This window comes from Raphanus sativus, chromosome 4, assembly GCF_000801105.2.
Source record: "Raphanus sativus cultivar WK10039 chromosome 4, ASM80110v3, whole genome shotgun sequence".
NCBI lineage: Eukaryota > Viridiplantae > Streptophyta > Magnoliopsida > Brassicales > Brassicaceae > Raphanus > Raphanus sativus.
The window spans coordinates 7413673-7548516 of record NC_079514.1 but is presented as its reverse complement, the minus strand read 5'-3'; the positions used below and the strand labels follow the sequence as shown (position 1 = coordinate 7548516).

Below are 134844 nucleotides of genomic sequence, written 5' to 3'. Positions count from 1 at the left end.
GAAACATTTTCTAGTTTTTGACACCTCAGAAAAAAATTTCTGGGTTCGCCATACACACACTCGAGGTAATGAACAAATAAAAAACGTTACTGAGAAATGTTAATAAAAATATTTCTTTTCCTTGCTAGAAATAATAGTTACGAACCAATGAAAACGCTAAAATTGCAAGCTGTATGTCATTGGTAAGCATCGAATATCGATAAGGAACAAGAGGTCGTGGTCTTAGAATTTTCTATTACATTTCCTTTATTTATTGTATAGATGAATACATAAATATAATTTGATTTTTAAGAAAAAATGATTTTTTTATTGTTATGTTGAATTTGAGGATGGAAGAATATGAAAATAGGAAGCGAATATGATGGTAGGGAATAGGGATAAGGCCCGACTCAAGAGGACAGCTAAAAAGAAAGAGACGTTCACATGACCGTCTTTTTCAATCACCCCTACCATTTTCCAATGTATTAGCCTCGCTGGAAGATATTTTTCTTACACATTTCTTCCATCTTAGTATATATTATCAATATGTAACTAGAAACTAAACACCTCCCAATGCTCAAGACTGAAGTGCATAAGTTTCAAGTTCTTGTATACTTGAAAGCTTAATGGACTGTTGGAGTTCATAGGCTCCCTACGCAAAACTCCACCGAAAATTTCAAGCTTAGCTCATCAAAATCATTTCAAGAAACCAAGAGAAAAATATGATCATGATGTATTTCACTGACTGACCATGATAGACGTTATCTTGATTGACTGATCAATATGATCGTGATTTATGATAAAAAGAGCATATAAAACTTTTAATTAACTTTTATCATTATTTGATTTCCACCAACCAAAACCTTACAACTCCTTACAATCTTCTTAACTAGACACATTACAAAGTTTTATGAATCTACAATGATTATCCTTTTTAGAGAGCATTATTTAAATTTGCATATAGCCATTAGACAGAGAAAACCATATGTATTTTATATAAACACACTATCGATAAATAGAAGGAAAGTTAAAGGAAATCAAGTAAGCAGAATGCTGGAGCTGTAGGTAGCTCCGGCGGTCCAGTCCGCAGGAAGAGCGTTCTGAGATTCGACCCAGTTGAGACCGGCGCTTCCATAGACTAAAAACCTCAAAGAGAGAGAGCCTCTAGGTGGAGTCTGATAATCATGAACCGCTCCAAACACTCTTCTCATGCGTTTCCACTCTTTGCAATCCTCCTGAATCATATAGTCATGTTCAGATTTACTCACAAAACATCAAAACTCTTTTGCCTATAACTATACTTTTGAGAAATATATTGTTAACACAAAGTCAGACTGAAACATTGGTTTTGGAGTCCAGAATATCATGGTCCAATGGTAAGGACGGGCTTCTTCCTGCACCCAGGTTGTGAGTTCGAACTCTGCTGGAGGGAACTAAGTCATGATTTCTGGACACCAACACGGATATGGGCCTATGTTTTAGGGCCCATTTGCATACCCAGAGAGAGGGTCTATCCGTGGACTGCACCTCTCCTTGGGGATTAGTCTGGGCCCTTCCATAGGCCCGGGACACCCCATGTTAATAAAAAAAAAAAACATTGGTTTTGGACTCTTAATTTTTTAGTTAATATAAATATATATACGGCTTTATTTTACTATATTAAAGTTTTTAGTAAATTGTCTTTGGTCTTCAAAATTCAGGACCGGTCATGTCTTAAGCAGAATACATTGCGATAGAGTTCCAAAAAGGTGTTGAAACTAGAGCTAATTAAACAACCTTAACACTATATATTATGTTTGTTAAAAGTGATCAATTTACCTGCCAGACTTCAACGGCGAGGATGTCGTTGACACCACCAACGTACAAGATAAGGACGGCAAGATAATGAGGATTATAGCTTTTCTCATGGATCTTATACACCAGGTTGTACCCTCCGTAGCGGCAAGGGACCCTTTGGTACTCAACGTCGACCACACCAAATGAATAGAGCTGAAACTCTGTGCCGGGTCGCGCCATACGTCCGTATGCCTTAGGGCTAAAAATGAAGTCCGTACCATCTCCTTCCCCATAGTCCGTAGCCACTACGTATACTCCTTCCTCATTGCAGTGTGGAGGTATTTTGCATCTCACCTTTTAATAATTAAAGTTAATAATATTAGTTTAGTAATGATAGTCTATAATGACTTATAGTATATAGCATACTGTTATATATTGATGAAAGATTAAATTAGATAATATATAAAAACCTGGTAACAAGCACCACAGCCAGCTCCACTTTTCCATAGTCGCGATGAAACACCACTTACTTCACCATCATTGATATCTCTTCCAAATTCTCCATACCCACATGCTCCCCCTGCATGTGGAATCATTTTCATGTATACATATATTAAGAGTTCGGAAAAACTTCGACGTAGATGTTACAAACAAATAATAATTAGCTTAGCTTAATAGTGACATTGACTATTGAGTTGTTCCTTTTAATGTAGCTTTTCTAATCATGCTTCATAGTACTAAGGTACTACAATATATAAGAAAAATGATTCAAACACGTACGAGGATTTCCTTTGCAATCGGGGCTGCCATAGTAAGTAGCTCTGGAGCTAACAAAGCCATCAGATAAACAAAGGAGAGGAAAAAGGACAATGACTTGAACAAGCAGAGGAAGCAAAACGTGAGACTTCTTCATATTGTTATATGTAACTATTGCAAGACTGTTTTAAAATTGGTTTGGGAAAATAGATCAGTGTTATAAAAGATATGTGATGGTAAAGGAGAAGTCTAATATGGTATTTATAGTTGAAGGTAGAGTGCTTATATAATATTATGAGTATTTGATCGAGCATCGTTCCTATTTTTTTCTTTCCACTTGGGAAAAAGCTATCTAAAATTTATATTTTAGCTATAACGCGTACTTGCACTACCCAAGTAAGAGGTTGGGGAGATAAGAGGTTGGTCGTGACCTGAACTTAGTTTCAATGTCATGTTGATCTCATCAAAGATATTTCTCGCTCAATGCAGATATTATGGCTCCATGGACACCACGACTCTAGTAATTATGTGCTTGCCTAAACACGTACTCGCATATGCTTTTGTGGCGGCATTCACAAACTTACATTCAGAGTACAATGGACTTTGAAACTGTTTCTGCAGTGAAAATAAAAAAGGAGATGCACATGTTGAAAAATTATTCATGGCTTCGACCAGTAAGATTGTAACACCTATGTTACTATTATTTGGTTGATGCATTATCGCCTTTAACCATTGCAGATAACTAAATACCGTGTACACCATGCATATTCAACATTTGAAAACCAGTGTAGAAAATTGTATAAATAAATTTTTTTGAAAAAATTGAGTGAGTGAGTAAATATCCAAAATACATAGTGCAATATACAGTGGTGGGGTATATAGCTTTTGGGTCTAGCAAGTTGTGCCTGCAAAACCAAAGTTCATTACACCTAATCTTTAATAGATTGATTTTGATTAGTTGTTTGGTACAGTGAATGAAAGAATTCTATAAAATATTATGAGCGTGCTGTTTTTTTGGAATCACAAAGGTTTCATAGGTTTTCTTTCACTACTGGCTATTTAAGTATTAATATGTGAATTGGATAACTATTGTTTTTTCAGCTGGTAAACATAAACCGGTTTTGATAATTTTTACTTAAATGTTTATATTGCATGTTATTCGAATTTGGATCAAGTACATAACTAACATTTGAAGGATATTTGAGTTTGATCAGCTGGTTGTGTTACCAATGAACTTTTTCCTCCATGCCACATATGATATTTTGAACGCCAAAACCCCTCTCTAAAACACACACGCGTTTCTGTTAACCTACAATTACGTAGAAATATATGGCAAACTTTGTAATATCATTGATCTAATCCATACATTGAACAAGATATTTCATGAAATATTTCTATCTTCGATGTTTAAATTAAGATAAACACACCACGTAATGTAACACTCTCTTAATTGTGTGTATAATAATTTACTGATGTGAGATGTCAATAAGATAACACATCGGGTGGCAGCCGTGATTTTTATTTGAAAATGATCGTTATTATAATGTAGGAGAAGAGAATGACAAAAAGGTTGCTATGTCTTTATATAAAAAATACTTCATATAAACCCTTTTTGTTGTTGGTTTGGTTGTAGTCCACTTAAATGATATTTCTAGTCCCCTACCTTCCTAGAAATATTCTCTTTGTAGCCTTTTGGAATGATATTTAATCAGGGGCAGTCGAGTTCCGCTCCTGGATTCAATCCCCATGAAAGTTTATGGCTTTGATTGGTAACCATGTGGAATGGCGGAATGGCGTATAAAACGCGATTACGCAAGAATTTTACCAATCAACAGAATGTTGCGGAATGAAAAAAAAACGTGAATATTGTCAAAATATTGCTGACAAAAATATAAAGAGAAATTTTATTAAGTGGAAAAGTGAGTTTTTGTGGATTATGGTGGATTTTTTTTCAAAACTAACACTTTCATATTATTAAATTATATCCTAATACTATCTTAAAATTTAAAATACATAGCAATAAATTTCTAATGATAAATAGTTATGTTGTAAATAAAGTTTTATTATAATTTTATATTATAAAATGTTAATCTATTGTTAAAAATTATTGAAAGATAATTTAGATATTTATAATAAAAACTAAAATGTTTTTAATAAGTCTTAGTTTTTTCACATTTTGTAATAATTAGTTTATCTATTGTTATTTTTATAACAAATTAATTACCATATAAAATAGTTTAATCAATTAATATGTATTCCACCATTCCGCAAATTTTAAATTTTTCAGCAGCTTAATTAATTTTTTCCACAGTTTAACTATTTTTTCCATGATTCCGCGATTAAACGATGGTTACCAATCGGAACCTATATAAAATCATTATCGCTTGACACAAATAGCTTTTTGAGATAATAGGTATTTCATGTCTTGGTTAGTTTCTTGGTTGGTTATATTAGTCTACTACGGTTGTTTGGACAATGACCGTCTCATTTTAAAGGACTTGCAGGTTTAGGAAGAGTTTCAATAATAATCGTGCCTAAGAGATGAGTCCTTGTTTTACTACTAATTTGTGTAGCTAATTAACGAAGATTAAAAGTTCTCGTGAGTCTTAAGATGAGTCAAAAGACTGTGTGGAATTTTAATAGTAAGTCTACCTGATAAAGTGTAAGACTCCATAACAAGCTGCAATAACTTCTTATGGGGATTCTTAGAGCAACCGCATTGAAAACTTTTGAGGAGGATTTACACATTTCCCAAAAAAAATATATTAAAATAAGTAAATCTGATGAACTTTTATCCCGCGAAGCTTTTCCCAGTGAACTCCTCTCTCCTAAAGTTCATTACTGTAGCATGGGTTCCACGTGTCGTGGCGGCCGCGATTGGTCTATATTTTTCTTAAAAAGAAAAAATCAAAAAAAAAGAAAAAATTTAATAATTAAAAATTAAAAAGATAAACCCCAAAAGAGAATTCACCAATAGAGATGTTCTTATATGTCAGTGGCATGCAAAAACATCTCTAAACTCACTCCATAATCTACTACAAATAAAATTTGAAATAAAGAATATTCTAACTGCATTCTATTTTTCACTCCGTAATTAGATAAACATAAATTTACTTCATTTCACTCTACTTTTAAAATAAAGTTGAAACAAATTCAACTCTATTATTCAATTCTATTATGGTATTACTTTAATTTTGAATAAGAAATGAAATTGTACATTGCAAATGCTCAAGAAACTAATTGCGTCCTTAAAACAGTTGACGTGTCCAGTCCAATAATTAAAAACATCATGTTTGTGACAAGTGTAGGCTTTTCAAAGAAAAAAAAGACTTGCACATAGTGGGGTTGGTGAGTTTAACAGGTTACTAGATCTTGATCCGTGCGACTGCACGGATATTAATTTTCTATTTTAGTTTTTATTTATTTATACTAAATGATGTATTTGTAATATTTGATCGTTTTATATTGACTATATTAGAGATGTGTATTTGGACACCCACTTATTCGGTTAAAATCTATTTGAGTTTGAGATTCCCGAGTTTAAAGATTTCAGCAACATTTAAATATTTATAAATTTTGGTTTCGGTTTGATTCGGGTATTTGCGGGTTCGGTGGATACGGATAACCCGTTTGAATTATTTTAAAATTTTCAAAATTTATATATACTTTAAATTTCTCAAAACATATAAGCCAACATATCTAAATTAAAAAATTAAAAAACAGGTTGAACTTCAATATTTGGATGAAAAATAAATATATATTTTAAATATTTTTGATGTTTGATTATTGTTTATCTACTTTATATGTTTACTTTTGACTATCTTTTATATTTTCAAATAGTTTAGACAACTTTAAGTTGACAAAAAAAACAAATTTAAAATATCATTAATTATTGAAGAATAAAAAATAAAATACATTAATCTAACTAAAAAGACAAACATTAAAATATGAAAGAAAAAAAACACATTAATCTAACTAAAAAAAGACAAGCATTAAAATAGGGAAAAAAAGAAACACATTAAAATAGTAAATTCAATTTAATTCTAAGTGGCATGCAATTGTAAATAACACTGAAAACTAAGGAGTAATCTATACGTATAATTCTGTTTTAATAAGATATATATAGATGTCATCACTCATTAATCTCTCCATCCATTTCAAGAAATGGTAAAACTCGCACATACTAAATGAAAATACTCATGAAAATATATTCATTACGAATGTGAGTAGACGAAGCTGATTCATTTAAAAAGTTTAGAACATTGAAAACTACACCAATTCTGTTTTTAGGCATTTGACAAGCCTACACATAATAGGTTTGTCTATGATCGAATAACCCTAAAAATTCAGCATTAGTAGTAACATTTTTTCACATCTTTCAAGAGTTCACCTCGGTTCTGTGCTAATGATCAACGATTCCTCCTTTGATCCGCGGTCAAACCAACAACCTATAAATCACAGCAAATTGTTAATGTCCCAGTAAAGTAAACTTTGATAAATGATAAGCCCATAGAATTAGAAGACAACAAAATGACCATGTCGTATAAAGTCATGCCAATAGATTTACAAGCAGAATAACATTGCTTTTAGTCACCGGGGACCAATCAAGGCTAGGTGTTAATATGCAAATGATTAAAGAAGGCACAGTGGTTTGAGATTATTATAACTTTTTTTACGACAGCCAATGATATGAGTTCTAGTGTCTGAAGGAGCACAATCCTTGGGGCCATGTGTCCGCCTTCTATAGTGAAATTTGTAATAATGGGCAATGAAAATGATATCATAAGAACAAAATGGGCCCTAAGAGAGAGACAGAGGAAGAAGATGGGAAGTAACTATTGCAACTAAAGGGGATGCAGAACTAGAAAACAAGAGGGAGGCCACTATGAGCACTTATGTTACAAACTATATGTCCCCGTGTATTCGTTAGGTTTCTACAAGGCTATTGCTTGAATGGTAAAGTAACTATCGTGAACCATTTGTGGGGTGTAAAAAGTGTTTGAGCTTTTACAGGTGTTCCTCTTTTATTAGTAAACGCTCCCAACTCTGTTATAATTGGTCCAAAATTGACAGAACGCAGTATACTTCAACAAGTGTAATTTTATGATTAAAAGATATTTAAAGTCTAGTAGGCAATCTCATGATCATTATCATCACAATATGCAGAACGAAAGCGAGCAAGTTTACCTGTTAATCATGGGGGATTTTGGAAGACAATTCTGACATTAGATGAGTTGTGCCTTTTTTAAGTCGGACACAACTCCTCTGTCTTGGCTGCTCCTCTCGTTGTAAACAACCTGTGAGCAGAAATTACAGGAAGAGAATAATTCAACTCTGCTGAAGATCACCAGTCTATGTTGATAGAAAACAATCACTCATCGTACCTTATCAATGATTCCGTATTCAACAGCCTCACTGGGACTAAAATATTTTGGGCGTTTCATGTCAGCTTCAATCTGCTCCGGGGATTTACCAATATGCTTTGAATACAGCTTGACCTTGAGTTTGACATTACATAGAACAGACACACGTGTAATCTTATCAGATAAGTTTGAAGGTAAAAGTGAAGAGTAAAGGAAAGAGAGTGTGCATATGATCTAAAATTTTGCTAGCAAGTACATACTATTGATGGCTAATTAGTGCCTAATACGATGTCCGTAAGCAAATAGTCATAGCCCGCATGTTAAACATATCACGCATCCAACTGGATACTGTTGTAAATTAAACTGTGATATTCTATTTACATCGCAACTGATTTTAAAAAGTAGGCGAGTTTATATAAAGTTGATCTTCTCACCATTTCTGTCTTTATGTGATTGATTTCTTTCCTTGCGATTTCAACATCGGTTGCTTGGCCTTGAAATCGAGCAATGGGCTACAAAGTTATCAAATAAAAGAAAAAAATATGGATGAGTAACAGACATATGCACAAAAACAAAGAATCATATAGCCTAACTTTCTTCCAATTAGGAGGAAACAGACGCCACTTACAATCTAAAAATAAAGATGGGGAAGAACCTGTTTTATCATTATAGTTGATGAGGGCAATGCAGAACGGTTTCCTTTCGCACCAGCAGTCAGAAGCAAAGCAGCTTCACCCCAAGCATTCCCAACGCAAAGAGTAAAGATTGGTGGTTTGACATACCTGAAGTCAAAATACTATAAAAGTTGATTCTGGTATAGATATATATTCAGTATCCCCAAAAAAAAAAACAAGTCAAGAAAAGCTTAATATAAAAATCTGCTTCAATTTCGGTTTATAATACTTAGGGAAAGCAGTTCCAGGATTAGAGTCTAGTCATAGATTCTTATCAAGAAGGAGATACGAGAATGAAGTAAATATAGAAGAGGGATAAAGAATACTAACCCCATGACATCATAAATTGCAAAAGCCTCGGTATCATAGCCCAACTTCTCACCATTCTGAAATGTAAAAAAAAGTTGAATTCTCTTAAAACATTATGAACATTAGGTAATGATTTTATAGACCTTTAAATCATCCGTCTGGAAAAAAAAAATCAACCACAGTTTCAAGTTCACTATTCAGTATGTGCTCTGAAAGATGACAGAGTTTCTAATGGAAGCCTACCTTGGTCGTCCCCGTGGAGTTTATGTAGAGGTAAATAGGCTTGTCCTCGTCTTCATACTGAAGGTAAAGAAACTCGGCGAGTATCAACTCAGTGACTGAAGGCACAAGAGACATTCCCAAATATACAATTCTGTTTTTGAACAAATACGATGCCAAATCAGGAGGAGGCTGTTCGTGTGCACTCCCTTTTGAAAAAGGTATAACCTGTTTATGAAAGGAAGCAAGCAAAGCACACTCAGAAAAAAAAAAAAACCATGGAAACAAATAAACGTGAAATCGATCAACAAAAATCGCAATCTAACAGCCACGCAAACCTCGATCTCGAAAGCCTAACAGTAGTATATATAGGTTTGATAATCTGAGAGAAACGATGTGAAACGTAAACATTCGAGTACCATAGTGACAACTCCGCGCTTAGGCTTCGACCTGGAGATATTCAACGGATTAAGCGATTCGGAACGAAGCTTGGCGCCGCAGAAGTCACTAGAGATGCTTCCTCCGATGTACGACGAGAGTAAGCCGTTCGAGAGAGAAGCTCTGAGAGAAGAAGAAGAAGACGACGACGAACATCTCGCTTTAGATCTCAGATTACGAGTCGAGGAAGGGATTATCGGTGACGTACGAGCTCGGAGCGTTGTGAAGCTCGTCGCAGTCGCTGCTGCTACCTCCATTTTTTTTCCCCTTTGTTCACAGAGAGAGAAAGTCGCCGGTGGAGAGACACCGAAACGATAACAAACTATCTGGGTCAAATTGGGCCACCTAACAGTATTAATGGGCTATAGAAAATCAAACATAGGCCCTTTCAGTTTCTTTATGGGCCGAGAATTTTTTTAATCGGTTTTTGTTGGAAAAGGACTAGCAGACAAAACACCCACCACAGAGAATCTCTGTCGTATTCCTGAATGTTTTTTGAGTTTTTATAAAAACAAAAGAAATGAGTGAAAGTGAAGCACTGAAACCTGAATCGTTATTCCACTAAATCCTCAGCGACAATGCGCTCACTTCACCTAATCGCCTTCTTCTTCATCATCATCATCAGTAAGTACATACGAGTCTTTAGATTCTTCACAAGTTTTTTGTTCATAACTGACAAAGTTCTCTTTCGCGAAGGTGTTTTTGTTAAAGCTTCGAAAAGCGATGACGGGTTTTGTTCAGCGCCTTCGATCACTGAATCAGACGAGGAGAAGCCGAAACCAATTTACTGGAAAGTCACGAATCCAACACTCTCTCCTTCTCACCTCCAAGGTTCGAATGTTATTTTTCTTTTACAGCGATCCTCACTTTTTCTACCTTCGTGTCACTGAAAAAAGTTTGATACTTTTGTTGGTTAAGTTCGATTTTTTTCTGTTCTTGGTCGAGTTTTACTTGGATTAGTGCAAAAAAGCTCTTAACTTTTGATCAGTTATGTGCTTGACATAGTCATATAGTATAGCTATAAGTTCAGTTATTTGGAAAAAGTTGTCCCTTTTGTATATTTAGATTAGTTTTAATTTGGTGTAGAGACGTTCTGTAGTTTGGACCTTTCTAAAAGTGTTTTAAGAAGAAAGTTTCTGATTTTGTAGACTTGCCGGGTTATACAAGAAGTGTATACAAACGAGATCATGCGTTGATAACACCTGAAAGTCATGTTTACAGCCCTTTACCTGACTGGTACATCTCTTTTTCTTTTATAATTTTTGATAGCTTCAGAAGTATATACAAGTTCTTGAGCTTTACTTGTTGCTCAAATTTACAGGACAAACACATTAGGGGCGTATTTGATCACACCTGCAATGGGTTCCCATTTTGTCATGTACTTTGCGAAAATGAAAGGTCTGTTTATATTACAATATCAAGTTCTTGTGATTATTATCCTTCTTTGTATTCTTCGTTTGGATGATATAACTGTCTATGAACTAGCTACTTGACCAATCTCGTTGTTATTAGAACATTCAGTGATTTAAGGTTTAGAAATTTGCGGCGTTGTATGAGATATTCTTGTATAGTTTTTGTGATCGTCTAGCTGAGTTTACTATCTCTTTGCAGAAATGTCAAGTTCAGGTTTACCTCCAAAAGACATGGAGCGGTAATGTTACTTATATAAGCTCTCTCTCTCTCTTTCTTTAACGTAAACTTGTACTTATCTTCTTCATTCTGCTGATTTATTCCTTTTAATGTCTTGAATCTTCTTCAAGTCTTGTATTCGTTGTCGAGGGTGCTGTGACACTGACTAACACTTCCAGTTCCTCAACAAAACTGACGGTATGGTTTCTATGAATAACAATTTACAGAAGTGTTCTCCATTAGTTAATTGCTGATAATCCTTTTTTTTTTACCTGTAGGTTGATACATATGCATACCTACCTCCAAACTTTTATCATTCCCTGGACTGTGCCGAGTCTGCAACACTTATTGTCTTTGAGCGGAGGTTCTTCTCCTTCCCCCTTGATTTTAACTAGAATTTTTCAGATCTCTATAACGGTTTATAACTCTAAAACTCATCTGGTACTGCTACATCTCTAGGTATGAACGTCTAGGAAGTCACACAACAGAGCTTATCGTTGGCTCCACAGACAAGCAACCATTACTTGAGACTCCCGGTGAAGTAAGTGTACAAAACTTATCCAATTTCTCATGCGGGTCATCTAAAGTTCAAGCTGCAGATTCTAAATTAGTCAATCTCTGAAACGCCATTTTGGTGTCGGTACAGGTTTTTGAGCTGCGGAAACTTCTTCCGGTCTCCCTTGCTTATGACTTCAACATCCATGTAAGCACTTCGTATGAGAGCATCTAATGAATCCTTTCGCTTCTTGTAGACCTCTTAAGTTTAATTACTGTTGTTTCTGTCATATGCAGATTATGGATTTTCAGCCTGGAGAGTTTCTCAATGTTAAGGTACATAACTGTGTAGCTTTCAATACCATAGGGATCTTTCCAACTGTTATTATTATTCCGTTTAGATTCATTCTTCTCAAAGTTATTTTGGAATGTTAACAGGAAGTTCATTATAACCAACATGGTTTGTTGCTTCTGGAAGGCCAAGGCATTTATCGCTTGGGTGATAACTGGTATGCACCACTGTACTAATAAATCGCAAGTGTGATATATATATATATAAGTTGGATTACTTCATGTGATCTTCTCTTTCTAAATAGGTATCCAGTTCAGGCTGGTGATGTCATATGGATGGCTCCTTTTGTTCCTCAGTGGTAAGATACTCTGCCCATGGTTTTGAATTTCTACTATGTTTCAGAGTTCAGACCTTTGCAAGAACCAAATTCTCTTGTAACTGTTTCCTGTAAAGATCATTGGACCGCCACACTCTTAGCTAGTTATTTGTTTTTTTTTTCAGGTATGCTGCGCTTGGAAAGACTAGGTCTCGGTATTTGTTGTACAAAGATGTGAATCGGAATCCCTTGTAATCAAAAAGATCCAAATGACTTGATGTGAAGAGTTCTTTGTTCTAGAAGCCAGAATCTTGTTCTTTTAGCTTTCAGACATAAAAAAAAAGCCTCATGTGCCATTTCCATGTATCAGCAGCTACTTTTGTTTGTACGAAGAAAACTAATTTGAAATGTCAGTTGCCTCTACTGCTTTCGCCATAGTTTTAATATGTTTTGTTTTCTTTGACATGCATAACCTAAACCAGTTGTTCAAGGTATAGTTGTTTTTATGTCGTTGTGGAATTTGGACTATCACCTCAAGCCCAACCAGAACCAGATCCATGAGCCCAACCCGTCCAAGACATGAACTGGACCGAACCTGACTCTACCAGAACCAAATGTATCTTCCTTTCCAATGGTTTAGTTTCCAGCCCAATATGAATCGTTATATTTGGCACATTGAGAAGCTGTATTTGCCTATTTGGCGACCAGGAGAGGCATTAGATCAACCGGAGTATAGATAACCTAAACTACTTTATTCGAAGAACATTAACTCTTAGAAGTTTTGAAAGTAGATTTTTATTGCTAGATACTCATATAATATTCCTTACTTAACAAACTAACATATCTAATTAAATTTTTATAATATTTATCCTAAATTTAGTAACCTACGATTTTTTTTCTTAGATACCCGATAATGAATTTGCTTCGACCACAAATTATTTATTTATTTAGTCCATCGTATGTATTATAGTTTGTCAACTGAAGTCCAATTAAAATAAAATTATTTGAAGCCTATTTATAAACTAAAAGAGATTGTCTTAAACCCATACTAGATTAGGACCCGCACTAAAGGGCGGAAATTGATTTGTCAAATTTCAATTAATAATATATGGTATATATAATATGTATATATAATATTATATATATTTTGTGTAACATTTATATATATATACATATTAGACATATATATAATATTTTATTAAATATATATAGAATTTAATAGTCTTATAATTTGTGTTGTACTTGTTATTAGTTTGTATTTAATCTTCTTTCATTTTTAGTATAATAATTTGCCTGATCACACTTTGTACCTTTTAACTTATACACATAGTTATGTATTTTTTCAAAAAAAACTTATACACATAGTCTCGTAAACTGTAATATATAAAAAAACATATTTAAAAAATATACTGACCATATGCCACCATTATTTGGTTGTTTGAACAAAAAAATCATGTTCTTGCATAACTGTGTATATGTTGTGATATGATGTAGGTGAAGAGTAAATATATGAAAGTAAAGTTAGTGATACGAACATGAGCCTATGTTGGTTTATGCCACAATTATTTGGTTTTTGAAAAATCAATGAGCATAAGCATACACGGTCTTTGTATGCTTACGTTGTAAATGAGTCGGATATTTTTTCTCTTATGTCTGGAATGATATGGAACTCGTTGATTTAAGAGTGGTTCAGTTTTATATGATCTAATTATATTAAGAGATTAACCAAAAATATTATAAAAGTGTTACTGGTTAGGTTTAACTAATCTATGTTGGTTAAGATTTGGTTTAATTTAAGTTGGTAGGTTGCATTGTATAGGAGACATGATATATTCTAGCAACAACTATGAAAGAATCCAAAATTTAAATGAGAACTTCAAATACTAGATAATCTCTAAATTAATAGATTAGATGCCATACTTTGTAAACGAAATCCTAAATTGAATTAGTATGTATACTATTTATTTGTTCGAGAGACTTTTGGTTTATATTAAATAACACAATTTAGTAAACATACATATCATTTTCTCCTATATTTTTTCCATAAATAACACTTTTAGAAAATTAAACATTAACAAACCTATAAACTTAAAAACAAAACACCAAAAAAAATAAGAAAAATATATGATTTAAAACCAAATTTCACAATTAAAAAAAACTGAAACAAAGCCGCTCTTCGAAGTACAAATCAAAATCTAGTATTACATCTTACATTCTGCTCAAGAAGTACTTAGATTTTATTGGTGCATTTAAATTTTAAATTTAAGACACTTCAAAATATAACAAAATGTACTCTAGTTATTATACATCCGAAATGAACAAGTCAGACTTGAGATCATATCTTTTTTTTTTGACAAAAAACCTTGAGATCATATCTTTCCTTGATTCTTCGTTTAACTATCAATAAAATATTTCTTGATAACATCAATTGGTATAATCTGGATGGAGAATTTTAAACGTGGTCCACCAATAAAACAGCCGCCACCTCCACCACCGGGAGGACGTCAGCCGCTAACAACTTCTTGCCGACGACGACTGTTGATGACATCACCGCACAATCCCTTTTCCCAAACTGGAATATTGGAATTAAATCCACTTGTCTTTGCTCGTCCTAATTAAGCTCTTCCTCTCCTTATCTCTCACTCACTCACTTTTTCTAATTACTTTCTCTAAAGCTATAGTTAGTGGTCTCGACACAAGTCACTGGTTCCCACTTATGCAATTAATTAACATCAATGTTTTCGTGAATGCGTATACAATCTTTAGTAAAACCATCATTATGAGGTAAACAATTTTTAGTAAAGAGGTTTTTTTTGTTTGAACAAAGATTTTTTTAACCAATAGAGAAAAAGAAATGGGTGGTTCGTGATGTTTATAATACATTTATGTGTCTCCTTTCTTCCAAAATAAAAGCACGGATATGCAAACTAATGTTTAAGAAATTGCTAAAAATTCGTCAAAAAAAATTGCTAAATTTAGTCAGACATTTTGTAGAACATAGTGCCTAGACGAAATATTCAGAGTTCTGGATCTATGCGTTATCAAATTATTTATTCATTTACTAAAAATAAATCAGACAAATTCGTGAATTTATATTAAAACAAACTGGAAGAAAAATATTATTTCTAAATAAATTGACAGTGAAATTAATATAATCAAATGAAACTCAAAACTCATTTAAAATTATTATGTTACTTTATTTAACTAGTTTTATTTTATATCCATTTAAATTTAAACAAATTTAAATGATTTGAATTAGTTTTAAGTAAATTGTTTTGGTTATTTTCAGTTTTCCGTCTTACAGACGTTTAGCCGTTTAGGTGCCATCTAACCAGTTTTTTTAAAACAATGACCAACACTATATGTATCTGTATGTTAAGAGGATAAGGATTTATACAACACCAAACTTATCGGTTGCAAATTCTGGTTAATTTATTCAAAACCGTCTTAGAAGAGAACTTTCAAATGATTATATGCTATTAAAATCATGGATGCCTTTTCATGTATGGCAGACCACCTTGGTTTAATATAATTAAGTTCGATGACATGTTAACTTTAAACTTTCCATGTTCAACAAAATTATATTGTTTTATGTGCAAAAAAGATTAAAGGTCCAAATTTCTGATATATAATCAAAGATATAAATATTGGTTTGAAAATTTTGTTAGGTACTTGTTTTTTATTTAAATTTTTCTAAGTTGCTTTTAAATCTTTCGTATTTGATTTGTGCTTTAAGCAATTTGAGATTTCTTTTTCTAACTTGTCTTGGGCCCATGCTATATCCTTTATGTGGTGGGAATTTACTCAAATACGATTTGCCAAAAAGAGGAAATTTCTAAGAAAAAACAAACATTTAGTACGAAAATGTAATGAACAAATTATCAGGTTGATTAATAACGCTGTAAATGAAGCAAAAATAGAGTAAACAAAACAAAAACTTGAAGACCGTGAACAAAAACTTGTTGTCTTGTAGTATTGTTGCTGTCTTAAAATCCAAATTCAGACTCGTATAATGCATGTTGTTGATAAAAACATGTAAACCGTTCAAAAATCATAAATCAATTTGACTATCATAATACAAATCATTATTAACTAAAATCTATGACGTTACAACACTAGCTAAGGTTGCAATAAGACAAATAGATAAAACAATCATGTTTTGTTTTTAAGTATATAAATCAATTGTATTGTTCGGGTTTGGAGTTTCCACCAGATTTTCATCATTAGGACACCGCCAAATGATAAACATTGTCCGTTAATAATGTCTAAATCCTGTAAATTAAAAAGAACTTCTTAAAGGACATTTGAAAGTTCTTTAAGAACTTCTGGCAGTGAACCCTCTACTTGTAACATCAGTTAAGCTTACTATGAGTCATGGTTGCACAAAAAAAGGACATATGAAAGTCACCACAACCCACGATTACAGTAAAGAGATAAAAGAATTATTTTTAGAAATGTGTAAAATTCTTAATATAATTTCACTTCATTGAATAATGATATACAATCTAATAATAATAATAATAATAATAGTAATAATAATAATAATAATATAAACACAGTACACAATAAAATAGTCATAACTTATGATATCTTAATTTAAATGTAAATTTTACAGTAGTCATACATATTTGTTGAGGCCGGAAGTTGAATTTTACATTCTAATGTTCATACAATCAAATACATTAGTCACTACTATTCTAACTTAGCAGTTGGTGTCTTGGAATGTGTATGATTCGATGAAAGACATGGATCATGATTCATGTATTGTAATTTATTTGATTTGAAAAATACAAAAAATAACCACGGATGTGGTAATCCAGTTGTTTTAAACGTAGATGTTGGTGATATTGTGTTCATGGGTTCGATCTACTTTGAGAAAAATGTTTTATGCCAAAATGCTATTAGTGCCGCCAGCTGGGTCCCAGGCATGAAGGATTAGAGGGATTGATCCAGAATTTCCAGATAATCAAAAAGAAAAAAATGATACAAAAAGTTACATATGAATACCCAAAAAATTTACGTCGGTCATATATAGGAGTCAGGAGATCGGATTCCTTTATTTGATATACAACTTGCAATCTAAATCTAATTAATCATTTGCTGCAACTCTAACCTAGAAGGCTAGAACCTTGAAATGGATTTCACCATTATTAAGATTACTAGGGACTAGGGTAATGATGAAGTTATAGTGATGATTTCACCAGCAAATGGTGTCTTTATGTATACAAAGTGGACTGAAACACCTATATTGTTTTTGTAAGTCCATCCATTCCAAACTCGCCTAGAAGTGGAGCATAAGGGTGCAACTGCAATACATTTTTGAAATATAAACTTTCTGAATGCTTAGTTCATTTTCATTTTACAAAATATTTACCAGTTACAATGAAAAAGAAAAGAATGAATATTTCCATCTCATTCCATATTATTCTTTGTTATTCCAAAAATCATTCCACGTAAAAATAGCATTAAAACAAATGAAATACTAATTTCATTCCATTGGATTCCACTAATTATCATTCCTTTAGTTCTACTTATTATTTTTATTAACATCCAGTTACAGAAGTTTATGGTAGTGCATCCAACTCGAGAAGCTTAATTTAACTGTTCAGCCCTTGATCCTACAACCACTAGACCACCACCGTTGGGTCATTAACTATGATAATTAAAGAACTAACATCAATTTCCATTTGTAAGATCAAACATACCCACCTTATGAAATTCAGTCAAGTATTTCACTAAATATCAAACACATTTGGACATGAAAAAATCACATAAGCTCAACTTGGCATAAGCTAATTTAACATTACATCTCATAAATAAAGATGATAATCTAGCCAATATCCCACTACAAGAAAACAGGTCTTTAACGACTACGGGATTAGTTGTACCTTGGTCGTAAAAAGGGTATTACGACCAATGAACAACTAAAAACGATTGGTCGTAATCTGCTGGTCGTAATCACTAAATGGTTGGGCTTTGGTCGTAAAGTTACGATTAAATATATTAGTCGTAAGGGAGTCGTACCTTTACCATTAATATAATTGGTCGTAAATCAGATGTAATAAATGTAGTCGTACATGGGTCGTAAAGCATTAGTCGTAAAGTAGATGTAATAAATGTAGTCGTAAGTGGGTCATAAGATTTTAGTCGTAAAGTAGATGTTATATATTAGTTGTTAAGTAGTCGTAAAGTATTTTTTAAATAGAGGTAAATTAGTCGTAATATAACGACTAACTTACATCGAATCTGTAATTTTAGTAATTCGATTTTAAATATTAAAATTAATTTTAATAATTCAATTTTACAAAAAAAAAGATTTTTTTAAAAATAAAATATTTTACGAATTTCATTTAAATTCATAAAAACATAATAATATAACATTCACAAATTCAAAGTTTTCAAAATACAAAATAATTAAAACCGAAAACTAAGCATTAAGATCATAAAAGAGCTCAGAACTCCTCTCCTCGGCACGCCGAGTCAAATCGTCCTGCTCTTCCGGAGTCGGGTTGGGGACGAAGGTCGGACGCAGGTTCTTCCATGATGCTGTAACCGACGGGACGACGTTCGGAGTTGTCTCTAGAAGCATATCGAACATGTTTGCCATCGACTTAAACATCCCGTTGTGGTCGGCTAACTTCTGGTTCGCAGTTTCCAACTCCCTCCGGACCGAGGACTCTTCTTCCCTTTGAGCAGCGTGTTCAGCTCTCGCCATGGGAACATCATTCACACTCCCGATCCCAATTATACGTCCCCTTCTCTTCGGAGCAACCTATATATAATTTATAAATAGATATTATTAGTACATATGTAAAAGAAATATATGCATGTATATAACTTAAAAATGTCGAATATTTTACCTGCTTGAAAATTCGGTCTTGTTCGATGGCCGAAAGCTGGACCGGTGGATCATCCGGGTTTTGTTGCGTCCGCTGAGTCTGGACCTCCTGAATCCGAACTTCTACATCGTTGTAGATCTGCTCTGCTCGTGGATGTACGAATTGGCCATCGGCATGGGAGTAGGTCTCCTTGTAGAGTCGGCTGAGAGTCGGCGGCGCTCCTTCTTTGGCAGTCTATATTTAAAAACAACAACAATATATTATATATATATATATATATTATATATATATGTAATGAAAATTAAGAAAAAATTTAAAACTTACAATTTGCAATGCCCTTTTGGCATATGGAGTCTGTCCGGAAGTATGAAGTATTGGCAGGTTACCTTGAGCATCACGGATTAGCCGGGCGGCCGAGCATTTAAGAGACCTTTGGACTGACTTAGGCAAAAGCCAATAAGCCTTCAAGCCAGTCCAAACGTCATTGCTGAGGTACGTTTGTTTTGCATCATCCCCGATATACTTCCACTTCTTCTTCCAGTCGCCAACAATGTTTTTGAGACGGAGCATTGCCTTGTTGTTGAACGCTTTCTTCACCGTCTCATTGATCCCAGTGGACCAATGCCATTTTTGCTACAAAAAATAATGAAAAATATTAATTAGCCAAATTATTTAAAATTTTAAACATAAATAAATAAATTTAATTTAAAACTAACCGCGAAGCACTTGAACCAAGTAATGCGAACGTGGTCCGGTGTAAGAGTCCAATTAGGATGGGCAATCCGAAAGTTTCCTCTGATGATGTCCCCAACGCTCTGGCCCACATCATTGTCCGCTTTAAACCTACAAAACTTTAAAGAATTTATATATATAATTAAATATTAAATGTAAATTTTAAAATAATTTAAAATTAATTACCAAGTCGTGCCGGGTCGTAGATATGGATCGAGGACGGGTAAACCTTCTCGTCCTGGCATCTTGAGAATGTCTTCCACAGAATATCTTGCATAAGGTGCATCCGGTGGCACCATCAAATCTGGATGAACACCAGGAACTGCAGGAGCCTCCTCTGGAGGCTCGTATGGAACCTGTTCTGGAGCCGGCTGTGCCGGCTGTGGAGGTTGTTGTGGATGTTGTGGCTGCTGATCATGAGGCTGCTGATCATGAGGCTGCTGATGATCACGACCCTCCTCATAAGTAAAGTATGTAGTCGGGTCGACGTACGGCTGCGGATAGTATGCATGTGGATCGTATGGCGCATGCGGCACATACGGGACGCTAGGAATTTGGCTTTCGGGGACAGTTTCGGGGGTGCGGGAGGTAGAAGCTGATGGATCCGTCTGGCCGAGAAAGGTACTCCCGTAAGAAGTCTTCCCGCCACGGTTTCTAAGTCTCTTTCTACCGCTAGTAGTCATATAAGATCGTCAATCTGAAAAAATTAAAAATTAAAAATTAAAAACAATTCAAATAATTAATTAAAAAAATTATAAACACATTTTAATATCATCCTAACTAATTCCAAACTTAATCTAATAACCTAACTAAATTCCAAACCTAATCTAATCACCTAACTAATTAACCACCTATAACTAAAACAAAAAAAAAATTACCTAGAGAGGGAGAAGCTCTGAGGTTGTAAGAGAGAGGGGAGTGAGAATTGAATGAGCAACGAAATGGCTTCGCGGTGAGAAGTTTATATAGAGATTTGGTTGTGGTCGTACATTGGTCGTACTATTACGACTAAAGAGGGACCAATAGTGGTACATTAGTCGTAATTTTACGACTAATTAAGGACTAAATCTACGATAGTCGTACACGGGTCGTACAGTTACGACCAACTTAATACGAATGAATCGTACATTGGTTGTAAATCTACAACCCGTTTACGACGAATGCAGTTCACGACGACATTGGGACCAACGTTTATTAGAAAAAAATTCGAAGAGGTTTATCAAAAATTATGATAAACCTCTATTACCAATTTTACATAAATTATGAAAAAAAAAGAGAAGAAAGATACTGGAATCACAAGTAGAAATGACGAAACATAAGGAATTGTCTGTTTCTACTTATGTTTCCATATCTTTATCCTCTTTTTTTTCTAAAATTTGTATATATGGATTAATTTTCATGTGAACAAATTTTTAAAGTCTACAAAAAACAAGGAAGAGAAAAGAGATGGAATCACAAGAGAAAATAGAATCAACATAACGAATAGATAACCGAATTCTATTTCCACTTATGATCCCAAATCTCTCTTCACTTCTTTTTTTTTTAAGATTTGTAAATTTTGTTTATAACTGAGATGGTAAAAAGGGAGTATATATAGGGGCACATTCGACATGTGAGTCGTACGTTGGTCGTAATTGTACGACCAATGAGGGGCTAATTGTCAACTTAGTCGTATATGAGTCGTAAATGTACGACTCCGTTAAGACTACTTTGTAATGTAGTCGTACATGAGTAGTACTTACGACTAATTAGCTTCGTTATACCCTAAACCCGAAACCCCAAACCCTCAAACATCATAGTGTCGTAAAGTGGTCGTACTTAAGCCCTAAAACCTAAACCCTAAACCCTAAACCCTAAACCCTAAACTCAAAATCCCAAACCCCAAACATCATAGATAAACATCATAAGTTTAATACTCTTTCATACTCCAAAAATCATATATATATAATTATCATAACATTACAATATAAAGTTAAACACAAACGTTCTAACATAATGGAAAAAAAAACGTTCTAACATAATGGAACTTGACACTCGTCATCAGAAACATCATCCGCTTCATCATTTTCTTCAAATTCATCTTCATTTGCTTCATTCGTTGCATCGTCTGGAAGTTCTTCGTATCCCGGATTATGCGGATCAATAAGTAAGATATCATCTTCTACTTGTTCGGGTACTTCAACTTCATTTACTGCATCTTCTTGTAATGGCGGTGGGTCATCATTCACAACTCTGCCCCGAGGTGTAACTTTTATAGCGGCTAACCAAGATATTCCAGATTGTCTGATCTTCGGGTATGGAACAAAACAAACCTGATCTGCTTGAGAAGCCAATATGTAGGATTCAAATTTGTTGTACCTCCGTGAAGCATTTATATCAACAACACCAAACTTGCTATATTGAACACCTCTATTGACTGTGGGGTCAAACCAATCACATTTGAAGAGCACGCATTTCAGCTTCACTACACCGGGGAACTCCACTTCGATGATCTCTTTTAAGATTCCATAGAAATCTGTTTCACCTTTCACACATACTCCATAGTTCATTGTTGCTCGTCGACTTCCATATTCGTAAGTGTGAAAAGTGTATCCTCTTGTGAAATACATAGATGCAATGGTGACCTTACCGACCGGACCTTGTATCAATTCGTGAAACCATTGAGGATAAAATTGATCATCATAATCAACCTGGAACATCAACATTTATTTGTATAAAGACTTAACCAATCATATAATTAATTTTCATGTTAATTAATTAGATACACGACGTACCTGCGTTTTTAACCATTTCACAAAGTGTTGGTCTTTCCTTTTGTTGAGATCAGCAGTTGATATTCCTGGTATAGCTTCTTCGACTTGGGCAAAAAAATCACTGTTTTAAAAGAAAATTATCATTAAGTGTTATATATGTGTGGTAAAATTTAACAGAAATAATAATTTCAATTACCTTTCAAATGATTCAATCTCCTCGCAGTTAAGAAGTATATATGTGTGGGCACTATGTGCGTCTTCAGAACTTGACCACCAAACTTCTTTTAGTTTTCCACCAAGCCGTCCAATCTGAGTAAATATGTCTGGAACATCTTCAACAATATATGTCGGCATAACACCACCATCATCATATCTGCTCGTATTCTTTTTTTTGGTCCGGACTTGTGACGCAAAGTAGTAGGACGTAAAGTGAGATGTTTCCTCATTCAAACTCCCAGCAACTATTGAACCTTCCACCCTTGCCAGATTTTTTGCTTTGCCTTTCAAATATTTTATAGCTCGTTCGTAAGGATACATCCATCCATTATGAACAGGTCCACGTAGCATTGCCTCATACGGAAGGTGGATAACCAGATGTTCCATGACGTCAAAAAAGGACGGAGGAAAAATTTTCTCCAAATTACACATCAAGATCTGGATATTCGCATCAAGTTGTGTGATGACGTCTACAGTTAAGGTGCGTGCACTAAGATCTCTGAAAAAAGCTCTGATGCCTACACATAATTTACAATCATAAGTTTTTTTCCAACAAGAAGAAATAATAACTTTAATTATTTGTTACCTGCAAGTGCTTCGTGAACCTCTTTTGGAACCAACTCCGCAAGTGCAAATGGCAGAAGTCGTTGCATAAAAACATGACAGTCATGACTCTTCATTCCTGAAAACTTTTGTCCCTGATGATCAACACATCTTGATAGATTTGAAACATATCCATCAGAAAACTTCATATCTGACGCCACCCACTTGAACAACGCAGCTTTTGTTTGTGCTGACAATCTGAAAATGGGAACTGGAATTCTCCCATCGTTCATAATATGCAGTTCAATCCGAGAACATAATGCAGGTAAATCCAACCTTGAGTTCTTGTTATCTTTTGTCTTCCCAGGGACGTTCAACAACGTATTCATGATGTTGTCAAAGAAGTTCTTCTCTATATGCATCACGTCCAGATTGTGGCGCAGCAGCAGATCTTTCCAATATGGAAGTTCCCAAAATATACTCTTCTTGTGCCAATTATGTTGAGTCCCGTAACCATTAGGCATATTCGGAGGATTATGCCAATTACCGCCTTTGACAACTGTGCTTTGTCCACCATAGTAATCAATATCCTTCTCGATTTCCTCTCCAGATAAATATGGTGGAGCGGTGTCCCTTACTATCCTTTTTGACCGAAAGTGTTTCTTGTTCCTTCGGTACGGATGGTTAATGGGAAGAAATCTCCGATGACAATCAAACTAGGACGTCTTCCTACCATGCTTCAACTGAAATGCGTCTGTGCTTCCCATACAATATGGACAAGATAGCCTCCCATGCGTCGTCCAGCCCGACAACATCCCATATGCAGGAAAATCACTAATAGTCCACAGTAGAACTGCTCGCATTGTAAAGTTTGTTCTCGTTGAACAATCATATGTCTGCACGCCTGTTGACCACAATTCCTTCAATTCTTCAATCAAAGGTTGTAGAAAAACATCAAGGGATCTTTTGGGATGTTTGGGTCCAGGTATCAATATACTCATGAAAAGCAATTCTTTTTCCATACACATCTCTGGTGGAAGGTTGTATGGCGTCAAGAAGACTGGCCAGAGAGAGTATTGTCTTCCAGACATTCCAAATGGACTAAAGCCATCTGTGCAGAGCCCAAGATAAACATTGCGGGGGTTGCTTGCAAAATCAGGATAGACATTATTCAAATGTTTCCACGCTTTGGCATCAGAGAGATGATTGATCTCTCCTTCCTTCTGATCATGTTCTGCATGCCATCTCATCGACGCTGCCGTCTTTTCAGATTGATATAATCTCTTGAGTCTATCCTTGATTGGTAAGTACCACATCCGCTGGTACGGCACCCTATTTCGTCCACGTCCTTGCGGTTTATATCTTGGCTTCTTGCAAAATTTACACTCTAACAATTCTGAATCTTTTCCCCAGTATATCATACAGTTGTCTATACACACATCAATCATCTCCGAAGGTAAGCCAAGACTATGAACAAGTTTTTGAATCTCATAATAAGATTCAGCACACAAGTTATCTTCAGGCAAATACTCTTTAAACAACTCAGCCCATGCATCCATACAAACTTCAGGTAAGTTATGATCAGTTTTGATATTCATCATCCTAGCTGCCAAAGATAATTTAGAAAGACCTTCTCTACAACCTTCATAGATTGGCTCATTTGCTGCTGATAGCAGTTCATAAAATCTTTTTGCATCCAAATTAGGCCCCTCTACATTTTCAACCTCCTCTATTACTGATGTTGTTTCACGAAATGCATCAGTAACCATATCATGCATTCTATCATGATCTAACATATGATTTTCTTGAATAACACTTTCAGAAGGAAAATGTGGTTCATCTCTGTTACGAACATTTTCAACATGATTACTACCACTAGCTTCATTCCTATTATCACCCTCTCCATGGTTAAACCAAATATAGTAATGTGGAGTAAATCCTCTATTTACTATATGTTTCCAAACGGTTTCACTAGCAGCAAACTTCGTATTTTTGCATTTACAACATGGACAGAACATTTTACCCGTTTCCTTTGTGAGAGGCGTCTGTCCGGCCTGGTACATGAATATCTCTGCTCCGTTCAGAAATTCGTCTGTTACTTTTCCTGTTGAATCTTTATGCGCATACATCCAACTCCGAAGCACATAAATATTTTCGGACATTTTTTTAACTATTTCCCGTTTTTTTTTGCTCTTTTTGTTTTTTTTTGTGCATCTTAAGAATGAGGGAGAAGATCATATTTATAGAAAAATTTCGATTTTGGTACGTACAATGTTACAACTAATTTACGTTTAAATTATAACTTAACTACCAAAGTGCAACTTTGTTCTCGTAAATCAGTTGTTAATTAGATGTAAACAACTTTTGATGTACCTAAGTCGTAATATTACAACTAATTTATGACTCCTTTAGTCGTTAATTAGATGTAAAATATTTAGATGTAAGTTAGTCGTAATGGTACATCTAATGTACGACTACATAAAATTTTAGTCGTAAATTAGATGTAACTTTACGACTAAAGTACGACTAGCAAATTTAGTTGTAACTTTACGTCGACATTACGACTAATGTTGACTTCGTCGTAAATTAGTCGTAAAGCAGTCCTTAATTTACGACCACCATTTGGTAGTCGTAACGTTTGGTCGTTAGGCATGCGTTTTCTTGTAGTGTCCTAAATCAATAATTATCTTAATCTACCTATTGTTGGGTCCGAATATGGCCCGCTAGATAAATAGTAAATAACAAAAAATGATAACGGGCCGCGATAGGCCCATCACGGATTAAATCCTCGAATACAGCTAAGTCAGAGCCGGAGGCTGTGAGCTAAAGATGTTCACTAAAGAGGTCACGGAAATGAGGCAGCTCGTGGACGTATAAGTAGGCGCAGGACCCGGTCAAGGGGGAGCTGTTACAAATCCCTCAAATCACGGAGAGAATCTCGGGAACCAGTTGGTGACGATCCATCGGAACCTAAGGCTATTTATAGAGAAAGAAGATCAAAGAAGAGGGACATTCATTCAACCCTTATACACAATTCAACTGATCATACACGCAAGCTCTAAAAACATTGTCATTATCTTTGTAATCTCATATACATCTTTTGTAAACAGTTCTTACCGAAAACATCAATAAAATCATTCATTCATTCTACAAGTTCTTACGGGATTCAGCCCATGTTATCTTCCTTTAAATCTTAACCTGACCTAAAAATCAGGTGGTGAATTTAGTCTCTCACACCTATTCCAAAAAACTTAAAATGACTACTCCTCACTAATCTCTATAAAACATAAAGTATTTATGAATATAATTTACATAGTTAGATGATAAGATAATAAAAAAAAGAATTCGCATGAACAAGAGATTACATGTCCACATGTTTTAGATATACGGAAAATAAATAAAATAATGTTCCTGCAAGATTAAACACCAATATATAAAGAATCAATATAATTTTTTTTTGAACTGTTATTGCATATAAAATTGGTCAATCTAACACGGGTATTTCTCTTATCGACCGTCACACCAGACTGCTTTCGCTCCTGGTCTTTGAGTAGTGGATGCAGGACGTCTCCAAACGGTCTACTCCTAACTACCATCGTGAACTGGCTCGCGACCATCGTGATGTAGAGTTATAGTATTCTTTGATAAAGGAATGTCTTTCATATTTGAAATAAACAAAAGTATAATATTTACAGACTTTATTGATTAAATATAGAAAAGATACAACATAACTAATGAACAAACTAAAATTTTATAAAATAAATTGATGATATGTCACAATTTAAAGATAAATATCAATGAAATGACATTATTGAAGAAACTCTAACACTTCTACTTTATATATATGGTATGTATATGAGTATATCTAGTTGTAGAACATCAATACAGTGTTTTAAATGGCTGATATATTATTTATTCACATGCAACTTAAAGGTATCACGTTGTAAAACTTCGTGTAATTGGAAAAGAATAGTTTTCTGGAAATACCAATCACGATATTGAATAGATGAATGAAGTACTTTCGGTTCATGGACCGGAATATTAATGCAATGTTTATTTTGAGTTAGTGGATGGAAAATATTAGGCAATCTTAGGACCATGATAGCAGAGGAGTGGATGAAAACGTTTGATGAAGCGCTTTAGCTTAGTGGTGCCACTTTCATGTACAAATGTCAAATCACTGATCATAGTTATTAGTTTATGAAACAGATTAAATATTTTATGAGTTATACAGAACATATCCGGCTTCTATCCGTTTTGAATTCTAGAATACCAAAAGCTTACGGATACAATATAGAGAGTGTGATTATTCGAAATACGTGTGCTAAAACCAAGATCAAGTAGTCATTTCCGATATAAATGTATGTTATATTTAAATTATTACTCTATAAACAAAATTTACTTTTTGTTAACATATATTCTGACAAAAAAAATTTAAAATCATAATTTAGTAAAATTTCCAGTTTCATGTGTATTAAATATTTGTATAAAGACGGGCACAAAGATCTCACTACTAGCATGAATTTGGATCGTGCAGAGTATACATTAGGAAAATAAATACTTTGCTATACCAAATATATGCTCACCATAATACATATAATGTGCTACTATTCTTTCCGATACAAAATAATATTTATACAGTTTTGAACCTGTTCGGTCACTTGCTTGGTGATTTCATACGTACCAAGTCAAATAACGTCATTTTGTTCCTTTAGATGTATATGCAAATACTTTACACGTCGATGACATGACACTTTTAATCTTAAGAATATATTCAAGAACATCTCCAGGTGTGTTAACATAGCTTTTTCGTATATAATTAAGACTAATAAAAAATATTTCCAGGTGGTATGACCCATTTAATTAGGTTAAACGGAGACTTGACCTTCATTCACTCATAAACCAATATACATTTATATGCTCCACAGAGACATGGATTGATAATTAACGAGTGTACTAAACTTTTACTTAATTAATTAATTAACATAGGAACGTAGGATCGTTAGCAATTTTCTTTTTAACAAAAAAAAACATTAATAATATTCTTCATTTTCTTCTTAATACTTTTTAACAACGGTACTCAGACAACAACCAACTTGAGTTGAACTAGTGGTGATTAACTCAAGAAATCTTCGGATCCAATAAAGTGAAATCCTGATTTGATTTTTGTTGGTCACACGGTTCGGAGTTATATTCGTATAAATATCCAGGAGAAAGTTTGTCATGGATTATACTTCCCACCAAAATTTAGGTAATAGATTTAGTTTTACCTTTCTTTTTCAGAAAAAAACGTTATTTTTATTAAGCTAGATGAATTTTACACTTAAAACCAATTAGTAATAAGAGAAGTGGTTCTACTATCTTATATATTGTTAAAGATCTCTTCCAATTACCGATGTGTGACAACTATGTGTCTAATACGTCCCCTCGAGATGATGGTTTTTTCAGCGTCAATCTCGAAATGTTTGGGTAAGGATCGATGGGCCAACTTTGAGCCAGATCGATGTGGATCGGATTGGCTGCGTGGATCGGTCTCTGATACATTTTTAAGCTAGATGAACTTAACACTTAAAACCAATTGGTGATAAAAGGAGTGGCTCATCTACCTTATATATTGCTAAGAATCATTTCCAACTAAAAATCCCTTCCAACTATCAATGTAGGACAACTATGTATCTAATAACTAAGGCATATGGTTACTTTTGTAAGTAGGGGAAAATATGTTTGCACATTCAAAATCTGATATAGCACATGCACAAATATGATTTAACCATGCAGGTGATGTATGGATGGTAGAATAAACTGCAGGCATCGTAATGGCGATGAAAAAAATGAAATGGTCATATGTAAATAGATAGTCTAATTGAAACAGGATATCATTGTTTTTTACCGAACTGACTCCATTAGCTGAAATGATTGAATTCTATACATGGATATTATAAGTTTTAAATTTTAAAGTTTCATGTATTTTTGGGTTCACTGAATGCATACTGGATAAATATTATATAAATATATATATATTGCTATGCAGAATCAAGTTCAACGATGCGTTCAAACAAATATTAAAGTCGGGGTTATCTATATTATTAAAGTTGAAGTACAAAATTGGAGATGTTTGGAAACAAGTATAGTAGAATAAATGAGATATGTTTGGCAACATGGATAGTAGAGATGTGTACTTTCTTTTATTTACACATTTAACCATTGTATTTCGAATAAATTAATAACAAATGAGAATTGCTTAGAAACATGAATAACATATTTAATACTTCTTTTTATTTAAACATTAGTCATTGTTTTTAAAATAAATTAAACAACATTCTTTCTATATTTTTTTTTATTTACAATTTTTTTATTTACAATTCTTTATGGTGAAAATAAAAATACAAACTGAAATACAAATAGTATATTATATAAAACAATTTTAAAAACAGTATTATTAATTTATTTAGTTTAGTCAAATATAAAATTTCAAGAGTTCTATTTTCAAAAAAAAAATATCATAAAATTAATAATAATTCATAGAAAACTAATGCAAAAAATTAAAACTTTGAAACATGGATAAATATATGCCAAGAAGAACTAAATAATGGCTTATGTTATTAATAAAAATTGGAAATCCATTATATCAGTTTTAAAATATACAAAATGGACTAATCTAATTATCTAAAAACATTGTTTTGTCTAAAATAATCATAAAATAAAATTTAAATTTTATATACATATTTCAAATCAAGATAATAATTTAAAGTTGATTTATATCAAAAATTGATTTAAAATATGCATATATTTAAAAATTTATTTTTACTAAAATATTTTAAAATAACCATTATTAAAAAATGTTTTCAATATATATAAGAAAAATACAACAAAAATATTAATTTTATATACCAACTTAAATTATGGTTTTTATATTTCACATTAAAATTTAAGAATATAACATATATGATTATTTATAAGATGGTACATATAAAATACTATTACTTATATGATTATTTATTTGATGGACCAATTTTTTTTGTTTTAACGTCTAAAGGCTATTCTATTATTTGATATGATGGACCAATACAATTAATAATATGATGACATGTATATAATACATAATAGTGACTAGGACTGGACGTTCAGGTATCCATTCCGGTTCGTTTCGGATCTGTTTGAGTTTCAGGTTTTCAGGGTCAAAGATTTCAGCCCCATTCATATATTTCTAAATTTCAGTTTGAATTATGACTAGGACTAGGCATTCAGGTATCCATTCAGGTTCGTTTCAGATCTGCTTGGGTTTTGGGTTTTCGAAGACAAAAATTTCAGCCCCATTCAGATATTTCTAAATTTCAGTTTGAATTATATTCGGATCTTTGCGGGTTCACTTCGGGTTCGGATAACCCATTTAAATTATTTTTTAAAATTCATTATATATTTTGAATTTCTTAATTCTATAAATAAAATAATATATTGTATATAAATCTTAATAACATATATGTCAGAATACCTAAATTTAATATATAAATTGGTTTGGTTTAAATTTGGATTAAAAATAAATAATTATTTTAAATATTTTTGGTGTTTTGAGTATACTTCCACTATGTTAGATATTTATATTTGACTATTTTATATATTTTCAAATATTTAAACCAACCTAAAAGTATCATATATATTCTGGGTGTTTTTATATACATTAAAACTAAAAATAATTAATATATATAAGTATATAAATCTTTTTCGGATATATTTTGATATCCAAAATACTTTGGTTCAAATTGGTTATGGTTTCTGTTGTCTAAATATCAAAATTTTGAATAATTTGGATATTTAATCAATTTTGGTTCAGGTTTAGTATTAATCTTTCGGATCGTGATCGGTTCGGTTCTTCAGATTTGAATTTTTTTATCCAGCTTTGATTTTGACATGAAAAATAAATAGCAACATATTTTCGAAATATACATCCGCACGGGCGTACGGGTCAAAATTTAGTTAAAATTACAATGTAAATATTTAATTAATATAGAAATATGTCACATTGTTTAAACAAAATATCAATGTAAAATTATTGTACAGTTGCGTCCTAAAATCATTTATTTTAATAACAAGTCAAATAAATATGTTGATTGGAGAATGAATAAAACAAAGCAAGAGAAGCACATAGTTTACCACAGACACTCTATGTATCAAATTTATTATAAAGAAAGTTTCACTAAGATAAATACATTCAATAATTACAAACAAATAATATATTTCATAAAAGTGAAAAATAATACCCGCGCTTTCGAAGCGCGGGTCAAAATCTAGTTATTATTTATAACTAGATGCTTCGTAAAGATTAGAAATGGAGCCAGACCAAGATTTTCCTCAAGTACATTCATCATCATGATAAATTCCTAATACGAGAATTTGGTCATTCGAACTTCGAAAGGCTGCAGATGCATGTGCTCGGTGGTTTAACAAATAGGGTAAAAAGGTAATTTAAAGCATGTGTTGACGTGTTGTTGGACCAGTGGTTTAGAGAAAGGGGTAGGACGGTAGCTTCGCTGTAACTAGTGAAAAAGGACATACAATTACTTTATCAATAAAAGCTTCTAACAAGGTCGGCGGTACACCCACTTAGATTTTTCCAAATCCCAATGATCACGATCAGTTTTGTCGTCCTATAAACGTGTCTATTATCCTCTTTTCTCTTTTTTTTTGGCAAAAATTTAATTCTGGGAAAAAAGCTGAGAAGAACTTTTTGGGTTAGATTTTGTGTACATATTAAAAATTAGAGCATGTTTATCGCCGTAGCTTAATGAAGTTGCTTAATATATTTACAATTAAAAGAAAATAAAAAATAGAAGAAAGCAGAAGCGACGGCCCCTAATTAAGCACGAAAAGCAACGTTGCTTCTTGGACAGGTGTCATGACTCTCTCTCTCTCTCTCTCTCTGGTTTATTCGCGAAGAAGGAAGAAGGAAGAAGAAGCCATGGCAGGAGTATGACCGATGACTCAGGATTGGAGCCTGTGGTGACTCGGACTTTCAGCCTCGCCTCTTTCTGCCTCGACGGGTCCAAACTCACCGAGGATCCCAACGGTGGTGATCCCGCCCGTTTCGTCCTCAGAAACCTTCGAATCCGTTTCCGGCACTACCGCAAAGCATAACAATGATTGGTTCTCTGTCTCTCTCTCTGCCGATTACGAAATCGTATGCATCTGTGTCGAATCAAGCATCTGTTTTGAGAATTGATAGATAAAAGCTTTGTTGTTTTGTGATTGTATTTGGATTGAGAAGGAAAAAAAACCGCTGACTTTGTTTCTTTTCGTTCTCTATCTCTCTCTCTGTTGATCACGAAAACCGCATCCATCTGAGTCGAATCGAAAGGTAAAATCCTTGTTGTTTTGTGATTGTGTTGGGATTATGATTTGGTTGAAAAAAAAGTGGCTGACTTTATTTATTTCTGTTCTCTATCGATCTCTCTCTGTCGCTCCCGAAAACAGGATGCATCTGTTTCGAATTGAAACAGCTGAGTCAGATCGTAAGGTAAATTATTTGTTGTTTTGTTTGTGTGGTAGGATTTGTAGATGCTTCTCAATCAGTTGGGTTATGTGTATCTTCTCTTCTCAACCTAAGATTAGAGAATCAGATACCAAAAGCTTGATATAGAATTTTAGAATCAGGTACCAAAAGCTTGTCTGCTTTGTTATGAATTACTCTGTGTTTTTTTCCTGTCTACTTTGAACTTTGTTTGTTGTTGTTGGTTGTGTTCTGTCTGTACTTTTGATGATATAAATGTGTTCTTGTTCTCATGTTGTTCTTGTTCTCATGTTGTTCTTGTTGTCGTTATTATTGTCAGGTAAATAATTAGTGAAAGAGTGGAGCTCTCAGGTGGTGATCACTAGCATTACTATAGGAGGCCTTCTATTGCTTATTGGAAGCCATCAGAAAGAAAAGGTACGTTATTGGAACAACATCAAGAATGGCTTTTCTAGTGAACTGACCTTAGTGATGGTTGGTTGTGGCTTTAAGTTTCTTGTTCTGTTTTATGTAGTTTTTGTTATGAAAAAACGTATCACGGTTTTAATGTAGTTTAAATGTTCTTGGTTATTGTCAAATGTTCCTGGTCTTGATCTTCTTCTATTTTCTCATTGTTTCAAATTTTCTTGTTGTTCTTGTTATTCTTGTTTATCTTCAATAAAATTATGTTTATTTTTTAAGCACCCCTTAATTAAGCAACTACCAATAAACCCTTTTAATTAAGTATCTCTCAACAAAGTTGCTTGTCTTAATTTTAATAGTTAAAAATTAATGATAACCCATTTAAGCAACACTTAAGGTTGCTACCAATAAACATGCTCTTACAACACCTATAATTTACTTTGTTTTATACTTAATTATTCATTATAGTATTTCATTTATCAAAACTCAAATAGCCAGATACATAGGGGATTACCCGAAAACAATATCTTAAATCAAATCCTTACTAATCTTCACTGTAGGTTCTATTATATATATATATATATAATCTATTAATTTAGGATCCTAATTTTTATCTATCATTAACAAGTCATACTAGGACTACTTAATGAATTAGTTAATATGACATATTGATTATTTACATTGATGATAAACCAACAATAAATTTTATTTTTATTTTTTTAATCATAAAAAAATCTGTTATCATAACAAAATCTGTTAAGAAATAATCTAACACAATATTACTAAAATTTTAAATATTTTAATAAAATAACATATTATTCAATTTCGTAATTAGTAGTATAAAATGTTATAAATCAATGTTAACCAATATTTTATTATAAAACAAGAAAATAAGAATTTTATACTATTTTTAAAAAATTCTATAATTATATTATGTATTAAATATGAAAAATTATATTAAATAGGTAAATTAACAAATTTTATTTTTTAAATTGTTTCATTTAAATAAATTATCACTCATCATTAATGGGTTAAAATTCATAAACTATATAATATTTTTATACGAAAATAAATTTATTAACATAGGTTAAACTTTTATATCTACAACTATATATTATCTTTTTATTTATTTTGAAACTTCAACAATATATTGTTTAAAATATTTATATACAAAATATAATAGTATATAATAACCTTTAGTTCATATACTATTTAAAATATGTTATTAGAAAACTATAAATTTTAGTAATTCATTTAAAATATTAATGACAGTTAAATTTTATTTATATATTTTATTTTCATTATAACAAAATTTGTTGAGAAAAAATAGAAAACTTTACAAAAAATCATTATTAATGTAGTAGCAAAAAAATTCAAGTAATTTTCCAAACTCAAAATATTAGTGTAATTTTTCAAACTCAAAATATTAGTGTAATTTTCAAATTTTTTTGACAAAATATAAAATTTTAAAATAAATATTCAAATTCGAAATACTAAAGTTTCAAAGATAAAATCATAGATAACGAAGAATAACTTTTTGAAATGCACCATGAAAAACATACTATGGAGGGTGTATTCAACTAGGAGTTTTACGTGATTTGTATTAAAATGACAAATTCATTGTTATTCAAACATGAATTAAAAAACACTTTAAAATTCAGTGTTATTGAACTTGACATTTTATAAAATACTCTAAAATTTACTGTTATTGAACAAAATTTAAGTTAAAGATTTTAAAGTACTTTAAGTGTTTCTAGAGTGTTTGAGGAGAGTTCCTTAGTCATAAAAATAAAATCCAAACCTCACTGTTTTATATGAGATTCTAGAGTGTTTTAACAAAAATCACACATAATTAATCTAATATTTTGAAATCTTAACTAAAAGTAAAAATAAATATAATTAATAATATCCTATATCAATAAAATTTACTAAAATAATATGATAGATGCTATTATTTACTAAAATAATAGGATTATATTATTTAAACAAAACATTTTTTTCTTATAAATCCCGGAAAATATTAAAATAATATTTGTTAAGGCATATTTTTTAAACACATGTAAATATAAATTATCTTAAACATATTTATTTTCTATAATATAAATAAATAAATTTTAAAAATGTATTATAAGAAAATGTATAATTAAAAAAAAAACATATTTTGAAGGAGATTATCTATTTGATTATTTCATATTGTTATTTGATTACACCTAACTCAAAACTATAATACTAAGTAATAAATATTAATAACAAAGTAAAATGTATTAAACTAATCATTACCGAATAAGAAATATAAACAATAATATCATGGAGTTACACATATATAATACTAAAATAGAAATTATATAATAAAACATTTGTAATAGTATCAAATATATTTATAAAATGTAAAACTATCTTCGCGTATATACGAATTAAAATTTAGTATATATTAAAGCGCAAGTCGCTTTATCCAAAGCGGCCCTGACATATATAGGCCAGAAGCAACCAAATTTTTTTGGCTCTACAACAATTCTTTATAAAAAAGTTCGTTGCAAATATGCTGCACCTGAATTCTGGACTCGACATCCTATGATATTTAATAACCACATGTTACCTCTATTCGAAAACACAGATGTTTAGGCACCTAACTAATCGCTATTCGGAAACTTTCCGAGGCGATTTTGACCTAATCGGCCAAAAAAATTGCTAACCAATTAGTCGGTCCGTTGAACTTATTCAGCCTATGAAACCATTGCTCGGCGAAAAGCTCATTAAAGCTCAACTTCAGGCCTGACCCCTTAGGGCGAACAAGATTAGGACGGACTGAAAGGCTACATGCTTATTCTATAAAAGGAAAGAGGAGAACGAGAAGGAAATTCACAGACAGACACTAAAATACTGACAACAAAGTTTAGGATTTTACTATCAATAGAGTTTCTTTGTACTGTCGTATCGCTTTCACCAAAGCTCTGATCTTGTTCCCTTTTCTTATTCTTCTTGTAATCACGTTTGTAATCACATACTGATCAATAAAAGATCTTTGAAAAACCAATAATCGAGTTTAGTTTCGCCAATCGATTTAACCAAACTCGGATTTATAACTACCCCTGTTGAAAGCCTAAGTTACAAAAAAAAAAAAAAACTACCCCTGTAAATTGTTATGATTTATATATTACCCATATTTTATGGTTTTATTATGCAAATGCAAATTAACACTACACCCGATAATAGTAGAAACAACATATGCTGTGTTAGTATATTTTAAACCCAAAATGTATTGTTAATATATGTTCAAATTATATGTTAAATATTCAAAAATTTAAGCATTTTTACTAGTATATATATATATACCCGGTCGTCAAGCTAAACAAACGACCTTACTTTTCTACGATCATATAACGAGAGAGCAAAGAACAGAGCATGTCAAAGTACTTTCACAGCCTCTCACAAACACCACACAGGCTCAAGTCCAGGATGCTCGCCACGTGGACTCCCGACCAAGAGGTTACCCAAGTCCGACTCCGTTCAGGCGCCGACATGAAGCGCAAGCTCCGATGGTTCGACCTCGTCTCTCTCGGCGTCGGCGGAATGCTCGGAGTCGGTGTCTTCGTGACCACCGGACCCGTCGCACGTGACATATCTGGCCCGGCAGTATTCATTTCCTACATGATCGCTGGTTTCTCGGCACTTTTGTCCTCACTCTGCTACACCGAGTTCTCAGTTAACGTCCCTGTCGCCGGTGGAGCTTTCAGTTATCTCCGAGTCACTTTCGGTACTTATTTCCATAAAAAGTTGCTTTGTTTATTTCTCTGTTTTGATGTTTTGGCTTCTAATTAAATAAAATTTAAGACTGAGGCATTAACAAGCAAAAAATACTAGAAACAGGATTTGTAACTTAAGTTGCTTTATTTTGGTCTCAACTTTCAAGCAGCTAAGATTTTCTCTATCAAGTAGTTATAGGGTAATTTTTAATGATCTTGTTAATTTATTTTTAAATTTGTATCATCTGGTGAGTTTTTTTTGTTTGTTTTCCCAACACATTTTTTTAACACCTCCCAACAGATTTTTTTACCTATACAAAGATTAATATCTTTATGAAGAGAAAAAAACACGTAAATACTAGTAGTTGTCAGCTGTCGCAGTCAGAGAGATCTAGAGAACATGGTACATGGATACGAGATTCCTTTCTGTTCATCATCATATGATTTATCTTTGTCAGACGAAAAGTACTGACCCTTCAAGAGTTAAATTTTCCTTTTTAACTTTTTATATTTGAGGTTCTTTTGGTTAATATTTAATATAATAGTTTCTCTATCAAAATGCAAAATTACATATGTTGAAGGAAAATGTACAGTACTTTCACATTTTTCATTTAACAAGCAGTTTAATTTTCTGGAAAAAAGAGTGTAAAATGTAAATGCATCCGTAAGTTTCTCAAAGATTTATTTCACCAAAATTTAATATTTTAAAGGGTAATTTTTCAAAAGTTAAAAAGCCCATTATTTTAAAAACTTTTATATGAAATCTTTTTATTAAAATATTATTATTTTTAATGAGAATTGTTTTTGAGAAACTCCTGGCTCGATAGCTTAAGAACATCAGAGGTGGTAGTATGAACAATAGTCTCCCATCACTGACTTAATAAATTAATTAGACAAAAAAAGAAGAAAGAATATTAAAATCAGAGAAATGGAGAAAAACGTTTTTTCTTCAAGAAACGTTTGGGACTACATGAGAGACGTCCATGCTATGTGTCTACCACATAACCAAGCTAGTTTTTTCTTATTTAAACTTTAATGAAAATATTAAATTATATTATTATTTTATATCTAAGTACTAATTGAGAAAGTAAAACACTGCTGGTGCTCTAAGAAATTTAATAAATATATCAATAAACACTTGGGCCAGGTGAGTTCATCGGATATTTTGGAGGAGTCAACATACTATTGGAGTACGTTTTGTCAAACGCGGCGGTTGCTAGAAGCTTTACGGAGTATATGTGTACCGCGATTGGCGTTTCTGATCCAAACGCGTGGAGAGTTAAAGTAATTGGTCTTACGAAAGGTTACAATGAACTTGATTTTCCTGCGGTCGTACTTGTTCTTCTCCTCACTCTTTGCCTTTGTCATAGGTACTATAATTTTTGCTTTATTTTTGTGCGAAGTCATAGGTACTACATTAACCAATAATCCACGTAAGTTTTCATAAAAGACAATTAAAATAGTTTTTAAATAATTCAGTTGTTGAATAATTCATCAGTTTCCGCAATCGGAGACTCATCTCTTTAACCACAATAGTGTTAAGATAGATTGAACGTAATGTTGTTTACTAACTAGTTTTCAACTAGAAATTTATTTCGTAGATAGGAAATAAGCTATTTAAAATTATTATTTTTCTAAGCATCAAAACATTGTTTTAAGCCAATCTGATTCTTTCAGTTTTTCGCCGACACAGATTTTTAAAAAGTCATTCTATGTAATGTTATTTCACAACTTTATAACTGTGATATTGAGCCAGTCCATATATTTTGTTCTCTGTTAATAAGTTTATTCAATTGGTTTTAGCTTTTTCTCCAAACCATTTAACTTCAAATAAAATTAGTATCTAAATAATTTTAATATTTTAATACTATTAAATTACTTCACTAAGTTTTAAAATTTAAAGAAATTTGAACCATTTAGAAACAAACATATGTCATCAGAATTTAACCGGTATTTCACAATCTGATTTGGAAAATCATTACTGTATTCTCTCGTATTTTTTTAACTACTGAGTTATTCATTAAATTTCTACCAATAAAGTAGATTTTATACCATATCAATCTTTGGTATATGACTAAATATACAAATTGATTGTTTTTTTTCTAAAATCATCTTAGCACGAAGGAAAGCTCCATGCTGAACCTAGTGATGACGGTGTTCCACGTAATATTCTTCGGGTTTGTAATAATTGCCGGGTTCTGTCACGGTGACGGAGTCAAGGCGCTGGTGGAGCCTCGAGGCCTTACTCCATACGGTGCTCGCGGAGTGGTTAACGGAGCTGCCGTCGTGTACTTCAGCTACATTGGGTACGACACCGTTTCCACTCTTGCTGAAGAGATCCAAAACCCTTCCTTCAGTCTCCCCGTCGGAATCATCGGCTCCGTTTCAGTCGTCTCCGTCCTCTATTGCCTCATGTCTCTCGTACTCTGCGTCATGGTTCCGTACAACGAGGTATAATGTCTAAAGTTATTTTGTGAAGATTTTGCTAATAACTTTTCATCCATTTCTGAATGTGATAACGAGCACGTCCATCAAGTATATATATATTTCTTTAATTAAATATTTTAGCTAATTTAGTTAGTTTTGGCGACTAATAATTTCTTTAAGCAATACTTTGAATCTTTTTTTTGCTTAAATATTTTGAATCTTTGATCTATAGGAAAATTTGTTGGCTTGTATTACTTGTTTAATGATTACATATTATATTAAATACTTCCTCTGTTTTTTAAAGATACATATTCTATACTTTTCATATATATTAAGAAATCACATTAAAAATACATTGATTTTTGTGAATAACAATTTTCCATAATCTTTAACCAATAAAAATCCAATAAACACAATTAATTTTCTTGAAGTTAACAGATTTTCATTAAATAATACATTGAAAAAGTAAAAAATGTATCTTTTTAAAACAATTTTTTTTCTTAGAATATGGATCTTTAAAAAACAGAGGGAGTATAATTTTATTTTCTAAAGGAATATTAAAAAAGCATCATTGACCAAAGGCATCAACTTCAGATTTTTATTTTTCTTACTTTGAATGAAAAATATGTAACTAAACTTTAGTTTTAATTATTTTTCTTTATTTACATCATTTGGTATAAATTAAACTTCACTCCAATAACCATTGACTCTTGAAAGAAAAAACGTTTATCTCAAGAAAATTGTGTTAACCTAATCCTTTAACATGAAAAAATAATGTTGTAGATATCAAAGAGCGCGTCGTACGCGGTTGCTTTTCGGAGGATCGGGTGGGGTTGGGCAGGGAACGTGGTTGGTGCAGGTGCCAGTCTAGGAATCGTGGCATCGCTTTTGGTGGCGATGTTAGGGCAGGCGAGATATCTCTGTGTGATCGGAAGAGCCAGACTGGTCCCTTCATGGCTCGCTAAGGTTCATCCTTCTACAGGGACTCCCTTGAACGCTACTCTCTTTCTCGGTAATATCATTTTAATTTTTAACCAATTCCTTAACCTTAAAAACTATGATGTGTTTGATTGTGAAATGTAGCCTCATTATAGTAAAAAATAAGTATTCTTATAAACAAGTATATTTTTATTGTAAAAATAAGTATATTTATTGTAACAGTGTGAAAATTTATAACTAATGTAAATAACTATAAAATCTTTATATTCCATTTAACACTATGGTTTTTATTATGCGTTTGTGATTTCAGGCATATGCACAGCTACAATTGCGTTATTCACCGATCTAGAAATAGTGATGGAGCTGATTTCACTAGGAACGCTCTGTGTTTTCTATCTAGTCGCAAACGCTCTTCTCTATCGCAAATACACTTTAACAGGCCAAAACGCACCCTTTCACACACTCTCGTTCCTTGCCCTCCTCTCTTCTTTCTCGCTAGCGTTCTCCCTCTGGTGGAAACTGAACAAACCGTGGTGGGGCCTGACGCTATTTATCGCTATCACAATAGCGGTCACTGCATTTTTCCAATATCACACGTGGTCGATCTCGTCTACGGCTAATAAGAATCTTCCGACACCTTCCTGTCCCTCCAAATGGTCGGTTCCGTTCATGCCGTGGCCGGCGGCAGCTTCAGTGTTCCTTAACGTTTTTCTAACGACAACACTGAAAACGCTGTCGTTTCAGAGGTTTGCGATTTGGACGTGCCTTGTAACGATGTTCTATGTGTTGTATGGCGTTCATAGGACTTATGAGGCGGAAGAGATGGGTAGAATAGATGTTGTTGAAATTCATGTGACTAGCACGAGGGTGCAACCGGAAAAGTTGGACAATGTTCAAATGGCAATTCCTTATATTTAGATTTTTTTTTTCTTCTGTGTGTTTTTTTTTGATTAACCTGGGGATATTCCGGATCTATGGAAGGGCCCAGACTAATCCCCAAGGGGAGGTGCAGCTCACGGATAGACCTTCTTTCCGGGTATGCAAATGGGCCCTAAAGCATAGGCCCATATCTGTGTTGGTGTCCAGAAATCATGACTTAGTTCCCTCCAGCAGGGTTCGAACTCACAACCTGGGTGCAGGAAGAAGCCCGTCTTTACCATTGGGCCATGATGTTCTGTGTGTTGAGTTAAGAATATCGGTATAGTTGACGCCAAATTTATGTGGATTTACGAAACAATTAAAATGATCTAAGTGATTTATGATCTTCCCATAAACATCAAAATCTTTATTACCATTCCAGTTCCTCTTTCGTTATTTATTTATTTTGGTTACAAGTGAGGAAAGCAATTCATTATGATTTTGTATGTTAACTAAGTGTTTTCCGGTACCATGCGCAGTAAAAAAATTATAATATTTTTAACAGATAAATATAAATTATATTTTTTTTTTAATTATTATAAATTTTATTTTTCTTATTAATATTTTAATATAAATTTGATTTAACTGAACATTAAAATTAAGATAAAAACAATTTTGTTTATTTTGAATTGTATTTAAGAATGTGCATGTATATATTTAAATTATAATCTTAGGTAGATCTTTCTATCTATTTATTTTAATTAAATATATTAAATAAATATGTAAATTGCATAGTTGTCAAAAATTAAAATTAAAAAAAATATTTGCAAAATCTGTATATATATATAAGAAACTGATGATTTTATGATTTAATTTGATTTATGATTTAATTTTTATAATTTTCTAAAAATATGTATATATTTTTGAAATATTTTTAATTTAAATGATATTTTGAAATTTGAAATTCCATAATTGAATATATTTATTTTAATGATGATTTATGAGTTATTACCATATTTTAAAAAGTCCAAAAATATAAATCGACAATAAATGTAATATATGAGTTATTACCATATTTTAAAAAGTTTCCAAAAATATAAATTAACATTAAATATAATTGTCTATGTCATATTAATTTATAAGACATGTCATCAATTTTAGTAACCATGTCATATTATTTTGTGAAAATGAATGTAGAGAAGATATATGGCAAAATCACTTCTCAAGTATACTCTATGGGATTTCTATCTGAACATAATCTTCATTTGACCTCCTCCCACATGAAATATATAATTATCTGGAATGCATAGACTAAAAACAATGGGGTTGTTGAATTATTTTTTCAACTGTTGAATGGTAACAATGGTGTAGTTGAAAAAGAAAACAATCTGATGTATATTCAACGGGTTGAATCCTTACAGGTGGGGTCTACTTTTAGCATTTTTCTTTTTTTCATCTTATCTTATATATTTAGCATCAATTATTTTATAGTAAATTATATTTTTTGTGAAAGAGTTTTATACTAAAACTTATCATCTTTTGTATTCTATAAATAGAAACTTGGTTTATTTGATTTGTACATAGAAAAAATATTTTTTAACAATTATGGTAAATTAGGGTGTTGAATATTTTCTTTAGAAAAACCATTGTAGAATGAAGTGAACAAAAAAAAATGAAGTGATGAAAGAGTGTTTGAATTAATAGGTGGAAGAAAGAGAAGATGATGTGTAATAATAAAATGTGTAAATTAGGGTGTTGAATCTTTTTTCCATTGTATATTAAGGATCTTTATTTTATTTTTCCATCACAAACTGATCAAAGTCTTAACTACATAATTAAAACTAGAGGTGGGTACGGAGCGGATATCCGGAATTTTAAGGATATGCGTAATCCGATCCGTGCCTTACGAATATTCGATTTTTCGATCCGATCCGATCCGTAAATTTTCGGATATCCGGAACATCGGATATCCGCGAATATCCGAATTTTTTCCGGATATCCGATTCGATCCGTAAAAAATAATTAAAATTAAAAAAATAAAGAAAATAAAAGAAAAAGAAGAAAATCTGAAATAAAATAATAATATTTCATTATTTTTTTAATAAAAATTTACATTCTTTCAAAATTTTTAATAACTAAATAATTAATTTAGTAAATAAAAACATTATAAAACTTATATAAAAATATAAAAGTATGTATATTATATAATTTTGTAAACATGTATACATATATATGTATATAACGGATCGGATCGGATATCCGTTTCTAAAAATATTAGTATTTGTGATTTGCTTCGTCTTTGACGGATATTGGATTTTAGTATTTGCTTCGATTCGTTAAGTTACGGATATTCGGATTTTTCGGATCGAATCGGAACGAATAACGGATCGAATCAAAATTTACGGATATTTTGTCCACCCCTAATTAAAACGTACGTGTCTGTCCTCTCTCTATATCCTTCAGAGAGAGCGAGAGATAGAGAGTCGGTGACTTGACTGCAATCGCCGGTTCGTTTACGGCGTTTGTCTCCGACATCCCTTGGCTTTTTCAGGGATGGTTGGTCGACTCTTGTCTCTGGGGCTCATCTTTCCTTAGGGTGTAGTCGCCGGTTTTTGACTCTGGCGACCCCGTTTTCACTCCGATGACGTTGGCCGGCTTGATTCTGAACCTATCCTGGATTTATTTTATCTTATCTAGATCTTCGTCTCTGAACTTTTGATTCAGTTTGTTATCAATTCCTTTGTGATTGATCACATGCAATTGGATTTAGCGGCTCTGTTTTGTACGGAGCTGATCTCAGCCTCTTAAATATTGGCTGTCTTTTGAGATTCCGGAGAAGACTGATCTATCGGTGATGTTAAATCGTTTCTCTCGTTGCTAACAGCGTCTCTGACTCCAGGATCCTGTTTCCGGTGCGTTTCTGGTGGAACATGCAGATTAGAGTCGCTGCCGGTGACTTTCCGGCCGGTGACTTATTTTTGAAGATAATTACATTGCTATGCCACTGTTTTCAGGCTATTTATAGTCAATTTCGGCAACTATCAATGGAAAATTTAGGACCAATCACAATCCAACCAAGTTTTATCAATCTCGACCAATCTCAAACCTATCGAAGTCCTATATTATATGAAGGTCACTGGACCGCGCTTGTGTATAATCGATTAACACATACTTTTAAGAGAAATTGCACTCGATATACAAACATAACTGGTATATTTGCAAGGATGGATTTTTTGTCTTTTTGTATGACGTGTTTTTTCTTAATGTCAATACTATCCCTATTTTCCTATAACTAGCCTAATATCTAATACATTTTAAAAACTCTATATTTCATTTATTTCATTTATATTTCTTTGTTCTCTCTCTCCTTCGCCTCAGTTTTATTTTTTCCCTGTTTGCTTGAGTTTTCTTTCTGACTCCTCTCTCACCTTCTCTCCATCGATGTCTTTCATGATTTTATCTAGTGCTATTTCTTAGAAATCCAAAGAGAGTCAGAGAATAATTTATGATTAATGAAGAAGCTTTTGTTTTGAGGTATTCAATAAAGAACCTTGTTTTTCTTCTCCTCCTCTGTTTATTTTAATTTTCTTATCACTTATGTGTTTTTGTTGGATAAAACAAATGAATCAGAGAAAGGGAATTCATACCAGTACCTTCTGAAAAATAGCTCTTCTTCTTGTAGTAACATTATTTTGCCAGAGCTGGCGTTACCGTCGAGGAAGTTCATTCTGCTTCTGTTGTTTCTGATCATATGTATGTGTTTCCTCTTGTTATAGTAACTCATGTTTTGTTGTCGTAAGTCTCATCGCGTTTCATATATTATGTTGCTTCCTCTAGTTTTTTGCTTTGCTCTTTAAAGTTTATCTTTTCTGATGATCTCTAAATATTTTGACTTTAATTATTTTTTCAATTTATCTGACCAAAAGAATAAGAAAGAATCGGACAAGGTAGATCGGATTGTTGATGAGTTGGGAGACCATATCACCAAGGGTTGCAATACTATCAAGTACTAGTATGTATTATCTTCAGAATACACACCATTGCTTATTTGTTTTATCTCTTTTCATGTTTATTTTTAACTGTTTTTAGTCTGGCTACCTTATCATAAGTTTACTTGATAGTGCCTGAAGTTTTTGTTTTGTTGCAGAATAGTGAACCATATATTATTGATGGGGCTGGTACTGAACCTGACCATATGATTAGAACAACAGTTCATGGTTAGATTATTATTGAAAATGTTTGCAAAAAGTATGGACTCTCCAAGCAATCCACTTTTATGTGTTTGAGTTTAATGTAAAATTTGGTGTGTTTGGAGTTCAATGATGAAATTTTGTAAAATTACAAGTTCTCTGTAGCGATGCAATTATGTAAAATAACCGGTTAATAGATTTTACTTGTTTTTTTGCTATAATGATAACCGGCTACTCTCTGAAAAGCACAACTAACAATAATAATATTTAGATAGTTAATCTATACTATTTAGCTTATTGGATATAATACTAATTTTTGGGTCTAAATCTATAATGATAACCGACTATTGATCGAAAAATCTAACTAACAATAACAATTACCGGACAATTATTTATGTCAGTGGACCACTAATTTAAATAACCAATAACCATTAAAAATAATTGGATAACTGGTTTGTTAGCCGAACAAATCGAAATATAGCCATTCTATTTACATCCAACAATCTATACTTCATACATTTTATATAAATCGGTTAATCACTGGTTCAGTCATACATAACTATATTTTAAATATTATCCATTTACTAATTAACATAGCCATCAACAGATCCAATGGCCGGTAATATTAACCCAAAACATTAGTTAATACTCAAAATATACGGATAAATTGAAATATAGCCATGCTAATTTTTATAGAAATATAAAAAATCACATTTTAACCGTGTTCATTTACATATCAACTATATGATTTAATATTTATTAGCCGGCTAAAATAAAATCAAAATAAAATCAAAGAAAATAAGTATAAAAACATATATTAGTTAACCGACTAAATTAATTTAATAGCTTGAAATATATTTGTTAGCCGGCTAAACTAATTTAATACACACTAACATATTTGTTAACTGGTCAAATAGCCGGTAAATATAAAACAAAATACAAGCCAACATGTAAAGTATCCAAATAATCGATTTATAGTGATACTAACTTAAAATGATCCACAGAAGTGAAGTTATAACCATGATAACATAGAATTCATGTTATGTATGATCCATAAATGATTCAGATTAACAACTGATATTAGCTAGCTAATTATCATTTATCCTTGCATGACGATGCGCATCTCTATGGAAAGAGTGAGACGAACCAGAGATTATGGTGCTGAGAAAAAGAGTTGTTATTGAATGATTATATATGATAGATCTCATGATGGTAGAATAGAGGAGAATTTTTTTTTTGGTCAAAAGAATAGAGGAGAATAAGAATAGAAAAAAATAGAAAAGAGAAGATGATTTCGTTGGAGAGATAAGAGAGAGAGAGAATGCAGATGCTTGGGTAGTATATATAAGTTACTTGTGTTTGTATTTTTTCCTCATCATTACATTGCATGTAATCATTACAAAATTTTCTAGCTTTCAACGTAAAAGAGAGAGGGAGACTGCATAGGGACATCAACGTATTTTCTCGCAGTCAGAAATTGGGTTTGATGCTTGGGCCTCCTATTTTTCCATATCTGCAAATATTGTCAGCACACACTATTTAGTATGCAAATGCCCCCTTTTAAGAGCAAAACATAATTATTATTGTGTTTTGGGTCGGAGTTTTGGATAGACTTTTTTTGGCCAACAATTATGTTTCTTTTACAAAAAATATTTTGGTCTTTAATTATTTGTAAACAGAATACTTAATCTGTTAGATAATTTTGTCATACATAAAATATTATAAACTAAGAGGAGAAATATATGAAACTTTAACAAAATAGTAGTTAGGTAAATTAAAAAATTAATATTGTCGCCTAAAAGAAATTATTTGTTTTTAAAATTTAATGTATAACTTTTAAAATCATTTTCAACATCTAATATTATTTTAAAAACATACACAATCAACAAAACTGTAACTATAGTAGCTAACTATAATATGGAAATAAGATCCCTCATAATTAAAAAGTATTTGTAATTTTAAAATGATATTTAAAAAAAAATCGAGCTTTAAAAGTAAAAGTACAGATTAAAATCTAGTACATCTTTGAACAAAACATCATTTATGGAGTAATATGATACAATGAGCCTAGAATTTGGAACGGCCCAAAGATTATTTAGCTCTTTTAACAAGATTTTCTTAACTTAGTGGGTGATTAGTTAGGGTGCTTATTGATCTACGTTGGTTTGGGTATGACTGACTGTACTTATATTATATGTGATAAAAAGAAATGGGTGGATCGTGATGATTAGAGATGTTTCTACTTTCTAATATAATCAATAATATAAATAAGGATTTATTTTATTTTATTTTTCCGCAAACTGATCAAAGTCTTAACTACATAATTAATTAGAGAAACATGTTAGTAACCTTGTGGAGTTTAGCAGCCATCAACTTGTTTACCGTTTCGATGGCATCCTCAACTCTCTCAGCCTTAATATATGCATGAATCAATGATGTGTAAGTTGCATCATCTGGTTTCGTACCTTCTTGTTTCAGCCATTCATCAAACACACTTTCAGCCTCAGACAACCTCCCATTCAGGCAGAAGTTTGTAATAAGGTTCCTGTAAGCTCCCACATGCAAGTATTTTGACTTTGCCTTGGACTTGGCCAAGATGTTGAGTGCATCGCTAAACCGCCCCTCCTTGATACACTCGTCCATCATCATATTAAGAGTCTCGTTGCCTAACCCAATGCATTCGTCGAAATTGTCAAGCATATAATCGAATAATGCCCAGGCTTGGGTTTTTTTGCCGTACTTGAGCAACACTTTCAAATAAGGATGGCCCACATGTCCGTTTGCTGTGAAGCCGTTGTTGTTTAAAGAGGTTCTGTACAGCTCCATAGCTTTCTCATCATTGCCTTGTTTGAACAAATACTCTACGAATACTGAGTTCAGTATTGTGATTCTGTTGCGTATGGAACACGTCTTAAAGTCGTCCCGGAGCTGATACGCCATGTCAAGATTCCCTTGCTGCAGGAAGCCACGAATGAGATTCATGTACATGCTTGGCTGTTGGAAATTGAATAACTCAGCCCTTCCTCTCAGCAAAAGTTCCAGAGCCTGGTCCATCATTCCGGCGTCGACCAGGGCTTCGGTCAAGAGGTCGTATGTCTTGTGGTTGGGGGAAGGAGGGTGGCGCAAGAGGTGGTTGTAGAGTCCAAGAGCGTTGTCAAGGCGGCCTTCCTCGCAGTGTGATTTGATGATGAGATTGCAGGCAGCGATGTCAGGCTTCATCTTGGACTCGTTGAAAAAGAAATCGAACAGATCAAAGGCGTCACCGGACCGGCCAGCAGCGAACATGGCGCTTATAATTGCATTGCAGGTAAAGAGGGCCTTTTCGGGGTTCATCCTCTTCCTCACAGCTAAGCGAGCGTGGTTGGCTGCACTGTCGAGGTCAGAAACTTCGTTGATCAGGAAGTGGACTCGATGGTCAAGCATCGATGATGGACAACGAATTTTGGTGCAGTCTGGCAGTTGCTTCCGGGAATGATCCCTCCCAATTGGATACGGTTTTGTTTTTGGTGAATGCATCATTCTCTGGAAGAAACTGCGGCTGCTTGACATCGCCGTCCAAGCCACTATTAACCTAAATTAATCTAATTTGTACACGCCAAACATTAACTAGTTAGCACTTTTTATACAAGGATTACGAAACCCCTTGAAAACTAAAAACCGGTTCAATCGGGAGGCTTCCGAAACCAGTTCGATCGGAAGGAGTGGCCAGGTAACAGTCTCAGATGGTGAGAGGACAAGTATTAGGCCTGTTGAGAACCGTGGGTCCGTGGGCTTGATGCCATTTAAACAAACCTGACCCCAGCGACGTCGTTTTGTTTTAAGAGCCAAAACCGGTCCGAATCGGTTAAATCCGGAGGAAGAGATGGGCCAGCAGGGTAGTGTGATTTGGTTCTATAAACGACGTTGTTTCAGTAAGTTTTACTGTGAAAGGCTGAAAGCCTTTATGTATCATAGGAGTGTCTATTCAGGCCGGTCCAGCCCGGCGCCGTCCAATCCCGCTAAGTCCGTAAATATTTAAGTTCGATCCGGTCCGGAAATATTTTGGACCCAGAATTCAAAGCCCGATTCGGTCTTTATAGGACTATAGGGTTTTTCGGGTTTTTTGGCTTTTCGAAAAATAAATTGTCATTATCGTTTCAAATGTTTTAATATATATGAATTTTGTAAAAAAAAAAACCAGTTTTGACATTTTAAAACAAAATGTAAAGTGACTTTAAATGTAAAGTGAATTTAAACTTTTCTTCTTTATCAAAAATATTTTACTTTTTCGTATGCTTTAAAAAATATTATAAACTAACCGAAATTAATAAGATTTAAATAATCAAAAATAAATTTAAACTACATATAAGAGAATAAAATTTATGATAAATAGGATCAAACGTTTCAGACTTTTTATTGAAACAATGTTATCAAAGAAAAAGTTACATTTGCAAATTTTAAAATATAACATTTGTAATGATCAAACAATAAGGTGCATTAACAACTTTTAATTTTTATTAGAGCTTTGATTAAAAATATTAAAATAATATTTAAATACTAATAAAGATTTTGATTGAAATAATATTTAAAGTAAAATATAAAGTTTTGGGTTTTCGGGCCGGCCGTAGTCTAGACGGACTTAAGCTCAAAATATTTAATGCCCAAATGTACCTGAAAGACCCGATTTTTTTCTGGGCTTATAAAACAAAGCCCAAACCCGGTAATTTTTAGGATCATAGGTGTTCGGACTGCGGGCTTCGACCCTAATTGACATATATCATGATCACCTCAAGATTTTGTGAATCGATAATGCATAACGTCAACTTGCTAGTCAATGCTATTAAAACACAACAGATTTTATTGATGCCACCTTGAAGTTTTGAAGTATTTACCATTCTTTGCCATTGGATATTTTTAATCTATGCTTTTAATTAAATGTATTTGTTTCTTTAAGAAATCTCGAATAACCATCTCCTAATTTTGTATAATATTTTTTCACTTATTTAGTTAATTTAACATGTGTAAATATAATTTAAATTTATATTTTCTGGTTATATTAATTAATATATATCTTGGCAACATATAATACTCCACATATCGAACAGATTATCTATTTACCACATATTACAATATATTCTTTATGCATTTCAACTATCTAGGTAAAATTATATTTTAACATTTAAACTTTTCAATTCAGAACAAATGAACAAAATTATTTATACAGAACGAAAAGATTTCAACTATAATTTATTCTAAATTAAAATTTTGTATAAATAACTGATTATTGTTCTACTACAATTTCACAATTTTGAAGTTAACCGATTGTTTATTTAAGTTTTGAAACCTCAAGATATTTTTAAGAATATATTGTTTGTTATATTATAATAATAAGTAAAAATCTTTCAAAAAAATTTCAATACCCAACCCATAAGATTAAGTTTCAATACCCAACAAAATTGACTTTTAGTTTATTTATATTCAAATATATTCTAATTTCAAATTTATATATTATACGATCCTATATATTGGAAAATTATGTTTTGTCGTGTGTGTTTCATTTCTTTGAGTTGCCTTGTCTTTTGGTAAGAAACATTGATGTCTCTGTTTCCACCAAGTTATAAACAGTGTTATAAAAAAAAAGATATATGTAGAGAGCTCAAAGAAATATTGAGGCTGGTCAAAAAATACAGACAATCCAGTAGATTATGGCGAACATACGGATTGACTGGTAAGTTTAATCATCTATATCTTCAAAACTCTGTTCTTAATAGGTGACTCTAATGTTATTTATCTTCAAAACTCTGATCTTAGTTAAGTTTCTAATTCTTTACATTCACCACACTGCAGTGGACCAACAGTTTGCGTCAGTGTGTTTGATGGTCTCCTCATACATAAAATTGAGCCAAAAGAGCATCAAGAGTTATATTTAATCTAATTATATATTTTCAAAACATAATACATTGTTTGTTAAAAAAAAACATAATACATTGTATATTGCTATGTGGTTATTTCAGCATTTCAAGTTTTCAACAAAAAAATATATATTCAAAACATTGACCGGAGAAAGAATGATGAAGATATAACAAAAAAATAAATGACAATCAACATTTCAACCAAAGTATCAGAGTTATCAAAAATAGATCAAAAATAAATGATATATACAAATGTATAACTGTTATATTAAAAATTTGAATGCCGCATAATTATAACTTTTGGTATTATAGTTTAAAGATTACTTACAATTTAACTAAATTAAACATTTTGAGATATTCAATAAATTTTTTGATATATTATAATTTTTTAGTTATTAACCTGCCCGTAGGACGGACCAAACCTTAGTATCATATAATTTGAGAAAAAGCAGTATAATTTATAAAAAAAAATATCAAAAACCTTGAATTACAGGAATTATCTAACTTTTTCAGTCTTTGGAATTTAACTTAGGTTTGAGAGATTTTTTTTTTAAATTGGCTTTAAACCAGAATTAAACCCAAACTATTTCTAATTCGTTTAACTTCAGGGTTTATGGAAAAATAAAAAATCCGACTTGAACCCAATATTACTCGAATCGATCTGATAAAGATAAATAGTTCATAAACAGGTCCTAACACATGAAGCTAATAATTTGAAAACTGAACAACCGAACCCTACACAAACCTCAAACCTAAATGTCCATCCCACTAAAACATTAATATAAATTAATCTCAGTTACCAAAGTCAAAACTCAAATTTTAAAACTCAGACAAAAAATAATAATTTTTAAAGCAAAACTTTCAAAGCGCGGATCAAAATCTAGTATCTCTTAGTCTATTCTATTAAAACACGTATGACCAATTGATACGAAGTTGTGTCCAATTATTATTTTTCTATGTTACACTAGGTGTTTTCCTCCACTATGTGCAGTAAAAAAATTAAAATACTTTTAATAGATAAATATAAATTATATTTAAAATTTTTAACTAATATTGTAAATTTTCTTTTTTCTTATCAATATATTAATATAAATTTATTTAAATAAACATTAAAATTAAGAAAAAATAATTTTGTTTATTTTAAATTATATTTAAGAATGTGAATGTATATATTTAAAATTATAATCTTAGGTAGATTTTTATATATATTTATTTTAATTAATTATATTCGATAAATATGTAAAATTTTCATAATTGTCAAAATTTAAAATCAAACAATATTTATGAAATTGTAGATATATATAAGATACAAATGATTTTACGATTTAATTTGATTTCACGATTTAATTTTTATAATTTTCTGAAAAATGTATACATTTTTGAAAATTTTATAATTTAAATGATATTTCAAATTTTAAAATGCCATAGTTGAATATATTTATTTTAATGATGATTTATGAGTTATTGCCATATTCTAAAAAAATTAAAAATATAAATCGACAATAAATGTAATATATGAGTTATTACCATATTTTAAAAAAATTCCAAAATATAAATTAACATTAAATATAATTGTTCATGTCATATTAATCTATAAGACATGTCATCAATTTTAATAGTCATGTCATATTGTTTTTGTGAGAATGATTGTAGAGAGGACATGTGGCAAAATCACTTCTCAAAGATAGTCTAAGAAAAAAATTGTTTTGTTTATTTTAAATTATATTTAAGAATGTGCATGTATATATTTAAAATTATAATCTTAGGTAGATTTTTCTATTTATTTATTTTAATTAATTATATTCAATAAATATCTAAAATTTTCATAATTGTCAAAATTTAAAATCAAACAATATTTTTGAAAATTGTAGATATATATAAGATATTAATGATTTTACTATTTAATTTGATTTCACGATTTAATTTTATAATTTTCTGAAAATGTATACATTTTTGAATATTTTATAATTTAAATGATATTTCGAAATTTAAAATGCCATACTTGAATATATTTATTTTAATGATGATTTATGAATTATTACCATATTCTAAAAAATCTAAAAATGTAAATCGACAATAAATGTAATATATGAGTTATTACCATATTATAAAAAGTTTACCAAAAATATAAATTAACATTAAATATAATTGTCCATGTCATATTAATCTATAAAACGTGTCATCAATTTTAGTAGCCATGTCATATTATTTTTGTGAGAATGATTATAGAGAATACATGTTGCAAAATCACTTTTCAAATATAGTCTAGAGGATACTTAAACATATATTTTCTAACTACATCCTAATATACGCTTTTATAACCACCCTTTAAATGGAATCCATTATTATCGCTATCAATTTCTAATATACGTTTTATAACCACCCTTTAAATGAAATCCATAATTATTGCTATCAACTTCTTTCTAATACATAAATCCTAAGGTTACATATAAAAATAGGGAAAATCCCATGAAAAACCTTCAAAGTGCCAAGTACTTCCACTTTAAACCTCCAAATTTTATGTTTCTAAAACCTTGAAATTAAAAATATTCTTAGCAAAAACCTTCAAAATGACTAACGTGTTTTATGTGATGTTAAGATAACTAAATAATAAACTCTGTTACCGTTGTTATTAACTCGTACCTTTTGAAAAAACATGTGTTTTGTTGCAACTATCTATATTTTTAATCCATGTCAAAAAAAAATCTATATTTTTAATAGAATTATCGTATATATTCTGAAACAAAATAATAAATTACCTTTAAGAAAAATTCTTAGAAACGACGACGAAGAAGATGGCCTCTTTGTTTAACCAGTGGGGTTAGTCTAGTGGTACTTGAGAGAATTTCGGTCTCAATACGGTTCCGGGTTCGATTTCCACTGGCCACACGGATATGGGTCCATTGCTTTCGGCTCATTTGAATGCCTAGGAGAGAGTCTATCCGTGGGCTGTACCTCCACCCGAGGGTTAGACTTGTGTCATTATTGATCCGGGTTTAACCATTTTTTAGCAAAAAAAAAAGATGGCTTCTTTGAAGCTCTGATGTATCTGTTCATCATTTTCGCCTACGATATTGCAATTTCATCATCGGTTTTTGCGAGAGCACAAGATGAAGGGAAGCAAAGATAAGACCATAGGATGAAGAGCGAAAATCGTTGGGCGTAGGTTCCTTCTAGGTTTCATTAGTTTACAGAAACATAATTGAAATTGTGAACATAAAGCTTTTGGGAATTTTAACAAATAAAAGAAACAATTGAAGAAGACACGATACATGATGGACTCGTAAATCTAGAATAAGAAGATTCAAAATATTAGAACTATCTTACTCTATGTTGTGTATAACACGATATCTTTTCACTTATAAGTTTTTTTTTAGATTTTCTATTATTTTCTTTCACAAATACTTACATGGCTCATAAATAAAATAAAAAATGGTTTGTTAAAAATATAAGTAATTACAATAAGTCACATGTTTTATCGAAAGGAGACAGAGTTAATAGCGATATTAATAGAGTTTATTATTCTGTTTATCTTAACATCATAAAACATGTTAACCATTTTGAAGGTTTTTGTTAAAAATGTCTTTAATTTCAAGGTTTATTATGAAAACATAAAATTTGGAGGTTTAAAGTGGAAGTGTTTGTCACTTTGAAGGTTTTTCATGGGATTTTTCCTATAAAAATAATCATTCTTTTCTTTCTGAGTTTATACCAAATTTGAATTGTCAACCTATATTACAGTATTATGCTAAAACTATGACTGGACTCTGTTACATAATATAAATGAATTATTACTGTGATATTAGTATATTATTCCGTTATGTTTGCTCATTTTGTCAGTATACAAACCAAATAATCTTAATGTTATTCAATAATCTTAATTTTTATTTCGAAAATTTTAACATTATCTTTGATTAATATAACATGTTACTTTATATATATTCTATTAAATTAGAAACATAACCTATTGATATAAGTTTATTCCAACTATTTTAATAGAATAGATTAATATCCATCACTAATCATTTAAGAAAAATACTTTACAAAGAAAATACAAATATGATTAAAAACACAAATATAAAAATTAAATTTCCAAAAAAATATAAACAAAATGTATATCCGCCATTTTCTAGAAAATCACTTTTCTTGATTAATTGTTTTCTGATCATGTTTTAATATTAACACTTGATAATAACATACCCAAATAGAATACATATATTGGTTCACGGTTTATGTCAGATTATTTTCTTTTGACTAAGGTTCTAATGTGTTTATTGTATTATTTTGGAAGTATATTTTTCAAAAAATTTGTTCGGTTTTCTGTGCTGGTTGGGTTCGGTATTGGTTTTCGGATATCACACTTTAAAAATCATTCGAGTATATAGATCATATCTACAGAGTATGTACCGGATGACTTTACAAGTTACCGGATCTTTAGATCGACCATGGGTGAACCGCATGTTAATAAATAAATTAATTAATTTTACTATATAATTATATATTAGTTATGAAAATAAATATATAAAAACCAAAGTTAAATATTATCTAAACTTTTTATAAAACATAAAATAATAATTTGGATATGTATATAATTTATGTTTAGAAACATTTAGAAAATACTTAACTTTAGTTTCTATATTATTATTTTTATTTGACATACAAAATATCAAAAATAGTTTAGCTTATTTATTTATTGTTTAACAAGTTAAGATTTATGACATCTAACAAAAAAATTTAAGACTTAAAAATTCATAAATATTTATCTATTCGTTTAATCAGTGCTTCAACCGGTAACCGGGTTCCGGATCTTAGTGTTTTTTGCGGGTTTTTTTGGGTTTTCAAAATTGATTTTTTTACAAAACCCAAACATGATTTATTTTGAGTCATCGGATTTACCTGTTCAATCGCGGGCCCAAATTGAGTTTCAAAACACTGAGGATGGGATTTTGTTTTTTGGGTCGATTCAAACACTAACAAAAAATATATATGTCGCAAATTTTAGGAATAAAGTTTAAAAATATTTTTTTTTTTGAAATTCATATGGCACAAGTGCATAGTTATGCAACTTGAAATATTTAATATAATTACCAAAATTTTATTAAATTAAATTAAATTAATATTATCGCAGAAAATTAAAACAAAAAAATATACCCGCCCTTTCAAAAGGCGGGTTAGAATCTAGTATCTCTATAAATTCATGGGCTAATTATGTTTAGTCTCATTTTAGACGTGTCACAAAATGTTAGGATTAGGGTTAAAACTTTTGACATGGGAGTAGGGTTAATCCTGTTAGGTTCTGCCCATATTAACATATATCACATCTAAAAGAAGCAAACTCAAAGACATAACAAGTTAACAACAGTCGTCTACAATCATCAAAAGGAAACAACAATATCAAACACTTTTGTTCACAAAAACAGAAAGAAGTTTTTCAATGCATGTTACTCGTTACTCTCTCCACGAGGACCACGACTTCAATGAACCCCCTTTACTCCTTCCCTTCTTTATCTTTACACTCGGAGTTAAGGTAACACCATCTTCAGTGAGTTTCTTAACTGTAATTTTGTCAATGTAGAATATAACCCCTTGTGACTCAACATAGGACAACACCTCATTTGCAAACATAGCAGGTCTTGGATGCATTTGGTAACGGAAAATGATGCTGACGATGATCTCTTGATTGGGCTTGTAGACCATACGTTTTAACTCAGTAAAAGCCTCTTCCAGCTGCCCATTTTTTGCCAATGCATCAATATAACATCCTGTGATCTGAATGGATGGCTCAACAGCTAGAGACTTGAAGACTTTAGCAAGAAGATACTGAGCATATTTAGTCTCTCCCGCTTCGGAACACGCGACCATTGCGTTCCAGTATGTTGCATGAGTCTTCACCATAGGCATATCCTCAAATACAGTAAGAGCTTTAGGTACCTTCTCAACCATAGTGAGCTCTACAGGGTGAAGGGCTAAACTTATTATATAGCAATTCCATACTCCCAAACCTGCATTGTTGGAGAAATAGGCCTCATTGAAAAACTTCACAGTTTCATGTGGGTAGCCGCTAGATGCATAAAACCTAAGTTGTTTGCAGATGATCTGGTCGCTTTCAGCTCCAGCTTTAATCAACTTTGCATGAGTACTTCCAGGGTGTGGGGTAACAGTTAGACATCTGCTTTCAACCAACTTGATTTGCTTGTCAAGATATTGAACAAGAGAGCTTTGAGAGTTCCTGAGAAAACCCGTTTTTGGTTACTAAATGATATACACGTTTTTGTTTGAAATTTCTGAATCTCTTGCAATGTTTCTGATAAAGGCAGAGAGATCTACTTGCAATATTAACAATTCTTATTGACAAGTGCAGAACACGAGACATAGGGTTTAACCCTAAAATCATAACGAAATTTGGATATATACAGATTTGGTAATTATCCTAAACTTATAAAAGAAAATTGCTCAAAACAAAACTTAATGATGATTCTTACCGAGAATAGCTCTGGACGCTGGAAACTTGTGATACTTTTCCAATCAAAGCCCTGAGTTGGAAAATTCATTCAAATAAGATTTGTAATTCAATTGAAGTAATACAACCCTATCTTACCACACCATTAGAGATTCTCAGTATCACAAAGTAATACAATTATTATCTCAGATGATGGATTCATATCCAAAATCTACTTATCACCATTCGCAATCCTCGGAATGACAGAGAGAAAAAAAAATTAGTGATTCTTACCGAGAGTAGCTGTGAACTCTGGAAACTTGTGAGACGTTTCCGATCAGAGCCCTGCTTTGGAGAAAATCATTCTCGTTATGTACAGTCCAAATACAAAGAAGATGAAAGTCTATTTTACGCCGTAGGAATCTAAATACCGATAATGGAGGGGAAGAACTTCCGAAGCATTCACCATCGAGTTCCTGCGTTGGATTTTTGGAAGATATTTATTATGATCTTCAGATAGTTTTTCAAACGAGATTACAGAGTAATAAGAGGTTATACGAAGTGATACGAACAAGGCACGAGTCTATCTTACCGGCGGATAACTTCCGACGCGTTTCCGATGGAACTCCTGAGCCGAAAAAGTAGCATTCTCATGATCGCAGATGATTTCCGGAAGAAAAACGTACGGAGACGAAGAAGATGGCGATGAAAATCGAAGAAAGTTTAGTGGAATGTTTGCGTCTTGAGGGACTGTAACAGAATTGCACGTACAAGAGATGGGAGGAAAAAAGCGTTTGCGGTTTCAACAGCTGGCTGACGGTTATTCTTGTAGTTTTTTAAAAAAAAAATTCTCAAAAATAATTCTTAAAATATACACGTGCAATGATTTAGTAGCCAATTAGCTTTAACCACGATAGCACAGCTTAACGGACGATCAAAAATTCTATAGAAAAACCTCCCCATGGATCTAACCATAACGCCGTCATTTCTCTCTTTTTTTTTTTGTAAATGAAGATCTTATCGCAAAACATGACCGGTTCAATTAAATTGCTTAAACAAAGATGGGTTCAGCCGGTGTGGCGAGATGTAAAGCGAACATATAAACCAAATAGCTAACTGTGACATCCAAACAAATGTGTATTTTAAACGAAAATCAAACCGGTTAGAACCTATGATATAATATTTTTTTTCATCATCTATTATAAACCAAACTAAAGCCACCAAATTCTGAAAACCGGACTCAACCCATCAGCAATTTAAGATTTAGGAAAAGAGCCTCTACAGTCTAGTCTACAAATCACGCTGAAACATCCAAAAGAAAAGTTGTGCAATGTCTCGGAAAGGTGACGTGTGACGCAAGTTAGGAAAATGTATGGTTTCTTATACATTCCCTGTATTTATCTGTTGGCTAGGATATATCAGAGAAAACCGATGTTCTTATGGGTCACCAAATTACTGGATCAAGATTAAACTAAATAAATATTCAAATGTCGTCTAATGTTAATAATAAAATTAGTTTTTTTTTTGTATCTAAAATAAACCACAAATCAAATCATCAAAGCTTGTAATAGATCAATTGCAAAATTAAATTAAACAAATAAACATATATTATAACTTTACTCACATTTGCAGTGTAAATATATGAGGTTATAGTGGTTGATGCTCAAATCTATTTATACTTTTAATATAAATTTTCTAAATAATGATCAGTTACGCTTACAACCAAATTAAGAAGAACTTTGACTAAGAATTCATAGTTAAATTTTGTAAATTTGGAGTATCACATTCAAAATATCTGGTCCCGAGCCGACCCACACAACAGAGCCAAGGCTTATGGTTTGGCAGTGCTCAGTTGGGATGGGCTTGAAAATGTTTTCCTCAGGCTGGAGTATGCCTTGAATCATGGCGTATGGTGGACCATATAGGGAGCCTGCAGGAACATGGAGAAATGATGAGACTTTAGATAACATGCAATGCAATACGTGACACGCAAGAAACTCTTTTTTGGTCTTTGATATAGAAGATGCACATTCTCTAATAAGAAAGGTGTGCAATCAGAATCAGATGAATCAAAAGGCTAAGAACTATCAAATTGACATAAATTCATTGGCGTAGCACATGATTCACAATTTCTACTTGCGATAAGACCAGTCACGGTTTATAGGTAAGGTGATATATATCTGTTGTGTCTCACACTATAACTCTAAACCCGTTCGATTGGAAGGCTTCCAACACCGGCTCTATACCACAGCGACGTCTTTATTAAGTTTGACTGTAAAAGTCCCTTTATCAGTTGACCACTCTGGTCCGGTAAATCCAGAATCATCCTTTTTTACATAACGGAAGATATGAATGCCTGTGTCACTGTTTTATGTTTTTCAACATTACTGACTGTGGCAACACAGGCAGCGGTCTACTGGATTTGGACAGAGCGCAATAAGAGATACCATCAACAAATCTTCCGGTCGCCGGAAGCGATCTTCTTGCTTATTGACAAGCAAATCCGCAACAGACTCCAGAGCATCCGACATGCAAATCCTCGAACTTCCTCTGCGATGACACAACTGTGGTTTCTCCGATCTTGATGACGCAAAGCTCCTTCCCACTACCTTCTCTTTGACTCTCCGCCTACTCAACTGATCAAAAATCGATAAATGGGTTTGACAAACCAACTGGGCTCTAGTTCCTCACATATGTGTTTCATTAACTAGTAATGGGCTCGGCCCAAATCACAAACTTAAGCCCATGGCTTGTATGTTCTTATTTCCTTTCTGCAATTTTAAATATGAAAGCCTTTTTACAAAAAAAAGAAAAAACATTACTGACTGTGTCACTGTTGTTGGTACGACGAAAGAACCAAACAAATCTATATTCCAAACACACATAATACCAAACCTTTATTTGACCCAGTCAATAATATTGTAAAAAAACCTATGAAAATGAGAGAGTAATGTTAGGATAGCCTCGAGTAATTACCAAAAATATTCCAATACGATCTTTTTGTTCTTTAATAAAGTAAGGGTGTAACGCTATTGGAAATTTTCTCATGATGCTAAAATATATTTTTTCACCAAACAAATATTTTATTAAAGAACAAAAAGATCGTTACACCCTTACTTTGTAGATTATAAGTAAAAATAATTATTTAAATAAAATTGAAAAAATAAAACTTATATTTTATATTTTTTCAATTATATGTTTTAATTTGAAAAATTTATAAATATTTTTTGAAATATTGTTTTCGAAATTTTCTCTTAAAATTTTATTTTAGTAAAAAGTTTGGGTCACTTTGACTCTTAGAAGCTATATTTGCTATAAAAACTTTCTAGGATTATTCTAAGAAATTTCTCTTTTATTTATTAATTTTTATTGATTAAATAATTCAAAATATCTTTTAAAAATATATTGATACATCACATTTTGACTTAATAAACAATTAATCAAGCTGAATATTTTTGTGATACAAAATAAACTTAATGTAATATTGTAATTAAATAATTTTGAGGTTTAAAATATATTTAAATGCTTTTTTGAAAGTTTCTATGTAATTTTCCCCTGCTTAAATGAATATCTCAAATTCTATTAAGAAATTATTTTTTATGAACAGCCTCTCTCTTGCTTCTTCCTTTTCTAGTTTTGCATTTTAAGTAATAAAGATTCTCTTGGCGATTCTTGATCGATAGTTTCAACGATTATAAAATGGAAAATAAATTAATATATTTTTACATTATGCTAACATGTGAGCGCGCTCTTATTCAAAGTTCCTTAATCCATGTATCCAGAAAGAGATGCGAGCGCTCTTATTAGGTAGATATAATATGGGAAATGAGTGGCCTGGAAAATTAGGAAAATTCAAGGTCCTTATAACACGGTGTAGACTTACCGGAGACTTTGTGGTTTGTAATTAAGCCTTTGTCGCAGGAGCCAAAGAAAAATCTCCAGAAGCAGAAAGGAGTTGGAACATAATAACTGATATGTGGCGTCTCAAAGTGTAAACATCTATGAGAGACTCAATATGGTGGCTCAAGATGGGGATATTGAGAGACTCTACGAGCTGATAGCAGAATATCCAAATATTTTGGAACATTTTGATAATGTGTCTTTTTGGGAGACGCCATTGCATATTGCAGCTGAAAAAGGGCAAACTCATTTCGCCATGGAGTTAATGACGCTTAAGCCGTCACTTGCTTTGAAGCTAAACGTCTCAGGTTTCAGCCCGACCCTGCAAAACAACCATTTCCGAATGGTGAGAGCGTTTTTGGCAATTGACAGCAGCTTAGTCAGCATCAAGGGAAGAGGAAGGATTACTCCTTTGCATTATGTGGCTCAGTTAGGTAATGAAGAGTTGTTGAGTGAATTCTTGTTTGCTTGCCCATCTTCAATAGAAGATTTGACGATTAAGTGCGAGACAGCTGTGCACATTGCTGTGAAGAGCCACCAGTTTATGGCATTTAAGGTTCTTTTAGGATGGGTTCGGAGAGTGAACAGGGAGGAGATCTTGGATTGGAAAGATGAAGATGGTAATACAGTTTTTCATCTTGCTGCATCGATAAATCAAACCGAGGTAGATGTCTCTCTCATCATTTATTAGTAGGTTCCTTTTTTGATACAAATATGATAGAACCTAGTTTAAAACATGCACTTGTTGGTTGTTAGACATGTTCTGCTGCTCTATGAAAATGGTTATGATCTTGCTTTTGTCTCTGATACACGACTATGACTTAGATGGTCTAAATATTTTACATTAAGAGTTTGGGTAGGTTTTGAAGTTGTTGACAATAAAGTTGGTTTTGAAATTTTCTTTTTCTATATAATTAAGTGTAAGTGTTTTCTTTTTCAATAAAGTTGTATCCTATATTTTTTTTCTTATGATTAATAAGAAAACAACTTCCAAGAATTAACTTACTCTCTAAGAGGTAATATGTTAAAAGTAAGTAACCTTTTTGGTTCCTATGCAAACTGTATTTTTCTAGGCTGGAACTGGTGGTTATCTTCTTGTCCAAGTCTCTTTGGAAGTGCTGTCACTTGCGAACTTACTATATTTGTAATCAATGTGAGATTCAAATACGATATGCTCTTGATTTTCAGGTAATGGATTTGCTACGTAGTATGGTTAACGTAAAAGCAAAGAACTTGGATGGTGAGACGGCAATGGACATACTTGAAACTTACAATTCTCCTAGTGGTGGCTGTACTGATAGTAACAGCCACATACCAGGCTGGTTTTAGTCCTCCTGGCGGTTATTGGGAAGATAACTCCCCTGATGATGGTCACACAGCTGGGCAGATGACAATGTCTTTCAACCTTGCCTTATTTTTCTATATCTTAAACGGAACTGCCTTCTTCTCATCTCTGTATGTGATTATGGTCCTCATAATTGGACTTCCCATGTGGATGGTCCTATATGGTTCAACAGCTGCTCTCGGAATGGCTAATTATGCATCGTACAGATATACATTCCCGCATTTAGATGGATCATTCGGGAATATCGCATTAGCCCTCGTGTGGTTCGCATACCCAGTGATTACAGGAACTTTGTTATTACGTTATTTCATGGCATTCATTTCCAACAAACGTCGCAGGCAAGGAGTGGACTTTCCGGCAAGGTACTTCAGCTCAGTTCAGGAGCTTTAGTGCTAAAGCCCTGAAGCGCACAAATGTGTGTGAACTGTATTATCCGGGAATCAGATTTCAAATGTGTGTCTCTGTTTGTTTCAGAATTGTCGTTTTAAACCCGAGACTGCAACAAATCAAGCCATATGGCTTGGTAATTCTTCTTTGCTTCCAGCTGTATACTTCTGTTTTGACAAATTGCTTGTTGTTTGTTTGCCCCAATTCAACTTTATTCCATTTGCTCAGCATGTATAGACTTAATGACGTGATAATAATGCATATCCTCCTCTGTAGCTAGATGTATCTCTGCCGCTGGTGTAGGTGTGCAAGCCTGCCTCAAGACTCCAAAAGAACCAAACTCTAAAATGTTGTATGAGACTTCCGGTGGTCTTTTGAAGTCTAACATTACATCACTAGAGACTAGGACTATTGTAGAACTTGCTCTTAATTATCTGTACATGTGATGGTCGGAGGGGTATATGATGAACTTATTGTTGTATCTGTTCTTTCATAAAGATAGTCAGGCAAAATGCAAACGTCACAAAGCATACAATATACTTTACACTAACTGAAGAAACTAGTGTATAGTGTTTAATAAGCATGTATATTACAATGAGCCTAATATACACTCTTATTGATTCTGGATGGTTATATCATGTTTGAAATGGATAAGTGGTGAGTTGGTAACCTTTTAGAGTTGTCTACCCACACATTATACTTGTTAGTAAATATGAAATTATACCTTAAAAAGTAGATAATAATAAAATGTTCAGAAACAGACATAAAATAAAGTCGGTGGAAACTGAAATTAAATAGCTAAAACGCTGGTAATAAAACAAGCTCCAGCTGCTCTCTCTCTCTCTCTCTCTCTCTCTCTCTCTCTCTCTCTCTCTCTCTCTCTTCAACCAACCCATAGCTTCAGAGAAGTATCTTTACCACCGGAGACTACTTTCTCACCGTCTGGACTCCAGTCGACTGCATAAACCTATCGACACATAAAAAGAAAAAACATCAAGGCTGTCGGCATTTTCAAGCAGTGAACATTAACTATCAAAGTGTAAGTAAATACCTCATCGGTATGACCAGGAAGATCTTTCTCTAACCGTCTCAATTTAATATCCCATATCTGTGCAACTGAAGTTTAGAATCGAGGAGTACCTCCAGATTTGTGAATGATTAATTAGAACAAACAAAGATTTACCTTAAGAGTAGTGTCTTTGCTACAACTTAAAAGCATCCTACTGTCGGGGGACCAACTGCAGTGGCAAAAGCTAATTATAATAAACTTTACCGAGAGGAACAACAAAATGCTCAAGAACAAAAAAAAAAAAAAAACAACCTGATTTGATAAACAGGTCCAATATGGCCTCGAAAAGTTGTGATAAAGTCCCCAGTGATACCATCCCATATCTTGACAGAGTTATCAAACGACGCACTTGCAATCCACTGGCCATTAGGCGAGAAGCACACATGGTTTACAAGCTTCTGATGACCGGACAATTTCTTTTTAAATTGATCGCTAACAGACGGATCCCAAAGAATCATGGTAAAGTCATCAGAACCTGAAACCAATCTTTCGCCATACTCTCCTTTCGCTTGGTCGTATCTTTTGAGCGCAGCCTTTCTAACTTCTTCAGGCGAGGAGGAGGAATATAGTTTTCCAGTGTGGTCAAAGGCTCCTGTCCGGAGAACATAATCTGTGCTCAATGCAAGGGAGTTCACCCAATGACCATGCTCCTTCAATTTCCCTTTCAAACATGCAACCCCCTCGGGAGTAACATGCCACATCTTTATCGTGCAGTCTTGAGAACCCGTGTATATGATACCATCTCCACCCCATTTGACACAAGTCACGCCACGTGTATGTCCACTGAGGCAAGTTACAGATTTTTTGAGCGTCATGTCCCATATCCTCGCGTCCTCGTCTTTGCTAGAAGTTACAAACCGACGGCACGGGTAGGTAAGGTGGACAGGCTCCCACGAGATGCTGGTAATCCATTTCCTGTGGCCTCTAACGGGTCTGCCATCTAGCATTCCGGTTTTCGGTATCCAGAAACAGATATTACCAGCTAGATCACCACTAACAAGGTGCTTACCATCTGGAGACCATGCAACTGACATAACCCAGTTCGTGTGCCCTGATGAAAGTATAAGAGGATACATATTACGAAACAGGAGGCAACGAGAATTAAAAAAATAAAAAGGATGGTTTTTCGAACCTCTGCATGTAAACATTGGAGTTTGAGTGTAGATATCCCAAAGCCGGACAGTAGTATCACCCGAGCCACTTGCTAATTGTGTACCGTCAGGACTGAAAGAAACACACAAGACAGAGTCCCTGTGATCTAATATTTGAAGACAAGACAAAACCAAGTCAGCCAAAAAAAAAAAAAAAGAAGCTGAACTAAAGAAGAGGTACTTTAGACATACCAGCAATGCTAGCAGAAATACGGCTAACTGGGCGAGTTCGGAAAACAGCTTCTTCTCGATACTGTATAGTCAAAATCTCCTCCACGGACACTGTCCACCAGACGTATTATTCTTATTATTATATTGCATAAGCTCCCATAATAAAAGAAAAACAATACAACCAACAGATTATGTTACCACTTCTGTTCTCTATGTAAGTTCCTACGGGCACACTAAGAGCCTCCCCTGATACATAGAAAGCGTAGTTCAACTTCTCCTCCTGGAAAATATAAACAATACCCAAATTCCATGAACACAGCAGCACTGTTTTAAAAAGTTGAAAGAATACCCACAAAAAAAAGAATCTTACATTGTTGAGAAATCTATTTGCTAGCTCGGTAAGCTGCACCGGCCCTGCTTGCCGAGGGATATACATAGGGTCACCTAAAGGAGTTCCTTCGGCGTCTACTAACCGACACAACACAGTCGTCCCCGTCTCCATGGTATCTTCGGAGGCAAGAACGAAATGACTTACCCTAAAACCCTATCTCCCTTGTTCTGTCCGACGGTCATTTATGTGCTCAATTTATACACGGTGATGAGTAAAATAGAATTGAACAACGATATGGGCTATTATGGCCCATTTTCAAACTATAATACTCACACACACGAAAAAGAGAAATGGCCCATTTGTTTGTTAATATCCATGAAGGTTAAAGTAGGCGTATTACAATTATTGGCCCAGGCCCATATATCATTCTCTCCCGCTCTCAAGTCCTTTTTTAGTCTTGGTTAATGGTTAGCTCTCAGGGGGAGTTAACCGGAAAATTCCCAAAAACTAACCGAAAAGATGCAGAGGTCCTTCTCGTTGATCCAGACGGTGGCAATCTCCGGCGTATTCTCCGCCGTCTCTTGCTGGTGAGTGATTGCATTCATCTCGAGATCTCCTCTTTTACATTTCGTATACTTAGGTTCATACTCTATGTTTCTGAGTTCATAGGTACGGATTCATGTTCGGTAGAGAATCGGCCAGAAAAGAGCTCGGCGGCTTGATCGAAGAACTCCGCCGCGGAGGTTCCGATTCTTCTTCTCCTCCTCCCAATTCGTGAGTTAACTACTCCAATTCGCCAGGCGCCTCGATTCTAAGAAAGAATCTCTTAAGTTTTGATTTCGATTGTTCCATTTATGTTTTCCAGAATGTTGACTATAGTTTCTTGCACTATAGTCTAAAAGCAATTATTGTATATACGATGTGTTATCAATAAGATTGTATGCGAAAAAAAATGCATATTATTTGAGATGAGACCTTGAAGATGAAAATTTCATAAGCATACACAGTCATATATAAGTTGCACATCATCTTCTCAAGCTATACTCTGCTTTGTTCTCTCTCTCTGTCATCTCTATTGTTTATTATTATTATATATATATATATACCACACTATATGTACCTATGTGGAGTGGAAATTTACACTAGAACAGCATCCTCAACCGTCTCAGAGATCTTGCTTCCCACAAACCCAACATAAAGATCACTCCCCGTTGTGTCTTCTTCAGAGAGTCTCCTCCCATGACCACCTTCCTTCATGTTCTTCACAAACTCCACCAGCTGCTGCCAGTTCTGACCTTCGAACAGCCTCTTGTTCATCCTCAGGTACGTGAACGCGGTCAGCCCGTTCCCCGAATCCGACCTGTTCGTCGCTACCACTTGTCCGAACGCGCTGGAGTCGTATCTCTCCAGCGCGTTCTCTCCCGCCAGCTCGGTTCCAGCCTGCCTCGTCGCGTTCTGCACTTGCTTGACCAGACCTTCAGGGGAGCAGTTCGCGTGCTCGGGCTGTTCCCCGTCTTTCATCTCCATGCAGGTGAAGTTCAGCACGACGCCGTGTTTGTTGAACATCTTGGCGATCGGGAGGTACCCGTCGTGGTTCCTTGTGTTGTAGTAGCCGGCGGTTAGCTCGGCGGCGTGCGACCTGGTGTTGTAGTGCCAGTGGATTCCTGCTACTTTTCCTGATAGCTTGGCTCCGGAGCCTTGGAAGATTGCTTTAGCTGAAGACAGGAGCTTGTCTCCGTGCTCTAGTAGCTTCCCTGAGTACCATTCCATGAAGAACTTTCCGTACTCGCTGTTCCATGTTCCGTCTCTCCTGAAAAACTCTGTGTCTTCTGGGAGGTTCTTGTACTCTCCGGCGTCGTGAGGTCCGCTTGTTCCCCAGTTTGTTTTCCCTATTGATTCAGCATACGCTTGAAGCGACGATTTCATATACTGCAAATCAAGAGGTAAAAAAGTAAGCATAACTAGCTAGACACTAGCTCCTGGCTAATGTTCTTATGAGTTCAAGGCTTAGTTTACCTTGTCATAGCACTGGAACTCTCCAATTCCTGGGAACCTCCATGTCCCATTGCTCTCAGGGTATGATGGGTATCTCAGTTCTCCACAAGGTCCCATTCCCACTTGAATTTCCTGTAATACATGACACGGCTTGATTAGGGCACTGTATCACCTCATGTCTCTCATATGAATTTAAATTTGTGCTTACCGCAATAACTCCTCCAATGTAATTATCGAATCTTTCACGGAAGCTCCTCATGAAATCTGAGTAGACCTGGATAGGTGTTCTTCCTCTTAGGACAGGCACAGAGTCACACCCCAAGGAGATGTACTCAGGATTCCTTCTCCCAGATTTGTCTGTGTAGACAAGTTCAGGGTTCTTGCTGATCTCTTCAAGCACCCACGGGGGCAAAGGAATACTAGATTTTAAAAAGATAACCATTAGCTAAGCTAGAATTGAGAAACAGAGATCTTCTTATTCAAAAGGTGGAAACTATAGTTTGGTTTCATTACCTGCAAGAGTCTCCAACGTTTCCTCCGCATTGATGGAAAGACATAACAACCTGGAGTTTGAGACCGTGCCTTTGAACCATCTGTATAAGCTCAGCATAGCCGTCCCAGTTATACTTCATGGGTCCATCTTTCTCAACCAATCCCCACCAAGCATCAACCATTACACCTTCCACACCGGCTCCTTTTAGAGCCATCAAACTAGCGTTCATGGCTCTTGGTTTGTTCAAGTGCCCTGACATTGTTACCGTGTCTAGCGGCAACATGACGAAAACCGGAACGCTGGAGTCGTTCTTGGGGTGCGGGTATGAGAGAACATGGAGCTTCTCCCACCTCTCAGTGGTTTCACTTTCTGGCTTGTAGGTCTTCTCATGAGTGAACGTCATTTCCTTGACAGAGCTCTTTGCTTGGAACTGATAAGTTGGTGGCCTCGTCTTGGCAAAGGACATGCTTGAGGAATTTTCTTGGTTTCTTGAGCTCTTGGCATCTTTACGTTTGATCATGGAACTCGAGGAATTCAGTGTTAATTCCATAGTTTTCTTACTCTCTCTTTGTTCTGTTGATAAAAAATGAGGGGAGAGAGAGGATAGAAAGGTTGGTGTTTGAGAGAAGATATGTTTGTGTGTTTGAGAGAAGATATGTTTGTGTGTTTGCATTTATAAAGAAAACTGATTGGTTGTGATTTACGGACAAAATCTTGTAAAGTGGAGAGAAAATATCATAAAGGTTGCTTAATTCTATTTCTTTTTCACATGGTTCATGCACCGATCAAAGTGAAAAAGTGTAATTACAAACACATGTATTTTCATTTAATGTAACGTTTCCATTTCGTCTGTGTATTCAGGTGTGTAGGTAAATTTTGTTTTTTTTTTGTTCTTGTTGGTAAATTATTTCTTTACTCACTCCTGCAGTTTTTACTTAACAGAGAGTCCTTACAATTATATTCTTGCTTTTTCTTTTTCTTTTTTTAATATGAATGAGCTGATAATTTTTTGTCTACTCAGCCTTAGCTTTGAAACACATGGTTCGTGTGGCTTAAAATTCTTATGGTGTCCTGATTTTAGTTAGTAAAAGAAGATAATTGCAAAGATTTATTTTATTATATGAAATTTCTTGTGGTTGCTGTTAACTCTGCTTTTTTTCTTCTACTTGGACTTTCCTTCCTGTAAGATTTGTATTTTCCAGCTAAGCACCAGTTCATTGAACCCCATAAACTTTGATATCTTTTTTTGTTTTATTTTATTTTTGTCAACCCCGGTAAACTTTGATAACAAAATCTAATATGTTCACTGAGATTTCTTTTTTTTTTTTTTGTCAGCTACCCATCTTCATTAGATCAAGTGGTGGTTAGACGAGCCGATTATCCGAAGAGAACCTCCGTCTGACCGGGTCTGATCTATATGGGAAAATATGTAACCTCTCTTTCTTGCTTCTTTTGCTAAAGCGTCCGTCCGTCCATTCCGATCTCGTGGAATATGAGACACTCTCACATCCTCAAAGTCCTCCTGGAGGCTCCGAAATAACTCGATCTCTGTCACAAATGCAGGCCAGTCTTCCGGGTTTGTGATCATGTCCACTAGGTCCGTGCAGTCTGTCTCGAACCTTAAAGTGTTCATCCTCATGTCTCTCATGCATGAGGCTGCCCAGAGTAACCCTTCCATCTCAGTATGTAGGGCTGAGAGGCTTCTGTTACATGCCCGTAGTCCAAAGACTTCACAGCCCATATGGTCCTTTAGACTCCACCCTAGGCCACTGACGCTGCCATTATCGATCCATGAAGCATCGATTTGGCAAGTAGGGATTTGGGGTATCCAAGGGGGCACAATCTCCACCTCTGTAGGAGGGGAGTCATCACGTTCCTCTTCTGCTTCCTCCTTTTCATTAGCTTTCCTCCAACATTCTGCTTCAAGTGACGCATGTTGGAGAGTATCCATCGGGGATACGACTTTCCCATTGAAGAGTTTGTCGTTCCTCGCCTTCCAAATGTACCAACAGATCCATGGGAAGGTATCGAGTTGTGGTCGCAAGGGAGCCACCTCTTTTCTCTTACAAAACAGAAAGTTCATGTTTTGGTAAATAGATGTACTCGGGAAGTAACCCGGAAGGGACGGATAGTCCGATAAAGCCCAAACCTGCAGGGCAGGAGGGCATTCAAAAAGAAGGTGATTAATCGACTCCACTGGGCAGCACATCTAGGACAACTCCTATCGGTGCCCAGGTGTCTATAAGTGAGTCTCTCTGCCGTCGCCACACAGCCCGAGATAGCCTGCCACAAAAAATGCTTCATCTTGCTTGGAGCCTTAATCTTCCACACATGGCTTTGGAGACACATGAAGCTTGGTTCTCGAACACCGACATGTGTAAGACTTCGTTTGGTCGATTGGAGAAGGTCATAACCGGTCTTAACAGAATAAACTCCTGATTTGGTGTGGTTCCAAATGAATCCATCCGGGATCAGTGATCGAGAGAGTTTTAGCCCAAGGATTAATGGAATATCATCTGGATGGAAAAATTCCCGTAAAAGAGGTATATCCCACTCCTTGGTATCATCCTTGATAAAGGACTGAACAAGAAGTTGGGGAAGTCTGTAGACAATATGTTCTGCTGGTCTAGGAGGTCGAGCCATTGTGTCTGGGATCCAAGGTTCACTCCAAACTCTCGTATCGCGACCCGAACCAATAGTTTTCCGTAATCCCGACAAGAGTAGAGGTTTTGCTGCCATGATGCTACGCCATCCATAGGATGGTGAGTATGTCCGTCGGTCTTCTAGAGGAGAGGTTTGATTATAATACCTTCCTTTTAAAACACGTGCCAGTAAAGAGTTTGGATAATGAATTAGCCTCCACAATTGTTTTGCAAGAAGCGCTATATTGAAATCATGGGGCTCTCGAAAACCTAGTCCTCCCAAATCTTTAGGGATACAAATTTCGTCCCATGCAATCCAATGTAAACCTCCGCTATTTTGTTTTGAGCTCCACCAAAAGTTTGAAGTCGTACTCCTAAGCTTATTAATAATGCCTTGTGGGAGCAAATAACATGACATAACATATGTCGGAACCGCCTGGGCCACTGATTTAATCTGAACTTCTTTTCCCCCTTTCGAGAGGAGTCTTGAGGACCAGTTGTTTGTTCGGCCATTTAGTCGATCCTGTATAAAGGAGAAGACCTTCATCTTTGAGCCACATATTTGTTCAGGGAGACCAAGGTACATCCCCATTCCTCCTTCAGCAGAAAAACCTAGTGCCTCTTTTATATCTTTTTTCCTAGAGTACTCAATTCGGTTTCCAAAAAACATCGAGGACTTTGACGCATTTAGTCTCTGTCCTGATGCTTTCCCATAAATGTCCAAAATGTCCATAATCTCTTTGCATTGGCTTAATTTCGCCTCGCAAAAGAAAAGACTGTCGTCTGCGAAAAGGAGATGAGAGATCCTTGGGCTCGCCCTAGCTACCCGAAGTCCTACAATCTTCTTTTCTGCTTCTGCTCCATTCAAGAGCGAGATAAGCGATTCCGTGCATAGAATGAACAAAAAGGGGGAGAGAGGGTCTCCTTGTCTCAAGCCTCTCCTGGGTAAAATTTGTCCTCTTGGTTGCCCATTGACTAAAACTTGATATGAGACCGACGTGACACAACACATAATGAGGTCAACCAGTCTTTCGTCAAAGCCCATCTTCAACATAAGAGCTGCAATGAAGCTCCATTCCACTCTATCGTAAGCCTTGCTCATGTCGGTTTTAATAGCCATAAAGTCCTCTCTACATCTCTGATTCGTCCTCAAGGCGTGGAAAATTTCTTGTGCTATCAGGATGTTGTCAGTAATCAAACGTTTTGCTACAAAGGCAGATTGTGTCTCTGAAATCAAACGCGGAATAACCCTCTTGAGTCTCTTGCATAATAGCTTAGATATGATCTTGTAGCTGACGTTACAGAGACTAATCGGTCGGAACTCAGTCATATCCCGGGGTTTCTTCCTTTTCGGGATGAGGCAGATATTCGTCCGGTTCAAAGCTGGGTCGAAATATCCTGTAACAAAGAAATCTTTTACAAGTTTAATGATATCTTGGCGCATATCCCGCCAGAATCTCTGAAACAATCTACTGGTCATGCCATCCGGTCCGGGTGCTTTATCTGGGTTGATATCAAAGAGGGCTTTCTTGATTTCTTGTTCCGACGGTTCCTCTAAGAGCAACCTATTGTCGGTTTGAGACACCTTTTCTGAAATGAACCGGAGGGAGTTATCTAGCTCTGTCGGTGAGGAGGTAGAGAAAAGATCTCGAAAATATTGAACAGCAACGTTCTCAACCTCGATTTCCTTCTCTACTAGCCTTCCATTCTTATCTTTTATACTGATGATCCGGTTCTGGGCTCTTCTTTGTTTTGTAATGCCATGATGGAATTTTGTGTTTCTATCCCCATATTTGTGCCACTGATCCCTACTCTTTTGCTCCCAATAAGTATTTTCTTCTCTAAAGGCTAAGATTAGCTTTCTTCTTAGATCCTCTAGTTCTTCTGTTGTAGAGTTTTCATCATCTTGAACAATATCTATTTTTTCTTTTAATTCTTCAATCAAAACAGCAGAGTTAGTTCACTGAGATTTCTTATCATGGCCAATATATCGTGATACCAAAACAACACGACTTTGATGTAATAAGCCCTTGTTGAGTTAATGCAATTTTACATGTGCCTTTGATCTTTATAAACCATGTGAGCTTCAAGTGTTCTGTTAGAAATGACTTGTAAGAGTCCATACCGACTACAAATATTTTTTATTTGGGAATCTTTCACTCTTTCTTTTTCTCTGTGACTCACTGACAGTGAAAGTTTGATCTGTATTCAGATGACGTGGATTGCACATTTGGTTATTTCCTCTTCTGAGGGCAAGTTGCTTCTCTCGTTTCAAATTCCCACCATTAATTTTTTTGAATGGTCGAAACTGATCCTTATCACTTTGGTGGCACCTTTTCTTCTTTGGCTTGCGCTTTTTATTCACAAGGTCCATGGAGGGTGTTGTAAGGCGGGGACTACATTGAACATTGACTCAAACAGGGACGCTCGTTGGTAATCTTGCAGTTAGAAACAAAAATGCTAAGGTGTAACTTCCCCATGATTCCTTATGTTAATAATTCAAAGACCATATATCGTAGTAGCTCTTTGTTTGGTTAACAATGATACATGAATGGTGTGCCATTATCTATGGTCTAGGAAATTGCAATAGGCACACGCTTTATTGTGACTCTTGTTTCAAAACTCTACAGTATCCATTGTAGGAAAATCATGATTGTGATTTCTGACGAGTTATATTGTTGAAACAATGGGAAGATGTTGAGTTGTCTTTCGAGGGAAGAATCTCATTGTCATTTTCAGAGACTTTTCTTTCGTGGGAAATAAACAAACCTTTTTTTCTCTTTGATATTTTTCATGTCCATGGAAGGGTTTGAGCTTTATTATGGACCGTTGGTGGAAAAAGTACAAAGCGTGTATGGACCAGTTCACACACACATCAGCAAAAATCCAAAGTTAGTAGTGAGTTGATATCTTCTCCCCACGTACTTACTTGCTTACCCTCCTCCGCCACTTCTTTTCTTTCTCTTTAAGTTTTACTTACTATACATATACAGTTTCTGACTTCCATCTCTAGTCTTTACTACTTCATCTTATTTAATTTAGCCGACATCTGATCTGGTTAGCCTTCTCTGTCTTGTCATTAGTTGTGAAACAAACAGATACAGTGATATAGTTTTGTGGTTAGCTCAAATGCTCAAAGAGTATGATCATAAGTTGAGTCAGTGAAACAAACTAAACAAGTCAGAACCTTAAATGTTAAGCTTCATAGTTTGTCACTGTCCTAAGATATTTTTCTGCTTTGTGAAATGTAATAAGTGATCATCCAATAGATACATAAGGTTGAAGAGTTTGTCTTTTACAAGATATTTTCTCCCCCATCTCTTCTTATGTTGAATCATTTTCATAAAAGTACAAAACATTGTTTCACATAAATATCCAAGGAGATATAAAAGCAAGAGATATTTCTATAAGTCTAACATGTAGACAGAAAGATCTCTGACAACAATAATAATAATTCAATAGAGTACTGCTCAGTGCATAGATATTTTGTAATGTTTTTTTTGATTAAGGACCCCCACCCATCAAGAGAGAGAGAGGTATCAAGATTCTGCAATGGGGAAAGCTGAGCCAATACGGTTGTTGCCAAGTCGGTAACACTTGACATTGACACTGTATGGACCCAACTGAATGTGGTTGTCTTCCCTTCCCATGAAGAAACACATCGTGTACAGAGCCAACTCGAACTCTGGACTTACTCCAACTAGTGTACTTGACACTGACTTCAAAACACCGTTCCACTCGAACTGGATCGTTAGCAGCTGAGTCTCTGAATCAGGCTGCATCAGTAGAATATCTCAGTTCATGTTTCCAAGTGTTTATAATGAAAGGACAGATAATAATACTTACAATTTCACCACGACGTCGGGGGAATATATAGCCTTGGTAGTCCACTGATCCTTTGGCTTCCTCTAGGTAGAACTGAAGCCAGTTATGGAAGCCAGAGACTTGTTCTCCACCACACTGTTTGATCTCACCTACAAAGACATGTTCAAAGGCAGAAGAGGAGCCAGAGGTGCCTCCACGTCCATAGAGATCGAACCAGAGACTCGTAAGCATTCTCTTGAACTCTTGGTAGCTTCCAGGAGCAACGTCCTTGACCACAAGGTACTTGTGAAGGTACTTAACAACAGCGGTTCTGCTGATCTCTTCGATGAAAGCCGCCTGCTCTTGCCTCTCTTCTTGGGTGACAACTTCTTTGTAACCTTCGTGCGGGTTGTAGTTGTCGAGCAACGAGCAGAACCTAGCGAACGTCGGTTTTCTGAAGACCTCCTCGCTCACCCAAGAGAAGAGTAACCCTTCAGCCATGTCTGATCTCTCGTGGACTCTTTTCCCGTCTCCGCAGTCGATCTGGTAATCGTTTCCGGGGACGAGGCGGTTTGAGTCGAGCTCCCAGAGTTTGTTGCAAGCTTCTGAGAGACCTGAGAGCTCTAGCTGTGAGGGCTCTAGGTCTCCGTGTGTTTCAGAGTCGTCTGAGTAGTGTTGTTCGCTCGCTGGGCATTTGTAGCCTTGCCACTGCTCCTTCTTGACCTGGAGAGACATAGATTAAAAAAATCAGTGAAAGGATAGGTCAAAGAGTAAGTCTCAGGGCTTTGATCTCGAACCTTGTGAGATTGTCTTGAAGGTTTCTTTTTCCCCACGGTTTCCCAACCGTCGTTGTCTTCTTTCTGGCTCTCCTGTACATGGAATAATCAAATGCAAAACGTTAGATCATATAGCATTTCTGAAGGGAAAAGTAGCATTAGGTTACATTCTTCTTTTTAAGTTTTAAGTAAATGAAGTAAAAATCTCACCGAGGAGTCTTGTTGCTCGGTTACTTGAGCAGCATTCTCGTTCTCTTCCTGCATGGGAACATCAAAATGTTGATACATTTATATATCATTCAAAATACTATTATATATCTATCTAGCAAGTAGTTACATTATTGGTACGTGAAGTGTCTTTTGGTCAAGTAGCAGCAGCAATGTGACTAAAAACTCAAATGCGTTAAATGTTTTTGATCACAAACCTGATGTGAATGTCTTGTGGACATCCTTTCTCCCTTCTTCTCCCATTGATTCTCCTATATGTGTGCCGAGGAGAAACGTAAAAAACGACATTAGATGCTTTCTTTTATGATCTTGAAACATAGTTGAGAGCTAGTTTCATCATCATTATCTAAGTAACAGGTAAAGTAATGCAAAGCAGAGCATCAATATGCCAATCTACATTAAAGCTTCTACTTATTCGTGCGTGTGTGTGTCGCAGCTAACTCTATAGAACCCCATTACATACAAATAGACTCCTAAATTCATATCGAGTCCCGGTTCAATAACAGTACTAGTGAGAAGCTTAAACCCCAAAATATCTGTGAACTATTTTGATTTCTTTTACCTCTGGATTTTGGCGACGATCATGTGGCGATGGCACCGATCCTCCCGCGCGGTTATGATCATCGTCCTCACCGGAAACCACCTGCGACCATTTCCAGATTCAGATCATCAGAAACGCAAGTCAACAATAATACATATAGCAGACAGAGCATGAATGGTATAGGAAAGACATTAGCCCAAGTTGATCTGGGTCTCTCGTCCCTTTGATCATCTCCTCCGCGACGTTCGTCTCCTCCGAAAGCAACATCGGCTAAACCTTTGATCAATCCTTCCATATCTTTTCTACTGCTCTCAAAATGATTCAGAACAAGAAGGAAGCCTAAAAGAGTGTTTTGTCTTAAAGAGCTGTTTCTGTGATCCAGATTTGATACTTGTCTGATTTACTTCCTTTTGTATTTTCACCACGCGCGCCTCTTTATTACTTCTCCAGTAGTATTGGGAGAGTGCGCAGTTTCCGTGTACGTGCTGGAGAAAGCGCGTGACGTATATTTTCACGACTTTATTATATTCAACCACCAGTGTGCCGACAAATTATATCGTAAATTTTAGGGAAAATAAATGATTAACAATAGCCACCACGTTTTATAATGTTTTTTTGCCAATAATAATGGTTAATCTTATTTTAATTTTTCACCGAGGCTATTGCAGAATTATCGATTATGTGAAACAATGTAAGATATTTGTTTAACCCTTTCGTGATTGATATAAATTCGTAAAAGATGTGTATGCCCAACATTACGTTTCAAAGTTTTTCATTTCAAGTAAATACAAATTCTTTTACAAAAAAAAAGTAAATACAAATTCTCTCTAATGGTGTATGAAGCTAAATACGCGCCCAGACGCGCTGTTGTTCTCAAATCAAGAGTAAGGAGGAATCTGAACGGTGGCATTAACGCGCTACAGTAGCGCCTGCGCGTTGTGTATATAAACTGTAGACAATGTTCATCATGCGTTGCACGTTCCCGCCACAACGCAAGGCTTGAAACTTTACCAACAATCAAAGTGTAGCTATTGACTCGCCATTGCAACTCGTCAATAGTCGGACTGGTACAACTCGTTAAACCGGATTTTAAATTTTAGTCTAATTTTAACTTAAATAAATATATGTATAATCATAAAATTACTTTTATATCATTATTAGAATCTAATTAACATTGAACTACGAGATAAATAAGCAGGAGACTGATCTGACATGCGCATTTGCCTTCCTTTGGACACTACCACTTGATTTCGAAAGAACGAATGAGCCCTAGCCTAGCTAACTACCATACCTTTCCTTGCATCTTGCTTTGTAAAATACTATCATATTTTGATTTCAATCATCTCATATTTATCCCAGTTGAGAAATTTAATGGATGAACACTAGAATTGAGTTGTATGAGAGTCCTAGTGGTACAAACTAAAATATTTTAAAATTTGTAATTTAAGATAATTTTATTTAGGCAGATAATTTTAATTTGAAAATTAATTTATTTAGTAAACTGATTTATTTAGAAAGACAATTTTTAAAATATGATTTTTAATAAAATATTCTTAAATTTGTAATTTTTAGTTTTTTAACTTACATTTGAAAAAACCAAATTTTAATATTAAATCGGATCACCGATTTTACCGAACCTGACCAGTTCTTCACCAAATTCATCGGTTTAATTCAAATCTAATTTTTGGTATAACCCAGAACTGGTTAGAAGACCGAATCACAGTCTGACCGATCGATCTAGTTTTCAAAACAGTGGTTGTACACAAATGTACACAGATCAACTATAAGATCTCTCGTGGACGAAAAGTCGAAAACTAAAAACATAAAAACAGAGAACTATCTCGTCTTATGTTGTTGGATGTTTAAATAACAGAAAGATATCGCGTAGACGTTCTGCTCTGGTCACTTAAGACGTAGCCTCAATGTATATGACATGTTTTCTGTATGAGATAATCTGTGGTCTTCGTTCCGCATGAACAGATGTCGGAAGTTCTGTCTTCTGCACATCCGCCTCTCTAACCACAAACACAACCGATGAGCTCCTTTCAGAAATCATGCACGTTACGAATACTGTATATCTAATCACATGATCCTCATTTCCTTTGCTTGCTGGACTATATTCCTTATGATAATCATTCATAAAATGAAACAGGAAGAACAATCTGTTCCAAAATGATATCCTTAGATATGCAAAACACATATTATAGATAAATGAATAATCCGAAATCCACCACAAGACAAGTCACCAAATCGAAAATTAAACGATTTACAACTATTATATAGTTTAAACAGAAGAGATTTTTGCTTATATGATAAAAAAAGACACTATTCCCCATCTTAGCCGCAGCAACCTCCTCCTTGCGATGTGGATCCGTCTCTTCCACCTGATGGCCCCGGGATCCCTCCATATCCAACTTTTATTCCATACGACTCATTTGACACATCAAACACACCATCTTCAATCTTTTTGTATATAGTTGCCGCTGTCTTTATGAATGCCTAGCCAAAAATTTCATAAACGCACCACACATCAAAATCATCCAGCCGATTTAGCATTTCTAGTGGTGAGTAAAGAGAGAACAAAACAAGTAGGGAGACTTTTGTGGAATGGGACACTAGTTATGCTTTCTATGTTATATCTGTAACCGACTTAATCCTTCTCATATATGAAATACAGGGGACACGATAAGTAACTAAACGCTCTAGACATCTACGTCTAAAGCCTAAACAATCACACAAAGGGAGGGTTACTTTACCTCTTCGACATTCTGAGCAGTCTTAGCAGAGGCTTCCATGAAAATAAGACCGTGCTCCTTTGCAAACTGCTCTCCTTCCTCCGTGGTGACTGCCCTCCTGTGGTCAAGATCAGACTTATTCCCAATGAGCATTATCGTCATATTTGCATTTGCATGCTGCCTCGCATCCTCTAGCCAGCTAGCTAGATGGTTAAACGTCTCCCTCCTGCAAACGAATAACAATATTATTAGTGTCAACGTTTACTACATCATTTCACAAATAAAAATCTGGTTCTCATTCAGATCTTTTGGTGTACAGAACATAAAGAATGATGTCAACAAAGACAACTTAAGTGATTAGGTCAAGTTCATGTTTAACATCTAGTTACTACTACTACACAAAGGAAACTCTAGCTAGTGGTTTCACCTTGTGATATCATAGACAAGCAATGCACCTGCAGCTCCTCTGTAGTAAGACCTTGTAATAGACCTAAAAGATTCTTGCCCAGCCTGCCACACAGCAAAAAACGAGTCAAGGGAGGCAAGGATCATACGAGAGTGTTCACAAAATTCAAAATTCAAAAAAGAGACCGTATCCCAGATCTGGAGTTTGAGGGGTTTGTTGTCGATGGTGATCATCCTAGCCCCAAATTCAACACCAATGGTGAGATCATGCACCGGCTGAAACCTCTTATCCGTGAACTGTAGCAGGAGGCATGATTTCCCTACTCCTGAATGAATTTATCAGAAATCAAATACAAACAATCAAACAAACATGGATCAATGAATTGCTTGTAATCATCTCAATTCCTGAAAAGAGAGAGAGGAGTTACCTGTATCGCCGATGATGATGTACTTGAAGAGATAAGCGTAAGACATTGAAATCGAGATCCCTGATCCCCACCTATGATTGATAGGCAGAGAGGAGAAGAGAAGAGAAGAGAAGAGAAGAGAATCTATTTCGTTTCTATAAAGACGGGGACGGGACGGTTGATTTCCCAGCAAATCCAGCGATGCATCAACCTGGATTGTCGCTCATTACAAAACTGTCTAGCGTTTCCACGTATCATAACCCAACTTCATGACGTTTTGTTCCGAGAAAAGACAGCACGTAGTCTCCTTAATGGAAAAAATGAAAAATAAAAATATATACAGAAGTTGAAACCTTTGGATTTTTTTTTGTTTTCTTTAATAGTAGTTCCTATGATATGAGAGTTATGGTCTGTAATTGTGAAGCATAATCAAAAAAAAAAAACTAAAGCAAAAGTAAGAATATTAGCGAATTTTCTGTGTATCCTATTGCTAAGATATGTTCCTCTTATCTTGATTTTATTTGTCAATTTATGTAATTTTGATCTTTACGTGCTTAAAAATTTGTAGAGAGTGGAGGGTTCTTTTTTCAATATTTCTACCTTTTATCTAATCCTTATCTTTCAAACATGTTTTTGCTTGGTCTTGCTAAGTAAGTTGCTTATTCTGAATTTTTGGATAAATCAATATTTTTTAGAAGACATAAGATTCACAAATGTAATCAAATAGCTGATCTGGACCTATCCTTTTCTATTTACATCAAAGAGTAATTAATATAACTAAGAAATAATGAGTTTAATTTGTACACAAATGGTTCAATATTATTGTTAGTTTTTGAGAATAAAGATACATCAATATAATAATAGAGCATTTATATGAGACAAATATATACCAAACCATGCTTCTTTTGTTGATGAAGATCACCCGAAGAAGTCTAAGTTTACTAGTCTCATCATAGTGTTGGCTAATAAACATGGTGTACAAGTTGGTATCCTCTTAGACCATAACTTCTTTCTCAATTTAGATGGAAAATCGGTGCACTTGGAAGAAGTCAGACTCATTGATGCGATGAAGTTAAAGTTTCCAGTGAAGATTGAGGAGGACAAGGGAAAGATGGTCGATATTCTTTTACGATTTTGAAGATATTGATGTTACCTTCAAGGACAAAGAGTTGTACATAAAACTGAGAACATAGCACATGTTCGTCAAACTTGTGGAAGAACAAATGAGGTAATGAAGGTTTTGAAAAGATGATATCGGTGGATCACAAAATATTCTTTAACACCATGGAGCTTAAAGACATTGATGGTCTGCTACGTGGTGAAAAACATGACACAATGTCCTTAGAAGACTGGAAATTACACACTGACTAAGAGCACTTTGAAGAAAAAAACAACAACGACATTAAATGGTTTTGGGTAGTAATGTTCTTGGGTTAATCTCTTGGTTTTAAAAACTTATTTTCACAATGGTGTTGTCTATATAATGGATTTCCTCTTTTTGTTGGTCGATCGAGGGAGTGGACGAAGAGAGGTGGCAAAATCATCTTTACTTTTTTACTGCAAGGATATACTTAAAAGGATACAAGTCCTATGTGGAAACTAATTCTTGTGCCCTTGTGAAAAAAAACTGATGCTCATGCTCATGCTATCTCACGTATAGTATTTTAGTTTGTTCCTCATTTTCAAGTCTTTGTTCCAAATATTAATGCACTTATCAACCAATCTGAGTAGATTATCAATTTATTAAGTAACATATGTATATGTATATTGATATTGGTACAAACATTCTAGTAGTAGCCTAATCACCTAACAATCATCAATATCATCATCATACTACAATTCTTGTGGTTTCCACTTTCTAAGTTCAGCATCGACGATGCAGTGTGCTTCCTCTGCGATCTCTGCATTTCTCAAAGCAGCATCAATCGCCTCATTTACCTCATCCATCTCTCTCAACTTCTCCTCCAGCATTCTCTCCCCTTCCACTCTGCTCGCATTGATCTCTTCCAGCTGCGCAGCAACCGTTTTCGCTTTGTACTGCACCATTCTCTCCGACTCTTCGTGCCTCCCTCTCAACTCCTCGTACTCTTTCAACGATATCCTAATCTTCTTGTCAGGCTCATCATGCGTCAGACTCTCCTTTTTATCAGTAAGCACTCTCATGTCTTCCACAGCTCTCTTCTCCGCCGTCTTCGCTTTCTTCACCGCCTTGCCAACTATCTCCAGCTGTTTCACCGCATCACCCATCGCCATATGCGTGGCTGCTGCTTCTCTCCTGAGTTCGTCCACGTGCATCCTCATCTCTTCCGCTTCTTGTCTCGTCTCCTCTGCTTCACGCATGATTTCTCCCACCTTACGGCTCGCTTCGACCCATTCACCTTCCTCGACTTCTTGTCTCTCCTTTTCGTTTTCCTTCAGGTCTCTGTTCTCTCTCTGCACTCCGTCCAACTCCACCGTCAGCGATCCCACCAAGCTTTTGTATGATCTTTCTTCATCCCCAATCTCTCGCATCTCGCTCTTGGCCTCTCTGAGCTCACGAGCGAGTTTGATCTCCTCCTGTAAACGCTCGTTCCCGGCAGATATCTCTGCCAGCTCATCTATCTCTTTCCTCAGTTCAGGATCACAATCTCGCCTCAGATCCTCAAGCCTCTGCTCAGCCTCTAGCTTCCTTGCCGCGTAAGTTTCCCTCGCATCCATCCTCTCCTCGTGTATCTTCTCTTCCTCCTCCCTTTTCTTATCAGCGTCGGTGTTCAATCTCAGAACAGTGTCACGCATCTCAGCTATCTCCTCCGACATGTCTTTGATCTTTCGGGAGTTAACCACTAACGAACACTCTGCTTCCTCTGCTTTTTGAAGCTCAGCTAACCTTTCTTCCACCGAAATGCTGAACTCTTGTTTTATTTCCTTTAGTTTATGTTTCGCCATGGACAGCTCTGCGATGGCTAAGATGTAATCCTCTCTCACGCTCTCTGTTTCTTGGTTTTCGGATTGAAGCCGCTCTAACCGTTGAGTCATGGTGTGTTTGGTCAGGATTGCAGATTTTCTTGATTGTTTGGTGGCTTCTAGTTTAGCCCTCAGATCAGAGGCCTTCCGCTGAGCAGAGTCGAGATCAGAGAGAGCTCGTGCTTTCGCTTTGACAGAGGTGTCGAGACACAACTGGACTCTCTCCATTTCTTGTTCTGCTAACAGAAGCTGTGTCTCCTTTTCCGACGCATCCGGTGGATCCTTCAAAAGCAGAAAGAAACAAACAAAACCTAATTCAGAAAAATGCAGAATGAAAAATGAGAGAAGAGTGAATGATACGGTACCTGAGAGGACGAGGTGGAGGAGGAGAGACGCTGTTGTTGTTGTTGTTGTTGATGCTTAGGGAAGCTAACTTGACGGAATAAACTAACGGCGTCTCTAACGGATTGGAAGGGAGCACGTGTGTCAATCTCTCCCACCTCACTGCTCCGAGGAAGAGTCTCCGGAGGCATCACGGGAGCATCAGCTCTCATCTTCGCCATCGATCCCCTCTCTCTCTCTCTCAAAACACAAAAGTGTTTTTGTCTTTGTTTTTACGTAATGAAGCAGAAAGAGAGAGTTTGATTTTTCTTCTTCCAAACAATGAACCAAAGGGTCGCCATGTTTTGCGCTTATGTCTTTTTTGTCCCTCTATGGCCTTCCTTCTCCTTTTCCTTTATCCATCATTCTATTTTTGGACATCAAATCTTTGAATCCTAAAATAAGAAAACCTTAAAAGTATGTGCTCTTTAATTAGAAAAATAATACTAATATATGGCATTTTATTACTATCAGTATCAGACTCTTGTTTGTACCAGTGACACTAGAAACATACTAATTTGCTAATATCAAGACAAAGAACTGACATTGTACTGATCAATTCGTCTCCTCGGCTTCTGCTTATTGAGCTCTTTGTCTTTTAACATCAAATCACTTCGTCCTTACCAAGCTCAGAGTCATCAACAATGTCCTGAGACTTTACTTGATCTACAATTATTTCATCTTCCGCAGTACTGAAGAAAAAAATACAAAACTTTCAATGCACTCCAAAGAAACAATTAGGGTTCCATAAGAAAAGACATGCATAAGAGGGAGAAAAAGACCCCGATCATTGTCATCTTGAGAGAGGGATTGAGTGGGATCTGAGAGAGCAACAGCGAATCATCGGAGAGCTTGTTACCGACTTTGGGATAGAGAAGCTTCTGTCGCTTGGGCAAGACGTTGGTGAGGAAGCAAATGCGACATCTTCAACTCAGCAACCGAGTCAATGGAAGGATTTAAAAGTTTAGCAATTAAACCCAAACACCAAAGTGAGGGCTATATTGCATCATATCAAAACTTTGGAACTTAATTGTTAAAAACTAATTTATTTGGTGGCGAAACTATAAATTAAGAGAAAAAGCTGTTGCCGTTTGTAATTCCAATTGTACGGTACAATTTGTACCTTCCTTCTACAGATTTTGTGGTATGGGGCAGAAGATGTCAAGGAAGACATTCAACAGAAAGTACGTAGCAGAAATGGTATGTATGTGGGTCAGCTAAACCCCTTGCTTACGTGGATAATATTTTATTAACAAGTGTTTTTATGCCAACAATACCTTTTTGGGATTCTATATAATCTTGTTTTTGGTTAAAATGTTAAATTTATTTGGATTTTTTAATATAAATATTAAATCTATATAGATTATATCATCTTCTTTCTGAGTTTGAAGATCATATATATAATCTTTTTCATATATATAATCTTGAATATCATTATAGACTACATCATTCAGATAAAAAAATTGTATTTTTCATTTGATAACCAACTCACACCAAAAAAAATCCCAAAAAGGAGAAAAAGAAATGATATAATAATGTGTTTTGTTCAAAAGCTACAAATGTCTGTAAGAAAAGAAAAACAGTTGGGGCAGGCTTGAATATTTGTGAACTCTGATCCTTCCCTCCAAATTTAGGTTAGACTTTGTAACAATAATATTAGGAAGAAAAAAAAAAGACATTTCAAAAGGAGAAACTGCGTCTTATGCAAATGTTTGACCAAGCACTTTATCAAATTTATTAATTCATAAAAAAAAGATAAAGAAACAGTTATCAATTTCTTAATTTTTAAAATGAAGAAGAATAAGAGAAACAATTACATTAACTGATTAGAAAACAAAATCAAATATTAATTAATTAAAAGATGTAAAAACAATTATCAATTTATGAATTAATTAAAAATGAAGAAACAATTATTAGGTAAACAAGTAATTGCTTGGAATTGGCGTGTGTATTAGTAAAGAGATATATCATTATTTATTAGTATGGTGCACAAACTAAATCATCTATATTATTAAAAGAGAAGTACACTTATAAAATAACTCTGAGTTTTAAGTGTTATTTACATTCATATGCCACTGAAACTATTAATAATATTTCTTTAAAATACTCTTGTCTTTTCCACTTAATTTAATGCATATTTTCTCATTGTTTTCCATTAAAAACGGAAAAATCTAAATGAACTATAATTATATGAAAAGTCTAACACATTAACGAAATTCCTTTCTTCTACACTTACACTATGAAAATTTGAATTACTGGAAAAGTAAAACAACTAAAGACTTTAATCTACACTTCTCTTCTTCACATATAGCTTCATATTCCTGTTTAGATAATAAGATAACTTTAGTCCTTTACAATGGAATTGCATTTCATTTATATTTTTCATAACTTATAAAACTTATAAAATATTGTTCAGAGTCATCCTTGCTGAAAAAATCTTTTTAAAACAACCAAATCAATTAATTCAAAATATAACAGTTAATATGTGCCGATAATAAAATCTACCCATACTCACAGATTTTTTTGTATAGAAACCGAATCTCCTAATTGCGCCAACTTTTAAATTCGGAATATTTTGTATTTTATAATCTTTCTAAAGCAACGAAATCCATTAATTCTAAATCTAAACAGAATATATATTTACCAATAATAAATTATACCCTATAATCACTCATTTATGATTTGTATGATGCCTATAGAAGATATAAATTGTATCCCATAATTTCGGCTATTTATAAATTTAGGCAAATAATAAATTCTCTTTAGATTTTTTTTTTTCAAAAAAATAACCTTTGCTTAACTTGCGGAAGAGTCAATCATTAGTTACGTTGTAAAAGGAAATATTCCAACTCGAAGTAATTGCCTATATTTTCAAATAATATATATGATATTTTTTTGAAACAATTTATATTGTTGCATTAAATCACGAGATTTTATTTTCCGCAATATTTCCGCAATTTAGAAAATATTCCAACTCGAAGCAATTGCTTATATTTTGTTTTTTTATTTATTTTTCGTTTTCTTTATTTGACACAAAATATCAGTGACACATTAGATTGTTAACACAAACAAAAAAATAACTCAATTTTATACAATTATCTATTACAAATGAATTATTTACTATAAATCAAAAAATTTAAAAATAAAATGAATACCCGCCCAGTCGGGCGGGTCAAGATCTAGTTATTATTAAGCAGACAGGCAAATTGACCAAAGAATATAAAAGTCAAATGAAGGAAGAGGCTTTTTGCCTTTATATTTTATTTATAAGAAAAAGACATATGAAGGCCATCCTATCCTTTAAATCATATACAACCAAATCCATCATCTATTGTATATATATACAAACGCTTGCTTGTTCCATTTCATAGCCAATTGGTACTTGTTTACATAATCATAGAATCAGAATAATGGAGATGAGGTTCTTGTTCCGTGCCTTGACTTTGGTCTTCATGGTGGCTTTGGGGGAAGCAGTTGGTGACAGAATGAGATGGACCAGAAAGGAGTTGGTGGAGATAGCTGGCTACGGCGAAATCAAACTCTCCTCCGTCATCCTCACCGCCTCTCTTCTCTCTTCCTCCTCCGACCCTATCTCTGGTACGTACTGAAAACTAGTTCATGTCCCTTATACAGGTCTCTAACACATCATCATCGTCATGCTGCAGGTGCTACCGTTGGTATCATGTGCCATACTGGACATAGGAGGAGATCCAAAGTGATCAAAGCTTTCACAAATGAGTTTGGGCAGTTCAACATCGATCTTCCTTCTCACCTACATGCAATTCCTGACCTAGACAAGGCTTGTTCCATCAAACCACTCTCTGTTCCTAAACCGTATCATCGATGCTCTCACAAGATTCACAGAGGTATCAAACTCGTTTCTTCCTCAAACGGCTTGCGCTTCTACACAGCAGGCAACATCACCTTATACTGATTTTACCATGTAAATAGAGATTTCAGACATGCCTTTCATTTTTTCTATATGGTTCCTTCTCACTTCTTGAGAGAAAGAGATACAGTCTTTGTATATAATGTCTCTTTTTATTTGCTGTAACAAAAATGATAGATGCAGTTAATGTTTGCTTCATGCACAGATTTTTTTTGCTACTATAGGGAACAGATTTCCCCTGTTTTTTTTGTTGTTGTTGTTGAGAAGACTCTGCTTTACTTTTGTTTGTTTTATCATGGTAATAGCTAATCACTCATTTAAGCGTTAAGACAAGTCTTGTTTCAACATCTAAGAACATGGATTACAATCCAAACAATATAACACACACGTTTCTTCTTTAGTTGAAGCTTTAGTTCCACGTCCTTATAACCCACCAAACACTCCATATGTACACCTAAAAGAACACTTCATTCATTCCCAAGCTTCTTCTTCCTCTACTTGACTGGATCTTCAACGTGAATTGTGTACACGGCTGCACAACACAAGCATAGTAGACATATAAGTATACGTTTGACTATTTATGTTTCTCTAAAACAAAAATAAACAAATGAAATGATGAGTAAACCTTCTAGGTAAGTTTGCCTTTCTACATTGTTTCGACTCTTCATTCAACATAGCCAATGCGTTTTCCTTCTCTCTGGCCGCAGCTTCCCTCTTTGCCTTCTTTGTCTCCACTTCAATGGCTTTCGTTAGAGCATCCACTTTCTTCAACAACATCTAAGTACAGAGAGCATGTTAACTTGCATGCTAAGCAAGGTTACATGTAATCAAAGAGATTAAACAACTAGAAAAAGATTGTAGTTCACCTTGATTTCTTCATTTTTGGCATTTATAGTACCCTCTTTACTCTCACAAACCTTCCTTAGAGCAATTACTTCCTTCTGAAGCCTGTCATATAAAAACCCTGAAACCATATCTTCTTCCTTAGCATCCTGGTCAGATAATCCGTTTGTTAAAATCTTTGAGTTCTCTTTTCCATCAGTCTCTGCAGCTCTGTTGATAGGCTGATTAACAGCATGGATTCTTCCTGTAACTGAGCCTCGTGGCTGAGAACTAGACCTTTTCTTTGATCCTCCACCACCACTCGTCAAGAATCCTAAAATCTTGCCAGATTTTTCACTCTTTGTAGTTGTTCTAGAGATACAAAACATGTTTGGACTTTTCAAGCCATCTTCTATTGTTTTCAGCCTCAGCTTCAACCTCTCCTGTATATATTACTTAGAGGCATTAGAAACTACACTTTCTTGCAACACAAGATTAAAAATATAACCATCCACCTTTAGCTGTGATTCAGCCTTAGCTGTTCTCTCTGAAACAGCTAGCTTATCTTTCAGTTTCTGCATTTCTCCCTGCACACAAGACACAAGAAAAATTTCACAAAAACAATACACAATGTGTATTTGGGTGTGTAAGTGAAGAGTAGTTACATGGAGAAGCCTTCTCTCTTCAAGCCATTGCTTTACAGGCATTACTCTATCATTCTCATCTTTCCACTCGTTAGCAACAGCAAGAGCCACTCTACTTGCTGACACTTTGACTCTGGCCAGCTCTCTCTCCAATGTTCTTTTATCTTCCTGTTGAAAACAATCTTCTCAGCTTTTAAACACAAATGCAAGAGTTTAATTACAAGAAATTAACAGGAGACACTTGCATTGAGCTGAGAGATTTGGCGGCGATAGTCTCTAACTGCATTTGCAGCTGTTCCTCCCGCCAAGATTGCTTCCTCCAACTCTCCAATGGTTTGAGAGAGCTTCTCAATCTCCAACACTTTCTGGCGGTTTATTTTCTCAAGAAACTTGTACTCTTCCTGGCAGATCTCAATCTGTCTTCGAAGCTCAAAGTTGTGGTTCTGAACCTCCTCAACAATCAAACCACGTTCAAGTGCACTTTTCAAGATTCTCTCTGCCTCGAGAAGCGCTGATTCTTTTGATTTTGTCAGCCGTTCCAACGCTTTCTTGTCTTCTTGAAGCGCAGAGATCTGTAAACACACACACAAGAAGCTATATATAGTCAAGCCATGATGCTTGTAATAACAAACAAGAAGAGAACAAGTTTGAAATCAAGACCTGATGCTTTTGAATCTTGATCTGAGATTCAAGAGGAGCAATAACTGATTCGAGGGGTAGAGAATCATCATCTTCCTGTTGGTGAGTGTAAACCCTCCTCAGTGCTTCTTCTGCAGCGTCCTGTGCCGCTAATGCATCTTCCTTCTCTTCTTCTAGCTTCTTCATCTCCATCTCCTGCTCTTCCATGACACAATCTTAACTTAGTTCTTCTATCCATTTCTAAATGTTTTGACATGAGTTGTATCACAAAGATTATATATAGTCTTTGAGGAAAAACGCACCTTTTGTTCAGCAAGATTCTTAGAGACTTCAAGTCTTTCCTCCAACTTCCTCATGTTTTCTCTAAGCTGAAAGACAACCAAATAGTACCATCAGAGCTCAATAAAGATGGCGAATATGAAAAACATAACACTGATCAAGAAAGCTTGTAGGTAAGACAGAGTAGAACAGCTATAAAAAGCTTTTGGAGGATCATCAGCAACATAGATGATGATCATACAAATGGGAATGATCATGTTTTATGCTAACGTACCTCCCCAAATGCTCCGTTTTTGAGCTCTTCATTTGTTCTCAAAGCCTTAATTTCAGCTTTAGCAGCCAAAAGCTCCTTGTCCTTTTCTGTAAATAGAAATGAAAAGAAAACAGCACATCTCTCAAACATTTAGCAAGTACTCTCAGAAGGATTTTGATGAATAAAAACGATGGAGAAGAAAAGAAGAACCTTTAAGCTGGCTTTGCAGAGAAGAGGTGTTTGATGCAAAAGGGTTTTCTCCTGCGGTCATTGTTACTTTCAAAGGCTCTTCCCTTCTTTGTTTGCAGTGTAGATATGAGTTTTTGGTGTAAGCAGTTTAAGGAATGATACAGAGGAATTTAATATATATACACTCAAGCTTTATAGAGATAGAGAGAGACCATTACTTAAAGGAATTGATGTTGAAGGAGAGAGAGAGTTAAACTTACTTACTTTCTTTTCCTCATTCTCAAGCAACCGTCTCTGTTTTAAGCCATTGACATTAACCAACCCTTCCCTCTACTTATCTCTCTCTTTCACTACCCATTTCAATTCTAAAATGCTTTCAAGTTTATTTTTTATTTGACTCTCTCTCTCTCTCTCTCTCTCTCTCTCTCTCTCTCTCTCTCTCTCTCTCTCTCAGTTACATAGATTCTTTTCACTATGATTTTACATGGTCAAGTAAATGAAAGGTTATAAGTTACTGTCCTTTAGATTTTGTTCATCATCAAAGTTACCGGATAGTGCATATTTTTCATGTTCCAAACGTTAACTTAATGGATTTTATTTTATCTAAAGGTTAAGGGACACGGTCTGAAAATTAAATAAGTTAATTTAAAAAACAGGTGTATGGTTCTACCTCGAATGGAAATTTTATAAATAAAAACAAATGTGTAAAGCTAGAGAAGCTGAGAATAATCCAAAAGGAGTTGGAAGGAGAGGCAGCATATGACAGATATAAAGACATTAATCATAAGGATAAAGGTAATTAAAATGATTGAAGTGTTTCGTTTGGTGAAAACCCTTTCTTTCTTTCCGTTTTTTTTTCCAATAAATTGAAAATCATATTCTCTTGTATCCTTTTGTCTTTATTAGTTTTTGATAAGGTTATGAATGTAGGTAACAACAGATAACAATTATGATAATTTTGAATGAAAACTATAATATTATCCAGGTGAGTTTGTATAAGTTTGATTGTTAGAAAGAATGAGATGGATTGAAACTTGGAAGACTGAAAGCAATAGGGTGAAAAGGTGTTGCCTCAGCAATTAATAGCTTAAGCGCAAAATATTGCACAAACCACGGTTTCTTTGTATTAGTGGAAGTCACTCAATATCTCTCTTTGAATTAAAAAAAAAGGATTTTCATATATCTTCCCTTCTTTGCTTCCAAGTCTTATGGTTTAGTTATTAACTTATTGGAAGAGACAATGATAAGAGGATCAGACAAATAACACTTAGCAAGAATTATATGCACATTTGCTATTATTATATGAAGAATCAAAAGGCAGCTTAAACCTTATAAAAGTAACAAAGAATAAAAATGAAGGTGATGATGACCTGTTCTTTGTTCATTCAACCTTTGGTGTTGTGGGTTGGTGAACTCTTTTTAAGGCTTATCAGACAGAACATAACCCAATCTGACCTGTAGATTTTGTCTGAATATTTTTTACTTCACAACCTTTTGGCCCAGCAGCCAGTTTAGTTAATTAGAAACAAAACAGTCTTTGACCGTGTTTCAGAAAAAAAAACTTAAGCTTTTGTGTCATCTGATTCTTGTTTTCTTACATACACATCACTTTCGAGAGTAACTAAAATTGTGCTCAAATTTTTCATGAGTAATTTCTCCGAGTCTTGTCAAAACGTATCACTTTCTCTCTTGTTTTCAAATTCAACAAAACTTTCTCTAATCTTCTAATTATTTCTGGATCTCTCTTCCACACCCAAATGTCCAAGTTTCTATATCGTAAGAACAGATACGTGTGGTTGTAGACCAACACTTAAAAGCCCAGAGAAAGGCCCTATATTAAATTAGAGCCGTGTGTTAGTGTCTGAATGCACAGTCAGACAGTCGGGTCTTCGTCTTTGAATAAGTCTTACTTCAGACAAGTCAAATACCTTTTTGAGTGGACATAAATACTAATAATAATTCTTTGCCGATTCATTAACAATCTTTATCGAAGCATCAATAAGAAAAGAGAGAAGACTCGAGAGATCTAGTGATATGGGGTGCGACTCCCACGGCAATCTAACCGATGCAGAGTTCAGCAAACCGTTGCCCTCCATAGGAATCTACGTAGCTACCGCATCACTCATCTGCGGAGTCTCCATGTTAACCGATCTTCTCCACGCCTTCCTCCACCGTAAATACTGGTTCCCCTGCAAGTTCTTCTCCCTCAACGCCACCACTCTCACTTTCATCTCCGTCTGCGTCAAACTCTCCTTGGATCTCAACACCCCCATGCCTAGCCGCCAAGACCAGCTCGCCAAGCTCAGCAGCAGCGTCTTCTTCTGCGTCGTGATGGCTAACTCCATGCCTTCTCTAGGGTTCATGCTCACTCGAGACCTCCTCATGAACCTCGTGGCTCTCGGGATTCTCGTCGTCACCGACGTCGTCAACATCTGTATCCAGCTGGGGACAGGCGCCATCTACGTTTTCACTTGGGAGCACGCGCTCGTCATCGCTCTAATGCTTCTCATGTTTGTGATCTTGAGCTTCTCCGCCATCACGATTCCCGCCACCAAACGTTACTTGGAGCTCAAGTATAAGAAGAAGTACGAGTTCGCTCTGAAGGAGTGTCCTTCTCACGCCGAGAGAAGAAAGGGTGTTCCTAAGCTTAGAGAAGATCTGATGAAGTTCTGGATGATGGCTCATACTTCTTCCCCTCAGTTCGTGATGGCTCGCTCCGTCACTTGCACCGCCTCTGGTTTCCTCTGTTTCTTGAGCGCGGTCACTTTAGCCGAAGCCATGGTCAGGTCTTACTTCTTGCAGCCACGGTCGCTTGGGTTCTGTAACGGAGACTCTGATTACAAATGGTCAACCACTCTTGTTCTCGTCTCTCAGGGAGCTTCGATAGTCATAGGGACCGTTGCTCCAGCGAGCAGATGGTTTACTGCGGTGAACTTGAGGACGAAGAAAGGTTTGAGAGATGAGCTGAGAGTAGAGAGCTATTGGTTCGAGTGTCTCTCCGAGAAGAAAGAACGTCCCTTGATGAACCTATGGATGCTCAACGGTCGACGCAGCAGGAAGCTTGCGCACGACGTTAACAGATGGATGCTCGACGTCTGCATTGCAACGCAGCATGGGTTAGTCTTGGCTAGCAAGTTTCTCCGTTTCATCACTGTCTGCTTTGTGAGTAGAATCTTGCTGTGTTGTTGTTTATTATTCACCTTCAAATGTGAGAGTAGTACCGTCTCAAACGCTGAGTCTTCTTCTTCTCCATCGACGAGACGATTTGTTCTGCATCTCGAAGGAGAGGAGGAGCTGGTGGACTACATGGCACGTAGCAACCGCGAGGCGACGGAGCATTTGATACAAAAGGGTCGGAAACAACAACCTGTTAACTTGATAGAGCTCTTGGAGTCAACAACAGGTTCAGTCTCGCAAGGGTTTGAAGGGATATGGGATTTCGACAGCGGCGAGGTCGTTTCATTAGCCTCTGGAGAGCCACCTAATAGCTGGGCGCTTCCGTTGGTAACGCTGACGAGTATAGCTGTTGCTCTTCCCAACATAAGGCCTTGCTCTTTGAAGAAGTTGGTGAAGGCTGTGAACGAGGCATTGGTCTATGTGAAGAAGTTTGAAGACGTTTTGGACATTGATGGAGAGTTGGCCAACAGCAGGAAAGCTGCGGAGGTGGTTTGGTTAGGTGTTGATCTCTACCATAAGTGGCTCAACGTGGATCTTCGAAAACTATCTAAGCAACAGAAAACAACAACACAAGTTCTTGAAGAGATTGTGGAGATAGCTAAGAGAGAGTTTACAGAGTTGTGGCAGAAGAATCTGATATATTGCATGAAGCATAAGCCTTCGCACTGGCCCATCAAGACCCTGGCAGCTAACTCCATGTACCGAATCAGCCAAACCCTTTTGAACAAGTACGAGTCGAGAGGCATTGGAACAGAGGAGGAGACGTTGTTGAGAGATGTGGAGAAGATGGTGTCGGACATAGTATCAGGGTGCTTTTGCAACGCGGCACAGGTGATAGGAATGAAGTGCTTGGTGACGGCGGTGGAAGTGAGGGAAGCGTCGGTGAGAGAAGCTGCGATGCATCTTGGGAGAACGGAGAAGATACTTGAGATTGTGGACAGGAGATGCATGCCTGCTCTGTCTCATCACCAAGTGGCGAAGATTGATGAGTGGAGAGAGTTTTATAGGACCAATAGATGCATCTCTTTGACTCGTCCTTCCACTCAGTGTACCACACGTGAACTCATTCTCAACCTTGAGTGACACTTACATGTCAAAGTCTATAAAGAGTTGAGTTACCCTTTTGTACATAGGATAATGAAAGCAATAATATGCTTTCTTTGGCGGTTTGATGCATTAAGTCATACTAGATTTTGACCCGCACGCCTGTGCGGGTGTATATTTTTATAAATTATGTTGTTTTCCATGTCAATATTAGAGTTGGGCAAAAAACTGAATCTAAAAAATCGAACTGATCTCGATTCAAAAAAAATACAAAACCCGAACCAAAATTAATTAAGTATAAAAAAATTGGTATTTAGAGAACTGAAACCGGATCCAATCTGAACCAAAATATTTCAGATACCTGAATGTATTTGAAATAGATTTATATACTTGTATATATTATTTTTTAGACTTAATGTATATAAAAACATCCATAATATATGGTACTTATAAGTTGGTTTAAATAATTAAAAATATATATAAATAATTAAATGTAAATATCTTAAATAGTTAAAGTATACTCAAATCACCAAAAATACTTAACATAATTATTGATTCTCTATCTAAATATTTAATCAAATCGATTTATATGTTAAGTTCAGGTATTCTGATATATGTTATTCAAATTTATATGTAACTAGGTGATTTTCCCGTGCTCATGCACGGATATAAATATTTATAAAGTAAATGCATTATAATAATTTATTTACAATATAATAGTTTATTAATATATTGTTTTTAAATTTTAATTATTCTGATATTTTATATTGTAATTAATATGCATGGTTTATTTTAAATAAAACTATGTTATTTTAATTAGACATATAATTTTGGATATATAATATCACGACTGTTTGATTATTATTTGGATATATTAGTTAAGATTAAATTTTTTCGATTCAACTAAGATATTTTTGTTATACAGATTAAAATTTTGTTATTTTTATGTAATTTGGTTCTTGTCTTATATCTGAATATATATTTTGTAAGATTATGTATAATTTAATATATGTTATTTTGACAATCAAATAGTAAAAATGAACTAAAATATTTATTTTAATGATGATTTATGAGTTATTACCATATTTTAAAAAAGTCCAAAGATATAAATCGAAAATAAATGTAATATATGAGTTATTACCATATTTTAAAAAGTTTACCAAAAATATAAATTAACATTAAATATAATTGTCCATGTCATATTAATCTATAAGACATGTCATCAATTTTAGTAGCCATGTCATATTATTTTTGTGAGAATGATTGTAGAGAAGACATGTGGCAAAATCACTTCTCAAATATAGTCTAGGGGATATATAACTTTTAATATATTTTGAGAATTTTGAAGTATATAATGAATTTAAATGGGTTATCCGAACCTGAAAACCCCGCAAAAATCTAAATCGAATCCGAACCAAAATTTAGAAATATCCGAATTTAATTGAAATCTTTGACTCCGAAAACCCAAAACCCAAACAAATCTAAACTGAGCCCGAATGGGTATCCGTACGTCCACCTCTAATTCACAATCTATTTTTTCCTTAAAAACACATCAAACATCTAATTTTTTTTTGACAAATCAAACATATAATTAATAGTATTTTATATGTACAATCATATAAATAATCACATATATTATATTTTCAATAATCACATATATTAAAACATTTTTTAATAATGGTTATTAGAAACTATTTTAGTAAAAGTAATTTTTTGAATATATGTATATTTTAAATCAATTTTGTTTTAATATAAATCAACTCTAAAAACATAATTGATCTACTACATGTTACATGTAACATGTATAACTTCCGTAAACAATAGTTAAAGGAATTGAAGATCTTACATAGTAAATATAGTAAGCATGTTTCAAATAACATAAAGTAATTTAATTAATAAGATTATGTATAGGAAGGAATATAAATAAATAAGGATGTTGCGGTTGTTGATTGATATCAATTTTTATAGGACTGCTTAAATATAGGAATATATATTATGGAAGGTTATTATAAATATTGTCAAAACTTTGAATTTTAATCCAATGGTATATATTGGTAAATTTTGAGAAAAACTAAAGGGTAAGCACTATTTGTACTTCCCCTTTAATAGTTTAAGATAGATGATCAACTTTTCTTTCTTGACAAGTAATAGCGACTCTTCCAAAGCTTGTATTATTCTTCTGGATATTTGCAATAGCAAGTCTCTTGTTTACCAATGCACGTCAACAAAAGCTGCTTTTGATTTTATTTTGTTTTGTAAGGTTTCCTTTGCAAGGTTCTGATTCTTCATGGTAAACTCTGCCGGTTGAGGCCCGATGGATGCCCTAATCAAAACCAAATTATGTACATTTAATTAGGTGGGTGAACATAAAAAAAAAAAAAGGACAAGACTTGGGTTCACCCCCTATGGTGAACTTTTAAATTCACCACCTCTCTAATAGCTAATCAAAATGCCAAATAGATTAATGATTAAATAATTTTTTAAAAACCAAAATAATTAAAAAAATAAATAGTGTCAACTTTAATAATATTAGTGTTACTATCTAATCCCTAAACTTAAATTCTATATCCTAAATCTAAATTCTATACTCTAAATTCTAAATTATAAACCCAAACTCTATACCGTAAACCCAAATCTTAAACCCTAAACCCAAACCATAAATCATAAACCGAAAAATCTGAACTCTAAACCCAAACCTATACCCTAAACTCAAATCCTAGACTCTAAACCCAAAACATAAATACTAAACCCAAACCCTATACCCTAAATGTTTGGATTAATATTGATGTTATTCTTTTGAAATTTAAGGTTAAGAATTAAAGTTTGGATTTAGAGTTTATGGTTTGGGTTACGGTTTAGGTTTGGGTTTAGGGTATACGGTTTGGGTTTAGGGTTTATGGTTTGGGTTTAGAGTCTAGAATTTGGGTTTAGAGTCTAGGATTTGGGTTTGGGGTATAGGGTTTAGGGTATAGTTTTGGGTTTAAAGTTTAGGTTTTTTTGTTTATGATTTATAATTTGGGTTTAGAGTTTAAGATTTAGGTTTAGGGTATAGAATTTAGGTTTATAATTTAGAATTTTGGGTTTAGAATTTGGATTTAGGATATAGGTTTTAGTTTAGAGATTAGTTAGTGACATTAGCATTATTAAAATTGATATTATTTATTTTTTTAATTATTTTATTATTAATTTAGTTGACAATTTAGATGGTTATTAGATATGTGGTGAATTTAAAGGTTCACCATAGGGGGTGAACCTAAGTCTTGTCCAAAAACAATTAATGAAAATTTTTTTTTTTTTTTTTTTTTTTGAAACACAACAACTAATGAAAATATTTAGTTCTTTTTTGCGCTATTCTACCGTTTCTTTTGCCTCCCCTCTACGGACCGGACCTTACTCTGACTCTGGTCTCTGGTTTTGAATTGAACCAAATATGCTGAACTGAACCAAACCAAAACTTCTATTTTATTTTTAGTTCATGTTCAGTTTGGTTTTGAACCGATCTACATATTCCAAAACTAATTCCAAATTTTCAATATCAATTTGTTTATTGGTTTGGTTGGACAATTGATTACTTTTTATACTTTTAAAAAATATTAAACTACAATACTGATTTAGGCCAACGACTAGACTAACCAACTAACCAAAAAGATTCAAATACAACCGAAATTATCCAAATTTAACTGGAGTATTATAAAATATCGGTTAATTTCGGTTTAGTTTCGACAATAAAATTGAAGAAAATTGTATTAGTTAAAAGTTAAAACCAAGCCGTAATTGTTTAGGTTTGATTTGGCAGCTTTTCAATTTTAAGAACTAACCAAAAATGGAACTACATAACCCGATTAAACCAAATTGGCGAATCCGCAGGACTTTATGAAACGGCGAAACCATTAGCGAAGTTTGGTAAAAACCAAAGACTCAAACAGTGGGCTGCTTTCCTGTTTCCAACCAAAATGGAGGTATTTTAATTCTGAAATAAAGGGGACAAAAATCACATGTAAAGTGGACAAACACAAGAGGCGGTCTGATACATTCTTCATTCTTCCTCCTCTCTATAACTACTACACTTCTCACTCACACGGAGAGAAGAAAGAAACAAAACCATCAAACCATTTGTAATGTCGAACAACGGATCGAGTTCACGATTAGGCCCGGGCGGTCTGGATCTAACCAACACCTTTTTCAAACCGATCCAAAACTCCGACCCTCCCATCCCCTCCAACCGCTGCACAAAGGTCTCCGTCATCGGAGTCGGAAACGTCGGCATGGCCATCGCTCAGACCATCCTCACCCAAGACATCGCCGACGAGATCGCCCTCGTCGACGCCAAGCCCGACAAGCTCCGCGGCGAGATGCTCGATCTCCAGCACGCCGCCGCTTTCCTCCCCCGCACCAGAATCACCGCCTCCGTCGACTACGAAGTCACCGCCGGATCCGATCTCTGCATCGTCACCGCCGGCGCTAGGCAGAACCCCGGAGAGTCCAGGCTCAACCTCCTCCAGAGGAACGTCGCTCTCTTCCGCCACATCATCCCTCCCCTCGCTAAGTCCTCTCCCGACGCGATCTTGCTTATCGTCTCTAACCCCGTGGATGTCTTGACCTACGTCGCCTGGAAACTCTCTGGTTTTCCGGTGAACCGGGTTCTCGGATCGGGTACTAATCTTGATTCCTCTCGGTTCAGGTTCTTGATCGCAGATCATCTCGACGTTAATGCTCAGGATGTTCAGGTCAGTTTCCGACCAAAGTTAGGGTTTTGTAATAGAGACGATCGAATCAAATGGTGTGTGTGTTGTTGTTGTTGTCTGTAGGCATTCATCGTGGGAGAGCATGGAGACAGCTCGGTGGCGTTGTGGTCGAGCATAAGCGTGGGAGGCATCCCTGTCCTAAGCTTCCTGGAGAAGCAACAGATCGCGTACGAGAAACAAACCCTTGAGGACATTCACCAGACTGTCGTTGGAAGTGCCTATGAAGTCATTGCTCTCAAGGGTTACACTTCTTGGGCCATTGGCTACTCTGTTGCCAACCTGGCTTACACCATCCTCCGTGACCAGCGTAAGATCCACCCGGTCACGGTTCTTGCTCGTGGCTTCTATGGTGTTGATGGTGGTGATGTCTTCCTCAGTCTCCCTGCTCTGCTTGGACGTAATGGCGTGGTGGCTGTGACTAATGTGCATATGACTGATGAAGAGTCCGAGAAGCTGCAGAAATCTGCAAAGACTATATTGGAGATGCAGAGCCAGTTAGGACTTTGAAATTTATCTCTGTTTTTATTTGCTTCAGTTTTTGAACTTTTTGTTTGGTTATGGATTATCATAATTACTCTTCCCATGGATGTTAGTGTCGGTCTTGATGTCTATCACTATATGTTATATAAATGCTTGTTCATGAAGAATCAAGTGTTGTGGTTCTTTAGATTTTTCACAACAAAAGAGAAAACAGAAAATGATGTGAGGATAGAAGAGATTCATAGTGCAATGGGTTTTGCACATTATGACTTCCACACATTAAGGCTATCTCACCTCGGGAGTCTTGAGTGATGCTTTATGCAGCTTGTATAATCAAATGTGAAAATTAACCGCATAAGAACTGATCCAAAACTATGATTTCAACTGTTTATGTCTCTATAATTTTATTTATGATTTATATTTTTCACTTACACTGATCAAATCGTATAATTTCACTTTCTATTACATAGGATACTATGATCAACCACGTATAACTTAATGGACAAAAATTCTACTATGAAGCTCTAGTTGTAACATTCGAATGACGAATTATTATACATGATATTTCCAGTGGATAGCTTTACGCAGCACAAAATTGCAACAAATGGTTCTATCTATAATATTCTGGAACTTCCTATAAATTTTGCATTATATAATATGCAAAAATTGTATTTTTTGGAATCCAACCCCTGATGTATTATAGAAATTTTTAAAAATTTGAACATTAGACCATAGCACTTGTACAATTTATGATTTAGTTATAGTGAATTTTGGAAAATACAATTTGTTATTTTATTTTAAAGTTTATGGAGTAAAAGATGTATTTTCGTTGATTTTAAATAAAGCTTTAGAGTTTAGATGAACAAAATAAAATCTAAAAACCAGATATACAAAGAATTTTTAGTATTGAAGTATCGAAAATTTGGAATTGAACTGATAAATTAAAATCAATCGGTGCCAAATCAAAATATTATAAATACTTAGATAATATTATTTTATTTGAAAGACTGAACGTGAACATGATCTAAAATTTTAAATATTTACGTCTAGTAAAATGATATTTCTTCATTTCAAATTTAATCTTTTCACATATGTAAATAATATATATATTACATTATAATTATTTTTATAATTTTCAATTAATAAAATTTAATAAACACAATTATTTTTTGTAATTTATAATTTACCATTAATATCTGTAAATTCATTGAAAATGTAAAAGAAAATATTTGAAGTATTTTTTTCTAAAACTAGAGTAAAGGAGTAATCTATTCTATTAATTCTTCAGCATGACCTATTAATAAAATGTTGTGTCCAATTAATTATTTCTATATTTTATTTTTCCAAAATGAAATATATTATAACTTCCCTTTTCCTTTTTCTTTTAACGGCATAACTTCCCCATTCCTATATTCTAGGAATCTGAAACTAATTTATACTAATAAAAATTCATGAAATAATATAGAATAATGGTAATTAACTTAATATTTATTAAGAACTATTGTCTGCATATATTAAACGGCAGTTAATAAAAGAAGCCAAACGACAATTCCTCTATTGATAATAAAGAATAAATAGTAGGTTTAAAATTCAACATTTTCAAGACTTACTAATTATTTATTAATAATTGTTAATATTTTTAAAATAAACCACTAAAAATCAAGTTGAAATAATAGATGTTTAGATCAACAAAATTAAACCATAACTAGATTCTGACCCGTCTTTTAAAGGACAAATATATTTTTTGTTTTACTATAATTCTCATATTTGTGTTTTTTTGTGGTTATATTTGTATTTTTCTTTGTAATTATATCTATTCTATTAATTCTCATATTTTAATAGTATTGACTAGTTTCGGATTCGCCTTTAAAAGAGCTGGTATATTTTTTTGTTTTACATATTTTAGAAATTTAATTTTTATATTTATGTTTTTAATCATATTTATATTTTCTTTGTATAATATTTCTTTTAAATAATTAATAAGAGGTTTTAATAATTATTGTAAAATAATTTGACCACACATATATCAATAGGTCATATTCCTATTTTAGTATATTGATATTATATAATGAAAAAAAAACGTAAATAAAAACATAAATATAAAAATTAAATTTATAAAAAAATGTAAAACAAAAAATATACCCGTCCTTCTAAGGGCGGGTCAAAATCTAGTTGTTTGTTAAAATTCAGAAGGTACATAACTAAAAAGAAAATAAAAATACAAATTAGCTCTGATTTTGCTGGCTTTTCAGGAGTAAAAATAATTGTTACTTTCGAGTTTTGTGTGGGTGAGAGACACTAGTATGAATAATGCCATGTGCATTGAATCAAAAGAAGAAGCAAAGGGGCTAAAAAATGGAGAAGACCAAAGACAAAGAGAGGAGCATAGCATAGCATGATGATGCCCTAGTAAATTCTAGAGAGGAAGGAGCTTCATCAAATCATTCATTACAAACTGCGATAGGGATCTAGAAAAATATAGATGAAAGGTCTTTTCAAATCGAAGCCGCGGACTCCCCCTGACATCGTTCGACAGACTCGCGATCTCCTCGTCTACGCCGATCGATCCGTCTCCATCCCTGACCTTCGCGAGTCCAAACGCCAAGAAAAGGTTCTTCCTTTCCCTTTCTCCTGATTCAGTTTCCCACCTGATCAAACCCTTGTTTGGTTTCTGACAACCCATTTGCTTGCAGCTGTCGGAACTAAGCAAGAACTTGCGAGAGTTGAAGTTAATTCTATACGGAAACAGCGACGCTGAGCCTGTCGCTGAAGCTTGTGCCCAGCTCACTCAAGAGTTCTTTAAGGGTGATACTCTCCGCCGCTTGATCACTTCGCTTCAATACTTAAACTTGGAGGTAACACATCTCTCGTCTCTCATGATTGATAGAGAGAATAACATTTGAGATCTCAAGTCTTCTTCTTTTTTTTTTGTTGTTATTAGGCGAGGAAAGATGCTACACAAGTCGTTGCAAATCTTCAGAGGCAACAAGTCAATTCACGCCTTATTGCCTCTGATTATCTCGAATCCAACATTGATCTTTTGGATTTTCTTGTGGACGGGTGAGACTACTTTAGGAGATTGAATTTAATCCTACGCATTTCATTAATGGCTTTCCGAGTTAGAAAGTCTAACTTCTTTTTAAGATCTGTTATCATTCATATGGGGGGTTTTTATATGATTTCTTTTCAGCTTTGAGAACACAGATATGGCGTTACACTATGGTACTATGTTTAGAGAGTGCATCCGCCATCAGATTGTTGCCAAGTGAGCCCACTTTTTTTGTTATTTTCTACAAAGTGACAATCTATGATTCTATGTTGAATAGTAAAAACAGTTTTACTAATGGTGTTTTTGTGGAGCATGTTATAATTTTAAACCATTTCTTCTCTTTCTTGGGGTTCAGATATGTTTTGGACTCACAGCACGTGAAGAAGTTCTTTTACTACATTCAGCTTCCCAATTTCGACATTGCTGCTGATGCTGCTGCCACTTTTAAGGTTCTTCTACTACTGTAACATTTTTTTGGACATGATTTTAGATTTTTCTGTAAAATACGCCATGGTAACATCAGTTTCTGTGAATTGTTTTCTTGCAGGAACTTCTGACAAGGCACAAGTCTACAGTGGCTGAGTTCCTCACCAAGAACGAAGACTGGGTAAGTTCTCTTACAATGTACCAAATCATATATGCATGTGCGGAATAGAACTGGAATGATTCTCAGCTACTATGGTTTACAGTTTTTTGCAGACTACAATTCAAAGCTTCTTGAATCAAGTAATTACATAACCAGACGGCAAGCTATTAAGGTAGAGTCATTTATGATATAATATCACAAATGTGTGTAATCACGAAAATGATAGCAGGGACAGAGCGTTCTGATTGATTATAATGTGTAACGTTTTACAGTTGTTGGGCGATATATTACTGGATCGGTCAAACTCAGTTGTGATGACGAAATATGTTAGCTCAATGGATAACTTAAGAATCCTCATGAATCTTCTCAGAGTATGATGCTTTACTCTGATTTCCTTAATTGTTTTTATCCTCGATGTCTGCCTCTGCCAAATTGATTTAGTATTGGGACTAATAAATTGAGCTTGTGGATGAAAACTCACTTGCAGGAATCAAGCAAGACTATTCAGATAGATGCTTTCCATGTTTTCAAGGTATCTTTTTTTGGGACCCTGTAGACATGAAGTAGTTATTAGCCAGTGAAACATAATCAGCCAGACGGCTTTGGCAATTTGATCTTGAGTTTTTTCGTACATGAGTTTTGAAAGTAAAAGATTTGAAGGGGCAAATATAAGATTACTGACATTGTTATATTTGTACAGCTGTTTGTAGCCAACCAAAGAAAGCCTTCAGACATCATCAACATTCTGTTGGCAAACAAAAACAAGCTTCTAAGATTGTTGGCTGATATCAAACCAGACAAAGGTATGTATGCGACTGTTGTTGGATCACCAGAGAATTGACCTGGTTCTCACCGTAAACAAAATTCTTATGCTTTATGTTTCATGTTTGTTTGGTGGCAGAGGACGAGCGCTTTGACGCAGATAAAGCTCAAGTGGTGAGAGAGATCGTAAGTCTTAAGCCGTGAGATATTTGCTTGAGCACTCACATGTACACAGAAGCTCATGCTTTCTTTTTAATCTTTGAAAGATAATTATGGGTGCATCAAAGATTGTTGTTACATATCAGGTCATGTCGTGTCTCTCTCTGTCTTGGCTATTGACTGGTCTGGGTCTTTTAGTGTCTATAAAATACAATGTCATTGTTATTACATCTCTGATCATATAAGCATGAAACCACACTATGCACAAAGAGAAAAAGAACCAAGTCTAATGGTAAGATGAAGCATACTGATGTCTAATGGTAAGATGAAGCATACTGATGTCTGAAAAAGGTGAGGAACAGAGGGCAAATGGTTTTAATAATGGTGCGAGGTTAAAAAATACAAAAAATTATTGTCAAGAGTGGGATTTGAACCCACGCCCTTTCGGACCCGCACCTGAAGCGGGCGCCTTAGACCAACTCGGCCATCTTGACGTTTTTATTTAGATTTCAAATTTAGTTTAGATATAGTCATATTATATTTCAACCAATTCTTTATGAATTTGCCAACATGACTAAACATAAACAAGAATATTCTAACAACAAACCTGTAATACTGAGGGTTTACTTGTGCTACTGAAATATCCCAGTAAAACAAGGAGACAAGTTTTGAGCAAAGTTGGGTTTCAACAACCGAATTATTGAAATAAAAAATTAAGTTTTAAGTATTTAGTTTAGTTTGTTTTCTGAAATACAAAACAAATTTATTTATTTTCTTTCAAACTTTAATTTTTAACTTTTTTTAATTTTCTCTCTGATTTAGTGCCTTCTTTCCTAAATATTAATATAAAATTAGAATTTTCTGAGATTGTTTTGTAAATATTAGAGATTTTTACAATTTTGTTTGAAACTTATTAGTATTTTTAATCAAAATAAATAAAGTTTGGGTATTAAAAGGAACACAGTTTTAAAAGTTTGTATATTAAAATGAACAATATAATTATTTAGAGTATTAAATTGGATAGCAAAAATATTTGGTATTAAAAAGCTTAATGAATTTTAGCTGGGGTATTTTTATGGAATTTTCCCTTCTTCTGTTCCACTTTATTCAATTTCTTTTGTTGTATCTTATTTTCCATCTTAAACATTTCTACTAGTCCTATATTATTTTATATTTTCTCGAAACAGAACCAACATCTTTTAAGTAAGTTATGTTATCACCTTATTTAAGAAAAAAAACTACAAATGAAGAACTTCAAGCTATAGAGGCTAATAGTAGAAGATGGAGGGTGGAAACCTTGCCTCTTAGAAAATATTTAGTTAGAAAGAACTTCAGGCCATAGAGGCTAAATGAGATTTTGTAGAAGGGGATATCTTTCCCTTACATCAGGCCTATAAATAAAAGCTCTATATGAGGCCCATTTAAACTACATGAGTCAACTAAAAAAATTGGTTTTATTTGTTTGGGATACTTTGTTTAATTGCTTGGATTACTCAACCGTTTAGAATACTCAAAAGTGATAGATAAAATAGTAATGCTAGATAGACAACAAAACTGATTGTTAATCCGTGAAACCACTCAAACAATAGAGTACACAAATAGAAAAACCGAAGTAGTCTCTTTTACGTATTATTTGAAGGAGCTGGTCGGTAATGGGGGAATGAATCGTGTGAGAACCGTTCGCTCAAACGACAAAAATGCTCTCAGACCGATGCATTTGTCGCCACTTTTTGGTTTCACAAACCGTCCTACTTCATTAAGATATTACCTGAATTCAAGAACAATGTTCTTTAGCCCATAACGACATCATCTCCCTCTCTCTTCATCCCACACACACATATATATATAAGAACATGGAGACGAGTTCTTAAATCTTCTAAGAATATTTACGGCAATCTATCTCTCACTTGTTAGTCCGCACGTACTTTTGAAGACTTGTGGTTTGAATTATTCTATCTCATTTAAAAAGAAAGAAAGAAAGAAAAGATTCTCTTATTGGTGTTATGCTCTTCCTCTTCTCTTCCATCTGAGTCAACATCATCATCCTTTTCATCTCCATAAAGTTATATTCCTTTTAATTATTATTATTTTCATTAAAGGTTTTACAGTTCATTTTTCAAGTTTTATTTCTGAAACTTAAAAGAGTTTTGGTCACATGGCTCTGATCAGAAACATAACTCCTACTCCACCAGGCCATTAAATTCCCTCTTTGGTGGTCATCCCACGTCATCTTTTTCAAATTCAAGAAAGCTTCATTTTGTATTTCAAGATTCATTCATCATTTACATAGAAATATAAAAAAAATGGAAAGTGGTGGGTTTTATCCAGATTGGAAAGAGACATCATCTTTCTTGTTTGGATCAGAGAATATGGAGGAAGATGGAGTTCTGAGAGCTGAAGACCTTTTCTCATCTATTCCCCAGCCTCAGACACCAAAAGAGCCAATGGAGTTTCTGTCTAGATCCTGGAGTCTCTCTACTTCTGAAATAACCAAAGCACTTTCACTCAAACATAGACAACAGGAACAGCTCTGTGTTGCTCAAAACACTCCTCATGTCTTGTTCCCTGACGCTGCTGCTGCAGATCCACTCGTGGTACGTCACTTCTCTTATCCCTTTCTCAATTCAAATCAAACCCATTTTTCATAATAGGGCTTTTGGTTTTTTTAGGCTGGGAAGATCATGAACTCGTTTGGCACACGCAAGGGAGGAGCATTGTCAAAATGGTTTCACCACCACAAGGAACATACTAGCAGCAGCAGCAGCAACACCATCAACTATCTCAATAAGAAAGACAAGGTGCGCGTTGAGAACGCGCACGTGCATTCCGCAGTCTCAATAGCCGCTCTGGCTGCAGGTTTAGCCTCTGTGACATCTGCAAGCAACAGCAAAGGGCCAGGATCCAAGATGGCTCTGGCATTGGCCTCAGCCACCGAGCTTCTGGCCTCGCATTGCGTTGAGATGGCTGAGCGAGCCGGTGCTGACCGTGGACGTGTTGCTTCCACTGTTAGATCTTCTGTGGATATTCACAGCCCTGGTGACCTCATGACACTTACAGCCGCTGCTGCAACATGTATGGATTCTTGTTTGAAACTATTCTAGGCTTTGTAGGTTCATGCTTGATCTTGGTTTTGTTTTAAAATGGAAACTTAGCTTTGAGAGGAGAAGCGACTCTGAAGGCGAGACAACCAAAGGAAGCAAGGAAAAACGCATCTATTGCACCTTTCGAGAGAAGCTTCTCTGACTCTCATTGGCCTGCAAACATTCAATTTAGGTTGGAAGAACCAAATCTTCCATTAGAAGGTGAACTGATGCAATGCTCACGACATGGTAAGTCTACTCTGACCAAATGAAGAGTTCACTGAGACAAGACAGAGAGCTTATCTCTTGTTTCTTTTTTGTGCTTTTAACTTTCAGGACTGCTACGTAGTAAGCGTGTCTGTGTCTATATTAACAAGAAGTCTCAGGTACAGCAGATTTGACTAGAAACCTAAACACACAACACATCTCACTTCACTTCTGATCCATAGCTTCTTATTATTATTATTTTTTTCAGGTAATGATCAAACTCAAAAGCAAACATGTTGGAGGAGCATTCTCCAAGAAGATCAAAAGTAAGCATTTTCATAACCTTTCAGTTTAGAAAATTTACCTAAAAGACAAACATTCTGAACTTGTTGTTGTTCCTTTTTTCTGTGAAGGCGTTGTCTATGGAGTCTGCGATGAGAAAACAGCTTGGCCATACAGGAAAGAGAGGGAAAACAACTCAGAAGAAGTTTACTTTGGTCTGAAAACAGGACAAGGGCTTTTGGAGTTCAAATGCAAGAACAAGATTCAGAAGCAGAGATGGGTAGACGGGGTACAGTCTCTTCTAGGCCAAGTAAACTGCTTCGATGCTGCCAAGTGCTCGCTGGGTTCTCTGAGTCTCACTAGTAAAACGTGATCATGTATTATATAGTGTATGTCCACATTTTTTGCTGTTGTGATGAAACTGGCAAAGTACAATCCTCAGAAGACTTTTGGATAAAAGCACAAAAGGTTGTTCAACAATGATCACATTTTTTGTGTGGTAGGAACCTTCCCTAAATCTAGGGACTCTTCATGTAACTAAAGAATACTTAAAGGACCATTTTGTAAATAATCCAAAAGCTGTTGCGGAAAGAGAGGTTTCATAAACGATCCAAAATCGATGAAGTTAAAAAGATTTAAAGGACCATTTCATAAATTATCCCAAAGATTTGAAGAGAGAGAGTGTGTGTGTGGAGGAGAGAGAAAGCTCAGTCAGTAATGGCGAACCCAGCGATCACCAAGTACGGAATCGTAGGGATCGGCATGATGGGAAGAGAACACCTCATCAACCTCCACCACCTCCGCCACCACCAAAACCTCGCCGTCGTCTCCATCGCCGATCCCCACCCTCCCTCGCGTCTCCTCGCCGTCGAACTCGCCAAATCTCTCAACTGGGATGATCTCAACGTCTTCTCGAACCACGAGGAGCTCCTCGAGAGCGAGACGTGCGACGTGATCGTCGTCTCCTCGCCGAACATGACTCACCACCGGATCCTCATGGACGTCATCGCTTACCCCAAACCGCACCACGTCCTCGTCGAGAAGCCGTTATGCACCAACGTCGCGGATTGCAAAGAGGTTATGGAGGCCGCGAAGAAACGGTCGGATCATATGGTGGTCCAAGTCGGGTTGGAGTACAGGTACATGCCACCTGTGGCTAAGCTTATTGAGAGAGTGAGAGGAGGAGAGTTTGGTGATGTTAAGATGGTAGCAATCAGAGAACATAGGTTCCCTTTCTTGGTTAAGGTGAACAACTGGAATAGATTCAATGTGAACACGGGAGGGACTTTGGTGGAGAAGTGCTGCCATTTCTTTGATCTGATGAGGCTCTTTGCTTCTGCGAATCCTGTTTCTGTGATGGCTTCTGGAGGTATGGATGTTAACCACAAGGATGAAGTTTATGATGGGAAGGTGATTTTTTTTTTTTTAATCCTGAATTCAATGTATATTGGGAGTTTCTAATTTCTCTTTGACAACATTAGGTGCCTGATATAATTGATAACGCGTACGTTATAATTGAGTTTGACAATGGATGCCGTGGGATGCTTGACCTTTGTATGTTCGCTGAAGGAAGCAAAAACGAGCAAGAAATCTCTGTTACTGGTCACATTGGCAAGGTAAGTTAATATATGATCCATGAGTTTGAGTAGGGTCAATATTTCTTCCTAACTTACTTGGCAACCATGTTTTAGGGGGAAGCACTTGTTCCAGAGGGTATAGTTAGATTTGGGAGCCGTGCAGAGGGAAGAGAACATGTTCAAACGATAAAAGCTGAGGATGAACGAATAAAGTAAGCTTCCTATTCATTTTGTCGTATTCTCTTCTCATATTAGTCTTACATCACATTCGCATGATGTTGGTAAATTCATAGATATGAAGGGTTGCATCATGGGTCGAGTTACTTGGAACACCTCGTATTTTTGTCGGCAATCAGAGGTGAAGGACGAGCAGCTGTTGATTTGGAAGACGGATTGATGGCTGTTGCCATGGGAGTTGCTGCTCAGCTCTCCATTCAGGAGCGCCGCTATGTATCCATGGACGAGGTCTTGTGAGTTGTGATATAGAAGGAAACTTGTAAATTTGGTACTATTGCTTTCATATGCAAGACTTAAATCTCTTTGTTGTAAGATTTGCCAAGACTGAATTTGGTTATCGTTATATTATGTGTATATATAAGCTTCAGTCAGTAGAAGTTTCGTTTGACATGGATAACGACAATGAGTTCATTATCCAACTCATTGTTTTGGGGTTAGGGAGATAAACCTGGTTCGGACAAATATTAATTTAACATGGCCTCTCACTTTCTGGCTGGATATATTCATGTTCCATCAGAGACTTATGGTCGGAAAGACAAACGTAGATTAATGTGGGTAAACGTTGTCTGATCTTATTGTGTAAGATTTGAAGTTTTAATTAGCTCAAAACTTGAAAACAAACTCTTGAATGTAAAATATTCTGACACAAATCCACACAGAAGATACACCACTCGACAAGAAAAAAAAACAAAACACGAAAAGCAGATCACCGGTAACGACGGAGAGAGAGGGAATTGTTCTTCTTCCAGGTAGCCCTGCGGGAAGGTCTGTTCTTGTGGTTGTTGTGACCCTTTCCACGAAGTCCACGATTCTTCTTTCCCTCTGAGGTGAGCCCCCTGAGTTCTCTGTGCTTGTGCACTGGGTTGCAGATCCAGTTGATCCTCGGATCATTTCGGACGGCATTGTGTGCAGGGTCCACAAGTATAATCTCGTAATACTTGTACGTAGAATCCTAAACAAATCAGAAGCAAAACAACCATTAATCAACAATATATAATCACATCAAAAAGGTGAATGAACAAGTTACAGCACGAACGATACATACATATACTAATATCTAATAGTAAAAAAGTTAAACTCAATTTCCAATAAACAGATCAGAGTGGATACTAAGTAAAGGGTTTGGTCCTAGCCTCATTGAGCCAGTAGGAGTTAACGACCCTGAGGCCACCAAGTTTGCGGCCAGCACGTTCCTCAGCAACAGATCTCTTACTGCGCTGGAATTTGAGCTGTGTCACTCCCTGGTTAGTGGGTTTACCATACACAATACCCTTGGGAACAGGCCTCTTGCGACCTCCACGTCTCACACGAACACGGTAGACAACAAACCCCTGAACACAAATAACCAAAATAGTTGGTCAACACAAACCAATTGAATTACAAAACAATAACAAAATAAAACATTGATCGATGACTATATAAAAATGTATCAAACTTAGACAAGAACAGAGTCCACAGTAGATAAAGAGTTGTTCGGTCAGAAGATTGAATTGATATCGCTGGTCTCAGGAAGTATTCCATCATGTTAACGCAGATAAATCTACTTTTTAGAAAAAAAGGAGAATGCCTACGCGTCAAGACACCGCTTGACCAGCTTATTAACAACTAAGTGCTTGATTCGATTATACCTAAAAACTACTGAAAATTATATAACTTGATTCGTGTAATATAGTTTACATAAAATGTAACAATCTTTGACAATAACAGAGTCCAAAGTAGATTAGAGATCTGTTTGGTATAAGATTGAATAGATTTAGCTGGTCTCAGGAAGTATTACATCAGGTCAACGCAGACATATCTACTTTAAAAAAGAGAATGCCTACGCTTCAAGATACCGCTTTACCAGCTGAATTTGAGACATAACTAAAACTACTGACAAGTTGGCAACAGGACAACAAGAAGAAGAGAAAGACCTGCTTGGCCTTGTAGCCGAGACGACGAGCCTTGTCGGGACGAGTAGGCCTGACGAGACGGACAATGGAAGGCTGCTGGCGATACTCCCAGCACCTAACCCTCTGCACAAACCTCATCACATCCGACTGCTTCTTCCTCCATAGCTCAGACACATACTTGTATGCCCCTGCAATCATAAAAGCCACATTTCTACTATGCTTAGCTCACTTCTCATACAAACACACATACATCATCAGAATCCAATGAACATAACAAAGAGAGAGACGTACCCATTGCTGATCTCCGGCGTCGCTGTCAGTTGTTTCAGCTAGGTTTCTACTTTTATATAGATGATGTGGAGCTAGGGTTTCCCTCACCTTTTAGTAAGGCCCATTAGCTTTTTACTGTGCTTTCACTACACATGAGAAGGCCCATTACAGAAGAAGCTTTTTGGCAAGGCCGTAACTGTTTCCCACTTTTTTTTCTTAATATATTCGAGCTCAACGGAGCGAGCATAGGACACTGGCATTGGTAGACCGGCTCATTTGGTTTTCGTTTTGGTTCGATTATTTCATTTTCGATTTCTTTATATTTATGTAAACCATTCGAATTTTTATGAACTTTGCTTCGTTTTTGTCTCAATTTCGTTCGATTCTTTAGGTTCTGATATTTTAAAATTTTGGATCAAGTTCATGTCTGATTTGATTTCGGTTCATTTTTTTTTTGTTTCCTTAGGTATAGAAAAAAAAAAAAACAGGAACTGTTCGGATCTCGGTAATTTCTAGTCTGGTTTATCAGTTCGGTTCTTCGAATCTCGAATAAAATGAATAGGCCTAGACATCGGACTCTGTCTCTGCAAGTTCCCAACCAACAATATGTACATTTCTGGTTATGATTATGAACTGAAATAAAAACCAGCAGGAGACGCAAGAAGATATCTTCATAGTATACTTATTGTAATAAATCTTAGAATGCTAAGCAGTTTGATACATCCTTGAACGAAATTAAGGGTTATGCCAAAGGCAAAGGCTGGTAAATTTTATCTTTCTTTCTTTTCCACCCTAATAAACAAAGCTGAACTAAGCAAATCCAATCAAACCTAACTAAAACAATAGTATAATATAACCAATAACTAATCCGAGAGCCCAGCCTTGGGACCTGTCTGCAAATCGTTGTTGTTGTATAAGTCATGTTAATGACAATGAATCACTTGGCTACGGCTACAAATCTGAGAGACCACCGTCCCATCAGGTAGATCTTTAGACAGCATGAATCACGCTGTTCATGTCCGGTACACCACCACCACTGGCTGGATTTGGATGAAAGGCTGATTGCCTTGAAGCCGAACCTCCGACTAGTTTCAATGAAAGAGACTGTTCCAATACACCATTTTGGCTAGACTCCTTCAGGCTGAGCTTAGACATACCAAGAAGCTGATCAACGTTAATCGGAGCGGCTTTTGAGTGCACAGCTGTAGGCCTAAGAATCTCGTGAGCCTCTTCCTTTGCCGGCTCGGTAACATACGCAGCAGGCCAAACCGGAAAGGGGAATGAGTAGAACGGTGAGAAGTAAGCCGGATAGAGCACAGGGAACGAACCAGGCGGTGGTGGTTGTAGCTGAGTTTGGATGGTGTCTAAAGAAGCAGTCGGAGGCTCATCACCACTAGAGTTGGTGGATTTAATTGACTCACGCTCTTCCTTCTCCAGTATCAACGGTGCCGGAACAGAGTCACTGCCCTGCATTTGAACATCCTCAGCTTGCACTTCCTGAGAATCCATTACGCTGTTTGAATGAAAAACAATGTCTTTTTTTTGTTCTTCTCATGCTTATGTTCATGGATAATACCGGCAAATGGTTGATTAAGCTATTTCAGTTTTATGTAGTTAGGTATCAAACGTCTATACAGGTCCATTCTTTATGGGGTTACACATCATCGATGAAAACAAAAATCTTGATAGCATAATAAGCTACTCTGTTTTGAATCGTTGAAGGTTGTATGATCAAATGATGAAATGATGAAATAGTTTGTACTACTTGTTATATATGGTTCTCATATAATCAAACAAGGTTTTGATACATATAAGACATAAACATTTCTACGCTAAAAGAGCTGCAGACTGGCTTCTGTACCATGTCCATGAGAATTATATACACATCTCTACACCTTTTCACGCAAGACATCTTCTTCTTTTCTTAATCTTCTCATCGGCCTGAAACAAATCTAACCTCCCATCAGAGTGTCCATTCTTAGACGTCCAAACCGTACAATCTTCTTCAACACCATACAGACACCTATCTGCATTACCACACGAACACCAGATAACAAATAGCCACACTGTTTCACCGATTCAGACTGTTCCTCTACTAACTCAACAGAGCAGAGAGTCTCTAAGTCAAAGACCACACAGTAGTGACCGGAGACTCTGTCTCTCCCAAGTCCCCAACCGACACTATGTACATTTGTGGTTATGATTATTAGCGTTTAACTGAAAATAAAAAACAGCAGGATGACGCAAGAACATATCTTCATAAAATGAACTTTATTATAATATAAATCCTAGAATGCTAAGCAGTTTTAATACATCTTTGAACGAAATTAAGGGTTATGCTAAACCAAAACAAAGGCAAAGGCCAGTAACTTTTTATCTTTCTTCCTTTTCCACCCCGATTAAACAAAAGCTGAACTAAGCAATTCGATCAAACCTAACTAAAACAATAGTATAATATAACTAATATTATACAATGTCTAGGGACCTGTCTGCAATTCGCTGTTGTTGTATAAGTCATGTTAATGACAATGAATCACTTGGCTACGGCCACAAATCTGAGAGACCACCGTCACATCAGGTAGATCTTTAGACAGCATGAATCACGGTGTTCATGTCCGGTACACCACCACCATTGGCTGGATTTGGATGAAAGGCTGATTGCCTTGAAGCCGAACCTCCAACTAGTTTCAATGAAAGAGACTGTTCCAGTACACCATTTTGGCTAAACTCTCCGAGGCTGAGCTTAGACATACCAAGAAGTTGATCAACATTAATCGGAGCGGCTTTTGAGTGCACAGCTGTCGGCCTGAGAATCTCGTGAGTCTCTTCATTTGCCGGTGGCCCGGTAACATACGCAGCAGGCCAAACCGGAAAGGGGAATGAGTAGAACGGTGAGAAGTAAGCCGGATAGAGCACAGGGAACGAACCAGGCGGTGGTGGTTGTAGCTGAGTTTGGATGGTGTCGAAAGAAGCAGTCGGAGGCTCATCACCACTAGAGTTGGTGGATTTAATCGACTCACACTCTTCCGTCTCCAGGATCAACGGTGCAGGAACAGAGTCACTGCCCTGCATTTGAACATCCTCAGCTTGCAGTTCCTGAGAATCAATTACCTGCTGCAACCATGAAAAAAAAGAGACCCGCATCAAAAACAAGTTGACATAATCAAAGTAGATCAGAAAGTAACTGACCTCATCAGGAGGAACAATATCAAAGAGACTAGAACGTCTCTTGCGGCGAGAGACATTATACAGTCTGATGAAATACTTCTGAGCGTGACTCGCGACCTGAGTAGGTGTCCTCGTCTTCACATAGTTCCTAGAGATACCTCTCCAATCACCTTTCCCCAGCTTCTGTAGACCCAACAAGAACATCCTATGCTCCTCTTCCCTCCATGGATTCCCTAAAAACAGCAATCAATCAAATTCAGATAATGATTTTGTAAAAAAAGTCCCATAAAAAAGGTGGAAAACGCGTTACCTCTCTTCCTCTCGCGGCTAGAGGATGATGAGCCGGGAACAAAGTCCTCGGAGGCGTAACCGTCGCCGACGCCGTGGTCAGGGCCATCACCGGGAGAGGCAGGATTGTTCGACACGAGTCCACTCAACCCAGAGCCAGAGGAGTGGTGGCTGAGATTGCCCATACTGGCACATTTGCGGATCGAGCCCTCGGTGAGACGAACACCGAAGAGCTTTACACCGCGATTCGGACATGTACGTGAGTTGTGTCCGTTTTGGTTGCAGTGAGAGCAACGGCGAGTCATTATCCTACTCGGTTTCGGATCCTCCTCCGCCGCCGCCGTCGATCAGATCGAAGATAATCTCTAGCAAGCACAGAATCTGAGAGATACGGTGCTTATAAAGGGGGGATTGATTATCTGGTCGGATTTATTACACAATTACAAATGTAATACTATATCAAGTTTTTCTTTTCATTTCCTTGTTTTCAAGTAAAAGCAATATATTAACTTTTTTTTTAATTTTGGAAACCTTTGAATTGAATTACTACTAATTTGAATGCTATTTTTTTCCCTGACATATTCCATTTTTTTCTCAACAAATCTTTGCAATTATGTTCATAGATTTATTGCTAATATTTGACTAAAGACCAAAAACATGTAACTTTATACTTTGGGATAGTTTTATTGTTGTGAAACCACTTAATTCAAAATTTGCAGAATGCATAACTGTCGGCATAAAATATGTATTGCTTTAAACTTTTTATTTTCAATATCATGTGAGAAAAGTGTTTTAAAGTCTAAAATGGTCAGAGTATATAATTAACATATACTCCATTTGTTTCATAATATGAGTTTAAAGAAGTGTTGTGGACTTTAAAAAGGATATGAATTTAAAAAAAAAATACAAATTAAAATTAGTGTAGATTTAGGGATGTATGTAAAATTGTGGATGTGGAAAACAGTGCCGGCTCTTGGCATGTGCCAGAGGAGCAATAGCACAAGGTCTACTTTTTTGACCAAAAATTTTCTTTGTATTTAAGGTCCATTTTTAGAGAGAAAAGGTCCTCAAAAACCAATTGATGTACAGGATCCATCATGCATATGAGCCGGGCCTGGTGGAAAATATCTACAGCAATAACCAATCACACTCTAAGTATTTCAAATCTATGTAAATATGAGATTTATCCTAAAAAGAGGTATAATCTATGGATAAGCTATCTATTTGCATATGCAAATGAGTTCAAAAACATGAATTTATATTACTATAGATGTCTAGGATAATTAGTTTTACACAACAAGTGGATCCAACACCACACTGTCCTTCTAGAGTATTTAATATGAAATGTCTGAAGTTTCCTATCAACAGTTACTTATGTGAGTTATGTTCTTCTGTTTTAGTTAACTAAGACGTGTTAAAGAGTTTTTTTAAAGATGGCTTATTAGTTGTCAAAAGTATATACGTGGTATTAGTACATTCCACTCGACTAATGCAATTCTCTTTCTTCTTTTCTTGTTATTTAGACAACGCTTTGGCATTAAAAAAAAGTTTTTAGTTTTGATTATGTTTCCAAAACTATTTTTAAAATAACAGTATTTCTCACTAAACCACACAATCCCAAAATTTCAAGCTAGAATATGAATATTCATAGGATGTTACAACGCAATCATCGTAAACATACATCTTCACTGTTACAACTACAAGTAACACATTTTTCTATTATAAACATGATTTAAGCAAAGAGGTTCCCAACATATTATTGTTTATTTTTATGTCCTAGGTTCACGATGAGTGATTGGATTAAGATAAGTAGGACCCATTTATCTCAGCCACGTGGTCACAAGTAGAACGATTTTCTTCGGATCTGATAGGATCCCTTGAAGTATTAGAAAGGCAAATAGAATATACCATACGACTTTCTTCGGATCTGATAGGATCCCTTGAAAATTTTGTCAGCCGTTACGTGGCTTCCTTCTCACCGTGTTTCGACAAACTCTGCCCATAGTTTGGTTTACGTTATTGGGCCTATTACACTCAGCCTTTTAAAGGTAAGGGTAGTTTAGTATTGACATATTGCTTGAGAAACAAGAAACTGAGGGAAGCCCTAATTTTGTGTGACTGACAACTATGACTCTGTAAAAGAAAAGGCTTTCGTATTATGTGAGAAGCCCATCGATTTATCGGCCTGGCATAATGTTTCAAAAGTAACAAAAAAAAACTCATAATCGGCCTAGAAAATTAGATGGCCCCATAACTTGTGCAGCCTAAACCATAAAGAATATGGTCATTTCATGAAAAAAACAGTCACAAATCACAATGTTTTGGTCTCTAGTCTAACAATGACAAAACAAACATAGCTATATACATTTAAGTAACGCCATTAATTATTTGGTCCATTTGTTTGCCAACAATCTCGTCGACAAACAAAGAATCTCTTGGAAGATTCTCACAAAAAAAGAATGGTGTTTATAATTTATAGCATGATAAATAATGCATATAGCAGATCCAAATCATATTAATCAAAAAGTCCTATAGAAGTAAATAGCATTAACACAAATTTATTTTATTATTAATTATTAGATCTTTTTTCTTGTCTGTATCTTTTTTGGTCAAATATTATTAGTTTCAATGAAAAGGAAGAAGACTATTTTCTCTGAATTTTACTATAAAAAAATTAAAAACCTTACATATAATTTTGTCGTTTATTATTATGAAACTTTTAATAAAGAAAGGGTCCAATAGAAACAAAAATAAAATGGAGAAAAGAAGGAAAGACTTGTAAGAAAGAGGAAGAAGAATCAAAGAAAATATATATAAATAAAAAAACAAAATTAGAAACAAACGCATGCACCCCCTCTCCTCTCCTCTCCGTAAATCTCCTTCGTCCTTTCTAGATCCCTCTCTCTCTCTCTGCTTTAGCTCGTTAGGGTTTTTGATCGCTAAAGCATCTCTCTCTCTCTCTCGCTCGCTTTAGGTTTCTGTTATACAAATCTCGTCTCTCAATGTCCACTTCGCCGGCGAATTTGAAGTGTTTCTCTTCTTCTCCTCACACGCTTGGACCTCAAGTCTCTGCCATCACTGATGTGGACCCATCATCGGCGGAGGCGCCGCCCGTCTCCAACCGAACCGTGGCGTCGCGATCGTCTCGCCAGCCGCGTCTCTCCTTCTCCTCGCTCGCTCCGTCGTCCGACCGCGATCACCCGAAGAAGGTGAAACCCGAGGAGAATCCGCCGCGTAGAGAGGAAGCTCCGGCGTCGGCGGAGGAGGAGAGGACGTGGAATCTGCGGCCGAGGAAAGCTTCCGGCGGTTCGAAGAAGGGAAACGGCGGCGCGGTCCCCGCGGAGGCGTGCGGCGGCGGTGGAGGAGGAGGAGGAGCTTCGTCGGAGGCGAAGAATCAGAAACCTGTTGCGGCGGTGGAGGCGAAATCGAATAGGCAGAGAGGGATCCCGGCGGAGTCTCCCGGATTAGGCGGCGGGGGCGGCGGGGTTGAGGCGAAGAGCGAGAATCACAGGCTCTGGGTGGCTCTTTCCCGCGACGAGATCGAGGAAGACGTGTTCAGCATGAGCGGGAACAGGCCATCTCGTCGACCGCGAAAGAGGGCCAAGACTTTGCAGAAACATCTCGATGTAAGTCGCAAAGTGTTCGACGAATTGCCTCACACAAAAAAAAAAGAGTTACGTCTTTAGCATCTCATCGTTATTGAATCTGCGAGTGTAGGTTATCTTCCCTGGGTTGTGTCTTGTTGGGATGAATGCTGATTGCTTCAGAGTTACCACTTCTCCCTCTAAGGTAACGTTTAGGCTTGTTGGATCAACCACATTGATCCGTAAGACTGTATGAAGTAGAAGCAAAAAGGGGGTTTTATACTTTAATGCTTACAATGATACTGTTGCATTGTGTTGTAATATTCAACCAATGACAAGAAACCAAAAAGTAACGTCTGTTGTATTTTCATTTGCAGCGATGATCGGCCCATAAACATGTCGACAAAAAGGTGAAGTCATCTCTCTTTTATTGAAGCTTTATCATTTTTCATGCCTTAACGTTCTTCATTGCTTTATTTTGTTAAAGTAGTTGGGAACTTGTTTCTGGTTTGTTGCAGGGTAGATAGCTGGTGACATGGTCTAGAATCCACAACACACAACAGTAAAAGATAGGAAGACGAAATATCTCAAGAGACATTTGTCTTGTCTCATATCAAACTTAGTTGGAACAAAGTTATATATAAGTAAATATGGGTAAGTTCCATAAACTATTTATAAAGAGAGAGGGTGGTTGGTTCGATTTTGAGTTATCCATAATGAAATACAGAAAATCGGTTAGTGTGATGATGCTTTGTGTAGTTAAACTAAATCTCATGGTGGAGTAAATTTTACATTTCTTTGTGTTCTTTTCCTATTAACTTGCCAAAGCAAAGCAACCATATATAATTTAAGTAAAGTTTGTCACACCATATAAACTGAGACTCATAAAGTTCTCTTAGAGGAAGCAGGAAAATATGCAGTTCAATGCTTGAATGTGTCATAAATGTGAGACGTAGACAACTTCAATGCATAGTTTCATAATAGCATCAAAAAGGTGAAAGTGTCACAAACGTGAGACGTAGACAACTTCAATTTTTACATCTAGAGCGATGATCGGCCTACCCTAAAAAGTACACAATCAGCTAGAAATCTCTTTTTCTTTCTTTCTGGTAGAGGTACAGTCGACCATGTCCAAGAGTTCTGCTGTGAGTTGAAGAGATTGGCCACAAGGATAATTGAGACTGAGAGATCCAGGGAAGTTTCAAGTGGAGAGTCACCAAGTGTGTGCTATAAAATCACCCATACATGACATTGGATTGGAAAAAAAAGGAAGTCATTGTTCGAAGTAAACAAAGATAAGATCCGAGAAATATCTGCATTGAACCTAATTTATCTTACAAAGATGATGGCTATTGCTGGGGCCTTTTCAAGTCTAGCATGTATATTAGTTGTTGTGTTTGTCCCCATTAAAAAGATTCAGAAGAGACAGATTAACTACAGACTGATCATATATACCCTCTGGCTCTTCAATGATGTGCTATTTCTTGTCCTCATAATCCATTTTATCATGCACCAAGCTCCAAGGATTGCCAATAACTTTGGCAGTCAATGAGCAGGTATCGATCAAATCGATGACGGGATCGAGTTGTTCAGCAGTGGGTACATTAGCAACAATTGTTAATTACAACTTCCTGATTTATTACAATGTCATTAACCCTCTGTCAGGTTTGGAGCCTCGTATCAAGTTCCATGATACCCTCTTTATAGTTTTATACTCCATAAATTATAAACCAGATATAAAAATCTAAACGATAAATCTCAGAATCAATTACGTTCAAGTCTGCAACAGCCTCACCCAAATATGTTGATCGTCATATTCATGTGACTAAACAAGTGGCATCTTATGCCTAAGGCCAAGACCAGTTCTGAACCCAGATAAAACATTAGCTTCAATCAAGCCCCTAAATTTTTTGAAAAGATTATATATAAATAGACCTTTAATTCTGGAAAAAAAAGTTTCAGATTCCCAAACTATAGAAATCTTTTTTAAACCGTCTATATTTCCTAAAATTTCATGGCCGGCCAAGCCTAAGGTCCTAAGAGCATCAGTATCGGAGCCCTTAGGCCCGTCCCCCACCTTTAACTGGATCAAAAATAAATCCAAAATAAATTAAAATGTTTGGAATGGACCTTATATAAAGGCTGTTTGGCCTGTCCCTTAGGCGACGTGGCAGCACGAGAGTGGGAGTCTTTGTCTCGTCCCTTCACCTGCATCTTCTCTCTTCCTGCTTCTTCTTTCCACATGTTTCTTCTCTCTATCTATGTCTAATATAATATTGTTAAGGACTTTTATTTTAGTCTCTCCAACAATGATGGTCTAAGGTGATATCAGGCCCTAAGGTGATATCAAGGATAATCTATATCCGCAAGAAGCTCAATGCGCTCTTATTGTATCCTAAATGGGCTCACACTCGGGATTTCAAATCCAGTATATATAACCTATGATAGTTAATGATCTATTTCTTTTTATGTCATTGTGATTTTTGTGTGTAAATATTCGTTTATTTGCATGAGCATGCTTAGTTTGGAGAAGGTTGTCCAATTAATTATGAACTCCTCATTATTACTTTATTATAATAATAATGATGGCAACAATTATATAGGAGGTTTAGGACATATCATAGGTTAATTAGCAAAAAAAGAGAAGGACATGTCATAGGTTAACTTCTATGCGTTTTTGTGTTTCATCACTTAATGATTGTAGTCCACAATCATTTGACTCGCACCGTTTGTGCGTGCGTTTCTATAGCGATGCCAAATAATCATTTTTCGGTTTAATTATAATATTTTGATTGTTTCTTTTAGGAAATTAAATAGTTAATTAGTTCCAAACAAAACTTAATCGCTATCACATGTAGCTCTGGCCGACTAATAAGAAAAAGAAGAGTAATGTTCGAAGTCGGCTCCTCTTGTTTCCGAAAAACCGATTCACTTGAGAGCAACTCTTAAATGATTACATCACACACACTGTTATAACAGATGTGAGAAGAATAATACGGAGACATATGATTAAACACGATAAATAAATGACATGAAGATTCCAAGTGATTTATCAAATTGGTTAATATTCACACAAAAATACAGGTTTTATTATTGGAGACAATTTTATATTACTGTTATTATAATAGGTTCAAAACATATATCAACACATACCTAAAACAAATCATATGAACAAAAAAAAATCATATGAACAATTAGATATCAAACATTGCACGTGTCTCGCATTATAGACCGAAGATATTCCAAACGATTTTTAGTTAACCGATGATCAATCACATGAGCAACAGCTCACCCCATAAAAAAAATGTATAAGCATATGAATAAAATACATACGAGTAGGAAATACTTATTGACATAAAAAAATAAAGAGAATAAACTTTTACTGGATAAAAGTAAGATCAGTTCAAGGTTAAAAATACCAAAACTTGCCAAAAGAGATTAAACCCACAATAAATAATACTCGCGGAACTACAGTAAAAACAAATAAATATTTTATCGTGACTTTCCTAGTAAGCCAAGGGATGTTTGGCTTTTAGAATAATTCGGTTCAGTTTCTCTTTTCTTCTTGATAATCCATTGTAATAATATTTTTTCAGATCTAAGGAAATTGTTTCTCTTTCTTTATTCGTTTCTCTCATTTTTCTCCCTTGTTCTTCACTCAGTTCCTCATTTTCTTACAATATTAGTATATGTTTTTGGAGAACAATTTTTAAATATATCCCACTTTGTGGCTTTAGCCAATGTTCAAACGTTTGCGCTTAAGATATCGTCCTAAACTAACGTAAAGTAAAAATTCACAACTAAAAGTTTATATAAACCGCACGGATCCAGCTTTGGAAAGCAACATAAATCATCTAGCAGTAGAGGATGAAGTTTATATACTCGTACCCTTTTTTTGTTATAGTGTCAAGATTAGGAACAAATTAGTAAGCTAGCTATTACCATCTCCAAAGTTTAAATTTATTTACGTGATTATATAGCTTAATCATTTTCAGTTATATTTGGATAAGAAGTCGAACATGCATCTTATACTCCATCTTATACTCCATCTGTTTTATTTTAAGTGTCACTTTACACTTGTAGATACAAATTAAAAAATCATTTAATTTTATATATTTCAATATAAAAATATTATTATCCATACACTTCAGCCAACAGAAAAACAAAATAAAAATAAAATTAATAAATTATGCGTTGAAATGTTAAAACGATATTTATTTTGTAATGAAATTATGCATTGATCATTTATATCCTTCCTAATCCTTCGTCTAGTAACTAGTGATATTGTTGCATCTTTTTCAGCATTAGGAGAAGCCTTCTCACTCAGAGTTCTGAATAATTTTGTTTCCAGAGCCGGACCTCAACCAATTGAAATATTGGTTTTGATCCTCAATTTTTTTTGGAAAATATTGTAAACCCTCGTAATCTTAGATCCGGTTTTATTTGTCTCGTTTGTAATTATGAAAGAGCCTTCTCTTTTAAAAGTTATAAATAAAATCTTTTCATTTGGACATTATTAATTAAGAAAATCTTATTTGACTACTGACTGGGACAACCAAGAAGAGCATCGTTGCATAGGAATATTTGACTATGAATGCACGTGTGGGTCGACAAGAGCACACGAGTGCTTTGCTGTAATGGTGGTGTGGTTAGCTTAGGAATGTGTGCGCCACGTCGGTTCCACATGGTCCTTTCTAATTTTGAACTACAAGCGTTCCTTGAAGCTTCTTCATATTTATTACACTAAGTATATATTTTTATAAACAACACTTTTTTTTTTCCATCTAAAGATAAATTTTATTAAGGGGTCAAAGTCCATAACGGCCGAGCCCAACCGAGACCCAAAGGCCAGACGGCCCACTTACATCCAAACTTTAGCCCGACATAAAGGGTACTTAAAACGGGCCTCAAGCCCAAACCAAACACAAACGCGCCGGTTCCACCGCCACGCGTCATTTCGTAACTCCAGACCGTCCACGTACGTCATCCACCAAGCACACGAGACACGCGTCATCTATCCATCCTTTGTGATCTAATGGCCGAGATTTTCGCCGGAACAAAAACGAAACGAGACGTGTTTCGCCGGAAGTCGCCGTCGACAAACCACCACACCCAATATCGCCGCCAAATCTATTCCACCAGAGAGAAACATCGAGCCTGTCCCGAGATCTCATCCAGATCTTAACATACCACCGCTTGCGATTTGGAATCACTCCCTTCTCTTGTATCTTCGCCACCATAGCCTCATCACCGGAGATCTCATCCGCCGTAGAAATGAAGCCAGCCGCCGAAAATACTAACGCCTCACCGAGAGGAACCAAAATACGATGACCTTCCTCGGTCATCATCAAACCCAAAAAACTTTCCGATAGTCGACGAGGCTCGGCTGAGGAAGCCTCCACCTCCCGAAGTCTAAAGCCGGCGACAGCTGAGCTTTGTGAGCCTCATCATCCCGGAAGCAAAACCCGAACATGCAGATCGGGATCAAAAGATAAAACGAAAACTTTCTAAGCATATATACACGAAAGGGAAGAGAAAACAAGAAAGAAACACTTAAAGCCGGACCGGCGGTGGCTGTAGAAGCCCACCTCGCCGGCCGGAAACATTATGCACGGTGGTATTTACTAGAGAGAAAGCGGAGCTCTGCCTCTTCCCTATTTAAACAACACTGTTTCCCTAAACCATTATTGATAAATTAAAAATTAATTGTGACGACTACTAGTCTCAATTATCACGCAGGTATAAAAATAATATTCACAGATTTTGTGTATGTTAAAATTGTCTAATATATATATATATATATATTATATATATATATCCATCGAGTATCAAAAACTGATGAAAAAACATTTATGCGAAACGGTTACAAAAAAAAAACATTTATGCGAAACGTCAAATTGGAATTGGGAAATCGGCCAAAAAAACACTGAACTTTGCGGGAATTACCAAAAGAAACCTGTACATTTGTCTGACCAATAAAAGCCTGAATTTTTGTTGACTTATTTAGATTATTAAGAAACTTACGATTGACTGACCAAATTAGCACACCGTTAAACGAGAGTTAAGACATCGTTAACCCAACGTTAACTGTTGGCGTTAAGTGAAACGACGTCGTTTCGTTTTATTCGATTTGAAAATAAAAATAGGTAGACACCGGGGTTCGAACCTAGGTTGTTTGGATCAAATAACAAGGTATTTAACCACTAGGCTAGTGGCACATTCAATATATGAACAAACACGTTTACTTTTATTTGGTATTGATTTTGAATATAAAAAATTCTCTAAAAATTTAAAAAGTCTTTTAAAATTCCAAAAATTTGAAAAATAAAGATTTTTTTTATAAAATTAATTTTGAAACTGAAATTAAAAATAAAATTTTATTTTCCTTTAAAAATTCAAAAATCTTCCAAAATTTTCATTTTTAAAAACAAATTCCAAAAAAGAAAATTTTCATTTTAGGATTAAAAAATATGAAAATAAATAAAAAAAATCTAAAATAAAAAAAATAAAGTTATAAAGAAATTTGAATCTGAAAATAATCAGAATTTTTTTTTTTTATAAAAATGCCAAAAAAAAAAATTTTCATTTTTCAAATTATTAAAAGAAAATTTGAAAAAATAAAATAATTCGAAAAAAATTCAAAAAAGTGATAAAAAATTTCAAATCTGAAAGCATATAATAAGAAACTATAAAAAATAAATAATAATAATAATAAAATATATTAGATGTCAAAAAAAATAATAAAAAATATATTTTTTATAGTTTCTGATTATATGTTTTCAGCTTTGAAATAATTTAACTTTTTGGAATTTTTTTCGATTTTTTTTCAATTTTTTTTTTATAATCCGAAAGATGAAAATTTTCTTTTTTGGAATTAATTTTTCCATTTTTAGAAATTTTAAAGATCTTTTTAAGTTTTTAGATAATTTTTTTTAATATTCAATTAGTACCAAATATAATTAAATGTGTTAGTATATTCATTGATTGAGCCACTAGCCCAGTGGTAAAGTACCTTATCATTTGATCCAAACAACCTGGGTTCAATCCCAGTGGCCGACTTGATTTTATTTTCAAATCATGTAAAACGACGTCGTTTAATCTCATTTCAAAACGACGTCGTTTCACTTAACACCAATATTTAACGATGTCATTTTTTCTGTTAAATTCGCTGACGGCGTGCTAAATTGGGAAGTCAATGAAAACATTGTTAATTAATTCTTAAGTCAATGAAAAGTTTGTGTTTTGTTTGACCAGCCCATATGTTCAGGTTTCTTTTGGCAATTCCTGCAAAGTTCAGTGTTTTTTTGGCGGATTTTCCAATTGGAATTATCTTCTATGCCTTTTTGTTGCTCATTATATCGATGCCTGAGTATTTTTGAAGTTTCAGCAATCGAATAGTTACATGTTCAAGAGACTATATAATATTCGAAAACATAATAGGGGACTAAGGAAAGTTAAGTCCAAACATTTAAAGTCCCCTAATGATGGTGGCATTGGTCTAAGCATCAAACATGACTTAACAACCTTGATCATAATTAGTGCTACCCAAAAAGCAGAACATATACAAACGCCTCAAATGATTACATCTTCAGAAAATAACGATTTGTATTATATTGGAGTTTTTATTCGTGAATCTTTGCTTTTTATACGTACTGGCTGAGACTGCGCGTTTTAACATTCAGAAGTAAGAAAAGCCCTTTCTCTAAAAGAAAATTTCAAAAATAAGAAAAAAGCCATTCAGTAAGTAAGATGTATTGAGAAGGGGATGGTAGAGCTCTCTCATCTCTCTACAATTCTTGAGAGAGAAAGAGACTCGCGGTGGTCCCTGATTTTTCTTTTTCTCCTTTCTATCGGTGATTCTGGTGCACGGTGGTCTCCTCGACATGGTGTAGCCGGCTCTGACCCCGGTGGTTCGCGTTCTTCTCGACGGAATCATCCGGCTTTGATATACTTGGCGGTTTTGAGATCAACCGGTCGGGTCTCGTTGTTGTGATTGTAGCAAAGTTGTGAGGTTGGACGAGCTCTCGATTTATCGATGGAGGCTCTCCAAAGCTTGAGGGGTGTGGTGTAGCTGAGGACCCCTAAACATCCGATACAGTCGTCGGAAGTGGGGTTTTTGGCGGTTGGGGATGAGTTTTCCCGGAAGATTCCGGGAGTAATTTGATTTGTTATGATGCGGCGGCGAAGTTTAAAGTCGGGAAAATCATGTTTCCGAGTTGGATGTGGTGAATTGTTGGGCGAAGTTCACCGGTTTGAAGTTTTCCGGAGGGTTTCCGGCGATGAGTCGCGGTTATGCGACGGCGAGACGCGTGTCTCGGAGTTTAGTTGTGGTGACAACACGTGGACGCCCACGCGGTTCTTAGACGCGTTTTTTTTTTTGGGGCGGTGCGGGTTTGGGCTTAAAGCCCTTTTTTGTGTTTGTTTTGATTTGCCTGTTAGTGGGCCTTTGTTTGTAAAGCAATGTTGTAGCCCTGTTTGGGCCTTTTGGTTTTGTTTCATATTAATATTTTATCAGACGGAAAAAAAAAAGTAAGATGTATTGAGTTGATATTCTAGTTGTTAAAAAAAAACATTTTCTTTGCAAATTTTGTGTATAATGATTACAAAGAAGCGAAAATGATTGAAGGCGCGTCGACGCAAATGATAAGATGTCGGCGTCTGAGGAAACAAAAGAAAACGCACGGCCGGGTCGAGTGTTTTCGGGTCCCTTTAGTCACGTGAGGGGACCTACCTGCCCATGTTACCCTCTCGAGCCCAAAACTGTAGAGTTCTCAAATTCGATTTAATTAAATTCAGACAACCCTAGCAAATCTTTTCAAAATAAATTCCTTATAAATCATCTATTTTCTTTAAAAACATGGCATAATAATAAATTATCTTTCAGCGGTGAAAAAAACATACATTTTTTAACATAAACACGTCTTTCAAGTTGCATCTTTCTTGTCAAGTTTATGCACCCACTTTTCTTTCTAAAAAAAGAAAAAGATTATGCACCCAAACGTATTGTGATTGGTAATCGAAACTCGAAAGACACATGTGTGTTAAAATAGGGGATCAGATATAGATTTTAATCGATTATGTAAAAAGTCTACAATTTGGTTAACAAAAATAAAATTCTATTTTTATTACAAAATAATTGTGATGTTTATAGTTTAACTATTTTCTTTTTATTAGTTTGTTACTACCACGTTCTATAAAACTAATGGACACAGAGAGAATATAAATTATAGAGAAACAGTCGATAAGTATTGGATCCATGAATATGGTGTTATTGTAGTGAAGTGATAGATCCCACGTCCCACATGGATATGACTGGATCACAGCAGTTGATTGGCCCACAACTTTGAAGGAGTTCAAAATCATGTGGATTGTGTTTTTGTACCAACCACTTGATTTATTCCATTTTTCATTATTTAATCAAACCTATTATTCCCAACTATTTCTTTGATATCTGGTATCATCCTTGTGTGATCTTGACTAATTAAGGCTCTGAATGGTTACGGCAAACTGAACGGTGCGGGACAAATGGTTTAATTGCGGTGCGATTCTAACAGTTATAAAAACGGATAGATATATGATATATGGAGAGATTTTTATTACTATTAACTGCGGTATAGGGGGGATGCCGTTAACCATTCTAAACCTAAGTTTCTTTTCTTCTTTAGAAATACCATATATTTATATGTGCACAATCCTAAGTTCAAAAAAAGAAAGAAATACCATATACTTTCCACACACGTTATTTATTTTTATTTTTGCGCAGGAGTTTACAAGAAGATATTGTAATGTGAGTTGTAAATTCTAGTTTTTAGACTAAAGTACTTTGGATTCCATACATATACAGAAGAAATTTTAGTTTTAAGGAAAGGTAGGACTTATATGGTGTACTCTCTATAATAGTAAAAGAAGGAAAAAGACAAAGAAAAAGTGAAAGACAATGAGGCAACAAGTTGGTGATAAAATAATAGAGGTTCCAAAAGGCCATTATAACGATTTACATATTTATTGGCCAACATGACAAGCTCTCATTTCATTCAACTCCTATATTAATCATCCCATTTCACATCTCTATATCTCCATCTCTCCATAAGAACGCTAGAAGGTTGATCTTGTCCTCTTTACACTTCCTCCACTACCAAAACTAGCTTTTGAGGACAAACTCAAAGTTTCTCTTCTCATCTCTACCCATAAAAACCAAAGCGTTTTATATAAATTCTCATTTCACAAAACCTTACGTTTTGAACATTCTTGGGTCAAAGTAGTTTACAAGGCCTATAATATATTTATCATGATGATGGGAAACGAGGATTTGAGTTTAAGTCTGAGCTTGGGGTTTGCACAAACTCACCATCCTCTCAAGCTGAATCTCAAACCCACTTCTTCACCCATATCCAATCTCCAGATGTTTCCATGGAACCAAACCTTTGTTTCCTCCTCGGGTACACTTCTTCTTCTACAAAGTCTTTGACCATTTCTTGAAAAAACAAACAGATCTCGAAATAACCCATTTCCATTTTTTGCAGATCATCAAAACCAACAGTCCCTTAGGAAAATAGACGTGAACAGCTTGCCCTCGACTGTGGATTTGGAGGAGGAGACGCGAGTTTCTTCCCCAAACAGCACGATCTCTAGCACCGTGATCAGCAGCAAGAGGAGGAGCGAGAGAGAAGGAACATCCGGTGGTGCTGGAGATGACCTCGACATCACTTTGGATCGATCTTCCTCACGTGGAACCTCCTCGGAAGAAGAAGAATACGGTGGAGAGGCTTGTCGGAAGAAGCTTAGGCTATCCAAAGATCAATCTGCTGTTCTAGAAGATACTTTCAAGGAGCACAATACTCTCAACCCCGTAAGTCCATTGTTCATCATCATATTAGAGAGAGGGTATTCTTGTAAATAATCTGATCTAACATGAGCTTTATGGTACTTCTACAGAAACAGAAGTTGGCTTTGGCTAAGAAGCTAGGCTTGACCGCAAGACAAGTGGAAGTGTGGTTCCAAAATAGAAGAGCAAGGTGAGAGTCATATAATTTTTAGGACATTAATTGACCATTTTACCCCTTTAGAGAAATATTTATTTACCATGCAAACCATTTTTTTGTGGCTAACAGGACCAAGTTGAAGCAAAACTGAAGTAGATTGCGAGTATTTGAAGAGATGCGTAGAGAAACTTACTGATGAGAATCGGAGGCTCGAGAAAGAGGCTGCGGAGTTGAGGGCGCTAAAGCTTTCACCGAGGTTGTATGGTCAGATGAGTCCACCAACTACGCTTCTCACGTGTCCATCATGCGAACGTGTGTCAGGATCATCCAACCACAACCAACGGTCTGTGTCTTTGAGCCCGTGGCTCCAAACGTCACATGGGTTAACTTTTGATGTGATGCATCCTAGGTCTTAACTTTATTTCGTTTTTATGTGTCAACTTTTTGATGTGATGTACTTTTTAGATTATTGACTCCTGCTATATGTATACTTAAAAGCCTTCTTTACATTTTAAATTAGTTAAATCTGATTAAGTTAGGTGTTCTTGTCTTCTTGATGACAAACAGAATTGGAAAAAGGAGGGTTTGTTTTATTCTATTAGCTCTTCGTTAGCCACACTAACTACCACGTTGACAAAATCATGACTTACCTTCATTTCATTGTTTAACAAAAGATCTTAATCTATGCTACCATGTTGGATTTGCTGTTATTAATTCAAAGAAAATAGTAATACCTTCAAAAACTTTGTTTGATGAAGAAAGGATTAACTGTTATGATATTGAAATACAATGATTAACATTAGGTGACTTTCACAATCCTATCATTTAGATTTTGTTACCTATAATATGATTCTTTAGTAAAAGCCTTTTCAAAGTGCACAAAAAAAAGTAAAAGCCTTTTCAATATTTAAAGATTTTGACAATTATATGTGTATGGACTATGGACTAACACCAACCAGTCAAATCTTGATTAAACATGTAATGTAATTGCTGAATATAAAATTTAACACAAGATTTTTACCAAATAATTTTAAAAGATTATCAATTATATGTGGTTTTCGGATCAAAAATGCTTCTTATAAAATGACACTGAGAGAATCACATGTTGATCAGAATTTACGAACTTGTGTATCACTTCAAGTAAGGCACAACGTATTTCACAGTGTCATCAAACCCTATCATAAGGTGGTCCCCTGGGACAGACACAAACTTCACTTTTCCTGCGTCATCCAATGCTTTCAGGCCGATCCAGTCTTCTATGTATAGTGCTGTCTGAAGAAGAAAATATTATAGAGTTATTAGAAAATTCAACAAAGACATGAGAGAGAGGGAGAGACTTCACCAGTTGAGCTACCGCAATAGTATCAACCCCACCATCTACTATGAATCCAAACCAAGAAGTTTCTCTAGGGACCAGTATTGTGTCGTTCAGGAACTGTTTAAGAATTAAGAAGAAGAAAACAGACTCAATGAGCTTACAAAAACATGTTTTCAATTAAAAAAAAGAAAGGAGAAAGCAAAGTACCATGACGAGAACCAAGTTATGCAAGCTCGCGAAACGGTCTTTAAAAGTGGAGTTTCTTTGGTCAGGTCTCTCATTGTTAAGCTTTGGTAGATACTTGGAGTGTTCCAAATACTTTGTCTTTTCCTGAGAAAACCGAAGCCACTGTGTCTGATAACCGGAATCGATTTTGAACTAATTGATTTGGTTTAACTAAATAACTTACATCAGGAATCTTGACAAAACCACTAGGAGCAATATGATCCTGCATTGTGATTAATTCTTCAAATCATGATTAAAGGAATTTGATCTTAAACAAAGAGATATAGATCATATACTTGAACGAAGTCGTTGTAGACCCCTATCTTCAGAAAAAAATTTGCTAATTAGCGCAGAATGGACCAGCCTTCGCACACATGTTAACACCATTGTTGTTGTTAACAACAGTGATTTAGAGTAGTAACCAATAAAATTAAATCATTAATAAATTTAAAGTTTATACATGGCACCACTTGTTGGGGGCAGCGGCGACGCCAGCATGAGGTCCTCCTAAGGAAACATAGTTGATGACAGGAGAGCATCGTCGCAGAACTCGATTAAACCTCTAGCTACCATGTTTCCTTGAGACTCTGCAACAATGTTGTAACCTTGACTCAGCTCTGTCATATTCTTCACTTTCTTACACGCTAACCTCGCTTGGAGCGTTAGTGGCATGAACCATGAGTCTTTTGAACCGTGTCCTATTTCTCTGTTAATCAAATTAAAGACATGAAAATATAGCGTCAAAGAGAAGTTTAGTGTGAATGGTTGATGGCACAACTTACAAGCAAGAGCCAGGAGAGCCGGAGAGGGTGCTTAGGAGTGTCGTGAAGTTACTAACTCCACCATCGCATTTATTTCCAAGTCCTGTTTTTTTTTTAATTCAATTAATTAGTTGTTAGTTAATTTATCTTTTCATTTATAATTAATCGGAAAAAGGAAAAGCATAAAATAGTTTGAAGATGAAATTAATTACCGTGGAGCACTATAAATGGAATTGAGTTTGAAACCGGAACGGTTGAGAATAACACGGCCGCCACCGTTAAAAGGAGAACATGTCGCCGGAGAATGTCGGCCATGAATTGCTGATATTGCTACCTCTGTCTCTTTATCTAACTCAACGTTTGTTCACCTCTTTCTTTATCATATGTTAGACTGCTTGTGGATATATACGAGAGTGCTAGTCTAAAAAGGGTTGTTAGATTTTTTTTCCTACCCTATTTAGAATCAAATATTAAATGAGAATACTTCCGTTTTAAACATTACTAGATTTTGACCCGCACGCCCGTGCGGGTGTATTTTTCAATAAAATATGTTGTTATTTATTTTTCATGTCAATATTAGAATTGAGCAAAAAACCTGAATCAAAAAAATCGAAACGATCCCGATCCAAAAAAATGTATGAACCTGAACCAAAATTGATTAAATATCCAAATTATTCAAAATTTTGGTATTTAGATTACTGAATCCGATCCGAACCGGAGTATTTCGGATACTTGAATGTATTTAAAAAAGATTTATATACTTATATATATATATATATATATATATATATATATATATATATTATTTTTTTAGATTTAATGTATATAAAAACATCCAGAATATATATGATACTTTTAAGTTGGTTTGAATAATTGAAAATTATATATAAATAGTCAAATATAAAATATTGAAAATAGTTAAAGTATACTCAAAATACCAAAAAATACTTAAAATAATTTTTGATTCTCTATTTAAATATTTAAATTAAACCAATTTATATGTTAAGTTTATGTATTATGATATATGTTATTCAAATTTATATGTAATATATTATTTTGTTTATATATTTTGAAATTTACGGTATATAATGAATTTTAAAAATAATTTAAGCAAATACATTATTTAGACAGAACCATTAAAAATAGTGCTTGCAAGTTACGAAAAAAAAACATACAAAAAAAGAACACAGATTTTTGCAAATTTTATTAAGCATAACTTATTATAAACAGCTGGCCCATTTTGTTATCATTAAAAATTTGGTAGTTACTAAATATTGTGGAATTTAAACATGAATCAAAGGCCATGTAATTTTTTTTTCATAAATTTGGGTTAAGCTGCGATTTGGAAAAAAGAGTAGGATTGGAAAATTAAGAAAACATTTGGTTAGTTGCGATTTACACGCAAAATCAAACCAAATTTATATTGATATCCTAATTTAATATTCATTCTTTTTTATTATATCATTTAAAAATATACGTTTTAAAAGATAAGCATTATGTGTGTTTGGAAGTTTTTAATGACTGTGTTAATTAATTGATATCTTTTATTGATATGACAACTGCGTAGAAATAGGAAAAAAAATCTTAATGTTGTTTTGTTATTGAAAAGAATATTTAGTTATGATATTTATTTAAAAAAAAATTATAATTGTCATTGCATAGACGTAGAAATGGTTTTTGGAATGGTCTTGAGTTTTGGATGGAAAATGCATAATTAGTTTCTATTTTTTCATCATATTAAACCTAATGATATTTTTATTATACTAACTTAAATAACTAAGTATTTAAAAGAAATCATAAATTGGCTAAACCATAAAAACCGGTAAACCATACATTGGTTAGTATCAAAACGGTGCGCATAACATAATGTTATGAAATGGTCGATGTAAGAATACATTATCTCATCTAATTTTTTTTTTTTTTGTAAATTTACGATCAATTGTCTTGTCTGTAGTGGGTTAGGTAATTTTTAAGCCAATTGATCATAGGTTTCTTTGTTTTTGAATAATAGAAATTGTGTTACGATCTGGGCCATCTATGTATAAGCCCAAAGATATTATATTATTCTTAACCAAATTCAGGAATAATTGGGCAAGCAAACGGTTTTGTCTCAATAGCAAAATTATTAGACGCAAAATTTATGGGTTAGTTATTAACTTATTATTGCATTAAACGTTGTGTTGTGTTTTAGTATGAGTGGCATATGGATGTAAATATTGAGGAAAATTCAGGGTTAAAACAAATTTGTACTTCAGTTTTAATAGATTAGATTTGACTTTGACCTGTACACCTGAACAACTGTTTACTTTCTCTCTTATATAAATATATATATTTGCTGTAAGTAGTCAGTATTATTTTATATTTGTATTAAATGTTATTTTATTTTTCTTATATGTATAATATGATATTTCATATATTTTTTTTTCAAAAATATGTTTTTCTTTTTCGAAAAAAATTTTCAAAAATATGTTGCTATTTATTTCTTCGTGTCATTTATTATATATTATTGTATATGTGTCATCATATAATTAATCATATTTTACATGTACCATCATATAAGTAATTATATAATTAATAATAATTTATACGTATCATCATATAAATAATATATATTATATTTTTAAAATTTAGTGTGAAATATAAAACTATAATTTAAGTTGGTAATTGAAATTGGGCTTTGTATTGTATTTTATTATATATATATAATATTTTCAGAAAAAACATTTTTTCTTATATATTTAAAAATTATAATAGTTATTGGAAAATATTTTAACAAAATAAAATTTTGAATATATATATATGAATCAATTGTCGATATAAATCAATATT

The 134844-nt window shown here is 34.9% G+C and overlaps 24 protein-coding genes, 1 long non-coding RNA gene, 1 other non-coding gene and 3 pseudogenes across 34 annotated transcripts; 13 read left to right on the top strand and 16 right to left on the bottom strand.

Annotated features, from left to right (window-relative positions):
* Window positions 1-792: 792 nt before the first annotated feature.
* On the bottom strand, window positions 793-2767 carry LOC108852930 (expansin-like B1). The gene is made up of 4 exons (XM_018626403.2): window positions 2536-2767; window positions 2226-2335; window positions 1798-2109; window positions 793-1214 (listed from the first exon to the last, which is right to left on the bottom strand). The coding sequence occupies exons 1-4, from the start codon at window positions 2666-2668 to the stop codon at window positions 1017-1019; spliced, it is 753 nt and encodes a 250-aa protein (XP_018481905.1). The 5' UTR covers window positions 2669-2767; the 3' UTR covers window positions 793-1016.
* Window positions 2768-6705: 3938 nt separating this feature from the next.
* On the bottom strand, window positions 6706-9811 carry LOC108852928 (ATP-dependent Clp protease proteolytic subunit-related protein 4, chloroplastic). Its single transcript, XM_018626401.2, has 8 exons — window positions 9496-9811; window positions 9101-9304; window positions 8879-8934; window positions 8530-8656; window positions 8309-8386; window positions 7896-8009; window positions 7699-7808; window positions 6706-6959 (listed from the first exon to the last, which is right to left on the bottom strand). Exons 1-7 carry the CDS (start codon window positions 9769-9771, stop codon window positions 7737-7739), a joined length of 927 nt encoding a protein of 308 aa, XP_018481903.1. The 5' UTR covers window positions 9772-9811; the 3' UTR covers window positions 6706-6959; window positions 7699-7736.
* A 173-nt stretch (window positions 9812-9984) lies between these two features.
* On the top strand, window positions 9985-12669 carry LOC108852929 ((S)-ureidoglycine aminohydrolase). Its single transcript, XM_018626402.2, has 13 exons — window positions 9985-10138; window positions 10211-10345; window positions 10663-10750; window positions 10836-10912; window positions 11126-11165; window positions 11275-11341; window positions 11422-11507; window positions 11603-11684; window positions 11790-11846; window positions 11936-11974; window positions 12077-12147; window positions 12235-12288; window positions 12432-12669. The coding sequence occupies exons 1-13, from the start codon at window positions 10093-10095 to the stop codon at window positions 12499-12501; spliced, it is 912 nt and encodes a 303-aa protein (XP_018481904.1). The 5' UTR covers window positions 9985-10092; the 3' UTR covers window positions 12502-12669.
* Window positions 12670-21829: 9160 nt separating this feature from the next.
* Window positions 21830-25458, bottom strand: LOC108830099 (uncharacterized). Its single transcript, XM_057007916.1, has 6 exons — window positions 24960-25458; window positions 24063-24860; window positions 23373-23966; window positions 22767-23304; window positions 22592-22691; window positions 21830-22507 (listed from the first exon to the last, which is right to left on the bottom strand). Exons 1-6 carry the CDS (start codon window positions 25456-25458, stop codon window positions 21830-21832), a joined length of 3207 nt encoding a protein of 1068 aa, XP_056863896.1.
* A 6735-nt stretch (window positions 25459-32193) lies between these two features.
* Window positions 32194-41602, top strand: LOC108852925 (cationic amino acid transporter 6, chloroplastic-like). Of its 2 annotated transcripts, XM_057010008.1 has the most exons (8): window positions 32194-32681; window positions 32798-32840; window positions 33154-33251; window positions 35959-36990; window positions 38127-38349; window positions 39097-39430; window positions 40190-40418; window positions 40656-41602. In XM_057010008.1, exons 4-8 carry the CDS (start codon window positions 36639-36641, stop codon window positions 41261-41263), a joined length of 1746 nt encoding a protein of 581 aa, XP_056865988.1. In that variant the 5' UTR covers window positions 32194-32681; window positions 32798-32840; window positions 33154-33251; window positions 35959-36638; the 3' UTR covers window positions 41264-41602. The 2 variants fall into 2 exon arrangements, with proteins under 2 accessions (XP_056865988.1, XP_018481899.1); XM_018626397.2 differs by lacking the exons at window positions 32194-32681; window positions 32798-32840; window positions 33154-33251 and having other exon boundaries at window positions 35842-36990.
* A 1835-nt stretch (window positions 41603-43437) lies between these two features.
* LOC108852934 (uncharacterized) lies at window positions 43438-45584 on the top strand. The gene is made up of 4 exons (XR_008945500.1): window positions 43438-44737; window positions 44834-44956; window positions 45130-45215; window positions 45351-45584. It is a non-coding gene; the product is annotated as an uncharacterized LOC108852934 (long non-coding RNA).
* A 2137-nt stretch (window positions 45585-47721) lies between these two features.
* LOC108850149 (pentatricopeptide repeat-containing protein At1g10270-like) lies at window positions 47722-48942 on the bottom strand. The gene has a single exon (XM_018623727.1). It carries the CDS (start codon window positions 48940-48942, stop codon window positions 47722-47724), a length of 1221 nt encoding a protein of 406 aa, XP_018479229.1.
* Window positions 48943-56732: 7790 nt separating this feature from the next.
* On the bottom strand, window positions 56733-58502 carry LOC130511087 (pentatricopeptide repeat-containing protein At4g33990-like). The gene is made up of 5 exons (XM_057007915.1): window positions 58316-58502; window positions 58155-58199; window positions 58018-58068; window positions 57767-57817; window positions 56733-57513 (listed from the first exon to the last, which is right to left on the bottom strand). The coding sequence occupies exons 1-5, from the start codon at window positions 58375-58377 to the stop codon at window positions 56733-56735; spliced, it is 990 nt and encodes a 329-aa protein (XP_056863895.1). The 5' UTR covers window positions 58378-58502.
* A 3050-nt stretch (window positions 58503-61552) lies between these two features.
* On the top strand, window positions 61553-63548 carry LOC108852904 (ankyrin repeat-containing protein BDA1-like; annotated as a pseudogene).
* Window positions 63549-64015: 467 nt separating this feature from the next.
* On the bottom strand, window positions 64016-66511 carry LOC108851466 (notchless protein homolog). The gene is made up of 8 exons (XM_057008510.1): window positions 66117-66511; window positions 65945-66026; window positions 65768-65857; window positions 65557-65682; window positions 64677-65475; window positions 64539-64593; window positions 64407-64463; window positions 64016-64322 (listed from the first exon to the last, which is right to left on the bottom strand). Exons 1-8 carry the CDS (start codon window positions 66246-66248, stop codon window positions 64239-64241), a joined length of 1425 nt encoding a protein of 474 aa, XP_056864490.1. The 5' UTR covers window positions 66249-66511; the 3' UTR covers window positions 64016-64238.
* Window positions 66509-67044, top strand: LOC108855466 (uncharacterized). Its single transcript, XM_018629302.2, has 2 exons — window positions 66509-66664; window positions 66747-67044. The coding sequence occupies exons 1-2, from the start codon at window positions 66597-66599 to the stop codon at window positions 66853-66855; spliced, it is 177 nt and encodes a 58-aa protein (XP_018484804.1). The 5' UTR covers window positions 66509-66596; the 3' UTR covers window positions 66856-67044.
* LOC108855465 (beta-amylase 3, chloroplastic) lies at window positions 67014-69223 on the bottom strand. The gene is made up of 4 exons (XM_018629301.2): window positions 68586-69223; window positions 68281-68491; window positions 68094-68204; window positions 67014-68006 (listed from the first exon to the last, which is right to left on the bottom strand). Exons 1-4 carry the CDS (start codon window positions 69113-69115, stop codon window positions 67215-67217), a joined length of 1644 nt encoding a protein of 547 aa, XP_018484803.1. The 5' UTR covers window positions 69116-69223; the 3' UTR covers window positions 67014-67214.
* Window positions 69224-74453: 5230 nt separating this feature from the next.
* LOC108848955 (uncharacterized) lies at window positions 74454-76952 on the bottom strand. Its single transcript, XM_018622426.2, has 7 exons — window positions 76747-76952; window positions 76578-76658; window positions 76213-76266; window positions 75998-76045; window positions 75809-75880; window positions 75054-75734; window positions 74454-74983 (listed from the first exon to the last, which is right to left on the bottom strand). Exons 1-7 carry the CDS (start codon window positions 76849-76851, stop codon window positions 74747-74749), a joined length of 1278 nt encoding a protein of 425 aa, XP_018477928.1. The 5' UTR covers window positions 76852-76952; the 3' UTR covers window positions 74454-74746.
* A 1790-nt stretch (window positions 76953-78742) lies between these two features.
* Window positions 78743-80287, bottom strand: LOC108854013 (ras-related protein RABB1c). The gene is made up of 5 exons (XM_018627499.2): window positions 80125-80287; window positions 79883-80022; window positions 79719-79801; window positions 79313-79517; window positions 78743-79055 (listed from the first exon to the last, which is right to left on the bottom strand). Exons 1-5 carry the CDS (start codon window positions 80168-80170, stop codon window positions 78894-78896), a joined length of 636 nt encoding a protein of 211 aa, XP_018483001.1. The 5' UTR covers window positions 80171-80287; the 3' UTR covers window positions 78743-78893.
* Window positions 80288-81888: 1601 nt separating this feature from the next.
* LOC108853544 (putative WEB family protein At4g17210) lies at window positions 81889-83628 on the bottom strand. Its single transcript, XM_018626954.2, has 2 exons — window positions 83412-83628; window positions 81889-83328 (listed from the first exon to the last, which is right to left on the bottom strand). The coding sequence occupies exons 1-2, from the start codon at window positions 83607-83609 to the stop codon at window positions 81937-81939; spliced, it is 1590 nt and encodes a 529-aa protein (XP_018482456.1). The 5' UTR covers window positions 83610-83628; the 3' UTR covers window positions 81889-81936.
* Window positions 83629-86744: 3116 nt separating this feature from the next.
* LOC108851460 (uncharacterized) lies at window positions 86745-87514 on the top strand. The gene is made up of 2 exons (XM_018624895.2): window positions 86745-87024; window positions 87093-87514. The coding sequence occupies exons 1-2, from the start codon at window positions 86838-86840 to the stop codon at window positions 87359-87361; spliced, it is 456 nt and encodes a 151-aa protein (XP_018480397.1). The 5' UTR covers window positions 86745-86837; the 3' UTR covers window positions 87362-87514.
* A 131-nt stretch (window positions 87515-87645) lies between these two features.
* LOC108851459 (microtubule-associated protein 70-5) lies at window positions 87646-90362 on the bottom strand. The gene is made up of 10 exons (XM_057007905.1): window positions 90164-90362; window positions 89975-90060; window positions 89724-89789; window positions 89443-89616; window positions 89024-89354; window positions 88804-88946; window positions 88654-88725; window positions 88183-88581; window positions 87942-88093; window positions 87646-87848 (listed from the first exon to the last, which is right to left on the bottom strand). Exons 1-10 carry the CDS (start codon window positions 90222-90224, stop codon window positions 87827-87829), a joined length of 1506 nt encoding a protein of 501 aa, XP_056863885.1. The 5' UTR covers window positions 90225-90362; the 3' UTR covers window positions 87646-87826.
* Window positions 90363-92103: 1741 nt separating this feature from the next.
* On the top strand, window positions 92104-94563 carry LOC108851392 (uncharacterized). 2 transcript variants are annotated; one of them, XM_057008363.1, is made up of 2 exons: window positions 92104-94047; window positions 94179-94248. In XM_057008363.1, exons 1-2 carry the CDS (start codon window positions 92177-92179, stop codon window positions 94246-94248), a joined length of 1941 nt encoding a protein of 646 aa, XP_056864343.1. In that variant the 5' UTR covers window positions 92104-92176. The 2 variants fall into 2 exon arrangements, with proteins under 2 accessions (XP_056864343.1, XP_056864342.1); XM_057008362.1 differs by having other exon boundaries at window positions 92104-94563.
* Window positions 94564-98331: 3768 nt separating this feature from the next.
* On the top strand, window positions 98332-99755 carry LOC108853003 (L-lactate dehydrogenase B). Its single transcript, XM_018626472.2, has 2 exons — window positions 98332-99090; window positions 99172-99755. The coding sequence occupies exons 1-2, from the start codon at window positions 98482-98484 to the stop codon at window positions 99613-99615; spliced, it is 1053 nt and encodes a 350-aa protein (XP_018481974.1). The 5' UTR covers window positions 98332-98481; the 3' UTR covers window positions 99616-99755.
* Window positions 99756-101904: 2149 nt separating this feature from the next.
* LOC108853007 (putative MO25-like protein At4g17270) lies at window positions 101905-104372 on the top strand. Its single transcript, XM_018626477.2, has 11 exons — window positions 101905-102199; window positions 102282-102443; window positions 102530-102648; window positions 102779-102853; window positions 102993-103086; window positions 103185-103244; window positions 103327-103395; window positions 103496-103594; window positions 103711-103755; window positions 103924-104026; window positions 104125-104372. Exons 1-11 carry the CDS (start codon window positions 102071-102073, stop codon window positions 104187-104189), a joined length of 1020 nt encoding a protein of 339 aa, XP_018481979.1. The 5' UTR covers window positions 101905-102070; the 3' UTR covers window positions 104190-104372.
* A 185-nt stretch (window positions 104373-104557) lies between these two features.
* TRNAL-CAG (transfer RNA leucine (anticodon CAG)) lies at window positions 104558-104638 on the bottom strand. The gene has a single exon. It is a non-coding gene; the product is annotated as a tRNA-Leu (tRNA).
* A 1731-nt stretch (window positions 104639-106369) lies between these two features.
* On the top strand, window positions 106370-108213 carry LOC108853000 (VAN3-binding protein-like). Its single transcript, XM_018626467.2, has 6 exons — window positions 106370-106738; window positions 106814-107216; window positions 107297-107473; window positions 107561-107610; window positions 107700-107757; window positions 107845-108213. The coding sequence occupies exons 1-6, from the start codon at window positions 106448-106450 to the stop codon at window positions 108084-108086; spliced, it is 1221 nt and encodes a 406-aa protein (XP_018481969.1). The 5' UTR covers window positions 106370-106447; the 3' UTR covers window positions 108087-108213.
* A 153-nt stretch (window positions 108214-108366) lies between these two features.
* Window positions 108367-109898, top strand: LOC108853002 (uncharacterized). The gene is made up of 4 exons (XM_018626470.2): window positions 108367-109123; window positions 109195-109329; window positions 109405-109502; window positions 109584-109898. The coding sequence occupies exons 1-4, from the start codon at window positions 108431-108433 to the stop codon at window positions 109762-109764; spliced, it is 1107 nt and encodes a 368-aa protein (XP_018481972.2). The 5' UTR covers window positions 108367-108430; the 3' UTR covers window positions 109765-109898.
* A 239-nt stretch (window positions 109899-110137) lies between these two features.
* LOC108853010 (60S ribosomal protein L15-1) lies at window positions 110138-111840 on the bottom strand. Its single transcript, XM_018626483.2, has 4 exons — window positions 111711-111840; window positions 111441-111607; window positions 110661-110858; window positions 110138-110479 (listed from the first exon to the last, which is right to left on the bottom strand). The coding sequence occupies exons 1-4, from the start codon at window positions 111712-111714 to the stop codon at window positions 110234-110236; spliced, it is 615 nt and encodes a 204-aa protein (XP_018481985.1). The 5' UTR covers window positions 111715-111840; the 3' UTR covers window positions 110138-110233.
* A 503-nt stretch (window positions 111841-112343) lies between these two features.
* Window positions 112344-113213, bottom strand: LOC108850146 (transcription factor KUA1-like). The gene has a single exon (XM_018623723.2). It carries the CDS (start codon window positions 113196-113198, stop codon window positions 112680-112682), a length of 519 nt encoding a protein of 172 aa, XP_018479225.1. The 5' UTR covers window positions 113199-113213; the 3' UTR covers window positions 112344-112679.
* A 228-nt stretch (window positions 113214-113441) lies between these two features.
* LOC108848749 (transcription factor KUA1) lies at window positions 113442-115590 on the bottom strand. 5 transcript variants are annotated; one of them, XR_001949074.1, is made up of 4 exons: window positions 115168-115590; window positions 114879-115090; window positions 114175-114803; window positions 113442-113906 (listed from the first exon to the last, which is right to left on the bottom strand). XR_001949074.1 is itself a non-coding variant. In XM_018622184.2 (3 exons), exons 1-3 carry the CDS (start codon window positions 115448-115450, stop codon window positions 114276-114278), a joined length of 1023 nt encoding a protein of 340 aa, XP_018477686.1. In that variant the 5' UTR covers window positions 115451-115590; the 3' UTR covers window positions 113946-114275. The 5 variants fall into 5 exon arrangements, 1 of the variants encoding a protein (XP_018477686.1); XR_008945456.1 differs by having other exon boundaries at window positions 113442-113870; XR_001949075.1 differs by having other exon boundaries at window positions 113442-113716.
* A 2368-nt stretch (window positions 115591-117958) lies between these two features.
* On the top strand, window positions 117959-119534 carry LOC108849605 (uncharacterized). 3 transcript variants are annotated; one of them, XM_018623179.2, is made up of 4 exons: window positions 117959-118771; window positions 118863-118934; window positions 119107-119139; window positions 119253-119534. In XM_018623179.2, exons 1-3 carry the CDS (start codon window positions 118148-118150, stop codon window positions 119110-119112), a joined length of 702 nt encoding a protein of 233 aa, XP_018478681.1. In that variant the 5' UTR covers window positions 117959-118147; the 3' UTR covers window positions 119113-119139; window positions 119253-119534. The 3 variants fall into 3 exon arrangements, with proteins under 3 accessions (XP_018478681.1, XP_018478678.1, XP_018478680.1); XM_018623176.2 differs by having other exon boundaries at window positions 119248-119534; XM_018623178.2 differs by having other exon boundaries at window positions 119220-119534.
* Window positions 119535-128740: 9206 nt separating this feature from the next.
* LOC108851642 (homeobox-leucine zipper protein HAT1-like) lies at window positions 128741-130307 on the top strand (annotated as a pseudogene).
* Window positions 130308-130787: 480 nt separating this feature from the next.
* Window positions 130788-132372, bottom strand: LOC108852700 (uncharacterized; annotated as a pseudogene).
* Window positions 132373-134844: the final 2472 nt, after the last annotated feature.

What these genes read in the sequence shown, in the direction of transcription:
- LOC108852930 (XM_018626403.2), bottom strand. Translation starts at nt 2,668, where the DNA reads ATGAAGAAGTCTCACGTTTTGCTTCCTCTGCTTGTTCAAGTCATTGTC. An exon ending in CGATTGCAAAGGAAATCCTC is followed by an intron (nt 2,336 to 2,535) that starts GTACGTGTTTGA and finishes TTCCACATGCAG; the next exon opens with GGGGAGCATGTGGGTATGGA. An exon ending in GCTGTGGTGCTTGTTACCAG is followed by an intron (nt 2,110 to 2,225) that starts GTTTTTATATAT and finishes AATTATTAAAAG; the next exon opens with GTGAGATGCAAAATACCTCC.
- LOC108852928 (XM_018626401.2), bottom strand. Translation starts at nt 9,771, where the DNA reads ATGGAGGTAGCAGCAGCGACTGCGACGAGCTTCACAACGCTCCGAGCT. An exon ending in GCAATTTATGATGTCATGGG is followed by an intron (nt 8,657 to 8,878) that starts GTTAGTATTCTT and finishes TTTTGACTTCAG; the next exon opens with GTATGTCAAACCACCAATCT. An exon ending in AATACGGAATCATTGATAAG is followed by an intron (nt 7,809 to 7,895) that starts GTACGATGAGTG and finishes TTCTGCTCACAG; the next exon opens with GTTGTTTACAACGAGAGGAG.
- LOC108852929 (XM_018626402.2), top strand. Translation starts at nt 10,093, where the DNA reads ATGCGCTCACTTCACCTAATCGCCTTCTTCTTCATCATCATCATCA. An exon ending in CTTCTTCATCATCATCATCA is followed by an intron (nt 10,139 to 10,210) that starts GTAAGTACATAC and finishes TCTTTCGCGAAG; the next exon opens with GTGTTTTTGTTAAAGCTTCG. An exon ending in CTTATTGTCTTTGAGCGGAG is followed by an intron (nt 11,508 to 11,602) that starts GTTCTTCTCCTT and finishes CTACATCTCTAG; the next exon opens with GTATGAACGTCTAGGAAGTC.
- LOC108830099 (XM_057007916.1), bottom strand. Translation starts at nt 25,458, where the DNA reads ATGTATGCGCATAAAGATTCAACAGGAAAAGTAACAGACGAATTTCTG. An exon ending in GGTTCACGAAGCACTTGCAG is followed by an intron (nt 23,305 to 23,372) that starts GTAACAAATAAT and finishes AATTATGTGTAG; the next exon opens with GCATCAGAGCTTTTTTCAGA. An exon ending in GAGATTGAATCATTTGAAAG is followed by an intron (nt 22,692 to 22,766) that starts GTAATTGAAATT and finishes CTTTTAAAACAG; the next exon opens with TGATTTTTTTGCCCAAGTCG.
- LOC108852925 (XM_057010008.1), top strand. Translation starts at nt 36,639, where the DNA reads ATGTCAAAGTACTTTCACAGCCTCTCACAAACACCACACAGGCTCAAG. An exon ending in ACTCTTTGCCTTTGTCATAG is followed by an intron (nt 38,350 to 39,096) that starts GTACTATAATTT and finishes AAATCATCTTAG; the next exon opens with CACGAAGGAAAGCTCCATGC. An exon ending in TCATGGTTCCGTACAACGAG is followed by an intron (nt 39,431 to 40,189) that starts GTATAATGTCTA and finishes ATAATGTTGTAG; the next exon opens with ATATCAAAGAGCGCGTCGTA.
- LOC108850149 (XM_018623727.1), bottom strand. Translation starts at nt 48,942, where the DNA reads ATGTCAAGCAGCCGCAGTTTCTTCCAGAGAATGATGCATTCACCAAAA.
- LOC130511087 (XM_057007915.1), bottom strand. Translation starts at nt 58,377, where the DNA reads ATGAGAATGCTACTTTTTCGGCTCAGGAGTTCCATCGGAAACGCGTCG. An exon ending in AGAGTTCACAGCTACTCTCG is followed by an intron (nt 57,818 to 58,017) that starts GTAAGAATCACT and finishes TTTCCAACTCAG; the next exon opens with GGCTTTGATTGGAAAAGTAT. An exon ending in AGCGTCCAGAGCTATTCTCG is followed by an intron (nt 57,514 to 57,766) that starts GTAAGAATCATC and finishes GGGTTTTCTCAG; the next exon opens with GAACTCTCAAAGCTCTCTTG.
- LOC108851466 (XM_057008510.1), bottom strand. Translation starts at nt 66,248, where the DNA reads ATGGAGACGGGGACGACTGTGTTGTGTCGGTTAGTAGACGCCGAAGGA. An exon ending in CAAATAGATTTCTCAACAAT is followed by an intron (nt 66,027 to 66,116) that starts GTAAGATTCTTT and finishes TATATTTTCCAG; the next exon opens with GAGGAGAAGTTGAACTACGC. An exon ending in GGACCTGTTTATCAAATCAG is followed by an intron (nt 64,594 to 64,676) that starts GTTGTTTTTTTT and finishes TTGCCACTGCAG; the next exon opens with TTGGTCCCCCGACAGTAGGA.
- LOC108855466 (XM_018629302.2), top strand. Translation starts at nt 66,597, where the DNA reads ATGCAGAGGTCCTTCTCGTTGATCCAGACGGTGGCAATCTCCGGCGTA. An exon ending in TTCTCCGCCGTCTCTTGCTG is followed by an intron (nt 66,665 to 66,746) that starts GTGAGTGATTGC and finishes CTGAGTTCATAG; the next exon opens with GTACGGATTCATGTTCGGTA.
- LOC108855465 (XM_018629301.2), bottom strand. Translation starts at nt 69,115, where the DNA reads ATGGAATTAACACTGAATTCCTCGAGTTCCATGATCAAACGTAAAGAT. An exon ending in AACGTTGGAGACTCTTGCAG is followed by an intron (nt 68,492 to 68,585) that starts GTAATGAAACCA and finishes TTTAAAATCTAG; the next exon opens with TATTCCTTTGCCCCCGTGGG. An exon ending in ACATTGGAGGAGTTATTGCG is followed by an intron (nt 68,205 to 68,280) that starts GTAAGCACAAAT and finishes CATGTATTACAG; the next exon opens with GAAATTCAAGTGGGAATGGG.
- LOC108848955 (XM_018622426.2), bottom strand. Translation starts at nt 76,851, where the DNA reads ATGGAAGGATTGATCAAAGGTTTAGCCGATGTTGCTTTCGGAGGAGAC. An exon ending in CCAGATCAACTTGGGCTAAT is followed by an intron (nt 76,659 to 76,746) that starts GTCTTTCCTATA and finishes AAATGGTCGCAG; the next exon opens with GTGGTTTCCGGTGAGGACGA. An exon ending in CCCGACGTCGTGGTGAAATT is followed by an intron (nt 74,984 to 75,053) that starts GTAAGTATTATT and finishes CTACTGATGCAG; the next exon opens with CCTGATTCAGAGACTCAGCT.
- LOC108854013 (XM_018627499.2), bottom strand. Translation starts at nt 80,170, where the DNA reads ATGTCTTACGCTTATCTCTTCAAGTACATCATCATCGGCGATACAG. An exon ending in CATCATCATCGGCGATACAG is followed by an intron (nt 80,023 to 80,124) that starts GTAACTCCTCTC and finishes AAATTCATTCAG; the next exon opens with GAGTAGGGAAATCATGCCTC. An exon ending in CTTGTCTATGATATCACAAG is followed by an intron (nt 79,518 to 79,718) that starts GTGAAACCACTA and finishes ATTCGTTTGCAG; the next exon opens with GAGGGAGACGTTTAACCATC.
- LOC108853544 (XM_018626954.2), bottom strand. Translation starts at nt 83,609, where the DNA reads ATGGCGAAGATGAGAGCTGATGCTCCCGTGATGCCTCCGGAGACTCTT. An exon ending in CCTCCACCTCGTCCTCTCAG is followed by an intron (nt 83,329 to 83,411) that starts GTACCGTATCAT and finishes CTGCTTTTGAAG; the next exon opens with GATCCACCGGATGCGTCGGA.
- LOC108851460 (XM_018624895.2), top strand. Translation starts at nt 86,838, where the DNA reads ATGGAGATGAGGTTCTTGTTCCGTGCCTTGACTTTGGTCTTCATGGTG. An exon ending in CTCCTCCGACCCTATCTCTG is followed by an intron (nt 87,025 to 87,092) that starts GTACGTACTGAA and finishes GTCATGCTGCAG; the next exon opens with GTGCTACCGTTGGTATCATG.
- LOC108851459 (XM_057007905.1), bottom strand. Translation starts at nt 90,224, where the DNA reads ATGACCGCAGGAGAAAACCCTTTTGCATCAAACACCTCTTCTCTGCAA. An exon ending in TCTGCAAAGCCAGCTTAAAG is followed by an intron (nt 90,061 to 90,163) that starts GTTCTTCTTTTC and finishes TTCTATTTACAG; the next exon opens with AAAAGGACAAGGAGCTTTTG. An exon ending in CCAAAAATGAAGAAATCAAG is followed by an intron (nt 88,094 to 88,182) that starts GTGAACTACAAT and finishes CTCTGTACTTAG; the next exon opens with ATGTTGTTGAAGAAAGTGGA.
- LOC108851392 (XM_057008362.1), top strand. Translation starts at nt 92,177, where the DNA reads ATGGGGTGCGACTCCCACGGCAATCTAACCGATGCAGAGTTCAGCAAA.
- LOC108853003 (XM_018626472.2), top strand. Translation starts at nt 98,482, where the DNA reads ATGTCGAACAACGGATCGAGTTCACGATTAGGCCCGGGCGGTCTGGAT. An exon ending in TTAATGCTCAGGATGTTCAG is followed by an intron (nt 99,091 to 99,171) that starts GTCAGTTTCCGA and finishes TGTTGTCTGTAG; the next exon opens with GCATTCATCGTGGGAGAGCA.
- LOC108853007 (XM_018626477.2), top strand. Translation starts at nt 102,071, where the DNA reads ATGAAAGGTCTTTTCAAATCGAAGCCGCGGACTCCCCCTGACATCGTT. An exon ending in AGTCCAAACGCCAAGAAAAG is followed by an intron (nt 102,200 to 102,281) that starts GTTCTTCCTTTC and finishes ATTTGCTTGCAG; the next exon opens with CTGTCGGAACTAAGCAAGAA. An exon ending in CGCCATCAGATTGTTGCCAA is followed by an intron (nt 102,854 to 102,992) that starts GTGAGCCCACTT and finishes CTTGGGGTTCAG; the next exon opens with ATATGTTTTGGACTCACAGC.
- LOC108853000 (XM_018626467.2), top strand. Translation starts at nt 106,448, where the DNA reads ATGGAAAGTGGTGGGTTTTATCCAGATTGGAAAGAGACATCATCTTTC. An exon ending in TACAGCCGCTGCTGCAACAT is followed by an intron (nt 107,217 to 107,296) that starts GTATGGATTCTT and finishes ATGGAAACTTAG; the next exon opens with CTTTGAGAGGAGAAGCGACT. An exon ending in ATATTAACAAGAAGTCTCAG is followed by an intron (nt 107,611 to 107,699) that starts GTACAGCAGATT and finishes TATTTTTTTCAG; the next exon opens with GTAATGATCAAACTCAAAAG.
- LOC108853002 (XM_018626470.2), top strand. Translation starts at nt 108,431, where the DNA reads ATGGCGAACCCAGCGATCACCAAGTACGGAATCGTAGGGATCGGCATG. An exon ending in TTACTGGTCACATTGGCAAG is followed by an intron (nt 109,330 to 109,404) that starts GTAAGTTAATAT and finishes ACCATGTTTTAG; the next exon opens with GGGGAAGCACTTGTTCCAGA. An exon ending in GCTGAGGATGAACGAATAAA is followed by an intron (nt 109,503 to 109,583) that starts GTAAGCTTCCTA and finishes GTAAATTCATAG; the next exon opens with ATATGAAGGGTTGCATCATG.
- LOC108853010 (XM_018626483.2), bottom strand. An exon ending in TCGGCTACAAGGCCAAGCAG is followed by an intron (nt 110,859 to 111,440) that starts GTCTTTCTCTTC and finishes ATTTGTGTTCAG; the next exon opens with GGGTTTGTTGTCTACCGTGT. An exon ending in ACTCCTACTGGCTCAATGAG is followed by an intron (nt 110,480 to 110,660) that starts GCTAGGACCAAA and finishes TGATTTGTTTAG; the next exon opens with GATTCTACGTACAAGTATTA.
- LOC108850146 (XM_018623723.2), bottom strand. Translation starts at nt 113,198, where the DNA reads ATGGATTCTCAGGAAGTGCAAGCTGAGGATGTTCAAATGCAGGGCAGT.
- LOC108848749 (XM_018622184.2), bottom strand. Translation starts at nt 115,450, where the DNA reads ATGACTCGCCGTTGCTCTCACTGCAACCAAAACGGACACAACTCACGT. An exon ending in TAGCCGCGAGAGGAAGAGAG is followed by an intron (nt 115,091 to 115,167) that starts GTAACGCGTTTT and finishes TGCTGTTTTTAG; the next exon opens with GGAATCCATGGAGGGAAGAG. An exon ending in ATATTGTTCCTCCTGATGAG is followed by an intron (nt 114,804 to 114,878) that starts GTCAGTTACTTT and finishes TCATGGTTGCAG; the next exon opens with CAGGTAATTGATTCTCAGGA.
- LOC108849605 (XM_018623179.2), top strand. Translation starts at nt 118,148, where the DNA reads ATGTCCACTTCGCCGGCGAATTTGAAGTGTTTCTCTTCTTCTCCTCAC. An exon ending in CTTTGCAGAAACATCTCGAT is followed by an intron (nt 118,772 to 118,862) that starts GTAAGTCGCAAA and finishes CTGCGAGTGTAG; the next exon opens with GTTATCTTCCCTGGGTTGTG.